The sequence below is a fragment of the Heptranchias perlo genome, chromosome 20 (genome assembly GCF_035084215.1).
Source record: "Heptranchias perlo isolate sHepPer1 chromosome 20, sHepPer1.hap1, whole genome shotgun sequence".
NCBI classification, from domain to species: Eukaryota; Metazoa; Chordata; class Chondrichthyes; order Hexanchiformes; family Hexanchidae; genus Heptranchias; species Heptranchias perlo.
The window spans coordinates 15,518,061-15,636,300 of NC_090344.1; the positions used below are offsets into that span (position 1 = coordinate 15,518,061).

At 44.2% G+C, this 118,240-nt stretch overlaps 1 protein-coding gene and 29 non-coding genes across 30 annotated transcripts; 18 read left to right on the forward strand and 12 right to left on the reverse strand.

The window, feature by feature from the left end:
- The first annotated feature begins 2,429 nt into the window (after positions 1-2,429).
- On the forward strand, positions 2,430-2,501 carry trnac-gca (transfer RNA cysteine (anticodon GCA)). Its single transcript has one exon. It is a non-coding gene; the product is annotated as a tRNA-Cys (tRNA).
- Positions 2,502-4,784: 2,283 nt separating this feature from the next.
- Positions 4,785-4,856, forward strand: trnac-gca (transfer RNA cysteine (anticodon GCA)). Its single transcript has one exon. It is a non-coding gene; the product is annotated as a tRNA-Cys (tRNA).
- Positions 4,857-8,711: 3,855 nt separating this feature from the next.
- trnac-gca (transfer RNA cysteine (anticodon GCA)) lies at positions 8,712-8,783 on the forward strand. The gene has a single exon. It is a non-coding gene; the product is annotated as a tRNA-Cys (tRNA).
- Positions 8,784-11,066: 2,283 nt separating this feature from the next.
- Positions 11,067-11,138, forward strand: trnac-gca (transfer RNA cysteine (anticodon GCA)). The gene has a single exon. It is a non-coding gene; the product is annotated as a tRNA-Cys (tRNA).
- A 2,278-nt stretch (positions 11,139-13,416) lies between these two features.
- trnac-gca (transfer RNA cysteine (anticodon GCA)) lies at positions 13,417-13,488 on the forward strand. Its single transcript has one exon. It is a non-coding gene; the product is annotated as a tRNA-Cys (tRNA).
- A 2,276-nt stretch (positions 13,489-15,764) lies between these two features.
- Positions 15,765-15,836, forward strand: trnac-gca (transfer RNA cysteine (anticodon GCA)). Its single transcript has one exon. It is a non-coding gene; the product is annotated as a tRNA-Cys (tRNA).
- A 3,845-nt stretch (positions 15,837-19,681) lies between these two features.
- On the forward strand, positions 19,682-19,753 carry trnac-gca (transfer RNA cysteine (anticodon GCA)). The gene has a single exon. It is a non-coding gene; the product is annotated as a tRNA-Cys (tRNA).
- A 2,282-nt stretch (positions 19,754-22,035) lies between these two features.
- Positions 22,036-22,107, forward strand: trnac-gca (transfer RNA cysteine (anticodon GCA)). Its single transcript has one exon. It is a non-coding gene; the product is annotated as a tRNA-Cys (tRNA).
- A 6,689-nt stretch (positions 22,108-28,796) lies between these two features.
- On the forward strand, positions 28,797-28,885 carry trnap-agg (transfer RNA proline (anticodon AGG)). Its single transcript is given in 2 exon segments — positions 28,797-28,832; positions 28,850-28,885. It is a non-coding gene; the product is annotated as a tRNA-Pro (tRNA).
- A 5,748-nt stretch (positions 28,886-34,633) lies between these two features.
- On the reverse strand, positions 34,634-34,706 carry trnak-cuu (transfer RNA lysine (anticodon CUU)). Its single transcript has one exon. It is a non-coding gene; the product is annotated as a tRNA-Lys (tRNA).
- A 756-nt stretch (positions 34,707-35,462) lies between these two features.
- trnam-cau (transfer RNA methionine (anticodon CAU)) lies at positions 35,463-35,536 on the reverse strand. Its single transcript has one exon. It is a non-coding gene; the product is annotated as a tRNA-Met (tRNA).
- Positions 35,537-38,044: 2,508 nt separating this feature from the next.
- trnai-aau (transfer RNA isoleucine (anticodon AAU)) lies at positions 38,045-38,118 on the reverse strand. Its single transcript has one exon. It is a non-coding gene; the product is annotated as a tRNA-Ile (tRNA).
- Positions 38,119-40,624: 2,506 nt separating this feature from the next.
- On the reverse strand, positions 40,625-40,698 carry trnai-aau (transfer RNA isoleucine (anticodon AAU)). The gene has a single exon. It is a non-coding gene; the product is annotated as a tRNA-Ile (tRNA).
- A 933-nt stretch (positions 40,699-41,631) lies between these two features.
- trnai-aau (transfer RNA isoleucine (anticodon AAU)) lies at positions 41,632-41,705 on the forward strand. Its single transcript has one exon. It is a non-coding gene; the product is annotated as a tRNA-Ile (tRNA).
- A 261-nt stretch (positions 41,706-41,966) lies between these two features.
- trnap-agg (transfer RNA proline (anticodon AGG)) lies at positions 41,967-42,056 on the reverse strand. Its single transcript is given in 2 exon segments — positions 41,967-42,002; positions 42,021-42,056. It is a non-coding gene; the product is annotated as a tRNA-Pro (tRNA).
- Positions 42,057-43,934: 1,878 nt separating this feature from the next.
- On the forward strand, positions 43,935-44,008 carry trnai-aau (transfer RNA isoleucine (anticodon AAU)). The gene has a single exon. It is a non-coding gene; the product is annotated as a tRNA-Ile (tRNA).
- A 527-nt stretch (positions 44,009-44,535) lies between these two features.
- Positions 44,536-44,625, reverse strand: trnap-agg (transfer RNA proline (anticodon AGG)). Its single transcript is given in 2 exon segments — positions 44,536-44,571; positions 44,590-44,625. It is a non-coding gene; the product is annotated as a tRNA-Pro (tRNA).
- A 1,878-nt stretch (positions 44,626-46,503) lies between these two features.
- Positions 46,504-46,577, forward strand: trnai-aau (transfer RNA isoleucine (anticodon AAU)). Its single transcript has one exon. It is a non-coding gene; the product is annotated as a tRNA-Ile (tRNA).
- Positions 46,578-47,104: 527 nt separating this feature from the next.
- trnap-agg (transfer RNA proline (anticodon AGG)) lies at positions 47,105-47,194 on the reverse strand. The gene is given in 2 exon segments: positions 47,105-47,140; positions 47,159-47,194. It is a non-coding gene; the product is annotated as a tRNA-Pro (tRNA).
- Positions 47,195-49,088: 1,894 nt separating this feature from the next.
- On the forward strand, positions 49,089-49,162 carry trnai-aau (transfer RNA isoleucine (anticodon AAU)). Its single transcript has one exon. It is a non-coding gene; the product is annotated as a tRNA-Ile (tRNA).
- Positions 49,163-50,508: 1,346 nt separating this feature from the next.
- On the forward strand, positions 50,509-50,582 carry trnan-guu (transfer RNA asparagine (anticodon GUU)). The gene has a single exon. It is a non-coding gene; the product is annotated as a tRNA-Asn (tRNA).
- A 2,114-nt stretch (positions 50,583-52,696) lies between these two features.
- Positions 52,697-52,769, forward strand: trnak-cuu (transfer RNA lysine (anticodon CUU)). The gene has a single exon. It is a non-coding gene; the product is annotated as a tRNA-Lys (tRNA).
- A 10,305-nt stretch (positions 52,770-63,074) lies between these two features.
- Positions 63,075-91,241, reverse strand: LOC137335939 (prolactin-releasing peptide receptor-like). The gene is made up of 5 exons (XM_068001450.1): positions 91,091-91,241; positions 71,049-71,128; positions 68,683-69,285; positions 65,357-65,426; positions 63,075-63,976 (listed from the first exon to the last, which is right to left on the reverse strand). Exons 1-5 carry the CDS (start codon positions 91,239-91,241, stop codon positions 63,075-63,077), a joined length of 1,806 nt encoding a protein of 601 aa, XP_067857551.1.
- trnag-gcc (transfer RNA glycine (anticodon GCC)) lies at positions 84,662-84,732 on the reverse strand. The gene has a single exon. It is a non-coding gene; the product is annotated as a tRNA-Gly (tRNA).
- Positions 87,679-87,749, reverse strand: trnag-gcc (transfer RNA glycine (anticodon GCC)). The gene has a single exon. It is a non-coding gene; the product is annotated as a tRNA-Gly (tRNA).
- A 4,320-nt stretch (positions 91,242-95,561) lies between the features above and the next one.
- trnas-gcu (transfer RNA serine (anticodon GCU)) lies at positions 95,562-95,643 on the forward strand. Its single transcript has one exon. It is a non-coding gene; the product is annotated as a tRNA-Ser (tRNA).
- Positions 95,644-100,035: 4,392 nt separating this feature from the next.
- Positions 100,036-100,124, reverse strand: trnap-agg (transfer RNA proline (anticodon AGG)). Its single transcript is given in 2 exon segments — positions 100,036-100,071; positions 100,089-100,124. It is a non-coding gene; the product is annotated as a tRNA-Pro (tRNA).
- Positions 100,125-104,325: 4,201 nt separating this feature from the next.
- On the forward strand, positions 104,326-104,399 carry trnat-agu (transfer RNA threonine (anticodon AGU)). Its single transcript has one exon. It is a non-coding gene; the product is annotated as a tRNA-Thr (tRNA).
- Positions 104,400-109,014: 4,615 nt separating this feature from the next.
- Positions 109,015-109,096, reverse strand: trnas-cga (transfer RNA serine (anticodon CGA)). Its single transcript has one exon. It is a non-coding gene; the product is annotated as a tRNA-Ser (tRNA).
- Positions 109,097-113,833: 4,737 nt separating this feature from the next.
- Positions 113,834-113,907, forward strand: trnai-aau (transfer RNA isoleucine (anticodon AAU)). Its single transcript has one exon. It is a non-coding gene; the product is annotated as a tRNA-Ile (tRNA).
- Positions 113,908-118,240: the final 4,333 nt, after the last annotated feature.

Genomic DNA, 118,240 nt, shown 5'->3' on the forward strand with positions numbered 1-118,240 from the left:
AGAGAGGAATCACTGCTGGATCTAGTAATGGGAAATGAAACGGAGGAGATAGGAGAAGTAAGTGTCGGCGAATATCGAGGCACAAGTGATAAGGTTTAAAATAATAATTGAGAAAGACGGCCACAAGCCTATTGCCAGCACTCTGCGAGCATCCGCGGGTCAAGTGGAGGCTTTCAGCATTTTCCACATTTATTTCCTGGCGACGTCACACTTTCGACACTCACAGCTTCTTATTTCATGGCCAGGATGCAATTTACACACTTTCTCTTTCGTTAAGTCCCACTTCTGTTCCGTAACCTGTAAATGAATCTATTGACTTAACAAATATTACAGTCACTTCACACACTATCTCCTCCTGTCCGCTCTTGCCAAATGCCTGCTGGATGTTTATTTATTACATTGATTCGATATTCTGTACACTTACATATATGGCACTGATAGCATGATCTTGTGAAACTGCACATTGAACCTGTTGTTTCTTGTGTTGACTGTAACGATCCACAGAACTAGGGGCAGAGCACAGTGAGAGAGCACTTGACAGCTGCTGGAGAAATATCTGGTTGAAATTCAGGTGTCGTTTGTCTGGTGCTTCCAGTTCCGCCTTCTGTGGTAAGGATGTGTTCACTGAAGTTCAGTGACAAGGCTTTCCATGTTGGGTTGTGCATCGCATCTGTGCACAATATTGTGACTCACTCCGATCAGGAATCATTTCTGATTGCTGGAATTATTTGTGTCCTATAATAACTGATGAAGCTTCTTTTCAGATTGGTTCTCACTTCAGTGATGGCTGCCAGGTACTGAACTCTGTTGCATTATTTCATCCGTGGACGATATCAGTGGGTGCATTGCTTAATTGCAGTGTTTCATTGTAAATCAAGCGATCGCTGGTTTAAATCCCGATACTCCCTCTTCTTTCTAAATAATTTTGTGATTCATACAGTAAGTCTGAATTCCCTGTAGCAGCAGGATTGTTGTTTACATTGAAGCTTCAGCAGAGAAACAGGTTTGCTATCTCGATTGGTCAATTCCGGTATTTATGCACCACATGAGTCACCTCCTGCCCGATTCCATCTCGTTCTATCAGCCACACATTCCTTTCTCTTTCATCTCTTTATCGAGCTTCCCCTTTAAAGCATCTATGCCATTTGCCTCAATTATTCCTTTTGGTGGCGAGTTCCACATTCTTACCGCCCTTTGGGTAAAGAAGATTCTCCTGAATTCCCTCACAAATGGAAACATTTTTTCTACGTCAACCCTATCGAACCCTTTCAAAATCTTAAAGACCTCTATCAGGTCACCCCTCAGTCTTCCCTTTTCTAGAGAAAAGAGCTTCAACCTGTTTAGTCCTCCTGAGAAGTATATGCTCCGAGTTCTATTGTCATCCTTGTGAATCTTTTTTTCAGCTTTGCCAATTCCTCTTTATTCTTCTTATAATCTGTCGACCAGAATTGTTCACGTTACTCCAAGTGTGGTTTCCTTTTTCACTTCACCTCTGAACTTTCCATTCTCAGCCTGGTTCTGACTTGTATTATCAACCTGACATCTGCCATACGGCCACTTCCTCTGCTTCATTTTATTCTCTATCTCCTTCGTCATCCAGAGAGCTCTGGCTTTAGTTGCCCGACCTTTTCCTCTTGTGAGAATGTACACAGACTGTACCCGAACAATCTCCTCTTCAAAAGCCGCTCTTTGCTCGATTACAGTTTTGATTCCATTTTACCAGGGCCGGATCAGTTCTCAATCCTCTGTAATTGACCCTCTTCCAATTAAGTATTTTTACTCCAGATTAATCCTTCTCCTTTTCCATTGTTATTCTAATCCTTGTGATACTCTGTTCGCTGTTCCCTGAATGCTCCCCCAAGGACACTTGCTCCACATTAACTATCTCAATCACTGGAACCAGGTCCAGCATTGCCTCCTAACTAACAGGTTACAGTTGCTTCACACACTAGCTCCTCCTGCCACACTTGTCAAATGCCTGCTGGATGCATCTTTATTATATTCTGTATACTTACATATATGACACTGATAGCATGAACTTGGAAAACCACGCATTGAACCTGGCACTGCATTTGTTGACTGCAAGTATCTAAAGAGCTGGGGGCAGAGCACATTGACAGAGGATTTAAAGCAGCTGAAGACCTCTGCTTGAAATTCTGATGTTGTTTGGCTGGTGCTTCGAGTTCCGCATTCTGTGGTGAGGATGAATTCAATGAAGCAGAGAGACAAGGCGTTCCAAGTTTGGTTGTGCATCGCATCTGTACACAATAGTGTGACTCACTCCGTTCATGATTCATTTCTGATTGGTGTATTTATTTGTCTCCCAGAATAACTGATGAAGCTTCTTTTCATGTTGGTCATATCAACATTGGTGACTGCCAGCTACTGAGCTCCATTACATTGTGCGTGCAAGAATGGTCAACAGATGTGGGGGTGTAGCTCAGTGGTAGAGCATTTGACTGCAGATCAAGAGGTCTCTGGTTCGAATCCAGGTGCCCCTTTGAACATTCTAAGTGCTTCTTTTGGGGACTCAGAAAATCAGTAATCTGTCGCTGTCGTTGTTCATATTGAGTTTGCCGCACAGATCCAGGCTTTTTGACCCAACGGGTCTGTACCAGCCTTTCTGCTTCACACAAGACACCTCCCTCACGACTTCATTTGCCCCCATCCGCACACTCTTCCATTCCTTTCGCCCCGTGTGTTTATCTAGTTTGCCATTTCATGTATCGATGTTATTTGCCTCAACGACTCCTTAAAGTAGCGAATTCCACATTCTTGCAACTCTTTGGGAAAGAAGTTTCCCATGAATTCTCTATTGGATTTATTAGTGACTATCTTATATTGATAACCGATAGTTTTAGAGTCCCCTACGAGTGGAAACATTTTCTCTCCGTCGACCCAATCAAACCCTTTCATTATCCAAAGACCTCCATCATGTCAGCCATCAGCCTGTAAAATCTATCCTGACAGGTATTATCTTTCAGTTCTGGCATCATCATTATTTTCAACTTCGCCAATTCCTCGATATCCTTTTGATAATAGGGAGACCAGAAGTGTTCACAGTGCTCCAAGTATGGTTTAACCAAGGATCTCGGACGACAGGTACACAAATCACTAAAAGTGGTGACGACATTAAAAAAACAAGCCAAGCACTGGGGTTCATTTCCAGGGAGATAGAATTGAAAAGCGGAGAAGTTATGTTAAGCATGTATAGTCTCCCTGATAAATACTGAGACAAAGTAACTATTCAATATTCCAGCCATTTCACTGTTATTACCTCTGAGCATATCTTGTGTATCCCTTGTTGGCCCTATCCCTATCCTGATGTTATTGACGTTTCAGTGGAATAATTGACTATTTCTTGATAATTTAATTTTGTGTTTCCTTTCTGCTTGCCTGATTGCTTATTGACATCCTTCCTAACGTCTTCATTTTCCCCTTCATCATCCTTTCCTTCATTGTCCATGTCGTTAGAATATGCATTTGTCAAATTTCAATTTTACCCTTATCTCTTTATTCATCCACAATGATTCATTATTGACAATTTGTTGTTTTTTTTAGAGGAATGTGTTTCTCTTGAACTCTATTGATCACCGTTTCAAATATTTCATAAAACCTGTTCTATATCTTTGTCAAGATTTTTTCCAAGTTCACCTTCCCAGGTTCCAATCTCACCCCCTCAAAAATAGTTTGTTTCCAATCTATTAAGTTGGTCTTTGTCATAACTGATGTCTCTCTCAATCTTTACGGTGGAGGGATTGAGGTAGGGAGTGATGTGTGAGTGAGTGAGGGAGGGAGTGAGGGAAGGAGGGAATGAGGGATGGATAGAGTGAGTGAATTGGCGTGTTCGTGAGTGTGCGTGTGACTGAATGAGTGAGAGCGAGAGGGAGGCAGGGAGAGCAGGCAGGAGCGATAAAATTACAAAAGAGAGACAGGCAGACAAGAGAGGAATCACTGCTGGATCTAGTAATGGGGAATGAAACGGAGGAGATAGGAGAAGTAAGTGTAGGCGAATATCGAGGCACTAGTGATAAGGTTTAAAATAATAATTGAGAAAGACGGCCACACGCCTATTGCCAGCACTCTCTGCGAGCATCCGCGGGTCAAATAGAGGCTTTCAGCATTTTCCACTTTTATTTCCTGGCGACGTCACAATTTCGACACTCACAGCTTCTTATTTCATGGCCAGGATGCAATTTACACACTTTCCCTTTCGTTAAGTCCCACTTCAGTTCCGTAACCTGTAAATGAATCTATTGACTTAACAAATATTACAGTCACTTCACACACTATCTCCTCCTGTCCGCTCTTGCCAAATGCCTGCTGGATGTTTATTTATTGCATTGATTCGATATTCTGTACACTTACATATAAGGTAGTGAGAGCATGATCTTGTGAAACTGCACATTGAACCTGTTGTTTCTTGTGTTGACTGTAACGATCTCCAGAATTGGCGCAGAGTGCAGTGAGAGAGCACTTGACAGCTGCTGGAGAAACATCTGGTTGAAATTTAGGTGTCGTTTGTCTGGTGCTTCCAGTTCCGCGTTCTGTGGGAAGGATGTGCTCACTGAAGTTTAGTGACAAGGCTTTCCATGTCGGGTTGTGCATCGCATCTGTACACAATAGTGTGACTCACTCCGTTCATGATTCATTTCTGATTGCTGTATTTATTTGTCTCCCAGAATAACTGATGAAGCTTCTTTTCATGTTGGTGATATCAACATTGGTGACTGCCAGCTACTGAGCTCCATTACATTGTGCGTGCATGAACGGTCAACAGATGTGGGGGTGTAGCTCAGTGGTAGAGCATTTGTCTGCAGATCAAGAGGTCTCTGGTTCGAATCCAGGCGCCCCCTTGCACATTCTCAGTGCTTCTTTTGGGGACTCAGAAAATCAGTAATCTGTCGCTGTCGTTGTTGATATTGAGTTTGCCGCACAGATCCAGGCCTTTTGACCCAACGGGTCTGTGCCAGACTTTATGCTTCACACAAGACACCTCCCTCCCTACTTCATTTGCCCCAATCCGCACACTCTTCCATTCCTTTCGCCCCGTGTGTTTATCTAGTTTGCCATTTCATGTATCGATGTTATTTGCCTCAACTACTCCTTAAGGTAGCGAATTCCACATTCTTGCAACTCTTTGGTAAAGAACTTTCCCATGAATTCTCCATTGGATTTATCAGTGATTATCTTATATTGATAACCGATAGTGTTAGAGTCCCCTACGAGTGGAAACATTTTCTCTACGTCGACCCAATCAAACCCTTTCATTATCCAAAGACCTCGATCATGTCAGCCATCAGCCTGTTAAATCTATCCTGACAGGTATTATCTTTCAGTTCTGGCATCATCATTATTTTCACCTTCGCCAAATCCTCGATATCCTTTTGATAATAGGGAGACCAGAAGTGTTCACAATGCTCCAAGTGTGGTTTAACCAAGGATCTCGGACTACAGGTACACAAATCACTTAAAGTGGTGACGACATTAAAAAAAACAAGTCAAGCACTGGGGTTCATTTGCAGGGGGATAGAATTGAAAAGCGGAGAAGTTATGTTAAGCATGTATAGTCTCCCTGATAAATACTGAGACAAAGTAACTATTCAATATTCCAGCCATTTCACTGTTATTACCTCTGAGTATATCTTGTGCATTCCTTGTTGGCCCTATCCCTATCCTGATGTTATTGACATTTCAGTGCAATAATTGACTATTTCTTGATAATTTAATTTTGTATTTCCTTTCAGCTTTCCTGATTGCTTGTTGACATCCTTCCGAACGTCTTCATTTTCCCCTTTATCATCCTTTCCTTTATTGTCCATGTAGTTAGAATATGCATTTCTTCAATTTCAATTTTACCCTTATCTCTTTATTCATCCACAATGTTTCATTATTGACTATTTGTTGTTTTTTTTTAGAGGAATGTATTTCTCTTGAACTCTCTTCATCACCGTTTCAAATATTTCCCAAAACCTGTTCTATATCTTTGTCAAGATTTTTTCCAAGTTCACCTTCCAAGGTTCCAATCTCACCCCCTCAAAAATAGTTTGTTTCCAATCTATTAATTTGGTCTTTGTCTTACTGATGTCTCTCTCAATCTTTTACGGTGGAGGGATTGAGGTTGGGAGTGATGTGTGAGTGAGTGAGGGAGGGAGTGAGGGAAGGAGGGAAGGAGGGATGAATAGAGTGAGAGAATTAGCGTGTTCGTGAGTGTGCGAGTGACTGAATGAGTGAGAGCGAGAGGGAGGTGTGGAGAGCAGGCAGGAGTGATAAAATTACAAATGAGAGACAGGCAGACAAGAGAGGAATCACTGCTGGATCTAGTAATGGGGAATGAAACGGAGGAGATAGGAGAAGTAAGTGTAGGCGAATATCGAGGCACTAGTGATAAGGTTTAAAATAATAATTGAGAAAGACGGCCACACGCCTATTGCCAGCACTCTCTGCGAGCATCCGCGGATCAAATAGAGGCTTTCAGCATTTTCCACATTTATTTCCTGGCGACGTCACACTTTCGACACTCACAGCTTCTTATTTCATGGCCAGGATGCAATTTACACACTTTCCCTTTCGTTGAGTCCCACTTCTGTTCTGTAACCTGTAAATGAATCTGTTGACTTAACAAATATTACAGTCACTTCACACACTATCTCCTGCTGTCCGCTCTTGCCAAATGCCTGCTGGATGTTTATTTATGACATTGATTCGATATTCTGTACACTTACATATATGGCACTGAGAGCATGATCTTGTGAATCTGCACATTGAACCTATTGTTTCTTGTGTTGACTGTAACGATCTGCAGAATTGGGGCAGAGCACAGTGAGAGAGCACTTGACAGCTGCTGGAGAAATATCTGGTTGAAATTCAGGTGTCGTTTGTCTGGTGCTTCCAGTTGCACGTTCTGTGGTTTGGATGTGTTCACTGAAGTTTAGTGACAAGGCTTTCCATGTTGGGTTGTGCATCGCATCTGTGTACAATAGTGTGACTCAATCCGTTCATGAATCATTTCTGATTGCTGTAATTATTTGTCTCCCAGAATAACTGATGAAACTTCTTTTCAGATTGGTTCTTTCAACAGTGATGACTGCCAGGTACTGAACTCTGTTGCATTCCCTTGTCTGTGGACGATGTCAGTGTGTGCATTGCTTAATTGCAGTGTTTAATTATAAATCAAGCGATCGCTGGTTTAAATCGCGATACTCCCTCTTCTTTCTAAATGATTTTGTGATTCATACAGTAAGTCTGAATTCCCTGTAGCAGCAGGATTGTTGTTTGCATTGAAGCTTCAGAAGAGAAACAGGTTTGCTATCTCGATTGGTCACTTCCGGTATTTATGCACCACATGAGTCTCCTCCTGCCATATTTCATCTCGTTCTATCAGCCATACATTCCTTTCTCTTTCATCTCTTCATCGAGCTTCCCCTTTAAAGCATCTATGCCATTTGCCTCAACGATTCCTTTTGGTGGCGAGTTCCACATTCTTACCGCCCTTTGGGTAAAGAAGATTCTCTTGAATTCCCTCACAAATGGAACCGTTTTTTTTCTTGGCCACCCAATCGAATCCTTTCAAAATCTTAAAGACCTCTATCAGGTCACCCCTCAGTCTTCCCTTTTCTAGAGAAAAGAGCTTCAACCTGTTTAGTCCTCCTGAGAAGTATATGCTCCGAGTTCTATAATTATCCTTGTGAATCTTTTTTTCAGCTTTGCCAATTCCTCTTTATTCTTCTTATAATGTGTCGACCAGAATTGTTCACGTTACTCCAAGTGTGGTTTCCTTTTTCACTTCACCTCTGAACTTTCCATTCTCAGCCTGGTTCTGACTTGTATTATCAACCTGACATCTGCCATACGTCCACTTCCTCTGCTTCATTTTATTCTCTATCTCCTACGTCATCCAGAGATCTCTGGCTTTCGTTGCTTCTTGTGGGAATGTACACAGACTGTACCCGAAAAACCTCCTCTTCAAAAGCCGCCCATTGCTCGATTACAGTTTTGATTCCATTTTACCAGGGCCGGATCAGTTCTCAACCCTCTGTAATTGACCCTCTTCCAATTAAGTGTTTTTTCTCCAGATTACTCCTTCTCCTTTTCCATTGCTATTCTAAACCTCATGATACTCTGTTCGCTATTCCCTAAATGCTCCCCCAGGGACACTTGCTCCACATTAACTATCTCATTCCCTAGAACCAGATCCATCATTGCCTCCTAACTACAGTTGCTTCACACACTAGCTCCTCCTGCCACACTTGCCAAATGCCTGCTGGATGCATCTTTATTATATTCTGTACACTTACATATATGACACTGATAGCATGAACTTGGAAAACCACGCATTGAACCTGGCACTGCATTTGTTGACTGCAAGTATCTAAAGAGCTGGGGGCAGAGCACAGTGACAGAGGATTTAAAGCAGCTGAAGACCTCTGCTTGAAATTCTGATGTTGTTTGGCTGGTGCTTCTATTTCCGCGTTCTGTGGTGAGGATGAATTCAATGAAGCCGAGAGACAAGGCGTTCCAATTTGGGTTGTGCATCGCATCTGTACACAATAGTGTGACTCACTCCGTTCATGATTCATTTCTGATTGCTGTATTTATTTGTCTCCCAGAATAACTGATGAAGCTTCTTTTCATGTTGGTAATATCAACATTGGTGACTGCCAGCTACTGAGCTCCATTACATTGTGCGTGCAAGAATGGTCAACAGATGTAGGGGTGTAGCTCAGTGGTAGAGCATTTGCCTGCAGATCAAGAGGTCTCTGGTTCGAAACCAGGCGCCCCCTTGCACATTCCCAGTGCTTCTTTTGGGGACTCAGAAAATCAGGAATCTGTCGCTGTCGTTGTTCACATTGAGTTTGCCGCACAGATCCAGGCCTTTTGACCCAACAGGTCTGTGCCAGCCTTTCTGCTTCACACAAGACACCTCCCTCCCGACTTCATTTGCCCCCATCCGCACACTCTTCCATTCCATTCGCCCCCGTGTGTTTATCTCGTTTGCGATTTCATGTATCGATGTTATTTGCCTCGACTACTCCTTACGGTAGCGAATTCCACATTCTTGCAACTCTTTGGTAAAGAAGTTTCCCATGAATTCTCTATTGGATTTATCAGTGACTATCTTATATTGATAACCGATAGTTTTAGAGTCCCCAACGAGTGGAAACATTTTCTCTACGTCGACCCAATCAAACCCTTTCATTATCCAAAGACCTCCATCATGTCAGCCATCAGCCTGTTAAATCTATCCTGACAGGTATTATCTTTCAGTTCTGGCATCATCATTATTTTCACCTTCGCCAATTCCTCGATATCCTTTTGATAATAGGGAGACCAGAAGTGTTCACAGTGCTCCAAGTGTGGTTTAACCAAGGATCTCGGACTACAGGTACACAAATCACTAAAAGTGGTGACGACATTAAAAAAAACAAGCCAAGCACTGGGGTTCATTTCCAGGGGGATAGAATTGAAAAGCGGAGAAGTTATGTTAAGCATGTATATTCTCCTGATAAATACTGAGACAAAGTAACTATTCAATATTCCAGCCATTTCACTGTTATTACCTCTGAGAGTATCTTGTGTATTCCTTGTTGGCCCTATCCCTATCCTGATGTTATTGACATTTCAGTGCAATAATTGACTATTTCTTGATAATTTAATTTTGTATTTCCTTTCTGCTTTTCTGATTGCTTGTAGACATCCTTCCTAACGTCTTCATTTTCCCCTTTATCATCATTTCATTTATTGTCCATTTAGTTAGAATATGCATTTGTTCAATTTCAATTTTACCCTTATCTCTTTATTCATCCACAATGATTCATTATTGACTATTTGTTGTTTTTTTTTAGAGGAATGTATTTCTCTTGAACTCTATTGATCACCGTTTCAAATATTTCACAAAACCTGTTCTATATCTTTGTCAAGATTTTTTCCAAGTTCACCTTCCCAGGTTCCAATCTCACCCCCTCAACAATAGTTTGTTTCCAATCTATTAATTTGGTCTTTGTCTTACTGATGTCTCTCTCAATCTTTACGGTGGAGGGATTGAGGTAGGGAGTGAAGTGTGAGTGAGTGAGGGAGGGAGTGAGGGAAGGAGGGAATGAGGGATGGATAGAGTGAGTGAATTAGCGTGTTCGTGAGTGTGCGAGTGACTGAATGAGTGAGAGCGAGAGGGAGGCAGGGAGAGCAGGCAGGAGTGATAAAATTACAAATGCGAGACAGGCAGACAAGAGAGGAATCACTGCGGGATCTAGTAATGGGGAATGAAACGGAGGAGATAGGAGAAGTGAGTGTAGGCGAATATCGAGGCACGAGTGATAAGGTTCAAAATAATAATTGAGAAAGACGGCCACACGCCTATTGCCAGCACTCTCTGCGAGCATCCGCGGGTCAAATAGAGGCTTTCAGCATTTTCCACTTTTATTTCCTGGCGACGTCACAATTTCGACACTCACAGCTTCTTATTTCATGGCGAGGATGCAATTTACACACTTTCCCTTTCGTTAAGTCCCACTTCTGTTCCGTAACATGTAAATGAATCTATTGACTTAACAAATATTACAGTCACTTCACACACTATCTCCTCCTGTCCACTCTTGCCAAATGCCTGCTGGATGTTTATTTATTACATTGATTCGATATTCTGTACACTTACATATATGGCACTGAGAGCATGATCTTGTGAAACTGCACATTGAACCTGTTGTTTCTTGTGTTGACTGTAACGATCTACAGAACTAGGGGCAGAGCACAGTGAGAGAGCACTTGACTGCTGCTGGAGAAACATCTGGTTGAAATTCAGGTGTCGTTTGTCTGGTGCTTCCAATTCCGCGTTCTGTGGTGAGGATGTGTTCACTGAAGTTTAGTGACAAGGCTTTCCATGTTGGGTTGTGCATCGCATCTGTACACAATAGTTGACTCACTCCGTTCATGATTCATTTCTGATTGCTGTATTCACCTGTCTCCCAGAATAACTGATGAAGCTTATTTTCATGTTGGTCAGATCAACATGGTGACTGCCAGCTACTGAGCTCCATTACATTGTGCGTGCAAGAATGGTCAACAGATATGGGGGTGTAGCTCAGTGGTAGAGAATTTGACTGCAGATCAAGCGGTCTCTGGTTCGAAACCAGGCGCCCCCTTGCACATTCCCAGTGCTTCTTTTGGGGAGTCAGAAAATCAGTAAGCTGTCGTTGTTAAAATTGAGTTTGCCGCACAGATCCAGGCCATTTGACCCAACGGGTCTGTGCCAGCCTTTCGGCTTCACACAAGACTCCTCCCTCACGACTTCACTTGCCCCCATCCGCACATTCTTCCATTCCTTTCGCCCCCGGGTGTTCATCTGGTTTGCCATTGCTTGCATCGATGTTATTTGCCTCAACTGCTCCAGAAGGGAGCGAATTCCACATTCTTGCAACTCTTTGGTAAAGAAGTTTCCCATGAATTCTCTATTGGATTTATTAGTGACTATCTTATATTGATAACCGATAGTTTTAGAGTCCCCTACGAGTGGAAACATTTTCTCTCCGTCGACCCAATCAAACCCTTTCATTATCGAAAGACCTCCATCATGTCAGCCATCAGCCTGTTAAATCTATCCTGACAGGTATTATCTTTCAGTTCTGGCATCATCATTATTTTCACCTTCGCCAATTCCTCGATATCCTTTTTATAATAGGGAGACCAGAAATGTTCACAGTGCTCCAAGTGTGGTTTAACCAACGATCTCGGACTACAGGGACACAAACCACAAAAAGTGGCGACGACATAAATAAAAACAAGCCAAGCACTGGGGTTCATTTCCAGGGGGATAGAATTGAAAAGCGGAGAAGTTATGTTAAGCATCTATAGTCTCCCTGATAAATACTGAGGCAAAGTAACGATTCAATATTCCAGCCATTTCACTGTCATTACCTGTGAGTATATCTTGTGTATCGCTTGTTGGCCCTTTCCCTATCCTGATGTTATTGACGTTTCAGTGGAATAATTGACTATTTCTAGATAATTTAATTTTGTATTTCCTTTCTGCTTTCCTGATTGCTTGTTGACATCCTTCCTAACGTCTTAATTTTCCCCTTGATCATCCTTTCCTTTATTGTCCATGTGGTTAGAATATGCATTTGTTCAATTTCTATTTTACCCTTATCTCTTTATTCATCCACAATGTTTCATTATTGAAGATTTGTTGTTTTCTTTAGAGGAATATAGGTCTCTTGAACTCTATTGATCAACGTTTCGAATATTTCCCAAAACCTGTTCTCCATCTTTGTCAAGATTTTTTCAAAGTTCACCTTCCCAGGTTCCAATCTCACCCCCTCAAAAATAGTTTGTTTCCAATCTATTAATTTGGTCTTTGTCTTACTGATGTCTCTCTCAATCTTTACGGTGGAGGGATTGAGGTAGGGAGTGATGTGTGAGTGAGTGAGGGAGGGAGTGAGGGAAGGAGGGAATGAGGGATGGATAGAGTGAGTGAATTAGCGTGTTCGTGAGTGTGCGAGTGACTGAATGAGTGAGAGCGAGAGGGAGGTATGGAGAGCAGGCAGGACCGATAAAATTACAAATGAGAGACAGGCAGACAAGAGAGGAATCACTGCTGGATCCAGTAATGGGGAATGAAACGGAGGAGATAGGAGAAGTAAGTGTAGGCGAATATCGAGGCACTAGTGATAAGGTTTAAAATAATAATTGAGAAAGACGGCCACACGCCTATTGCCAGCACTCTCTGCGAGCATCCGCGGGTCAAATAGAGGCTTTCAGCATTTTCCACTTTTATTTCCTGGCGACGTCACACTTTCGACACTCAAAGCTTCTTATTTCATGGCCAGGATGCAATTTACACACTTTCCCTTTCGCTAAGTCCCACTTCAGTTCCGTAACCTGTAAATGAATCTATTGACTTAACAAATATTACAGTCACTTCACACACTATCTCCTCCTGTCCGCTCTTGCCAAATGCCTGCTGGATTTTTATTTATTACATTGATTCGATATTCTGTACACTGACATATATGGCACTGAGAGCATGATCTTGTGAAACTGCACATTGAACCTGTTGTTTCTTGTGTTGACTGTAACGATCTACAGAATTGGGGCAGAGCACAGTTAGAGAGCACTTGACAGCTGCTGGAGAAACATCTGGTTGAAATTCAGGTGTCGTTTGTCTGGTGCTTCCAGTTCCGCGTTCTGTGGTAAGGATGTGCTCACTGAAGTTTAGTGACAAGGCTTTCCATGTCGGGTTGTGCATCGCATCTGTACACAATAGTGTGACACACTCCGTTCATGATTCATTTCTGATTGCTGTATTTATTTGTCTCCCAGAATAACTGATGAAGCTTCTTTTCATGTTGGGAATATCAACATTGGTGACTGCCAGCTACTGAGCTCCATTACATTGTGCGTGCAAGATTGGTCAACAGATGTGGGGGTGTAGCTCAGTGGTAGAGCATTTGCCTGCAGATCAAGAGGTCTCTGGTTCGAATCCAGGCGCCCCCTTGCACATTCTAAGTGCTTCTTTTGGGGACTCAGAAAATCAGTAATCTGTTTCTGTTGAGTTTGCCGCACAGATCCAGGCCTTTTGACCCAACGGGTCTGTGCCAGCCTTTATGCTTCACACAAGACTCCTCCCTCCCGACTTCATTTGCCCCCATCCGCACACTCTTCCATTCCTTTCGCCCCCGTGTGTTTATCTAGTTTGCCATTTCATGTTTCGATGTTATTTGCCTCAACTACTCCTTAAGGTAGCGAATTCCACATTCTTGCAACTCTTTGGTAAAGAAGCTTCCCATGAATTCTCTATTGGATTTATTAGTGACTATCTTATATTGATAACCGATAGTTTTAGAGTCCCCTACGAGTGGAAACATTTTCTCTACGTCAACCCAATCAAACCCTTTCATTATCCAAAGACCTCCATCATGTCAGCCATCCGCCTGTTAAATCTATCCTGACAGCTATTATCTTTCAGTTCTGGCATCATCATTATTTTCACCTTCGCCAATTCCTCGATATCCTTTTGATAATAGGGAGACCAGAAGTGTTCACAGTGCTCCAAGTGTGGTTCAACCAAGGATCTCGGACTACAGGTACACAAATCACTAAAAGTGGTGACGACATTAAAAAAAACAAGCCAAGCACTGGGGTTCATTTCCAGGGGGATAGAATTGAAAAGCGGAGAAGTTATGTTAAGCATGTATAGTCTCCTGATAAATACTGAGACAAAGTAACTATTCAATATTCCAGCCATTTCACTGTTATTACCTCTGAGTATATCTTGTGTATCCCTTGTTGGCCCTATCCCTATCCTGATGTTATTGACATTTCAGTGCAATAATTGACTATTTCTTGATAATTTAATTTTGTATTTCCTTTCTGCTTTCCTGATTGCTTGTTGACATCCTTCCTAACGTCTTCATTTTCCCCTTTATCATCCTTTCCTTTATTGTCCATGCAGTTAGAATATGCATTTGTTCAATTTCTATTTTACCTTATCTCTATCTCTTTATTCATCCACAATGTTTCATTATTGAATATTTGTTGTTTTTTTTAGAGGAATGTATTTCTCTTGAACTCTATTGATCACCGTTTCAAATATTTCCCAAAACCTGTTCTACATCTTTGTCAAGATTTTTTCCAAGTTCACCTTCCCAGGTTCCAATCTCACCCCCTCAAAAATAGTTTGATTCCAATCTATTAATTTGTTCTTTGTCTTACTGATGTCCCTCTCAATCTTTACGGTGGAGGGATTGAGTTAGGGAGTGATGTGTGAGTGACTGAGGGAGGGAGTGAGGGAAGGAGGGAATGAGGGATGGATAGAGTGAGTGAATTAGCGTGTTCGTGAGTGTGCGAGTGACTGAATGAGTGAGAGCGAGAGGGAGGCAGGGAGAGCAGGCAGTAGCGATAAAATTACAAAAGAGAGACAGGCAGACAAGAGAGGAATCACTGCTGGATCTAGTAATGGGGAATGAAACGGAGGAGATAAGAGAAGTAAGTGTAGGCGAATATCGAGGCACTAGTGATAAGGTTTAAAATAATAATTGAGAAAGACGGCCACACGCCTATTGCCAGCACTCTCTGCGAGCATCCGCGGGTCAAATAGAGGCTTTCAGCATTTTCCACTTTTATTTCCTGGCGACGTCACACTTTCGACACTCAAAGCTTCTTATTTCATGGCCAGGATGCAATTTACACACTTTCCCTTTCGCTAAGTCCCACTTCAGTTCCGTAACCTGTAAATGAATCTATTGACTTAACAAATATTACAGTCACTTCACACACTATCTCCTCCTGTCCGCTCTTGCCAAATGCCTGCTGGATTTTTATTTATTACATTGATTCGATATTCTGTACACTGACATATATGGCACTGAGAGCATGATCTTGTGAAACTGCACATTGAACCTGTTGTTTCTTGTGTTGACTGTAACGATCTACAGAATTGGGGCAGAGCACAGTTAGAGAGCACTTGACAGCTGCTGGAGAAACATCTGGTTGAAATTCAGGTGTCGTTTGTCTGGTGCTTCCAGTTCCGCGTTCTGTGGTAAGGATGTGCTCACTGAAGTTTAGTGACAAGGCTTTCCATGTCGGGTTGTGCATCGCATCTGTACACAATAGTGTGACACACTCCGTTCATGATTCATTTCTGATTGCTGTATTTATTTGTCTCCCAGAATAACTGATGAAGCTTCTTTTCATGTTGGGAATATCAACATTGGTGACTGCCAGCTACTGAGCTCCATTACATTGTGCGTGCAAGATTGGTCAACAGATGTGGGGGTGTAGCTCAGTGGTAGAGCATTTGCCTGCAGATCAAGAGGTCTCTGGTTCGAATCCAGGCGCCCCCTTGCACATTCTAAGTGCTTCTTTTGGGGACTCAGAAAATCAGTAATCTGTTTCTGTTGAGTTTGCCGCACAGATCCAGGCCTTTTGACCCAACGGGTCTGTGCCAGCCTTTATGCTTCACACAAGACTCCTCCCTCCCGACTTCATTTGCCCCCATCCGCACACTCTTCCATTCCTTTCGCCCCCGTGTGTTTATCTAGTTTGCCATTTCATGTTTCGATGTTATTTGCCTCAACTACTCCTTAAGGTAGCGAATTCCACATTCTTGCAACTCTTTGGTAAAGAAGCTTCCCATGAATTCTCTATTGGATTTATTAGTGACTATCTTATATTGATAACCGATAGTTTTAGAGTCCCCTACGAGTGGAAACATTTTCTCTACGTCAACCCAATCAAACCCTTTCATTATCCAAAGACCTCCATCATGTCAGCCATCCGCCTGTTAAATCTATCCTGACAGCTATTATCTTTCAGTTCTGGCATCATCATTATTTTCACCTTCGCCAATTCCTCGATATCCTTTTGATAATAGGGAGACCAGAAGTGTTCACAGTGCTCCAAGTGTGGTTCAACCAAGGATCTCGGACTACAGGTACACAAATCACTAAAAGTGGTGACGACATTAAAAAAAACAAGCCAAGCACTGGGGTTCATTTCCAGGGGGATAGAATTGAAAAGCGGAGAAGTTATGTTAAGCATGTATAGTCTCCTGATAAATACTGAGACAAAGTAACTATTCAATATTCCAGCCATTTCACTGTTATTACCTCTGAGTATATCTTGTGTATCCCTTGTTGGCCCTATCCCTATCCTGATGTTATTGACATTTCAGTGCAATAATTGACTATTTCTTGATAATTTAATTTTGTATTTCCTTTCTGCTTTCCTGATTGCTTGTTGACATCCTTCCTAACGTCTTCATTTTCCCCTTTATCATCCTTTCCTTTATTGTCCATGCAGTTAGAATATGCATTTGTTCAATTTCTATTTTACCTTATCTCTATCTCTTTATTCATCCACAATGTTTCATTATTGAATATTTGTTGTTTTTTTTAGAGGAATGTATTTCTCTTGAACTCTATTGATCACCGTTTCAAATATTTCCCAAAACCTGTTCTACATCTTTGTCAAGATTTTTTCCAAGTTCACCTTCCCAGGTTCCAATCTCACCCCCTCAAAAATAGTTTGATTCCAATCTATTAATTTGTTCTTTGTCTTACTGATGTCCCTCTCAATCTTTACGGTGGAGGGATTGAGTTAGGGAGTGATGTGTGAGTGACTGAGGGAGGGAGTGAGGGAAGGAGGGAATGAGGGATGGATAGAGTGAGTGAATTAGCGTGTTCGTGAGTGTGCGAGTGACTGAATGAGTGAGAGCGAGAGGGAGGCAGGGAGAGCAGGCAGTAGCGATAAAATTACAAAAGAGAGACAGGCAGACAAGAGAGGAATCACTGCTGGATCTAGTAATGGGGAATGAAACGGAGGAGATAAGAGAAGTAAGTGTAGGCGAATATCGAGGCACGAGTGATAAGGTTTAAAATAATAATTGAGAAAGACGGCCACACGCCTATTGCCAGCACTCTCTGCGAGCATCCGCGGGTCAAATAGAGGCTTTCAGCATTTTCCACTTTTATTTCCTGGCGACGTCACAATTTCGACACTCACAGCTTCTTATTTCATGGCCAGGATGCAATTTACACACTTTCCCTTTCGTTAAGTCCCACTTCACTTCCGTAACCTGTAAATGAATCTGTTGACTTAACAAATATTACAGTCACTTCACACACTATCTCCTGCTGTCCGCTCTTGCCAAATTCCTGCTGGATGTTTATTTATTACATTGATTCGATATTCTGTACACTTACATATATGGCACTGAGAGCATGATCTTGTGAATTTGCACATTGAACCTGTTGTTTCTTGTGTTGACTGTAACGATCTACAGAATTGGGGCAGAGTACAGAGAGAGAGCACTTGATCGCTGCTGGAGAAACATCTGGTTGAAATTCAGGTGTCGTTTGTCTGGTGCTTCCAGTTGCACGTTCTGTGGTTAGGATGTGTTCACTGAAGTTTAGTGACAAGGCTTTCCATGTTGGGTTGTGCATCGCATCTGTGTGCAATAGTGTGACTCAATCCGTTCATGAATCATTTCTGATTGCTGTAATTATTTGTCTCCCAGAATAACTGATGAAGCTTCTTTTCAGATTGGTTCTTTCAACAGTGATGACTGCCAGGTACTGAACTCTGTTGCATTCCCTTGTCTGTGGACGATGTCAGTGGGTGCATTGCTTAATTGCAGTGTTTAATTATAAATCAAGCGATCACTGGTTTAAATCCCGATACTCCCTCTTCTTTCTAAATGATTTTGTGATTCATACAGTAAGTCTGAATTCCCTGTAGCAGCAGGATTGTTGTTTACATTGAAGCTTCCGCAGAGAAACAGGTCAGCTATCTCGATTGGTCACTACCGGTATTTATGCACCACATGAGTCTCCTCCTGCCCTATTCCATCTCGTTCTATCAGCCATATATTCGTTTCTCTTTCATCTCTTCATCGAGCTTCCCGTTTAAAGCATCTATGCAATTTGCCTCAATTATTCCTTTTGGTGGCGAGTTCCACATTCTTACCGCCCTTTGGGTAAAGAAGATTCTCTTGAATTCCCTCACAAATGGAACCGTTTTTTTCTTGGCCACCCAATCGAATCCATTCAAAATCTTAAAGACCTCTATCAGGTCACCACTCAGTCTTCCCTTTTCTAGAGAAAAGAGCTGCAACCTGTTTAATCCTCCTGAGAAGTATATGCTCCGAGTTCTATTATCATCCTTGTGAATCTTTTTTTCAGCTTTGCCAATTCCTCTTTATTCTTCTGATAATCTGTCGACCAGAATTGTTCACGTTACTCCAAGTGTGGTTTCCTTTTTCACTTCACCTCTGAACTTTCCATTCTCAGCCTGGTTCTGACTTGTATTATCAACCTGACATCTGCCATACGTCCACTTCCTCTGCTTCATTTTATTCTCTATCTCCTACGTCATCCAGAGAGCTCTGGCTTTCGTTGCTTCTTGTGGGAATGTACACAGACTGTACCCGAAAAACCTCCTCTTCAAAAGCCGCCCATTGCTCGATTACAGTTTTGATTCCATTTTACCAAGGCCGGATCAGTTCTCAACCCTCTGTAATTGACCCTCTTCCAATTAAGTGTTTTTACTCCAGATTACTCCTTCTCCTTTTCCATTGCTATTCTAAACCTCATGATACTCTGTTCGCTATTCCCGAAATGCTCCCCCAAGGACACTTGCTCCACATTAACTATCTCATTCCCTAGAACGAGATCCATCATTGCCTCCTAACTACAGTTGCTTCACACACTAGCTCCTCCTGCCACACTTGCCACATGCCTGCTGGATGCATCTTTATTATATTCTGTGCACTTACATATATGGCACTGATAGCATGATCTTGGAAAACCACGCATTGAACCTGGCACTGTATTTGTTGGCTGCAAGTATCCAAAGCGATGGGGGCAGAGCACATTGACAGAGGATTTTAAGAAGCTGAAGACCTCTGCTTGAAATTCTGATGTTGTTTGGCTGGTGCTTCGAGTTCCGCGTTCTGTGGTGAGGATGTATTCACTGAAGCCGAGAGACAAGGCGTTCCAAGTTGGGTTGTGCATCGCATCTGTACACAAAAATGTGACTCACTCCATTCATGAAACATTTCTGATTGCCGTAATTATTTGTCTCCCAGAATAACTCATGAAGCTTCTTTTCATACTGGTAATATCAACATTGGTGACTGCCAGCTACTGAGCTCCATTACATTGTGCGTGCAAGAATGGTCAACGGATGTGGGGGTGTAGCTCAGTGGTAGAGCATTTGACTGCAGATCAAGAGGTCTCTGGTTCGAATCCAGGCGCCCCCTTGCACATTCTGAGTGCTTCTTTTGGGGACTCAGAAAATCAGCAATCTGTCGCTGTCGTTGTTTCCATTGAGTTTGCCGCACAGATCCAGGCCTTTTGACCCAACGGGTCTGTGCCAGCCTTCATGCTTCACACAAGACACCTCCCTCCCGACTTCATTTGCCCCCATCCGCACACTCTTCCATTCCTTTGGCCCCGTGTGTTGATCTCGTTTGCCATTTCATGTATCGATGTTATTTGCCTCAACTGCTCCTTAAGGTAGCGAATTCCACATTCTTGCAACTCTTTGGTAAAGAAGTTTCCCATGAATTCTCTATTGGATTTATTAGTGACTATCTTATAACCGATAGTTTTAGAGTCCCCGACGAGTGCAAACATTTTCTCTACGTCTACCCAATCAAACCCTTTCATTATCCAAAGACCTCCATCATGTCAGCCATCAGCCTGTTAAATCTATCCTGACAGGTATTATCTTTCAGTTCTGGCATCATCATTATTTTCACCTTCGCCAATTCCTCGATATCCTTTTGATAATAGGGAGACCAGAAGTGTTCACAGTGCTCCAAGTGTGGTTTAACCAAGGATCTCGGACTACAGGTACACAAATCACTAAAAGTGGCGACGACATAAATAAAAACAAGCCAAGCACTGGGGTTCATTTCCAGGGGGATAGAATTGAAAAGCGGAGAAGTTATGTTAAGCATGTATAGTCTCCTGATAAATACTGAGACAAAGTAACTGTTCAATATTCCAGCCATTTCACTGTTATTACCTCTGAGTATATCTTGTGCATCCCTTGTTGGCCCTATCCCTATCCTAATGTTATTGACGTTTCAGTGCAATAATTGACTATTTCTTGATAATTTAATTTTGTATTTCCTTTCTGCTTTCCTGATTGCTTGTTGACATCCTTCCTAACGTCTTCATTTTCCCCTTTATCATCCTTTCCTTTATTGTCCATGCAGTTAGAATATGCATTTGTTCAATTTCTATTTTACCTTATCTCTATCTCTTTATTCATCCACAATGTTTCATTATTGAATATTTGTTGCTTTTTTTTTTAGAGGAATGAATTTCTCTTGAAATCTATTGATCACCGTTTCAAATATTTCCCAAAACCTGTTCTATATCTTTGTCAAGATTTTTCCGAGTTCACCTTCCCAGGTTCCAATCTCACACCCTCAAAAATAGTTTTTTCCAATCTATTAATTTGGTCTTTGTCTTACTGATGTCTCTCTCAATCTTTACGGTGGAGGGATTGAGGTAGGGAGTGATGTGTGAGTGAGTGAGGGAGGGAGTGAGGGAAGGAGGGAATGAGGGATGGATAGAGTGAGTGAATTAGCGTGTTCGTGAGTGTGCGAGTGACTGAATGAGTGAGAGCGAGAGGGAGGCAGGGAGAGCAGTCATGAGCGATAAAATTACAAATGCGAGACAGGCAGACAAGAGAGGAATCACTGCTGGATCTAGTAATGGGGAATGAAACGGAGGAGATCGGAGAAGTAAGTGTAGGCGAATATCGAGGCACTAGTGATAAGGTTTAAAATAATAATTGAGAAAGACGGCCACACGCCTATTGCCAGCACTCTCTGCGAGCATCCGAGGGTCAAATAGAGGCTTTCAGCATTTTCCACTTTTATTTCCTGGCGACGTCACACTTTCGACACTCACAGCTTCTTATTTCATGGCCAGGATGCAATTTACACACTTTCCCTTTCGTTAAGTCCCACTTCTGTTCCGTAACCTGTAAATGAATCTGTTGACTTAACAAATATTACAGTCACTTCACACACTATCTCCTCCTGTCCACTCTTGCCAAATGCCTGCTGGATGTTTATTTATTACATTGATTCGATATTCTGTACACTTACATATATGGCACTGAGAGCATGATCTTGTGAAACTGCACATTGAACCTGTTGTTTCTTGTGTTGACTGTAACGATCTACAGAACTAGGGGCAGAGCACAGTTAGAGAGCACTTGACAGCTGCTGGAGAAACATCTGGTTGAAATTCAGGTGTCGTTTGTCTGGTGCTTCCAGTTCCGCGTTCTGTGGTGAGGATGTGTTCATTGAAGTTTAGTGACAAGGCTTTCCATGTCGGGTTGTGCATCGCATCTGTACACAATAGTGTGACTCACTCCGTTCATGATTCATTTCTGATTGCTGAATTTACCTGTCTTCCAGAATAACTGATGAAGCTTATTTTCATGTTGGTCATATCAACATGGTGACTGCCAGCTACTGAGCTCCATTACATTGTGCGTGCAAGAATGTTCAACAGATGTGGGGGTGTAGCTCAGTGGTAGAGCATTTGACTGCAGATCAAGAGGTCTCTGGTTCGAATCCAGGCGCCCCCTTGCACATTCCCAGTGCGTCTTTTGGGAGTCAGAAAATCAGTAATCTGTCGCTGTCGTTGTTGAAATTGAGTTTGCCGCACAGATCCAGGCCTTTTGACCCAACGGGTCTGTGCCAGCCTTTCGGCTTCACACAAGACTCCTCCCTTCCTCCTTCACTTGCCCACATCCGCACACTCTTCCATTCCTTTCGCCCCCGTGTGTTTGTCTCGTTTGCCATTTCATGTATCGATGTTATTTGCCTCAACGACTCCTTACGGTAGCGAATTCCACAATCTTGCAACTCTTTGGCAAAGAAGTTTCCCATGAATTCTCTATTGGATTTATTAGTGACTATCTTATATTGATAACCAATAGTTTTAGAGTCCCCTACGAGTGGAAACATTTTCTCTCCGTCGACTCAATCAAACCCTTTCATTATCCAAAGACCTCCATCATGTCAGCCATCAGCCTGTTAAATCTATCCTGAAAGGTATTATCTTTCAGTTCTGGCATCATCATTATTTTCACCTTCGCCAATTTCTCGATATCCTTTTTATAATAGGGAGACCAGAAATGTTCACAGTGCTCCAAGTGTGGTTTAACCAAGGATCTCGGACAACAGGTACACAAACCACTAAAAGTGGCGACGACATAAATAAAAACAAGCCAAGCACTGGGGTTCATTTCCAGGGGGATAGAATTGAAAAGCGGAGAAGTTATGTTAAGCATCTATAGTCTCCCTGATAAATACTGAGGCAAAGTAACTATTCAATATTCCAGCCATTTCACTTTAATTACCTGTTAGTATATCTTGTGTATCGCTTGTTGGCCCTTTCCCTATCCTGATGTTATTGACGTTTCAGTGGAATAATTGACTATTTCTTGATAATTTAATCTTGTATTTCCTTTCTGCTTTCCTGATTGCTTTTTGACATCCTTCCAAACATCTTCATTTCCCCTTTATCATCCTTTCCTTTATTGTCCATGTGATTCGAAGATGCCTTTGTTTAATTTCAATTTTACCCTTATCTCTTTATTCATCCACAATGTTTCATTATTGACTATTTGTTGTTTTCTTTAGATGAATATAGTTCTCTTGAACTCTATTGATCACCGTTTCGAATATTTCCCAAAACCTGTTCTCCATCTGTGTCAAGATTTTTTCCAAGTTCACCTTCCGAGGTTCCAATCTCACCCCATCAAAAATAATTTGTTTCCAATCTATTAATTTGGTCTTTGTCTTACTTATGTCTCTCTCAATCTTTTACGGTGGAGGGATTGAGGTAGGGAGTTAGTTTGTGAGTGAGTGAGGGAGGGATGGAGGGAGTGAGGGAAGGAGGGAATGAGGGATGAATAGAGTGAGTAAATTAGCGTGTTCGTGAGTGTGCGAGTGACTGAATGAGTGAGAGCGAGAGGGAGGTATGGAGAGCAGGCAGGAGTGATAACATTACAAAAGAGAGACAGGCAGACAAGAGAGGAATCACTGCTGGATCTAGTAATGGGGAATGAAACGGAGGAGATAGGAGAAGTAAGTGTAGGCGAATATCGAGGCACAAGTGATAAGGTTTAAAATAATAATTGAGAAAGACGGCCACAAGCCTCTTGACAGCACTCTGCGAGCATCCGCGGGCCAAATAGAAGCTTTCAGCATTTTCCACTTTTATTTCCTGGCGACGACACACTTTCGACACTCACAGCTTCTTATTTCATGGCCAGGATGCAATTTACACACTTTCCCTTTCGTTAAGTCCCACTTCTGTTCCGTAACCTGTAAATGAATCTGTTGACTTAACAAATATTACAGTCACTTCACACACTATCTCCTGCTGTCTGCTCGTGCCAAATGCCTGCTGGATGTTTATTTATTACATTGATTCGATATTCTGTAAACTTACATATATGGCACTGATAGCATGATCTTGTGAAACTGCACATTGAACCTGGTGTTTCTTGTGTTGACTGTAACGATGTAAAGAGCGGGGTCAGAGCAGAGTGAGAGAGCATTTGACTGCAGCTGGCGAAAAGTCTGGTTGAAATTCAGGTGTCGTTTGTCTGGAGCTTCATGTTCCGTGTTCTCTGGTAAGGATGTGTTCACTGAAGCTTAGTGACAATGCTTTCCATATTGGGTTGTGCATCGCATCTGTACACAATAGTGTCACTCACTCTATTCATGAAACATTACTGATTGCCCGAGTGATTTGTCTCCCTGAATAACTGATAAAGCTTCTTTTCATGTTGGTTTTTCAACATTGATCACTGCCAAGTACTGAGCTCCGTTACCTTGTGTGTGTAAGAAGCGGGGCTGGTTGTGGGGGTGTAGTTCAGTGGCAGACCATTTGACTTCAGATTATGAGGTATTTGGTTCAAATCGAGGTACCCCTTTGCATTGTAAATGCTTATCTTGGGATGCGTAGGGTAAGTGTACCCTCCCTGCAGAAGCAGGATTGTTGCTTATGTTCTGTTACGTTATGCCGACAGCAGTTGAGAAGTCCACTCATCTCGATTGTTCCATCCTGATGTTTCCGCTCCACATGAGCCTCCTCCCTCCCTACTTCATCTCACCCGATCACCCTGCCCTTTACTTCATCTGCTTATCTTGCTTCCCCTTTAAAGCATCTATGCCATTCGCCTGAACTATTCCTTTTGTTGGGCGTTTCACATTCTTACCAAACTTTCAGTAAAGATGTTTCTCTTCAATTCCGATTGGATTTATTCGTGACTAGCTCATATTTATGACCTCTCGTTTTGGTCTCCCTCACAAATGGAAACTTTCTGATGACGTCTACCCTACCAAACCCTTTAATTATACTAAAGATCTCTATCAGGTCATCCCCCAGTCTTCTCTTTTCGAGAGAAAAGAGCTCCAACCTGTTGAGCCTTTCCTGATAAGTGTTTCCTGATAAGTCCGAGTTCTATTATCATCCTTGTGAATCTTTTTTGCTGCTTTGCCAATTCCTCTCTAATATTCTTATAATCTGGAGACCAGAACTTTTCACATTACTTCAAGTGTGGTCCAACCACGGTTCTATTCCTGCTTATCATCTGGTTTTCAATTGTATCCCTTAGTGGTCTCAGCCCGGATCCCTGTGGAATACCACTTCTCATCTTTTGTCAGTCTGAGTAACTGCCCTTACCCTTACTCGCTGTTTTCTGTTTTGTAGCCAGCTTGCTATCCATTCTGATACTTGTCCACTGACTCCACATCCTCAGACCTTAGATATGAGTTGAAAATGCTGAACCTTATCGAAGGCTTTTTGAAAATCCAAATTTATTACGACTGCTACATCAGCCATATCTATTCTTTCTGTTACTTCTTCAAAGAATTCAATAAGATTGCTCAAGCATGACCTTCCTTTCTGAAATCCGTGCTGTCTATTATTTATTATAATTTAGTTTTCTAGATATTTTTTCTGTTGCATCATAGAATAATCATTCCATTATCTACACTAACACCGATTATAAACTCACTGTTTTGTTGCTCCCTGGGCTTGTTCTATCTCCCTTGTTTTATTTTAGGAATAGGATTGCTGTCCATCAGACCTCTAACAATATTCCCTTTTCTCATGAATGTTTACACATATGAAAGAATATCTCTGCTATCTCTTCCCTAATGGCTATTAACATGCGCGGCTGCAATCGATCCTGACTGGGGGTCCTTTCCTCTCTAAGTTTGATCAGTTTATCAATTATCTTTTATGTTTTGTAGTGAAATTGCAGTTGAGGAGGAGGAGTGTGAAACATTGGATGGAATAAACATGTTGAGAGAAGAAGTATTAAGGAGATTAGCATCTTTGAATGTAGATAAATCCCCAGGGCCGGATGAAATGTATCCCAGGCTGTTAAAAGAAGCAAGGGAGGAAATAACGGAGACTCTGAACATCATCTTCCAATCCTCCCTGGATAAGGCGTGGTGCTGGAGAATTGGAGGACTGCTCGTGTCTTACCGTTATTTAAAAAGGGAGATAAGGATAGACCGAGTTATTATCGGCCAATCAGTTTTACCTCGGTGGTGGGCAAATTTTTGGAATCAATTCTGAGTGACACGTTAATCCATCACGTAGAAAGGAACGGGTTAATGAAGGACAGTCAAGATGGATTTATAAGGGAAGGTCGTGACTGACTGACTTGATTGAATTTTTTGAGGAGGTAACAAGGATTGTCAATGACGGCAGTGCATTTGATGTCGTCCACAAGGATTCTAGCAATGGTCGACGGGAGTTTTTATGACTGGAAGGCTATTTCCAGTCAGGTTCCGCATGGCTCACTATTAGGTCCCTTGCTTTTCCTGGTATATATTAATGATTTTAACTTAAATGTACGGGCATGATAAAGAAGTTTGCTGAGGATACAAAAATTGACGGTCAACTTTTGTATTCTCTGCCAGCTTCTTTATCATGCCCCCTAAATTTAAGTTAAAATCATGAATATATAGTGAGGAGGAAACCTGTAGACTGCAGGAAGATATCAACGGACTGATCAGGTGGGCAGAAAATTGACAAATTGAATTCAATCCGGACAGGTGTGAGGTGATGCATTTGGGGAGGGCAAACAAGGCAATGGAATACAAAATAAATGGAATGATACTGAGAGGTAGAGGACGTGAGGGACCTTGGAGTGCATTTGCTTTCTTCGCCGAGGCATAGAATATAAGAGCAGGGACGTTATGCTCGAGCGGTATAAAACACTGGTTATATCACAGCTTAAGTACTGCATACAGTTCTGATCACCACATTACAGGAAACAATGTAATTGTACTGGAGAGGATACAAAGGAGAGTGGACGAATGAGTGAATGAGTGAGTGAATGAGTGAGTGAGTGATTGAGTGAGTGAGCGAATGGGTGCGTGAGTAAGTGAGTGAGTGAGTGAATGAGTGAGTGAGTGATTGAGTGAGTGAGCGAATGAGTGCGTGAGTAAGTGAGTGAGTGAGTGATTGAGTGAGTGAATGGGTGAGTGAGTGAGTGAATAAGTGAGTGAGTGGATGAATGAGTGATTGCGAGAGGGAAGCAGGGAGAGAAGACAGGAGCGATGAAATGACAAAAGGGAGACAGGCAGACAAGAGAGGAATTACTGCTGGATCTCGTAATGGGAAGTGAAATGGAACAGATAAGAGAAGTAAACGTTGGGGAACATCTCGGCACGAGCGATCACAACATAATAAGGTTTATAAATATCATTGCGAAAGACGGTCACAGTTCTGTCGCCTGCACTTTCTGACTGCATTTGACGGCCAAAAGTAGTTTATGGAGAATTTTCCACTTTTGTTTCCCGGAAATTACACACTTTGGGCACTCACAGCCTCTTATTTCATGGCCAGGATGTAAATTCTGTAATTTACAAAGTTTTCCATTCGTAAAGACCCATTTCTGTTCCGTAACCAGCAATTGGATGTATTGACTTAACATATAGAATCATAGAAAGGTTACAGCACAGAAGGAGACCATTCGGCCCATCGGGCGCGGGCCGGCTCCCTGCAAGTGCAACCCAGTGACACTCCCCCATCCTATCCCCGTAGCCCTGCAATTTTTTCCCTTTAAGTACTTATCCAGTTCCCTTTTGAAGACCATTATTGAATCTGCCTCCACGACCTTCTCGGGCAATGCATTCCAGATTCTAACAACTCAATGCGTAAAATAGTTTCTCTCTATCTACTCTGGCAAGAAACCTCATGGTTTTGAAGACCTCCATCAAATTTCGTCTCAACCTTCTCTGCTCTGAGGAGAACAACCTCAGCTTCTCCAGTCTATGCACGTAACTGAAGTCCCACATCCCTGAAATAATTCCAGTAAATATTTTCTGCACCCTCTCTAAGGCCTTCACATCCTTCCCAAAGCGTGGTGCCCAGAATTTGACACAATACTCCAGTTGAGGCCAAACCAGTGTTTTACAAAGGTGAAGCCCTCAGATGGGGTGCAGAAAAAAATTACTAGCATAATTCCAGGAATGAGGGACTTTAGTTACATGGATCGACTGGAGAATATGGGGTTGCTCTCCTTGGAACAGAGACGGTTTTGTCGAGTTTTGATAGAGGTATTCAAATCATGAAGGATCTCGACATGGAAGAAGGAGAGAAACTGTTCACATTGGCGGAAGGGTTAAGAACCAGAGGACATAGATTTAAGGTGATTGGCAAAATAACCAAAGGTGAGATGAGGAAAAACTTTTTCACGCAGTGAGAGGTTCGGATTTGGAATGCACTGCCCGAGGATGTGATGGAGGCAGATTCAATCATGGCCTTGAAAGGGGAGCTGGATAAGTACTTGAAAGGAAAAAAAATGCAGGGCTTCGGGGAAAGGCAAGGGAGTGTTTCTAGCTGGATCGCTCTTGCAGAGAGCCAGCACGGACTCGATGGGCCAAATGGCCTCTTTCCGTGCTGTAACCTTTCGATGATTCAACTTTATGTGTTGGAGGCGATTCAAAGGGAACAGAGCGTGCCGTAAATCGACACACCTCTCAGTATCCTCGCAAGCAATGTAGTTTAAGAGCAATTAATCCTGAAACGTCTTACTTCATAACTCAAGTCGTACACTCGAAACCAATTTGGTAAAGGAAGACTAATATTGGGGACTGGAAATAGTTAGTGTACAACTTGATATTGCTGTACACTGGAATAGAAAACGAGATTGGATGGACAGAAGTGGTCTGAAAGGATGGCCGATCGGCAGTGGGACGCCATGAACTGTTACACTGGCTGCACAATTGAGCGAACAGCGGCTCGTTGGTCTAGGGGTATGATTCTTGCTTAGGGCGTTTCATTGAATAATATGCAAGAGGTCCCGGGTTCAAATCCCGGATGAGCCCTCCTGTGTTGCTCCTTTTCGTGAAAAGTCACCAATTGGCTTCTGACATCTTTTCAGTGTTGCTGTTGGTGGAACTGAATTCTTTCCAGACCATGTTTGAGCTCCAGTGGACTGAATGCCGAAGATTCATCGGCGCAACACACAGGGTTGATAAGGGGCTTTGTTTTGGGTATTCGTAATTTTAAAATCCAAGCTTTACAATCAGATCCACAGACAAATTCACGGGACAATTTTATTGAATAACATCCATTGTAACTTTACCCCTGGGCCGGAGAAACAAGTCTTTCTTATTCTTTTTCTTTCTCCGGTTTGCAGAGAAACGTTTAACTCGCGGCCTGTTCCCATTAATGATCATCAGCAACAACAGAAAGACAGAGCGGGTCTGACCGCTCCGAGATGTGGAAAAAGGATCAGTTTAGAACAAATGCATCAAATCAAATGGTCACCCGGCACCGAGAGAGGAAAAACCAAGAGGAAAAGGCAGAAGGTAACAGAGAAATAAAAACCAAATGCTATAAATATTTCCCATCGTTGATGTCTCTCTGTTCCATCCCCAATCCTTCAGTGGCGGGGATAAAATTTCACTGCAAATAAATGCTAGAATCGACCCAAAGAAGAAGAAACTAAATAACCAAAAACAGCCAAACACTGGATTACACCAAAGACCTTTAAGTTTTCAGTCGAATGCAACCGCGACTGAGCTATTGGGACACCAAAGCAAATGCAACTTTTCGCCATTGTCTTGCAAGAAAATATCACCCCAGCGACGCCTTACTGTTCATTACTGCACTTCATATATAAACATCACACTTATATATACCCAACCACAGTCCATAGATAAACACAGCACTCATATATACACATCCACTGTTCAAGATATAAACACCGCACTCACATACACAACCACAGTTCATATATAAACATCACACTCATATATACCCAACCACAGTCCATAGATAAACACAGCACTCATATATACACATCCACTGTTCAAGATATAAACACCGCACTCACAGACACACAACAACATTTCATATATCAACATCGAACTTATATATACACACTCACAGTTCATATATAAACATCACACTCATAAAAACACACCCACATTTCATATATAAACATCGCACTCATATATACACATCCACAGTTCATATATAAACATCGCACTCATATATACATACCCACAGTTCATATATAAACATCACACTCATAAAAACACACCCACAGTTCATATACAAACATCGCACTCATAAAAACACACCCACAGTTCATATATAAACATCGCACTCATATAGACACACCCACAGTTCATATATAAACATCGCACTCATATATACACACCCACAATTCATATGTCAATACTGCACTCATATATACACATCCACTGTTCGTATATAAACATCTCACTCAAATACACTCACCCACAGTTCATATTTAAACATCGCACACCTATATATACAACGACAGTTCATATATAAACATCGCACCCACATATACAAATCCACAGTCCAGAAATCAACATCGCACTCATGTATACATACCCACATTTCATATATAAACATCGCACTCATATATACACACCCACTGTTCATATATAAACATTGCATTCATATACACTCACCCACAGCTCATATATAAATAGCGCATTCATTGATAGTCACCCACAGCTTATATATTAAAATCGCATTTTTTTTATTCGTGCATGCGATTTGGGCGTCGCTGGCGAGGCCAGCATTTATTGCCCATCCCGAATTGGCCTTCCAGAACTGCTGCAGTCCGTGCGGAGAAGCTTCTCCCACAGTGCTGTTAGGAAGGGAGTTCCAGGATTTTGAACCAGCGACGATGAAGGAACGGCCATATATTTCCAAGTCGGGATGGTGTGTGACTTGGCGGGGAACGTGCAGGTGGTCTTGTTCCCATGTGTCTGCTGCCCTTGTCCTTCTAGGTGGTAGAGGTCGCGGGTTTGGGAGGTGCTGTCGAAGAAGCCTTGGCGAGTTGCTGCACTGCATCCTGTGGATGGTAAACACTGCAACCACTGTGCGCCGGTGGTGAAGGGAGTGAATGTTTAGAGTGGTGGATGGGGTGCCAATCAAGCGGGCTGCTTTGTCCTGGATGGTGTCGAGCTTCTTATGTGTTGTTGAGCTGCACTCATCCAGGCGAGTGGAGAGTATTCCATCACACTCCTGACTTGTGACTTGCAGATGGTAGAAAGGCTTTGGGGGGTCAGGAGGTGAGTCACTCGCCGCAGAATATCTAGCCTCTGACCTGCTCTTGCAGCCACAGTGTTTATATGGCTGGTCCAGTTAAGTTTCTGGTCAATGGTGAGCCCCAGGATGTTGATGGTGGGGGATTCGGCGATGGTAATGCCGTTGAATGTCAAGGGCAGGTGGTTAGACTGTCGCTTGTAGGAGATGGTCATTGCCTGGCCCTTGTCTGGCGCCAATGTTACTTGCCACTGATGAGCCCAAGCCTGGATGTTGTCCAGGTCTTGCTGCATGCCGGCTCGGACTGCTTCGTTATTTGAGGGGTTACGAATGGAACTGAACACTTTACAATCATCAGCGAACATCCCCATTTCTGACCTTATGATGGAGGGGAGGTCATTGATGAAGCAGCTGAAGATGGTTGGGCCGAGGACACTGCCCTGAGGAACCCCTGCAGCAATGTCCTGGGGCTGAGATGTTTGGCCTCCAACAACCATCACAATCTTCCTTTTTGCTAAGTATGACACCAGCCACTGGAGAGTTTACCCCCTGATTCCCATTCACTTCAATTTTACTGGAGCCCCTTGGTGCCACACTCGGTCAAATGCTGCCTTGAAATGAAGGGCAGTCACTCTCACCTCACCTCTGGAATTCAGCTCTTTTGTCCATGTTTGGACCAAGGATGCAATGAGGTCTGCAGCCGAGTGGTGCTGGCGGAACCCAAACAGAGCATCGGTGAGCAGGTTATTGGTGAGTAAGTGCCGCTTGATAGCACTGTCGACGACACCTTCCATCACTTTGCTGATGATTGATAGTAGACTGATGGGGCGGTAATTGGCCGGATTCGATTTGTCCTGCTTTTTGTGGACAGCACATACCTGGGCAATTTTCCTCGTTGTCGGGTAGATGTCAGTGTTGTAGCTGTTCTGGAACAGTTTGGCTCGAGGCGCAGCTCGTTCTGGAGCAGAAGTCTTCAACACTGCAGCCGGGATGTTGTCGGGGACCATAGCCTTTGCTGCATCCAGTGCATTCAGCCGTTTCTTGCTATCACGTGGAATGATTCGAATTGGCTGAAGACTGGCTTCTGTGATGGTGGAGATATCGGGAGAAGGCTGAGATGGATCATCCACTCGGCAGTTCTTCCTGAAGATGGTTGCAAACGCTTCAGCCTTGTCTTTTGCACTTACGTGCTGGATTCTGCCATCATTGAGGATGGGGATGTTTACACAGCCTCCTCCTCCCGTTAGTTGTTTAATTGTCCACCACCATTCACGACTGGATGTGGCAGGACTGCAGAGCTTTAATGTGATCCGTTGGTTGTGGATTCGCTTAGCTCTGTCTATGGCATGTTGCTTCCGATGTTTAGCATGCATGTAGTCCTGAATTGTAGCTTCACTAGGTTGGAACCTAATTTTTAGGTACGCCTGGTGCTGTTCCTGGCATGCTCTTATGCACTCCACATTGAACCAGGGTTGTTTATTAATGGTAGAGTGAGGAATATGCCGGGCCAAGATATTACAGATTATGCTGGAATACGATTCTGCTACTGTTGATGGCCCGCAACACCTCATGGATGCCCAGTTTTGAGCTGCGAGACCTGTTCTGAATCTATCCTATTTAGCACGGTGGTAGTGCCACACAACACGGTGGATGGTGTCCTCAGTGCGAAGACGGGACTTCGTCTCCACGAGGACGGTGCGGTGGTCACTCCTACCAATACTGTCATGGACAGATGCATTTGCGACAGGTAGATTGGTGACGACGAGGTCAAGTAACTTTTTCCCTCGTGTTGGTTCTCTCACCATCTGCCGCAGTTCCAGTCTGGCAGCTATTTCCTTCGGGCCTCGGCCAGCTCAGTCAGCAGTGATACGACCGAGCCACTCTTGGTGATGGACATTGAAGTCCTCCATCTAGAGTACATCCTGTGCCCTTGCTACCCTCAGTGCTTCCCCCAAGTGGTGTTCAACATGGAGGAGGATTGATACATCAGCTGAGGGAGGGCGGTTGGTGGTAATCTGCAGGAGCTTTTCTTGCACTTGTTTGACCTGATGCCATGAGATTTCATGGGGTCCAGAGTCAATGTTGAGGACTCCCAGGGCCACTCCCTCCTGACTGTATATCACTGCACCGCCACCTCTGGTCGGTCTGTCCTGCCGGTGGGACAGGACATGCACAGGGATGGTGATGGAAGAATCTTGGACGTTGGCTGAAAGGTATGATTCTGTAAGTATCGCTATGTCAGGCTTTTGCTTGACTAGTCAGTGGGACAGCTCTCCCAATTTTGGCACAAGTCCCCAGATGTTAGTGAGGAGGACTTTGCAGGGTCGACTGGGCTTGGTTTGCCTTTGTCGTGTCCGGTGCCTCGTGGTCCGATGCCGGGTGGTCCGTCCGGTTTTATTCTTATTATGACTTTTATTAGCGAGATTTTACAACTGAGTGGCTTGCTAGGCCTTTTCAGAGGGCAATGAAGAATCAACCACATTGCTGTGGCTCATTTATACTCACTCACAGTTCACATATAAACATCGCATTCATATATACTCACCCACAGTTCATATATAAACATCGCACTCATATTTTCACACCCACAGTTCACATATAAACATCGCTCTCATATATAAACTCATTCGGTTTATAAAGCAACAGCGCGCTCATACACCCACACCCAGTTTATAGTAGCAGATCGGTACCGATCGCCGATAGAGCTCTCAGATTCCGAGAGTCCGAAGTAGCAGCGACCGAACAAATTCTGGATCTCATCCTGAACACAGACCGGTCGATCCACCTGTAAAATTACATCGCACTTGGATATCAGGGAGGGTAATGGTTTCTGAGAATGTATCAGGGAGCCTAATGGCTTCTTAGTGGCGATCCATCGGGGCAAGGGGATCTCAGAGAGGGGAAGGGACTGTCAGAGGGTATCAGAGAGTGCAAGGGGATCTCAGAGCGGGGAAGGGATAGTCAGATGTCATCAGAAAGTGTCAGGGGGCTCAGAGAAGGGAAGGGACTGTCAGAGGGCATCGGAGAGTACATTAAGAACTGGGAGAGGGGAAGGACTGCCGAGTCTGAGAGAGTGCAAGGGGGCTCAGGGCAGATCTGTGTCAGGGGCACTCAGTGGGTATGAGAGAAGGTAAAGAACGCTGACAAGGTTCAAAGATGATCATGGACTCTCTGAGCTCAGAGACAGAGTGTATCAGAGAAGTTAAGGATCTCAGCGAGAATCAAAGAGGGTAAGGGGGGCTCAGGATGTATCAGAGAGGCGAATGGATCCAGAGATGTCATCTTCCAAATATTACAATTTCGAACATTCAACATTTTTGATAACAGCAATAAATGAAGCCGATTGAACCGATAATCTGCCGTGTCCCATCTGGAGGGAATGAGAAGGTAGAATCTGGAGGGACTGGATATTTGGCAACGCTCAAGGTTTCATTTCACACAGCTCAGTGTTGTGTCTGTTTTTTAACTGGATTTCATGAACTCGAGAAAAGAGGTTGCAATTTGAAAATTTTATGACCCATTGTGAAAAATAGAACACAAATCGCCCAACGTGGGGCTCGAACCCACGACCCTGAGATTAAGAGTCTCATGCTCTACCGACTGAGCTAGCCGGGCTGGTTGCTAAAATTCTTCCCATTCTATTATTGTAGAGAGACAGCTGTTGGCTTTGCTGCAGGGGTTCAGTTCGTTCTGCAATCTCAGGGTTTCTCCTTCTGTGCACCTGATTTTCATTCTGGAGTCAGTCTGATGCCTTTTGCACGTCATTCAGCACCACGCTGAGCTGAAAAGGAACATCGGAACAGGAGAGGGCCATTCAGCCCCTCTTCCTGCTGTGCCATTCAATTCGATCATGACGTGATCTGCAACTCAACTCTCCTTCCCCGCCTTGAACACAAATCCCTTGGAACCCAAACCGAGAAATGATCTATCAATATCAGTCTTGAAAATTTGAATTGAGCCACAATCCACATCCTTTTGGCCGAGAGAGTTCCAGCTTTCGGCCATATTTTGTTTGCTAAAGTAATTCCTGATTTCTTGCCTGATTGGTCTGTCTCCAATTTCAAGATTAAAACCCCTCATTATGGATTCCGCCAACATAGAGAGAGATGACACAAAGATAGACAGAATTATAAGCAGTGCAGATGGAAGAATGAGATCACAGAGAGATATTACTAGATTAAGTGAATGGGCAAAACTGCGGCCAATGGATTTTAACGTAAGCAAGTGTGAGGCCGTCCACTTTGGACCTCAAAAAGATAGATAAGAAAACATATTAATGGATGTTACTCCAAAAAATTAACCTCATGACATTTTCTGCGAATTCGCTTGTTTCAAAAGTCTGCCAAACTTTTAAAAGTTACCAAAATCTCATGGCCCGTACGGGGATCGAACCCGCGACCATGTCGTTATGAGTACCATGCTCTAGCCAACTGAGCTAACCGGCCATGTATACAGCTTAGCTTTATGGGCTTACCCACGTGTTGGGTAGTTTGTGTTTATTTTTAAACCGGCTGACAGGGTTTTTGAACGAATGTTGAACAAACCACATCCCTTAAACATTGTTACTTGTTTCTGTATACATTGTCGAGGATGCAGATCGAAATTAACAAACAAAGAGCACTTTAATGTAACAAATTAAATTCCGATCAATATTATTTTACTAACAATGAACAGCCCATCCATAAAACACTGCCCCGCTATAAAACCTGTGGGCAGGACCCTGAGCTACTGTGAAAATGATATCACCGCAACGTGATTCGATCATGCTGCGTTTTGACGTTGAGTCAGATATCTGTCTGTCTATCTGTCTGTCTGTTTATCCGTCTGATTGGGTCTCTGCCTTATTCTCAGGCCAGGCTTTTTGTTTGCTGGCTGCAGGCCTCGCTCCCCGACTGACTGACTGTCAGAATCAATGACTGTGACTGACTGTCTGCCCATTTATGGCCACATTTCTGAGTTCCTGCCTTCGCTCTGTGTCGCAGGCCTGTCTCTGTCCCTTAGGATTACAAGACACCCACAAGCTTCACGACTGAACGCAGGTTTGGTCAGTCTGTCCTCGCAGGTCCTTCGGAAGCTAATGATTTTGAACTGAATTATTTTTCCTGAGTGCCTTGTGAAGTTTTGTTCAGTGATATGTTTGCGAAAGAGAACGGAGGAAACAGTTAGTGTGCAACTCGCCATTTCTCTACATCGGAATAGAAAATGTGATTGGATGGATAGAAGAGGTCTGAAAGGATGGCCGATCGGCTGTGGGTGGCACCGAATTCTGCAGTGGCTGCAGTGGTTCATTACCGGTAATGAAAATGAGGTAATATACTACCACAAGCTGCCGCTGAAAATCATTCAATTTCCCAAACTTGACCCACCGAATCAAATGAAACTCGTGGGAAAGCGATAAGACAACGCCGGTCTATCGGGCATCGTTTGAAGCAACTGGCAGTTTAAAGTGGCATCTACAGCCATGCAAGTACTGCCATGTGCCGCTGCGATCGCCGAGTGGTTGAAGCGTTACATTCAAGATCAAATTGAGTTTTCCTTCGCAGGTTTGATTTCGGCTCGCTGAATTATTGTTTAAAGATCCGTTCAATGCTCAAATGAATGAACTGGATCTAACTCACTTCATTTATCTCTCTCAGAGCATGAGAGATACTCGAACGTGGCCGGCGCTTTTAATTGGGTGCCCAATGTAATCTTGCAAAATTCAAATACACAAGAAAGAATCTTGCCCAATCTGCAACTAAAATTCTGCTACTTTGCAGAACCACCCATTTATACTCGACTTTATTTACATGAATCTCTCTGTCTCTCCTTGTCTCTATGTTGTCCCCTGATGGAATTCTCAGGCTTCCTGGAACGGTGAAGGCTGATCGAACCTGCAACACCAGCAGGGAAAGGGAAAAAAAATAAAGACTGAGACGGTCGGAAAAGGAAAGGTGCAACCCAGCTGATAAATTCGTAGCTAATGTCTCCACATTTTTGTCTCTTCGCCCTCACAGTGAAAGAAAACAGCAATGTGAGTAAAATATACTCAGGCAGCTTGTATCCTCTGACGATGCCGAGACAGATGCCAATGTAGCTTCAGATTAACTAATTCTGAAAAGTATTGTTTGAAAAAACAAGTCGTACATTGTAAACGAATTTAGTAAAGAGAGGCTAATATTGGTGAATGGAAATAGGAAGTGTACAACTTGATATTGCTGCATATAGGAATAGAAAACGAGATTGGGTGGACAGAAGCGGTTGAAAAGGATAGCCGATCGGCGGAAGACGATGTTGAAATTTTAGACCGGCTGCAGGCCTTTCGAGCAAGCGGCTCGTTGATCTTGGGGTATGATTCTCGCTTTGGGCGTCGGGGTATGATTTTCGCTTTCGGCGTTTTTCTAATGAAATATGCGAGAGGTCCTGGGTTCAAATCCCGGACGAGCCCTGTGAGCGCACTGCTTTTTCGTGAAAAGTCACCAATTGGATTCTGACATCTCTGCAGTTGTTCGAATTGAATTATATTTCAGCTCCAGAGGACAAAGTGCAGAAGTTTCCAAGGCCCAACACACATGGAGGAAATAAAATGTCTCAAGATGATGTGGAGATTGAAGCTGAATGTGAATTTACCCCAATTTAGGCGGTCTCATTGATATTAGATGACGGGATCGAGAACCACATATCCAAGTTTGCCGATGACACAAAGATAGACAGAATTATAAGCAGTGTGGATGGAAGAATGAGATTACAGAGAGATATTACTAGATTAAGTGAATGGGCAAAACTGCGGCAAATGGATTTCAACGTGAGCAAGTGTGAGGCCGTCCACTTTGGACCTCAATAAGATAGATCAGAAAATATATTAATGGATGTCACTCGACAAAATTAACCTTATGACATTTTGTGTCGATTCGCTTGTTTCGAAAGTCTGCCAAACTTTTAAAAGTTAACAAAATATTGCAATAGAAATCATATGGCCCGTACGGGGATCGAACCCGCGACCTTGGCGTTATTAGCACCACGCTATAACCAACTGAGCTAACCAGCCATGTGTACAGCTTAGCTTTATGGGCTTACCCGCGTGTTGGGTAGTTTGTGTTTATTTTTACACCAGCTGACAGGGTTTTACAACGAATATTGAATAAACCATATCACTTAAACATTGTTACTTGTTTCTGTATATACTGTCGAGGATGTAGATCAAAATTAACAAACAAAGAGCACTTTAATGTAACAAATTAAATTCCGATCAATATTATTTTACCAACAATGAACAGCCCATCCATAAAACACTGCCCCGCTCTGAAACCTGTGGGCAGGACCCTGAGAAGCTGTGAAAAATGATATCACCGCAACGTGATTCGATCACGCTGCGATTTGACGTTGAGTCAGATGTCTGTCTGTCTATCTGCCTGTCTGTTTATCCGTCTGATTGGGTCTCTGCCTTATTCTCAGGCCAGGCTTTTTGTTTGCTGGCTGCAGGCCTCGCTGCCCGACTGACTGAACAACTACCGGGCTGTGTGTCAGAATCAATGACTGTGACTGACTGTCTGCCCATTTATGGCCACATTTCTGAGTTCCTGCCTTCGCTCTGTGTCGCAAGCCTGTCTCTGTCCCTTAGGATCACAACACACCCACAAGCTTCACGACTGAACGCAGGTTTGGTCAGTCTGTCCTCGCAGGTCCTTCGGAAGCTAATGATTTTGAACTGAATTATTTTTCCTGAGTGACTTGTGAAGTTTTGTTCAGTGATATGTTTGCGAAAGAGAACGGAGGAAATAGTTAGTGTTCAATTCGACATTTCTCTACATCGGAATAGAAAACGTGATTGGATGGATAGAAGAGGTCTGAAAGGATGGCCGATCGGCTGTGGGTGGCACCGAATTCTGCAGTGGCTGCAGTGGTTCATTACCGGTAATGAAAATGAGGTAATATACTACCACAAGCGGCCGGTGAAAATCATTCAATTTCCCAAACTTGACCCACCGAATCAAATGAAGCTCGTGGGAAAGCTGCAAGACAACGCCGGTCTATCGGGCATCGTTTGAAGCAACTGGCAGTTTAAAGTGGCATCTGCAGCCATGCAAGTACTGCCATGTGCCGCTGCGATCGCCGAGTGGTTAAAGCGTTAAATTCAAGATGAAATGGAGTTTTCCTTCACAGGTTTGATTTCTGCTCGCTGAATTATTGTTTAAAGATCCGTTCAATGCTCAAATGAATGAACTGGATCTAATTCACTTCATTTATCTCTCTCAGTGCATGAGAGATACTCGAGCGTGGCCGGCGCTTTTAATTGGGTGCCCAATGTACTCTTGCAAAATTCAAATCCACAAGAAAGAATCTTGCCCAATCTGCAACTAAAATTCTGCTACTTTGCAGAACCACCCATTTAAAAGCGACTTTATTCACATGAATCTCTCTATCTCTCCTTGTCTCTTGTCTCTGTGTTGTCCCCTGATGGACTTCTCAGGCTTCCTGGAACGGTAAAGGCTGATCGAACCTGCAACACCAGCAGGGAAAGGTAAAGGAAAAAAAGATTGAGACGGTCGGAAAAGTAAAGGTGCAACCCAGCTGATAAAGTCGTAGCTAATGTCTCCACATTTTTGTCTCTTCGCCCTCACAGTGAAAGGAAACAGCAATGTGAGTAAAATATACTTATGGTAGCTTGTATACTCTGACGATGCCGAGACAGATGCCAATGTAGCTTCAGATTAACTAATTCTGAAAAGTATTATTTGAAGAAACAAGTCGTACATTGTAAACGAATTTAGTAAAGAGAGGCTAATATTGGTGACTGGAAATAGGTAGTGTACAACTTGATATTGCTGCAAATAGGAATAGAAAACGAGATTGGGTGGACAGAAGCGGTTGGAAAGGACAGCCGATCGGCTGAAGACTGTGGTGAAATTTTAGACCGGCTGCAGGGCTTTCTAGCAAGCGGCTCGTTGGTCGAGGGGTATGATTCTCGTTTTGGCGTTTTTCCAATGGAATATGCGAGAGGTCCCGGGTTCAAATCCCGGACGAGCCCTGTTATCTCACTGCTTTTTCGTGAAAAGTCACCAATTGGATTCTGACATCTTTGCAGTTGTTCGAATTGAATTATATTTGCGCTCCAGAGGACAAAGTGCAGAAGTTTCCAAGGCGCAACACATCAGGAGTAAATAAAATGTCTCAAGATGATGTGGAGATTGAAGCTGAATGTGAATTTACCCCAATTTAGGCGGTCTCATTGATATCAGATGACGGGATCGAGAACCACATATCCAAGTTTGCCGATGACAGAAAGATAGACAGAATTCATAGCAGTTTGGATGGAAGAATGAGATTACAGAGAGATATTACGAGATTAAGTGAATGGGCAAAACTGCGGCAAATGGATTTCAACGTAAGCAAGTTTGAGGCCGTCCACTTTGGACCTCAAAAAGATAGATCAGAAAACATATGAATGGATGTTGCTCCAAAAAATTGACCTCATGACATTTTGTGTGGATTCGCTTGTTTCTCAAGTCTGCCAAACATCCAAAAGTTCCCAAAATATTTCAATAGGAACCTCATGGCCCGTACGGGGATCGAACCCGCGACCTTGGCGTTATTAGCAGGAAGCTCTAACCATCTGAGCTAACCGGCCATGTATACGTCTTAGCCGCGTGTTGGGTAGTTTGTGTTTATTTTCACACAAGCTGACAGGGTTTTCCAACGAATATTGAATAAACCACATCCCTCAAACATTGTTACTGCAGAATTCGGTGCCACCCACAGCCGATCGGCCATCCTTTCAGACCTCTTCTATCCATCCAATCACGTTTTCTATTCCGATGTAGAGAAATGTCGAGTTGCACACTAACTATTTCCTCCGTTCTCTTTCGCAAACATATCACTGAACCAAACTTCACAAGTCACTCAGGAAAAATAATTCAGTTCAAAATCATTCGCTTCCGAAGGACCTGCGAGGACAGACTGACCAAACCTGCGTTCAGTCGTGAAGCTTGTGGGTGTGTTGTGATCCGAAGGGACAGAGACAGGCCTGCGACACGGAGCGAAGGCAGGAACTCAGAAATGTGGCCATAAATGGGCAGACAGTCAGTCACAGTCATTGATTCTGACACACGGCCCGGTAGTTGTTCAGTCAGTCGGGGAGCGAGGCCTGCAGCCAGCAAAGAAAAAGCCTGGCCTGAGAATAAGGCAGAGACCCAATCAGACGGATAGACAGACAGACATCTGACTCAACGTCGAAACGCAGCGTGATCGAATCACGTTGCGGTGATATCATTTTCACAGTAGCTCAGGGTCCTGCCCACAGGTTTTATAGCGGGGCAGTGTTTTATGGATGGTCTGTTCATTGTGAGTAAAATATTATTGATCGGAATTTAATTTGTTACATTAAAGTGCTCTTTGTTTGTTAATTTTGATCTACATCCTCGACAGTATATACAGAAACAAGTAACAATGTTTAAGGGATGTGGTTTATTCAATATTCGTTGCAAAACCCTGTCAGCTGGTGCAAAAATAAACTCAAACTACCCAACACGCGGGTAAGCCCATAAAGCTAAACTGCATACATGGCCGGTTAGCTCAGTTGGTTAGAGCGTGGTGCTAATAACGCCAAGGCCGCGGGTTCGATCCCCGTACGGGCCATAAGGTTCCTATTGCAATGCGTTGGGAACTTTTAAAAGTTTGGCAGACTTTGGAAACAAGCGAATCCACACAAAATGTCATGAGGTCAATTTTTTGGAGTAACATCCATTGATATGTTTTCTTTTTTTTTGCTCCGTGTGTGTTGCGCCTTGGAAACTTCTGCACTTTTTCCTCTGGAGCTCAAATATAATTCAATTCGAACAACTGCAAAGATGTCAGAATCCAATTGGTGACTTTTCACTAAAAAGCAGTGAGATAACAGGGCTCGTCCGGGATTTGAACCCGGGACCTCTCGCATATTCTATTAGAAAAACGCCCTAAGCGAGAATCATACCCCTAGACCAACGAGCCGCTTGCTAGAAAGTCCTGCAGCCGGTCTAAAATTTCACCATAGTCTTCAGCCGATCGGCTATCCTTTCCAACCGCTTCTGTCCACCCAATCTCGTTTTCTATTCCTATATACAGCAATATCAAGTTGTACACTACCTATTTCCAGTCACCAATATTAGCCTCTCTTTACTAAATTCGTTTACAATGTACGACTTGTTTTTTCAAATAATACTTTTCAGAATTAGTTAATCTGAAGCTACATTGGCATCTGTCTCGGCATCGTCAGAGTATACAAGCTACCATAAGTATATTTTACTCACATTGCTGTTTTCTTTCACTGTGAGGGCGAAGAGACAAAAATGTGGAGACATTAGCTACGAATTTATCAGCTGGGTTGCACCTTTACTTTTCCGACCGTCTCAGTCTTTTTTTCCTTTACCTTTCCCTGCTGGTGTTGCAGGTTAGATCAGCCTTTACCGTTCCAGGAAGCCTGAGAAGTCCATCAGGGGACAACATGGAGACAAGAGACAAGGAGAGATAGAGAGATTCGTGCAAATAAAGTCGCTTATAAATGGGTGGTTCTGCAAAGTAGCAGAATTGTAGTTGCAGATTGGGCAAGATTCTTTCTTGTGTATTTGAATTTTGCAAGAGTACATTGGGCACCCAATTAAAAGCGCCGGCCACGCTCGAGTATCTCTCATGCTCTGAGAGAGACAAATGAAGTGAGTTAGATCCAGTTCATTCATTTGAGCATTGAACGGATCTTTAAACAATAATTCAGCGAGCAGAAATCAAACCTGCGAAGGAAAACTCCATTTGATCTTGAATTTAACGCTTCAACCACTCGGCGATCGCAGCGGCACATGGCAGTACTTGCATGCATGGCTGTAGATGCTACTTTACACTGCCAGTTGCTTCAAACGATGCCCGATAGACCGGCGTTGTCTTGTAGCTTTCCCAGGAGCTTCATTTGATTCGGTGGGTCAAGTTTGGGAAATTGAACGATTTGCACCGGCAGCTTGTGGTAGCATATTACCTCATTTTCATTACCGGTAATGAACCACTGCAGCCACTGCAGAATTCGGTGCCACCCACAGCCGATCGGCCATCCTTTCAGACCTCTTCTATCCATCCAATCACGTTTTCTATTCCGATGTAGAGAAATGTCGAGTTGCACACTAACTATTTCCTCCGTTCTCTTTCGCAAACATATCACTGAACCAAACTTCACAAGTCACTCAGGAAAAATAATTCAGTTCAAAATCATTCGCTTCCGAAGGACCTGCGAGGACAGACTGACCAAACCTGCGTTCAGTCGTGAAGCTTGTGGGTGTGTTGTGATCCGAAGGGACAGAGACAGGCCTGCGACACGGAGCGAAGGCAGGAACTCAGAAATGTGGCCATAAATGGGCAGACAGTCAGTCACAGTCATTGATTCTGACACACGGCCCGGTAGTTGTTCAGTCAGTCGGGGAGCGAGGCCTGCAGCCAGCAAAGAAAAAGCCTGGCCTGAGAATAAGGCAGAGACCCAATCAGACGGATAGACAGACAGACATCTGACTCAACGTCGAAACGCAGCGTGATCGAATCACGTTGCGGTGATATCATTTTCACAGTAGCTCAGGGTCCTGCCCACAGGTTTTATAGCGGGGCAGTGTTTTATGGATGGTCTGTTCATTGTGAGTAAAATATTATTGATCGGAATTTAATTTGTTACATTAAAGTGCTCTTTGTTTGTTAATTTTGATCTACATCCTCGACAGTATATACAGAAACAAGTAACAATGTTTAAGGGATGTGGTTTATTCAATATTCGTTGCAAAACCCTGTCAGCTGGTGTAAAAATAAACTCAAACTACCCAACACGCGGGTAAGCCCATAAAGCTAAACTACATACATGGCCGGTTAGCTCAGTTGGTTAGAGCGTGGTGCTAATAACGCCAAGGCCGCGGGTTCGATCCCCGTACGGGCCATAAGGTTCCTATTGCAATGCGTTGGTAACTTTTAAAAGTTTGGCAGACTTTGGAAACAAGCGAATCCACACAAAATGTCATGAGGTCAATTTTTTGGAGTAACATCCATTGATATGTTTTCTGATCTATCTTTTTGAGGTCCAAAGTGGACGGCCTCAAACTTGCTTACGTTGAAATCCATTTGCCGCAGTTTTGCCCATTCACTTAATCGAGTAATATCTCTCTGTAATCTCATTCTTCCATCCACACTGCTCATAATTCTGTCTATCTTTGTGTCATCGGCAAACTTGGATATGTGTTTCTCGATCCCGTCATCTAATATCAATGAGACCGCCTAAATTGGGGTAAATTCACATTCAGCTTCAATCTCCACATCATCTTGAGACATTTTTTTTTGCTCCGTGTGTGTTGCGCCTTGGAAACTTCTGCACTTTTTCCTCTGGAGCTCAAATATAATTCAATTCGAACAACTGCAAAGATGTCAGAATCCAATTGGTGACTTTTCACTAAAAAGCAGTGAGATAACAGGGCTCGTCCGGGATTTGAACCCGGGACCTCTCGCATATTCTATTAGAAAAACGCCCTAAGCGAGAATCATACCCCTAGACCAACGAGCCGCTTGCTAGAAAGTCCTGCAGCCGGTCTAAAATTTCACCATAGTCTTCAGCCGATCGGCTATCCTTTGCAACCGCTTCTGTCCACCCAATCTCGTTTTCTATTCCTATATACAGCAATATCAAGTTGTACACTACCTATTTCCAGTCACCAATATTAGCCTCTCTTTACTAAATTCGTTTACAATGTACGACTTGTTTTTTCAAATAATACTTTTCAGAATTAGTTAATCTGAAGCTACATTGGCATCTGTCTCGGCATCGTCAGAGTATACAAGCTACCATAAGTATATTTTACTCACATTGCTGTTTTCTTTCACTGTGAGGGCGAAGAGACAAAAATGTGGAGACATTAGCTACGAATTTATCAGCTGGGTTGCACCTTTACTTTTCCGACCGTCTCAGTCTTTTTTTCCTTTACCTTTCCCTGCTGGTGTTGCAGGTTAGATCAGCCTTTACCGTTCCAGGAAGCCTGAGAAGTCCATCAGGGGACAACATGGAGACAAGAGACAAGGAGAGATAGAGAGATTCGTGCAAATAAAGTCGCTTATAAATGGGTGGTTCTGCAAAGTAGCAGAATTGTAGTTGCAGATTGGGCAAGATTCTTTCTTGTGTATTTGAATTTTGCAAGAGTACATTGGGCACCCAATTAAAAGCGCCGGCCACGCTCGAGTATCTCTCATGCTCTGAGAGAGACAAATGAAGTGAGTTAGATCCAGTTCATTCATTTGAGCATTGAACGGATCTTTAAACAATAATTCAGCGAGCAGAAATCAAACCTGCGAAGGAAAACTCCATTTGATCTTGAATTTAACGCTTCAACCACTCGGCGATCGCAGCGGCACATGGCAGTACTTGCATGCATGGCTGTAGATGCTACTTTACACTGCCAGTTGCTTCAAACGATGCCCGATAGACCGGCGTTGTCTTGTAGCTTTCCCAGGAGCTTCATTTGATTCGGTGGGTCAAGTTTGGGAAATTGAACGATTTGCACCGGCAGCTTGTGGTAGCATATTACCTCATTTTCATTACCGGTAATGAACCACTGCAGCCACTGCAGAATTCGGTGCCACCCACAGCCGATCGGCCATCCTTTCAGACCTCTTCTATCCATCCAATCACGTTTTCTATTCCGATGTAGAGAAATGTCGAGTTGCACACTAACTATTTCCTCCGTTCTCTTTCGCAAACATATCACTGAACCAAACTTCACAAGTCACTCAGGAAAAATAATTCAGTTCAAAATCATTCGCTTCCGAAGGACCTGCGAGGACAGACTGACCAAACCTGCGTTCAGTCGTGAAGCTTGTGGGTGTGTTGTGATCCGAAGGGACAGAGACAGGCCTGCGACACGGAGCGAAGGCAGGAACTCAGAAATGTGGCCATAAATGGGCAGACAGTCAGTCACAGTCATTGATTCTGACACACGGCCCGGTAGTTGTTCAGTCAGTCGGGGAGCGAGGCCTGCAGCCAGCAAAGAAAAAGCCTGGCCTGAGAATAAGGCAGAGACCCAATCAGACGGATAGACAGACAGACATCTGACTCAACGTCGAAACGCAGCGTGATCGAATCACGTTGCGGTGATATCATTTTCACAGTAGCTCAGGGTCCTGCCCACAGGTTTTATAGCGGGGCAGTGTTTTATGGATGGTCTGTTCATTGTGAGTAAAATATTATTGATCGGAATTTAATTTGTTACATTAAAGTGCTCTTTGTTTGTTAATTTTGATCTACATCCTCGACAGTATATACAGAAACAAGTAACAATGTTTAAGGGATGTGGTTTATTCAATATTCGTTGCAAAACCCTGTCAGCTGGTGTAAAAATAAACTCAAACTACCCAACACGCGGGTAAGCCCATAAAGCTAAACTACATACATGGCCGGTTAGCTCAGTTGGTTAGAGCGTGGTGCTAATAACGCCAAGGCCGCGGGTTCGATCCCCGTACGGGCCATAAGGTTCCTATTGCAATGCGTTGGTAACTTTTAAAAGTTTGGCAGACTTTGGAAACAAGCGAATCCACACAAAATGTCATGAGGTCAATTTTTTGGAGTAACATCCATTGATATGTTTTCTGATCTATCTTTTTGAGGTCCAAAGTGGACGGCCTCAAACTTGCTTACGTTGAAATCCATTTGCCGCAGTTTTGCCCATTCACTTAATCGAGTAATATCTCTCTGTAATCTCATTCTTCCATCCACACTGCTCATAATTCTGTCTATCTTTGTGTCATCGGCAAACTTGGATATGTGTTTCTCGATCCCGTCATCTAATATCAATGAGACCGCCTAAATTGGGGTAAATTCACATTCAGCTTCAATCTCCACATCATCTTGAGACATTTTTTTTTGCTCCGTGTGTGTTGCGCCTTGGAAACTTCTGCACTTTTTCCTCTGGAGCTCAAATATAATTCAATTCGAACAACTGCAAAGATGTCAGAATCCAATTGGTGACTTTTCACTAAAAAGCAGTGAGATAACAGGGCTCGTCCGGGATTTGAACCCGGGACCTCTCGCATATTCTATTAGAAAAACGCCCTAAGCGAGAATCATACCCCTAGACCAACGAGCCGCTTGCTAGAAAGTCCTGCAGCCGGTCTAAAATTTCACCATAGTCTTCAGCCGATCGGCTATCCTTTCCAGCCGCTTCCGTCCACCCAATCTCGTTTTCTATTCCAAAATACAGCAATATCAAGTTGTACACTACCTATTTCAAGTCACCAATATTAGCCTCTCTTTACTAAATTCGTTTACAATGTACGACTTGTTTCTTCAAATAATACTTTTCAGAATTAGTTAATCTGAAGCTACATTGGCATCTGTCTCGGCATCGTCAGAGTATACAAGCTACCATAAGTATATTTTACTCACATTGCTGTTTTCTTTCACTGTGAGGGCGAAGAGACAAAAATGTGGAGACATTAGCTACGAATTTATCAGCTGGGTTGCACCTTTACTTTTCCGACCGTCTCAGTCTTTTTTTCCTTTACCTTTCCCTGCTGGTGTTGCAGGTTAGATCAGCCTTTACCGTTCCAGGAAGCCTGAGAAGTCCATCAGGGGACAACATGGAGACAAGAGACAAGGAGAGATAGAGAGATTCGTGCAAATAAAGTCGCTTATAAATGGGTGGTTCTGCAAAGTAGCAGAATTTTAGTTGCAGATTGGGCAAGATTCTTTCTTGTGTATTTGAATTTTGCAAGAGTACATTGGGCACCCAATTAAAAGCGCCGGCCACGCTCGAGTATCTCTCATGCTCTGAGAGAGACAAATGAAGTGAGTTAGATCCAGTTCATTCATTTGAGCATTGAACGGATCTTTAAACAATAATTCAGCGAGCAGAAATCAAACCTGCGAAGGAAAACTCCATTTGATCTTGAATTTAACGCTTCAACCACTCGGCGATCGCAGCGGCACATGGCAGTACTTGCATGCATGGCTGTAGATGCTACTTTACACTGCCAGTTGCTTCAAACGATGCCCGATAGACCGGCGTTGTCTTGTAGCTTTCCCAGGAGCTTCATTTGATTCGGTGGGTCAAGTTTGGGAAATTGAACGATTTGCACCGGCAGCTTGTGGTAGCATATTACCTCATTTTCATTACCGGTAATGAACCACTGCAGCCACTGCAGAATTCGGTGCCACCCACAGCCGATCGGCCATCCTTTCAGACCTCTTCTATCCATCCAATCACGTTTTCTATTCCGATGTAGAGAAATGTCGAGTTGCACACTAACTATTTCCTCCGTTCTCTTTCGCAAACATATCACTGAACCAAACTTCACAAGTCACTCAGGAAAAATAATTCAGTTCAAAATCATTCGCTTCCGAAGGACCTGCGAGGACAGACTGACCAAACCTGCGTTCAGTCGTGAAGCTTGTGGGTGTGTTGTGATCCGAAGGGACAGAGACAGGCCTGCGACACGGAGCGAAGGCAGGAACTCAGAAATGTGGCCATAAATGGGCAGACAGTCAGTCACAGTCATTGATTCTGACACACGGCCCGGTAGTTGTTCAGTCAGTCGGGGAGCGAGGCCTTCAGCCAGCAAACAAAAAGCCTGGCCTTAGAATAAGGCCGAGACCCAATCAGACGGATAAACAGACAGACAGATAGACAGACAGACATCTGTCTCAACGTCAAAACGCAGCGTGATCGAATCACGTTGCGGTGATATCATTTTCACAGCAGGTCAGGGTCCTGCCCACAGGTTTTATCGCAGGGCAGTGTTTTATGGATGGGCTGTTCATTGTTCGTGAAATAATATTGATCGGAATTTAATTTGTTACATTAAAGTGCTCTTTGTTTGTTAATTTTGATCGACATCCTCGACAATGTATACAGAAACAAGTAACAATGTTTCAGGGATGTGGTTTATTCAACATTCGTTCAAAGACCCTGTCAGCCGGTGTAAAAATAAACACAAACTACCCAACACGTGTGTCAGCCCATAAAGCTAAGATGTCTGCATGGCCGGTTAGTTCAGTTGGTTAAAACGTGGTGCTAATAACGCCAAGGTCGCGGGTTCGATCCCCGTACGGGTCATAAGATTCCTATTGTAATATTTTGTTAACTTTGAAAAGTTTGGCAGACTTTTGAAACTAGCGAATCTACACAAAATGTCATGAGGTCAATTTTTTGGAGTAACATCCATTAATATGTTTTCTGATCTATCTTATTGAGGTCCAAAGTGGACGGCCTCACACTTGCTTACGTTGAAATCCATTTGCCGCAGTTTTGCCCATTCACTTAATCTAGTGATATCTCTCTGTAATCTCATTCTTCCATCCACACTGCTTATAATTCTGTCTATCTTTGTGTCATCGGCAAACTTCGATATGTGGTTCTCGATCCCGTCATCTAATATCAATGAGACCGCGTAAATTGGGGTAAATTCACATTCAGCTTCAATCTCCACATCATCTTGAGACATTTTATTTCCTCCGTGTGTGTTGCGCCTTGGAAACTTCTGCACTTTGTCCTCTGGAGCTCAAATATAATTCAATTCGAACAACTGCAAAGATGTCAGAATCCAATTGGAGACTTTTCACTAAAAAGCAGTCCGATAACAGGGCTCGTCCGCGATCTCTCGCACATTCCATTGGAAAAACGCCCAAAGCGAGAATCATACCCCCGAGACCAACGAGCCGCTTGCTAGAAAGCCCTGCAGACAGTCTAAAATTTCACCATTGTCTTCAGCCGATCGGCTATCCTTTCCAACCGCTTCTGTCCACCCAATCTCGTTTCATATTCCTGCAGACAGCAATATCAAGTTGTACACTAACTATTTCCAATCACTAATATTAGCCTCTCTTTCCTAAATTCGTTTCCAATGTACGACTTGTTTTTTCAAATGTTACTTTTCAGATTTAATTAATTTGAAGCTACGTTGGCATCTGTCTCGGCATCGTCAGAGTATACAAGCTGCCACAAGTATACTTTACTTCCATTGCTGTGAGGACGAAGAGATATAAATGTGTAGACATTAGCTACGAATTTATCAGCTGGGTTGCACCTTTACTTTTCCTAACGTTTCTGTCTTTTTTTTCATTTCCTTTCGCTGCTGGTGTTGCAGGTTAGATCAGCCTTTACCGTTCCAGGAAGCCTGAGAAGTCCATCAGGGGACAAATTGGAGACAAGAGACAGGGAGAGATGGAGAGATACGTGTAAATAAAGTCGAGTATAAATGGGTGGTTCTGCAATGTAGCAGAATTTTAGTTGCAGATTGGGAGAGATTCTTTCTTGTGTATTTGAATTTTGCAAGAGTACATTGGGCACCCAATTAAAATTATTTGCGAAAATCGAATTGATGTCGAGACAGCTGTTCCATTGATCGCTGCAATCTGAAACGTTCGCTCGGTGAATTAGTTGTTCAACCAATCAACCGTCGTGTCTCTGTGGCGCAATTGTTTAGCGCGTTCGGCTGTTAACTGAAAGGTTGGTGGTTCGAGCCCACCCGGGGACGATGAGGAGCTTTTACCTTAACATTCGTTGTTTCGCGTTTCGGATATGTGTTCTGTTAGCATGAAAATATACCGTAAACGTTGCCGGCTGATCTTCCGCCATTTCATCTGCGGTCGGATGACATGTGTCTGAAGAATGTCCAAAAAACCGAGAATGGCTTGAAGGAAATCGGAATACTTCTTGACAGACAAGGTTGAAAAAGGAGGGCTCACGATTGAAGTGAAATGTTATTCACCTTCCGACAGGTTTCAGTTTATTTCTGAGAATTCGTTAAAGGATCCTGAAGCGCTCCCTCAGTTCACAAAAGTAGCTCTTCGCCGCATTTTTGCCGCAGCAACAAATCCATCAGTTTTTCGCTGTTCCCCAGCTCCCCGAGTGAGTGAGGCCGTGACAGCAGCAACATTGTCCGGCTCCGCTCTCTCCAATCACCCGCTGCCGGCGGAAAGCAGCGAATGCAGTCTCAGACAGCGCATTACTGTCCAACCCTGGGAAACAATTTCCCACTGAAACAGATTGGAGTTGTGCTGAGCTTTGAGTCTGTCGCGTGTCCGTGACGAGGTTCAGGTTGATATCATCGATTCGTTTTCTTTTATCTCAGAAGCGCACCAGGAGAAAACCGGAACTGAGAATCAAATTGTCCCTGTCGGTGATGAATTCAAGAGAATATCGCTCCAAGCAGATCTGTGAAAGTCGCAGAGCAACCGCACAGAAGTTCCAAATATTCTGGCCTGGTGTCACCTCGCTCAAACCTTCTCTTTCGCGTTTGATATTTCACGAGTACAAAGCGTCCCCCGCTTCACTGAAGCTGCAATCGACATTTTCTTCTCGATGCCATGTCATGGGCCAAATAAAGGATGTGCACAGTTGCTGCTGAGAAAAAACTTGCACCATTGAAAGTCCTGGGTGGAGGTTTAGAGGATGCGATTGTGGGAAGAGTTTTATTGCAAATTTAACAAACCCTCACGTGAATTGCCGGTTTGTCCAGAGCACCGAAAAAGCTCAGTCAGACTGAAGATCTAAAGGGTTCAATCCCGGGTTTCAGGACCCTTTTCTCTCCCTCTCTGTTATCTTGATACCTCCTCCGTGCCCTTTACATTCCCTGATACGCTCGGAATGCCCCTTACCCACTGATACGCCCTGACTCTCCCAGATAACACCTGGCAGTCCCTTGCCCTCTCTGATAACTTCTGAGAGTGCCGTAAACTCTTTGATACCTCGGAGCCTCATACCCATTTATAACCCCTGAGAAGCCCTTTGATTCCCTTACAGCCTCTGGAATCGCGTTGCTCCACCGGATCGACACTAAGAAACACTTCGACTCCCCGATTCATTCTCAGGAGCCATTAACCTCTCTGCTACCCAAGTGCGATTTAATTCCACATGTGGATCTACCAATCTTTGTTAAGGAGAGATCCACGGTTTGTTTGCTCCCATTCCTCCGAAGTGCTCTGTTAACGGAGAGGGAAATCGCATCGACGTTTATGTGATTTTCATAGAAAAATAAAACATTGCATGTGCAGAAAACAGAAATAGTTCAGATGGGGTAGCATTGGAATTAAAATCCAAAGATCCTTAGTTCAATCTCCGCGTAAAGCGGCCTTTTTGCCTTTTTTTCCTCTCTCTCTGTTGGCGGAATCCAGAATGACGGAGCTTCATCTTGAAATTGGAGCAAGATTAATGAGCCATGAAATCAGGAATCACCTTAGCAAAAAAAATACGGCCGAAATCTGGAAATCTCTCGGCCAAAAGGATGTGGATCCTGTCTCAATTCAAATTTTCATTCCTGATATTGATAGATCTTTTTTCGGTTCGGGTCCCAAGGGATATGTGTCCAAGGCGGGGAAATCGAGTTGAGTGACAGACCACCTCATGATCCAATTGAATGGGACAGCACGTTCGAGGGGCTAATTGGTCTTCTCTTGTCCCGCTATTCCTATCCTGCTCGGCGCGGATCAGCATGACAGGTAAAAGGCATGAGACTGATTCCAGAATGAAAAGCGAGTGTTCTGAAGGACGTTCCCTGGGATTGTCGGATTGTCGGACAAACTGAACCCCTGCAGCAAAGCTCACAGCTGCCTCTATGCAATATTATGATGGGGCGCAACATTCAACCCGGCCCGGCTAGCTCAGTCGGTCGAGCATGAGACTCTTAATCTCAGGGTCGTGGGTTCGAGCCCCACGTTGGGCGTTTTGTGTTTTTTTTCTCAAACTTGGTGGTAAAAGGTTCAAAGTGCAACCTCTTATCTCTGGTTCAGTGAGATAAACACACAAATATTATCAAACTCAGTTATCTCCAGTTATATAAATACACAACACTGAGCTGTGTGAAACGAAACCGTGAGCCTTGCCAAATATCCACTCCCTCCCGATTCTACCTTCTCATTCCCTTCGCATGGCACACGGCAGATCATCGGTTCAATCGGCTTCATTTTTTGCTGTTATTAAATGTGTTGATGGTTGGAAAATGTAATATTTAGAAGATGACAATTCTGGATCAATTCGCCTCTCTGATACCTCCTGAGCAACGCCCACCCCCTTGCCCTCTTCGATTCTCCCTGAGCTCCTTATCTTCTCCGATATCCTCAGAGAATCCATTATCCTCTTTGAACCTTTTCAGCACCCTTTATGTTCTCATACGCCCTGAGCCTTCTGACACTCTATGATACCCTCTGACACTCCCTTGCCCTCTCTGTGACCCACTTACACTCTCTGATACCCTCTGACACTCCCTTGCCCCCTCTGAGATCCCCTTACACTCTCTGATACCCTATGACACTCCCTTCCCGTCTCTGAGATCCTCTTACACTCTCTGATACTCTCTGACAGTCCCTTCCCCTCTCTGAGATCCCGTTACACTCTCTGACACCCTCTGATAGCCCCTTCCCCTCTCTGGGTTCCTCTTGCCCCACCGGAACGCCACTAGGAAGCCATTAGACTCCCTGCTGCCTTCTCAGAAACGATTACCCTTCCTCATACCCAAGTGCGATGCAATTTCACAGGTCGATCTACCTGCCTGTGTTAACGATGAGATCCAGAGGTGGTTCGGCTCCCGCTGCTTGCGCCTCTGCCACTCCGAGAGCTCTCGCGGCGGTGGGAACCGATCTCCCTCCTATAAACTCAGTGTCTAAGTTTTAGTGCGCTGGTGTTTCATAAACTGTGGGAGTGTATATATGGGTGTGATGTTTATATATGAACTGTGGGTATGTATATATGAGTGCGATGTCTATATATGGATAGTGGGGAGATATATATGAGTGCGATGTTTATTTATGAACTGTGGGTGTGTATATATGAGTGCGATATTTATATATGAACTGTGGGTGTGTATATAAGTGTGCTGCGTATATATGAACTGTGGGTGTGTAAATTTGAGTGCGATGTTTTATATGAACTGTGGGTGTGTATATAAGAGTGCGATGTTTATATATTAAGTGCGGTAATGAACAGGAGGGTGAAGGCATCCCGGGTGTTGTATTTTCTTGCAAGGCAATGGCGAAAAGTTGCATTTGCTTTGGTGTCCAAATAGCTCAGTCGCGGTTGCATTAAACTGAAAATTTAAAGGTCTTTGTTCCAATCCAGTGTTTGGCAGTTTTTGATCATTTAGTTTCTTCTTCTTTGGGTCGATTCTCACATTTATTGACAGTGAAATATTATTCCCGCCACTGAAGGATTGGAGATGGAACAGAGAGACATCAAGGATGGGAAATATTTATGTCCTCTGTATTTGGTTTTTATTTCTCTGTTACCTTTTGACTTTTCCTCTTGTTTTTTTCTCTCTCGGTGCCGGGTGACTATTTGATTTGATGCATTTGTCCTAAACTGATCCCTTTTCCACATTTCGGGACAGTCAGACCCTCTCTGTCTGTCTGTTGCTGCTGATGATCATTAATGGGAACAGGCCGCGAGTTAAATGTTTATCTGCAAACCGGAGAAAGACAAATAAAAAGAAAGACGTGTTTCTCCGGCCCATGGGCAAAGTTACAATGGATGTTATTCAATAAAACTGCCCCCGTGAATTTGTCGTTGGACCTGTTTGTGAAGCTTGAATTTTAAAAGTTACGAAACCCAAAACATAGCCATGCAGGGAGGAAACCCACGATCACGACATTATAAGAACATAAGAACATAAGAAATAGGAGCAGGAGTAGGCCAATCGGCCCCTCGAGCCTGCTCCGCCATTCAATAAGATCATGGCTGATCTGATCCCAACCACAAATCTAAGGAACACAAGAAGTAGGAGCAGGTCCCGGCCACTCAGCCCCTGGGCCCTCTCCGCCACCCACAGGGGATTGACCGATCCGAACTCAGCTTCAGGTCCAATTTTCTTCCCGCTCCCCATAACCCCTAATTCCCTTTACTTCTAGAAAACTGTCTATTTCTGTTTTAAATTTATCTAATGATGTAGCTTCCACAGCTTCCTGGGGCAGCAAATTCCACAGACCTACCACTCTCTGAGTGAAGAAGTTTCTCCTCATCTCAGTTTTGAAAGAGCAGCCCCTTATTCTAAGATTATGCCCCCTAGTTCTAGTTTCACGCATCTTTGGGAACATCCTTACTACATCCACCCGATCAAGCCCCTTCACAATCTTATATGTTTCAATAAGATCGCCTCTCATTCTTCTGAACTCCAATGAGTAGAGTCCCAATCTACTCAACCTCTCCTCATATGTCCACCCCCTCATCCCCGGGATTAACCGAGTTAACCTTCTTTGTACTGCCTCGAGAGCAAGTATGTCTTTTCTTAAGTGTGGACACCAAAACTGTATGCAGTATTCCAGGTGCAGTCTCACCAATACCTTATATAACTGCAGCAATACCTCCCTGTTTTTATATTCTATCCCCCTAGCAATAAAAGCCAACATTCCGTTGGCTTTCTTGATCACCTGCTGCACCTGCATACCAACTTTTTGATTTTCTTGCACGAGGACCCCCAGATCCCTTTGTACTGCAGTACTTTCCAGTCTCTCGCCATTAAGAAAATAACTTGCTCTCTGATTTTTCCTGCCAAAGTGCATAACCTCACATTTTCCAATATTATATTGCATCTGCCAAATCTCCGCCCACTCACCCAGCCTGTCTATATCCCCTTGCAGGTTTTTTATGTCCTCCTCACTCTCTACTTTCCCTCCCATGGCATGTATTAATTAAGCAAGCTGACCAGCCATTACGAACATCCCATGCATCATTTTAAATCTTTTTTTTACATGTACGCTCGTTTGAAGTGATTTCTGTACATGGGCCCCGAAATCTCTCTGCTCCTCCACAGTTCCTAGTTTCTCACCATTTAGAAAATACTCTGATTTACCTTTCTCAGATTTAAAGTGGATGACCTCGCTCTCCCCACATTGAACTCTATTTGCCGCAGTTTTTCCCACTAACTGAATCTGTCAATTCACACTTTTCAACTTCCTGCTTCTATCTACATTACTCACTGCTCCACCAGAAGGCTGCGTGTTCAAATCACGCCGTGGTAAGAGTTGCTTTTCGAGTTGATTTGATTCTAGATCGTTCCGGAATGAATGTTTTATCTGCTTTTTCACAATAAACAGAACCTTGCTCTAAAGTCTGCTTCCCTAGTTCCCAAATTTCAGGGAGGCTTCTCAATCTGCCCTCGATTTTTGACCTTGAACTGCGGATGGAACTTTTGCAAAGAGGGTAAAGAAGTCCCCTTATCGCTCCCAGTGAATCTCAAACGCTTTGGGAAGAAGTTCAGTGCAAATAATCTGAACTTTAAAGCCACCTCAATGACCTGCGCTTTCCTTGAATGAGTTTTGTTCGCCTTTGCATTCGACCGTGAAATCGTTCTCGGTTTTCATCTCAATGAACCAGAGTGTGACCGCCTTGTATCCGTCAGCGTGCAAGTGGCGCATTTGGGGTAAGCACGGGTCGTTTTCAACTTTTGAAATCTCACTAAGCACCAGAGAAAAGAAACGTGAAATCAAACTTTCCCTGTAAATTACGAATTGAAGGGACTATCGCTCCAAGCGGATCTGGACAACTCGCAGTGCAGCCGCACAGGAGTTCCAAATCCACCCTCTCGCCACTCGGCAATCGCATTAACTGAAGTTTACTCTGACCTAGTGTCATCGCGCTGAAATCGAGTATTTCTCAGCCTCTTTTTTTTTTCTTAACATCATAGTTACTGGTTTAAGAGTGAAAACTGCCGCCCGCCTGAATGTTAGTGCAAGAGACAACTTTGTAGAGACAGTGTCGTGTCAGAGCTCGTTGGACCTGCTCATGTCAACTCATCACATTTTCAGCAAAGCCGAATATGACTGGGAGAGAATGAAGAATGGCGAATCACAGCTCGATAAATCAATCCTCTCGACCACGAGGGGACCGAGTCTTCCAACATACAGGTGTTTAATGGCAAGGTGAGTTTAATGTTGAGAAATAATACAGCACAGATTTTCACTCGTGCAAACTTCACACACTTTATTTTGGAAAATTAAACTGATAGTACAGAGATGTTATATTGATCGCCGCAACGTGAATTTTTAGCTCTTTGAGTTAGTGGTTCAAAAGTAAACGTAATGCTTTTCTGTAGCGCAATCGGTTCGCGCGTTCGGCTATTCGCAGAAAAAATATTAGTTCGACTCCGCCCAAAGGCGCGAGGGCAACTTCTACCTTAAGATTCATGGTCTCGCATTTCCTGGTTTCCATTGTGTGCTTTGGCTGCAAAAGAAATGCCCGGTTTCGATCGCCAGCTGAGATCGGCTGATCTTCCACCATTTAACCTCTGATTGGCTTCAAGGAAATCAGAATTCTTCTTGACAGACAAGATCCGAAGGTTGCAGGAGAGCCGCTTCACTCTGAAACCAGACTGTTTCCACAATGAATGTCACTCCCTTTATTTTGGAAACGCAAAATTGTATTCACATTCCAAAGGTTTTCAGTTGATTTATGAGAGATCATTAAAGGATCCTGCAGCGCTGCCTTGGATAATAACAACAGTTCTAAGCCGCATTTCAGTCGAGGCAGCAAATCCTCACATCCGAGTATCTGCACCCTTAAATCCGAGTATCTGCACCCATACACCGGAGTATCACACCCTTACACCCATTAACTCATTAACCGTCCCCAGTCACCAAAAACAGCTAAACAAATCCCAACACATATACGGACACATTTTTATTTCCTGTACTTCAAAGGAGATTTGGGGAAAGTGGGCGCTGATACTTAGAAACTCTCCCTCACGTATCGCTACTTGGTGCTATTTTTTTCAGAAGGCTCGTTGGTCTCGGGGTCTTATTCTCGATTCGGGTTTGCTGATTGAAATATGCGAGAGATCCCGGACCAGCCCTCATTTTCCCCAAGGCTTACGATGTTGACCTGCTGTTAAAACTAGCGATTTCGATGCTGGAAAGTAAAACTTTGCAGCAAAATCGCAACAGCATCATTAATGTTCGTCAAGGAAGGGAAATGACACCCTCCACTTCCTCTTACACAAGTGACTCCAGTCCCACCGGAATTTATAATGCTTAATCCACTCTGAGCTGGATTGGCGAAACACTCTCAAGAAGGAGGCTCATCATCTGTTCACTGCAAAAGTCAATCTGCTGAACTTCCGGCTCTGTCAGACTGAATGTTCCTTCAGACAGGTTTCTAACTGGTCACATGCATCCTGCTGCCGTGCGAGCATTGGTGCTTGAGGGGTAGAATTCTTGTTTGCAGTAATTCTATTCCTGTAAAAATAGCTCCTGAAGATCGCAAGATGGAAAGTATCGCGGCAGTGGTCTAACGCGCTGGTTTAAAGCTCAAGCTAAATTCCATAATTTGTAGTTGGATCAAAATCATAGTTTGTGGCTCCAATCCCGCAGCCTCCCTCCTGTAAACGAATAACACTAAACATCTCATCTGCTATTGCAACAGGGTAGCCCGGAGGAACCACATGGCAACACAAATAAGTAGATGAATTTTGGAACACAGCAATTGTACCTTCAACTTTGGTGGAAAATTTCACAAGGAAAAGGATTGGTTGATCCAGGTGAGACTCGAATAACAACCTCGCCATTTCCCGACGCTGTGTGTCATATAAGGACCGCGCACTGACTGCGCCGCGAGAGCCCGGTCACTCTGATCACCTGTCCCACTCTGCTGGAAAGAATATTAAGGTGAGAGGCCCTTACCTGTGGAAACGTGTCCTGTCCCCGTGATGAAAATAATATCTGCACTTTCACTTTCAGCTTCTTTCACATCCTCTGCTCCATCACACTACAACCGGGTTTTCTGTGAACAGGTCAAAATAAACATTGGCAGAATTTCTAATAGCAGTGGGATTCAAATCCACTCCTCCATAGAAATTTGATGGATCACATAAGACCGCGAGGCCGCGCTACCATAATGTCACAGTAACATTTAAAGAGCTGTTTAATGCTCAAATAAATGAATTGAAGCTGATTGACCGCATTTACCCCGTGCTGGGGTTGTTCACCTTAGAGCAGAGAATGTTAAGAGCAGATTTGATATAAGTGTTCAAAATCATGAAGGGTTTAGATAAAGTAAATAAATTAAATTAAAGAGAAACTGTTCTTATTGGTGGAATGGTCGAGAACCAGAGGACACAGATTTGCGGTGATTGGCAAAAGAACCAACGGCGACATGAGGAAACACTTTTTTACCCGGCAAGTAGTTATAATCTGGAATGCGCTGCCTGAAAGGATAGTGGAAGCAGATTCAATCGTGGCTTTCAAAAAGGAATTTGATAAATAGTTGAAGGGAAAAATATGCAGGGCTACCAGGAAGGAGCGGGAGAATGGGACTAACTTGATTGCTCTTACCATGAGCTGGCATGGGCTCGATGGGCCGAATAGCTTCCTTCAGTGCTGTAATCATTTTATGATGGTATGATTCTATTTATACTCTTTATTTTCTTGACATGCATTTCTCTATCTCTCCCTGTCTCTGTCTCTTCTTTTGTCCCCTGATGGACTTCTCAGGCTTCCTTGAACGGCGACTGCTGATCGAACCTGTAAAACGAGCAGAGAAGGTTAAAGAAAGATTGAGACGGTAGGAAAAGTAAAGGTGCAACCCAGCTGCTGCAGCTATTGTCGACACACTTATGTCTCTTCGCTCTCACAGTGAAAGAAAGCACCAATTTGATTAAAGTATACTTATGGTAGATTGTATATTATCACGATGCCGAGACAGACGGCAATCATATCATTGAATCATACAATCATGGAAATTAATGCCACCGAAGGAGGCCCTTCGGCCCATCATTTCTGTGCCGGCCGAAAAAGAACAGGTATCTAGCCTCATCCCACATTCCAGCGTTTGGTCCGTAGTCTTGTAGGTTACGGATCTTCAAGTTTTTTTTTCAAAACGATGAGGGTTTCTGCCTCTACCACCCATTCAGACAGTGAGTTACAGAACCCCACTATCTTCTGGGTTGAAAAATTTCTCCTGCGCTATCCTCTACTCCTTCTACCAATTAAATTAAATCTATGCCCCCTGATTATTGACCTCTCTGCTAAAGGAAATACGAGCTTCCGATCCACTCTATCTAGGCCCGTCATAATTATATACACCTCAATTAAATCTCCCCTCATCGTCCTCGGTTACAAAGAAAACGACCCCACCCTATCCATACAATCCTCATAGCTATAAATCTCCAGCCCTGGCAACATCGTCGTAAATCTCCTCTTTACCCTCTCTAGTGCAATCACATCTTTCCTATAATGTGGTGATCAGAACTGTACGCAGTACTCTAACTGTGGCCTAACTAGTGTTTCATACAGTTCCATCATACCTCCTTGTTCTTATATTCTATGCCTCGGCTAATAAAGGAGAGTGTCCTGTATGCCTTCTTAATCACCTTATTTACCTGTCCTGCTACCTTCAGGGATCAGTGGACATGCACTCCAAGTTCCCGCTGTTGATCTACACCTCTCAGTCTCCTCCCAAGCAATGTGGTTTCAGAGCAACTAATTCTGAAACGTCTTACTTCATAATTCAAGTCGTACAGTCGAAACCAATTTGTTAAAGTGGGACTTATATTCGTGACTGGAAATAGTTAATGTACAACTTGATATTGCTCTACACCGGAATAGAAAACGAGATTGGATGGACAGAAGAGGACTGAAAGAATGGCCGAGCGGCTGTGGGAGGCACCGAACCTTTACACTGGCTGCACAACTTAAGTTTCAGCGGCCCGTTCGTCTAGGGGTTTGATTCTCGTTTAGGGGGTAATATTAATTAATATGCTAGAGGTCGCAGGTCCAATCCCGAACGAGCCCTGGAGTTTCACGGCTTTTAGTGGAAAGTCACCAATTGGCTTCTGACATCTTTTCGGTGTTGCTGTTGGTAGAATTGAATTATATCCAGAGCATGTTTGAGCTCCAGAGGACAGACTGCAGAAGTTTCCAATGCACAACACAGGTGAAGTCAATAAAATGTCTCAAGATGACGAGGAGGTTGAAGCCGAATGTGAATTTACTCCAATTTAGTCCATCTCGTTGATATTGGATAACGAGATAGAAAGCCACGTATCGAAGTTTGCCGATGACAACAAGATTGACAGCATTGCTGGCAGTGTAGATGGAAGCATAACATTACAGAGAGACAGTAATATAATTAATGAATGGGTTAAACAGTGGCAAATGGATTTCAATTTAGGCAAGAGTGAGGTCATCCACTTTGGACCTAAAAAAGTTGGAACAGAATACTTTCGAAATGGTGAAAAGCTCAAAACTGTGGAGTTCCAAAGGTAGTTAGAGGCCATGTACATAGATAATTAAAACGTCATGGTCAGGTACAGAAAATAATCAAAGAGGCTAATGCAATGCTGGCCTTCATATCTACAGGACTAGAATACAAGGGGATAGACATTATGCTACAGCTACACAAAGCTCTGGTTAGACCACACCTGGAGTACTGTGTTCAGTTCTGGGCACCGCACCTTAGGAAAGATATATTGGCCATGAAGAGATTGCACTGTAGATTAACTAGAATGATACCTGGACTCCAAGGGTTAAATTACGAGGAGAGATTACACAAACTAGGGTTGTATTCCCGGGAATTTAGTAGATCATGTGCTGATTTGATCGAAGCTTTCAAGATATTAAGAGGAACTGATGGGATAGATAGAGAGAAAATATTTCCGCTCGGTGGGGTTTTTAGGACTCGGCGAACATCGCCTAAACACGAGTCAGGACTTTCAGGAGTGAAGTTAGGAAACCCTTTCTCACCGGCACCTGCAGTCCCAGGATCTCCTCAAACACCAGCCCCATTAACACTCTTGGTCACCGGATATTACATTCCCATGACGTCCTCTATCTCCCGTCCCATTAACGCATTGATCAGCGGCACCGACAGTTCCGGGTTCTCCTCTACCTCCAGCAACATTAACACATTGATCACCGGCACCTAAATTCCTGGGATCTCCTCTACCCCCCACCACCCTATTAACACACTGATCAGCGGCACCTACAGTCCCGGGATCTCCTCTAACCTCACCCCCCCCGCCAACCCCATTAACTCACTGATCAGCGGCACCTACAGTCCCGGGATCTCCTCTACCTCCGCCCTCCCCCCCCACCCCCAACTAACACACTGGTCACCGGCACCTACACTCCCGGGATCTCCTCTACCTCCCCCCTCACCACCCCATTAACACACTGGTCACCGGCACCTACACTCCCGGGATCTGCTCTATCTCCCGCCCCATTATAAACCTGTTTACCGGTACCTACTATCCCGGGATCTCCTTTACCTCCCGCACCATTTACACACTGGTCACCGGCACCCACATTCCCAGCATCTCCTCTACATCCCGCCTCATTAACAACCTTGTATGCTTGTTTATTTTATGACCTTAAATTTCTCTAATATAGTAACTCATTTGGTGCATTTAGTTGCCACTTGATATTTTACAACTTGTACTTGCTTGATACCCGGACTTCAATGGTTAAGTTACGAGGAGAGATTACACAAATTCGGGTTGTATTCTCTAGAGTTTAGAAGGTTAAGGAGTGATCTGATCGAAGTTTATAAGATATTAAGGGGAACAGAGAGGGTGGATAGAGAGAAACTATTTCCGCTGGTTGGGGATTCCAGGAGTAGGGGGCACAGTCCAAAAATTAGAGCCAGACCTTTCAGGAGCGAGATTAGAAAAAGAAGTTTGGAACTCTCTTCCGCAAACGGCAATTGATACTAGCTCAATTACCAAATTTAAATCTGTGATAGATAACTTTTTGCAACCAAAAGTATTAAAGGATATGGGCCAAAGGCGGGTATATGGAGTTAGGTCACAGATCAGCCATGATCTTATCAAATGGCGGAGCAGGCACGAGGGGCTGAATGGCCTACTCCTGTTCCTATGTTCCTGTGTTCCCAGATGTTAACTGAGAAACGCTGTAAAATGCTGTACAAATAGCCTCAGTTGATAAACGATTCTCTGATTGCAGAATATACAGTGTTTGCAGTGCCGTAGCCTGGTAGAGAGATTCAGACACCGTATGGCAAAGCACTGACTCTGCTTCACATCTTCCAATTATTTAATGAAATTAACAATCACAGTAAAGGGATATTTCACCACATTCTTCAACTGCTCTCTGAATTTAGTCTGTGTCACGGCATAAATACAAGTGTTCGTGCAGCAACTCAGAAGCTGAAGCATGAGTCCTATTTCTTGTACAAAGGAATGTAGATATACAGAAGAATACCCTAAATAATATATCCGGTTGCATATAGAAAACACCATATACAGCGCCCAAAACAGTATAAAGTTTCCTGAGATAACAAACAGTAAAATGATGGACTTCCTTCTGTTCTCCATCTCTGGGTCTCTGGGATTCTCCCCACTGCTGTTGCCTCTGAGTCTCGTGCGGGCTCTGCTGGCCACTAAGATGTGCCTGACGGTTAAGGCATTGAGCAGTAGAATCAGAACAAATGGGACCCCCGGAGTGAGGATATAATAAAGGAGTTCGATTGCTGCCCACGCACGTGAATACAGAAAATTGAGTGTTACATCACAAAACCAGGGTTCATTGACAAGCATATACCGACCCGTGAACATAAAGTACCAGAAAATATTCTTCAAACAGCTCAGTACAGTCACGGTTCCGAGAACCACAGCCGCCGTTCTTTCCGTGCAATATTTAGTTTTCAGCTTTTGGCAACAAATGGCCACAAATCGATCAAAGGTGAAAGTGACGGTGAACCAGACAGAACAGTCTGTGGCTGCGAAAAGCAGGACGGCGTGGATGTTACACACGGGAATGGACCGTTTCACGAACTGAAAGTGAAACATATAAGCAATCGGAATCTGCCTGAGTATCAGATCGGTGATAACGACCAGTAGATCCGCCTCTGCCATCGCCACCAGGTAGCGAGTGACACATTTCGAGAGACCGCACTTTCCCCGAGACATGATCAGAATCGTCAATAAGTTAACTGTAAGGAAGATAAATAAACAAGGAAATTATTCATGAGGCTCGGACCCCCTGTAAATATTAGTGCCTTCTCTTGACCCCCTGTAGATATAAGTGCCGTCTCTGGATTCCTGTAAATATTAGTGCCGTCTCTGGATTCCTGTAAATATTAGTGCCTTCTCTTGACCCCCTGTAGATATAAGTGCCGTCTCTGGATTCCTGTAAATATTAGTGCCGTCTCTGGATTCCTGTAAATATTAGTACCGTCTCTGGATTCCTGTAAACATTAGCACCATTTCTAGATCCTCTCGAAATATTAGTAGTGTCTCTGGATCTCCTGTTAAAATTAGCACCATCTCTGGATCCCCTGTAAATAACAGTACTGTCTCTTGATCCCCTTTAAATATTAGTACCATCTCTGGATCCCCTGTAAATAACAGTACTTTCTCTTGATCCCCTTTAAATATTAGTACCATCTCTGGATCCCCTGTAAATATTAGTACTATATCTTGATCCCACTGCAATTATTATTACTGCCTCTGGATCAACTGTAAATATTAGTTCTGACTCTGCATCGCCAGTAAATATTAATACATTCTCTATATCTTTCTGTAAATATTAGTATCATCTTTGGACCCAATGTAAATATTAGTACCGTCTCTGGACCCAATGTAAATATGAGTAACACCTCTGGATTCTCTGTCAATTGTAGTGCTGTCTCTTGATCCCCTGTAAATATTCGTGTCGTCTGTGGATCCCGTGTAGATAATAGTACCGTCGCTGGATCCCTTGTAAATATTAGTAACGTCACTGGATCCCCTGTAAATATTACTACCATCTCTGGATCCCCTGTAAATATTAGTACCATCTATGGATTCCCTGTAGATATTAGTACCATCTATGGATTCCCTGTAGATATTAGCGCCGCCTCTGGATCCCCTGTAAATATAATCACCATCTCGGGATCCCCTGTAAATATTTATGCTATCTCTGTATCTCCTGTAATATTCGTGCCGCCTCTGGACCCTCTGTAAATATTAGTACCGCCTCTGGATCACCTGTAAATATTTGTACTATCTATGAATTTCCTGTAAACATTCGTGCCGTCTCTGGAACCCCTGTAAATATTAGCACCATCTCTGGATCCCCTGTAAATACTTACACACCCCAAGGACACATTGTAACTTAAATCTCACATTCAGAAAACCTGCGTTTATATATTTCCCACTCCTGTTCCCCGTATCAATATATCTCCCATCGCGGGTACCGCCTCTAAATATTAAGCTCAATATGGATACTTACCAGGCGCACCAACAGCAGCGAGTGTTGGACAGGGAATGACAAGAACAGTAATAAAGAGAAAAATGTTTCATAGAATTAATAACTGGATACAGAGACTTACCAGGAACACCAACAGCAACGAGGAGAGGATAATAAATTACTTTTATCCCCATAAGCGCATAAAATATCCACTACTCTATTGATATTGAATCATAATCGTCATGCAGATATTGAAAAACCCAGAATGGACTAGACCAATCTATTGTTCTCAGATTCCGACCCATTGTTGTAATATTCCAATCTATTATTCTCAGATTCCGACCCATTGTTGTAACATTCCAATCTATTGCTCTTCGATTCCGATCTATGCTTTCCCTTTCTGTAGAGCCGCTGATCTCTGTTAGTGCCGGAGGTTATGCTCCAACTGACACTATGGGAGAACATGTTGAAAGAAGTCGATTATTTATAGCAGAGAGAAACACTTCAATGACACAATTAGGGCCCATGGAGACTGATATTAATTACACTCGCTGAACAAACAGATTCAGTTAATAACTTTAAATCCAACAATTTTTATATCACAACATATATTTAACCAAATATTACACAGATAGAATGCCCAAAGCCCAGTATATTATTTTAATAAATGTTTGAAAGAACCGAAACTATGAGACCCGCAGTCTGACAGCACGGATGTGAAGCCAGAGCAGCTTCATTTACAAATTGCAGATTATTTCCGAGTGAAATCGTTTAGTTTCAGAGAGTTTCTAACCAATTCTCAAGGGTTGAGCTTACACTGAGATGGAAACTGAACTATTCTACCATTCAGTTTGGAGATCATCCCGTGAATATTTTTACAATCTCTCGATACCCTGTCAATATCGGCAAGCCTATGGACCCTCTTGTAAACATTGGGACAGTCTCTGGATCTACCTGCAAAAAATGGCACTGTCTTTGGATTCTACTGTAAATATTCGCATAGTCTATGGATTTCCCTGCGAATATTCCTACAGACAATGATAAAGGCTCTGGATATTTCTAAAAATATTGTTCGGCTACTGCGATTCCTGACGCAATCTGTGGACTGTATAAATATGTTTGCTGTCTAGTATGCCTGTAAATATTGAATCACTCCCACAGACCCCGATAAATGCTGACATAATCTGGGTACATCTTGAATGTCTATAGTCCCTGGTACCGCTGCAAATATCGACTCACTCTCACAGACCCCTGAACATACTGACACAATCTGGGGATTCCCTGAATGTCGACAGTCCTTGATACCCCTTTATATATTAACCCGCTCTCACAGATCCGCGTACATACCGACACAATACAGAGGCTCTCAGAATACCTACAGCCCTTAGTACCCCTTTATATATTAACACACTCTCACAGACCCCTGTAAATGATGACACATTCTGGTGATTCCATGAATGTCTATAGCCCATTGTACCCCTTTATATAATAACCCACTCTCACAGACCCCGGTAACATTCTGGCGACTTCCTGAATGTCTATAGCCCATTGTACCCCTTTATATATTGATTCACTCTCACAGAACCCGATATATTCTGACGCAACAACAAAAAAACAACTTGCATTTATATAGCTCCTTTAAGGTAGTAAAACGTCTCTAGGCGCTTTGCAGGAGCGATTAACAAACATAATTTGACACCGAGCCACATAAGGAGATATTAGAACAGGTGACCAAAAGCTTGATCAAAGAGGGAGGTTGTAAGGAGCGTCTCCAAAGAGGAGAAAGAGGAAAAGAGGCAGAGAGGTTTAGGGAGGGAATTCCAGAGATCAGGGCTGAGATAGTTGAAGGCACAGGCACCAATGGTGGGGCGATTAAAATCAGGGATATGGAAGAGGCAAGAATTAGAGGAACACAGTGATCTCTGAGGGTTGTTGGGCTGCAGGAAGTTAAAGAGATAAGGGCGAGGCCATGGAGGGATTTCAACACAAGGATGAGAATTTTAAAATCGAGGCGTTCCCGGAACTGGAGCCAATGTAAGTTAGCGAGCACAGGAGTGATGGTAGAACGGGACATGGTCCGAGTTAACATGCAGGCAGCAGAGTTTTGGATGAATTCAAGTATATGAAGGGTGGAAGATGGGTAGCCCGACAGCAGACCATTGGAATTATCAACTCTGGAGGTAACATAAGAACATAAGAAATAGGAGCAGGAGTCGGCCAATCGGCCCCTCGAGCCTGCTCCGCCATTCAATAAGATCATGGCTGATCTGATCCTAACCTAAAATCTAAATTCATGTCCAATTGCCTGCCCGCTCCCCGTAACCCCTAATTCCCTTTACTTCTAGGAAACTGTCTATTTCTGTTTTAAATTTATTTAATGATGTAGCTTCCACAGCTTCCTGGAGCAGCAAATTCCACAGAACTACCACCCGCTGAGTGAAGAAGTTTCTCCTCATCTCAGTTTTGAAAGATCAGCCCCTTATTCTAAGATTATGCCCCCTAGTTCTAGTTTCACCCATCCTTGGCAACATCCTTACCGCATCCACCCGATCAAGCCCCTTCACAATCTTATATGTTTCAATAAGATCGCCTCTCATTCTTCTGAACTCCAATGAGTAGAGTCCCAATCTACTCAACCTCTCCTCATATGTCCACCCCCTCATCCCCGGGATTAACCGAGTGAACCATCTTTGTACTGCCTCGAGAGCAAGTATGTCTTTTCTTAAGTATGGAGACCAAAACTGTATGCAGTATTCCAGGTGCGGTCTCACCAATATCTTATATAACTGCAGCAATACCTCCCTGTTTTTATATTCTATCCCCCTAGCAATAAAAGCCAACATTCCGTTTGCCTTCTTGATCACCTGCTGCACCTGCAAACTAAATTTTTGATTTTCTTGCACTGGGACCCCCAGATCCCTTTGTACTGCAGTACTTTCCAGTTGCTCAACATTAAGATAATAACTCGCTCTCCGATTTCTCCTGCCAAAGTGCATAACCTCACATTTTCCAATATTGTATTGCATCTGCCAAATCTCCGCCCACTCACCCAGCCTGTCTATATCACCTTGTAGGTTTTTTATGTCCTCCTCACTCTCTATTTTCCCTCCCATCTTTGTATCATCTGCAAACTTTGATATGTTACACTCGTTCCCCTCCTCCAAATCGTTAATATAGATTATAAAGAGTTGAGGACCCAGCACCGACCACTGCGGAACACCACTGGCTACCGGTTGCCAGTCCGAGAATGTACCATTTATCCCAACTCTCTGCTTCCTGTTAGATAACCAATCCTCCACCCATGCCAGAATATTACCCCCAATCGAATGATTCTTTATCTTGAGCAATAATCTTTTATGTGGCACCTTGTCGAATGCCTTCTGGATGTCCAAATACACTACGTCCACTGGTTCCCCTTTATCCACCCTGTAAAGGCATGGATGAGGTTTCAGCAGCAGATTAACTGACGCAGTGGTGGAAACGGACGATGTTACTGAGGTGGAAGTTGGTGGCCTTGGTGCTGGAGTGAATATGTGGTCGGAAGCTCATTTCAGCGTCAAATCGGACGCCAAGGTTGCGAACAGTCTGGCTCAGCCTCAGAGAGTGGACAAGGAGAAGGATAGTGCCGGTTTCCAGGGAACGGAGTTTGTGGCAGGGACCAAAGCCAATGGCTTCAGTATTACCAATATTGAGTTGGAGGAAATTTTTGCTCATCCAGTACTGGAGGTCGGACAAGCATTGTGACAAATCAAAGACAGTGAAGGGGTCGAGAGAGGTGGTGGTGAAGTCGAGCTGGGTTTCATCAGCGTACATGTGGAATCTGATGTGTTTACGGATGATGTCGCTGAGGGGCAGCATGTGAGGGAGAAATAGACGGGGGCCAAGGATAGATCCTGGTGGGACTCCAGAAGTAATGGTGCCGGAGCTGGAAGAGAAATCATTGCTGGTGATTCTATGGCTACGACTGAATAGATAAGAATGCAACCAGGCGAGCGCAGTCCCACCCAGCTGGACGATGGAGGAGAGGCGTTGGAGGAAGATGGTGTGGTTCGCCGTGTCATAGGCTGCAGACTGGTCGAGGCAGACACATTTAGCTCATAAACAGACACGAGCACTCCTACACAGACGATGCGAGATCCTACACAGATCCAAACTGCTCCTAAGCTTACCCAGATGACTCCTACACAGTCCCACCCAGCTGGACGACATAGGAGAGACGTTGGAGGAGGATGGTGTGGTCAACCGTATCAAAGGCTGCAGACTGGTCGAGACAGACCCATTCAGTTCCTACACAGATCCAGACTGGTCCTACACAGAATTATGGAGATCTTACAATGACCTATGGAGATCCTACACAGAGCCAGACAGCTCTGGCCCAAGCCCAGGCAACTGTCACCTAGACCTAGACAACTGTGACACAGACCCAGACAACTGCCACCCAGACCCCACAGCTCATTTAAAGACATATGGAGATCCGACACAGATGTATGGAGATCTTACACAGAACCAGATACCTCCTAAGGATACCCAGACATCTCCACCACAAACACTGATATGTCCTACCGAGAGGCAGTCACATCCTACTGAGATGTAGACATCTCCTATCAAGACGCAGACACCTCCTACTCAGACACAGTCTGTTCGAACCAAACGCAGACGTCTCCTACCGAGACATCTCCTACCAAAACGCAGACAACTCCTCCACAGACGCCGGTATCTCCTACCCAGGCGCAGACAGGTCTCATCCAGACCCAGACAGCTATTATGAAGACCTAGATAGCACCTAACGCAGACATCTCCTACCGAGACATCTCCTACCAAAACACAGACAACTCCTCCACAGACGCAGGTATCTCCTACCCAGGCGCAGACAGGTCTCATCCAGACCCAGACAGCTATTATGAAGACCTAGATAGCACCTAACGCAGACATCTCCTACCGAGACATCTCCTACCAAAACACAGACAACTCCTCCACAGACGCAGGTATCTCCTACCCAGGAGCAGACAGGTCTCATCCAGACCCAGACAGCTCTTATGAAGACCTAGATAGCACCTACCTAGACACAAACAACTCCCAAGCAGACGCAGATAGCTCCTACCCAGGCCCAGACAAATCCTAGCCAGTCTCTGAAAGCTCCTAGCCGGTCGCAGACAGTTCTGACCAGAACCTGACACCTCCTGCACAAACCCATTCAGTTCCTTTAAAGGGCCCATTCAGCTCGTTTGACAGATACAGGCACTAGTACACAGACGCACCGAGCTCCTACGCAGATCCCGACTGCTCCGAAACATACCCACATGGCTCCTACACAGACCCAGACAGATCTGGCATGGACTTGTTGGGCCAAATGGCCGGAGTCTGTGCTGTGCTGTACATTCTATGTAATCCTACTCATTCCCTGGCACTCCAACACAGACCCAGAGAAACACGACACAGACCCAGTGAGCTCCTACACAGTCGGAAACAGCACCTACCCAGCCCCAAACAATTCATACCCAATCGCAGAGAGCTCCTACACAAACCTATCCAACAGGCACTCAGGCACAGACAGCTGACACCCAGACCCAGACAACACTTACGCAGACCCAGACAGCTCCTACTCAGGCCTATGGAGCTCCCAAGCAGACCGATGAAACTCCTAGACATGCCCTCATACCTCCTACACAGACCCAGACAAACGACACACAGCCCCAGGCAACTCCCCCACACACCCAGGCAGCAGACATGTAGAATTATACAGCTTCAACACAGAACTATGAAGATTCTGCACAGACACAGGCGTCTCTCACTCAGGCACAGTCGGCTCCTACACGGACCCGGATAGCTCTTACACAGACACAGACGGCTCCAACACAGCCCCAGACAGCTCTTACACAGACACAGAGAGCTCCCACAAAGACCCAGACGGCTCCTACAGAGACCAAGAGAGCACATATACTGACATAGACATTTCCAACACAGACCTTTAGAGATCCGACACAGACCCAGACAGGTCCTAAACAGACCAGACTGTTCCTACACAGACACAAACGGCTCCTACACAGGTCCAGGCGTCTCCTATCCAGAGGTAAAACAGGGAACTATGGGCCAGTTACCCTGACATCAGTAGCAGAGAAAATGCTGGAATCTATTTCTAAAGGTGCAGCAACAGGGCAGATAGGAAATCACAATATGATTCGGCAGAATTAGCACGGCTTTATCCGGGTGAAATAGTGTATGCTATCCATTAGAGTTTATTGAGGGTGCAACTTGCAGGGTTGATCAGTGGGAACGAGTGAATGTAGTATATTTGTATTTTCAAAAGGCATTCGATAAGGTGCCATGTAAGAGGTTGTTGCTCAAGATTAGGGCTCATAGGATTGAGGGTAATACATTAGCATGGATAGAGGATTGATTAACGGACAGAAAACAAAGAGTAGAAACGGAATCATCGAAAATTTAAGGCACAGAAGGAGGCTGGCAGTAAATGAGTCACTCAGACTAAAAGCACATGGAATCATAGAAATATAGAACAGTTACAGCATGGAAGGAGGCCATTCGGCCCATCAAGTCCGCACCTGCTCTACGCAAGAGCAATCCAGCTAGTCCTTTTCCCCCGCCAATAAATTACTGAAAGCCGATAAATCACCAGGGCCCGATGATCTGCATCCCAGAGCAGTAAATCAGGTAGCCATGGAAACAGTGGATGCATTAGTTGTTGTCTTCCAAAATTCTATAGATTATGGAATAGTTCCTGCAGATCGGAGGGTGGCAAATGTAATCCCACTATTTAAAAAAGGAGGGAGAGAGAAAACGGGGAACTACAGACAGGCTGGCCAAACATCAGCAGTAGGGAAAATGTTCGAGTCTACTATACCATAAACATTTCCAGCTGTGTGCGTCTGATTTTCCACCATTTAATCTGCGGTCAGATAACAGGCATCTGAAAAATATCTAAAACAACCGAGATTGGCTTGAAGGAAATCGGAATACTTCTTGACAGACAAGTTCCGAAGGTTGCAGGCGAGCTTGTTTATCCTGACTTGGATATTTCTGCAGTGAGCCACACCAGAACGTTTCCACAATGACATTCCCTTTATTTTGGAAATATAAAAAGTTATTCACATTCCGACAGGTTTCAGTTGATTTGTGAGAGATCGTTAAAGGATCAATCTCCGGTTAAGGCGGCCTTTTTCTCTCTCTCTCTGTTGGCCGAATCCAAAATGAAATTGGAGCTGGACTAATCAGGCAAGAAATCAGGAATCATTTTAGGAAACAAAATACGGCCGAAAGCTGGAACTCTCTCATCCCAAAGGATGTGGATTGTGGCTCAATTCAAATTTTCAAGTCTGATATTGATCGATCTTTTTTCGGTTCGGTTACCAAGGGGTATGAGTCGAAGGCGGGGAAACAGAGTTGAGTTGCAGATCATCCCATGATCTAATTGAATGGGGCAGCAGGTTCGAGGGGCTGAATGGTCTTCTCTTGTCCCGATGTTCCTATACTGCTCAGCGCGGGGCTGAATGACTGTTAAATGACATCAGACAGACTCCAGAATGAAAAGCGGGTGTTCAGAGGCAGCCACCCTGAGATTGTCGGACAAACTGAACCCCTGCAGCAACGTCACCACCAGCCTCTCTGCAATAATAGGTTGGGAAAAAACACTGTTACTGGTATGGCTCGCTCAGTCGGTAAAGCACGATAACTCGTTCAGCTCAGTGGTCGTGAGTTCAAGCCACGCATTGGATGTTTTGTGTTCTATTGTTCACAGTGGGTGATGAAAGATTCTGATCTCCAGTTGATGAAATCCAATTAAAAAACAGACGCAACACTGAGCTGTGTGAAAGGAAACCGTGAGCGTTGCCAAATATCCAGTCCCTCCCGATTCGACCTTCTCATTCCCTCCACATGGGACCCGGCAGATACCGTTTAAATAGGCTTCATTTTTGCTGTTATTAAAAATGTTGATAGTTTGAAAGTGTAATATTTAGAAGATGCGAACTCTGGATCCATTCGCCTCTCTGATACATCCAGAGCCCACCTTACCCTCTTTGATTCTCCCTGATCTCCTTATCTTCTCTGATACCCTCAGAGAGTCCATTATCCTCTTTGAACCTTGTCAGCGCCATTTACACTCTCTGATACCCGCTGAGTGCCCCTCACCCACTGATACGCCCTGAGCGTCCTGACACTCTCTGATACCCTCTGGCAGTCCTTCCCCTCTATGAGATCTCAACATACTCTCTGATAACCTCTGACTACCCCTTTCCCACTCTGAGCCCCGTTACGCTCTCTGATGCCCTCTGACTGTCCCTTGCCCCAATGGACCGCCACGAAGAAGCCATTAGACGCCCTGATGCCTTCTCAGAACCAATTACCGTCCCTGCTATCAAAATGCGGTGCATCTTCACAGGTGGATCTGCCGGCCTGACTTAAGATTCAGATCCAGAATTTGTTCGGTCGCTGTTGCTTCCGTCTCTCCCACTCCGAGAGCTCTATTGGCAGTCGGTACCGATCTCCCTCCTATAAACTGGGTGTGGATGTATGAGTGCGTTGTTGTTTTATAAACTGTGTGAGTGTATATATGAGTGTGATATTTATATATGAACTGTGGGTGTGTATATGTGAGTGAGATGTTGTATATGAACTGTGGGTGTGTATATATTAATGCAAGGTTTATATATGAACTGTGGGTATGTATATATGAGTGCGGTGTTTCTATATGAACTGTGGGTGAGTATATATGAGTGCGATGTTTATATATGAACAGTGGGTGTGTATATATGAGTGCGATGTTTATATATGAACTGTGGGTATGTATATATGAGTGCGATGTTTATATATGAACTGTGGGTGTGTATATATGAGTGCGGTGTTTTTTTATGAATTGCTGAATGAACAGGAAAGGCAATTCCTCCTGGGGTTATATCTTATTTCAAGACAATGTCATAAAGTAAAGTGTAGCTGTGGAGCCGAAATAGCCCAGTTGGGAGAGCGTTAAGGTTCTTGGTTAAATCCCGAGTTTCGGCAATTTTTGGTTGTTTAGTTTCTTCTTCCTTGCTTCGATTCTCGCATTTATTTGCAGTGAAATTTCATACCGGCCAATGAAGGATTAGGGATGGAATAGAGAGACATCAAGGATGGGAAATATTTATATCGTCTGTATTTGGCTTTTATTTCTCGAATATCTTCTGCCTTTTTCTCTTGGTTTTGTCTCTCTCGGTGCCGGGGGACTATTTGATTTGTTTCATTTGTTCGAAATTGATGCCTAGACCCGCTCTGTCTGTCTGTTGCTGCTGATGATCATTAATGGGAACAGATCGCGAATTAAACGTTTATCTGCAAATCGGAGAAAGACAAATAAAAAGAAAGACGTGTTTATCCTGCCCAGGGGCAAAGTTACAATGGATGTTATTCAAAAAACTGTCCCCGCGAATCTGTCTGTGGTTTTTTTTGTAAAGCTTCGATTTTAAAAGTTACAACAACCCGAAATAATTAAAGTAAATTACAAGAATCAAATCCGTGATCATGACATTACGTTATACTCAATGCAAGTGAGCTAACCGGCCGTACTAACGGCACATTCGGCTGTTAATTAATTTTTGTACCTGTACGCTGGCTGGCAGCGGTTTCTATACACCGACCTCTAAATCTCTCTGTTCCTCCACAGTTCCCAGTTTTTCACCATTTAGAAAATACTCTGATTGATCTTTCTTAGATTTAAAGTGGATGACCTCGCTCTCCCACACATTGAACTCTATTTGCCGCAGTTTTGCCCACTCACTTAATCGATCAATTCCCACTTATCGACTTCCTGCTTCTATCTACATTACTTATTGCGTCACCAGAAGGCTGCGTGTTCAAATCACGGGTAACCGTTGCTTTTTCAGCTGTTAGGATTCTGGCTCGTTCCGGAATGAATGTTTGATTTGCTTTTTCACAATAAACAGAACCTTGCTGTAAAGTCTGCTTCCCGAGTTCTCAAATTTCAGGAAGGCGCCTCATTCTGCCCTTGACTTTTGATCTTGAACTGCGGATGAAACTTTTGGGCGTTTTGTGTTTTATTTCTCAAACTGGCTGATAAAAGGTTCAAAGTGCAACCTCTTATCTCTGGTTCAGTTATATAAACACACAATTATTATCACACTCAGTTATCTCCAGTTACATAACACACAACACTGAGCTGTGTGAAAAGAAACCGTGAGCGTTGCCAAATATCCACTCCCTCACGATTCTACCTTCTCAATCTCTCCACATGGGACACGGCAGATCATCGGTTCAATCGGCTTCATTTTTTGCTGTTATTAGATATGTTAATGTTTAGAAAATACAATATTTACAAGATGACAATTCTGGATCAATTCGCCTCTCTGATATCCCGCCCCCCGCCTTGCCCTCTTCGATTCTCCCTGAGCTCCTCATCTTCTCTGATATCCTCAGACAATCCATTATCATACGCCCTGAGCCATCTTACACTCTCTGGTACCCTCTGACACTCCCTTGCCCACTATGAGATCCCCTTACACTCTGATACTCTCTGACAATCCCTTCCCCGATCTGAGATCCCCTTACACTCTGATACTCTCTGACAATCCCTTCCCCGATCTGAGATCCCCTTACACTCTGATACTCTCTGACAATCCCTTCCCCTCTCTGAGATCCCCTTACACTCTGATACTCTCTGACAATCCCTTCCCCTCTCTGAGATCCCCTTGCCCCTTCGGATCGCCAGCTAAGAAGATATTAGACTCCCTGATTCCTTCTCAGAAACGATTACCCTTCCTCATACCCAAGTGCGATGCAATTTCACTGGTCGATCTACCTGCCTGTGTTAACGATGAGATCCAGAGGTTGTTCCGCTCCCGCTGCTTCCGCCTCTGCCACTCCGAGAGCTCGAGCGGCGGTGGGAACCGATCTCCCTCCCATAAACTCAGTGTCTAAGTTTTAGTGTGCTGCTGTTTCATAAACTGTGGGAGTGTATATGTGGGTGCGATGTTTATATATGAACTGTGGGTGCGTATATATGAGTGTGATGCTTATATAAAAAGAATAAAAAGAAAGACGTGTTTCTGCGGCCCAGGGTTAAAGTTACAATGGATGTTATACAAATAACTGGCCCCGTGAATTTGTCTGTTGGCCTGTTAGTGAAGCTTGGATTTTAAAAGTTACTAAAACCCAAAACAAAGCTCCTTATCAGCCCATACAGGAATCAAACCCGCGATCACGACATTATAGCATATTTGAAACAAGCAAGCTAACCAGCCGTTACTAGCATCCCTTTCAAAACGTATGGACAGGCCCTGCGAATACACAGGATCTGCTCAGACGAGGAGGAACGCGATGGACACCGACAGACGCTGAAAGACGCCCTAGTAAGAACGGGATATGACGCTCGACTCATCGATCGACAGTTCCGACGGGCCACAACGAAGAATGGCATAGACCTCCTCAGAAGACAAACACGGGACGCAACCAACAGAGTACCCTTCGTCGTCCAGTACTTCCCCGAACCGGAGAAACTACGCCATGTTCTCCTCAGCCTTCAACATGTCATCAATGATGACGAACACCTCGCTAAGGCCATCCCCACGCCTCCACTACTCGCCTTTAAACAGCCACCCAACCTCAAACAGACCATCGTTCGCAGCAAACTACCTAGCTTTCAGGAGAACAGCGTCCACGACGCCACACAACCCTGCCACGGCAACTTCTGCAAGACATGCCAGATCATCGACACAGATACCACCATCACACGAGAGGACACCACCCACCAGGTACATGGTTCATACTCCTGTGACTCGGCCAACGTTGTCTACCTCATACATTGCAGGAAAGGATGCCCCGGAGCATGGTACATTGGCGAGACCATGCAGACACTGCGACAATGGATGAACGGACACCGCGCAACAATCGCCAGACAGGAGGGTTCCCTCCCAGTCGGGGAACACTTTAGCAGTCAAGGACATTCAGCCACTGATCTTCGGGTTAGCGTTCTCCAAGGCGGCCTTCGAGACACACGACAACGCAAAATCGTCGAGCAGAAGTTGATAGCCAAGTTCCGCACCCATGAGGACGGCCTCAACCGGGATCTTGGGTTCATGTCACGCTACACGTAACCCCACCAGCAAAAAGGGGGAAAAAATTATGTTTTTAATATTTCCTCTCTCTCTCTCTCTGCCATTTGGGTTTCTTTTCGTCTGTCTGTGTAATTGACACAATGTATATCCAGTGTACTGGGACGTGCTGTTCTCCGTGACTGGCCTGTTTGAATAACAACGACACCTTTTGATTGGTGTGATGCTGTCCCAGCCTAGTATAAGATACGCGTTTTGAGAACCTTTTCACTCATTCACCTGACGAAGGGGATAATCTCCGAAAGCTTGTGATTTTAAAATAAATTTGTTGGACTATAACCTGGTGTTGTAATATTCCTTACATTTGTCCACCCCAGTCCATCACCGGCATCTGCACATCATCGGACAATAACAACAGTTCGAAGCCGCATTTCAGTCGCGGCAACAAATCCTTACATCCGAGTATCTGCACCCTTAAATCCGAGTATTTGCACCCATACACCGGAGTATCTGCACCTTTACACCGGAGTATCTGCACCCTAACACCTGTTAACTCATTAACCGTCCCCAATCACCTATAACAGCTTCGGAAACGCGAAACAAAACCCAACAAAGTAGAAATTAACTTCATAACTTTTCACTCATGTACGGACACATTTTTATTTCCTGTACTTTAAAGGAGATTTGGCGAAAGTGGGGGCTGATACTCAGAAACTCACCCTCACGTATCGCTACTTGGTGCTATTTTTTTCAGCAGGCTCGATGGTCTAGGGGTTTTATTCTCGATTCGGGTTTGTTGATTGAAATATGCGAGAGATCCCGGACGAGCCCTCATTTTCCCAAAGGCTTACGATGTTGACCTGCTGTTAAAACTAGCGATTTCGGTGCTGAAAAGTAAAACTTTGCAGCAAAACCGCAACATCACCATTAATGTTCGTCAAGGAAGGGAAATAACACCCTCCACTTCCTCTTACACAAGTGGCTCCAGTCCCACCGGAAGTATAATGCTTAATCCACTCTGAGCTGGATTGGCGAAACACTCTCAAGAAGGAGGCTCATCATCTGTTCACTGCAAAAGTCAATCTGCTGAACTTCGGTTCTGTCAGACTGCATGTTCCTTCAGACAGATTTCTAACTGGACACATGCATCCTGCTGCCGTGCGAGCATTGGTGCTTGAGGGGTAGAATTCTTGTTTGCATTAATTCTATTGCCGTAAAAGTAGCTCCTGAAGATCGCAAGATGGAAAGTATCGCGGCAGCGGTCAAACACGCTGGTTTAAAGCTCAAGCTAAATCCCATAATTTGTGAATGGACCGAAATCATAGTTTGTGGCTCCAATTCCGCAGTCTCCCTCCTGTAAACGAATAACACTAAACATCTCATCTGCTATTGCAACAGCGTAGGCCGGAGAAACCACATGGCAATACAAATAAGTCGATGCATTTTGGAACACACCAATTGGACGTTCAACTCAGGTCGAAATGTTCACAAGCAAAAGGATTGGTTGATCTAGGTGAGACTCGAATAACAACCTCGGCATTTCCCGATCCTGGACCGTCATATTAGGACCGCGCACTGACTGATTGCGCCGCGAGAGCCCGGCCACTCTGATCACCTGCCCCAAGCTGCTGGATAGAATATTAAGGTGAGATGTCCTTACCTGTGGAAACGTGTCTTGTCCCCGTGATGAAAATAATATCTGCACTTTCACTGTCAGCTTCTTTCACATCCTCCGCTCCATCGCACTACAATCGGGTTTTCTGTGAACAGGTCAAAATAAACATTGCCAGAAATTCTAACAGCAGTGGGATTCAAACCCACGCCTCCATAGAAAATTGATGGAACAAATTCGACCGCGAGGCCAAGCTACCATAATGTCACATAATGTTTGAAGAGCTGTTTAATGCTCAAATAAATGAATTGAAGCTAATTGACCGCATTTACCCCGTGCTAGGGTTGTTCACCTTCGAGCAGAGAACGTTAAGAGGAGATTTGATAGAAGTGTTCAAAATCATGAAGGGTTCAGATTAAGTTAATAAAGAGAAACTATTCCAATTGGCGGAAGGGTCGAGAACCAGAGGACACAGATTTAAGGTGATTGGCAAAAGAACCAAAGGCGACATGAGGAAACACTTCATTACCGAGCGAGTGGTTACAATCTGGAATGCGCTGCCTGAAAGGATGGTGGAAGCAGATTCAATCGTGGCTTTCAAAAAGGAAATGGATAAGTACTTGAAGGGATAAAAATGCAGGGCTATCGGGAAGGAGCGGGGGAATGTGACTAACTGGATTGCTCTTTCAATGAGCCGGCACGGGCTCGATGGACCGAATAGCCTCCTTCTGTGCTGCAACTATTTGACGATCGTATGATTCTATTTATAACCTTCAATTTCTTTGCATGCATTTCTCTATTTTTTCACTATCTCTGTCTCTTGTACTATCCCCTGATGGACTTCTCAGGCTTCCTGGAACGGCGATGGCTGATCGAACCTGCAACACCAGCAGAGAAGGTTAAAGAAAGACTGAGACGGTAGGAAAAGTAAAGGGGCAACCCAGCTGCTGCATCCAATGTCTAAACATTTATGTCTCGTCGCCCTCACAGTGAAACAAATCACCAATTTGATTAAAGTATTCTTATGGTAGAGCCTATGTTATCACCATGCCGAGACAGACGGCAATCATATCAGAGAATCAGACAATCTTAAAAATTTACGCCAGCGGAGGCCATTGCGCCCATCGTGTTTGTACCGGCCGGAAAAGAGGTATCCAGTATCACCCGACTTACCAGCGTTTGGTCCGTAGTCTTGTCGGTTATGGCTCTTCAAGTGCATATTAAAGTGCTTTTTAAATCCGATGAGGATTTCTGCTTCTCCCACCCTCTCAGGCAGTGAGTTCCAGACCCCCAACACGCGCTGGGTGGAAAAAATTCCCCTCTGCTCCAATCTAATCCTCTACCAATTACCTTAAATCTATGTCCCCTTTTTATTGACCTCCGTGCTATGTGAAACAGGTCCTTCCTTTCCACTCTATCGAGGCCTGTAATAATTTTGTACACCTCAAATAAATCTCCCCTCAGCCTCCTCGGTTCCAGAGAAAACACACTCAGCCTATCCAATCTATTCTCATAGCTAAAATTCTCCAGTCCTCTCAACATCGTCGTAAATCACATCTGTACCATTTCGAGTGCAGTCACATCTTTCCTGTAATGTGGTGACAACAACTGTACGCAAAACTCCAGCTGTGGCCAAACTAGTGTTATATTCATTTCTAGAATAACCTCCCTGCTCTTTCATTCTATGCCTCGGCAACACATGTAATTAAATAAAATGTCTCAAGATGATGAAGAGATTGATGCTGAATGTGAATTTCCCCCAGGTCAGGCGGTCTCATTGATATTGGATGACGGGATAGAGAACGAGATATCGAAGTTTGCCGATGCCTCCAAAATGGGCAGCGTTGTAAGCAGTGCAGATGAAAGCATAACATTCCATTGAGACATTAATATAATAAATGGATGGCCAAAACCGTGGCAAATGGATTTCAATTTTGGCAAGTGTGAGGTCATCCACTTTGGACCTCACAAAGATAGATCAGAATACTTTACAAAAGGTGAAAAATTCGAAACTGTGGAGTTCCAAAGGAACTTAGGTGTCCATGTACATAGATTAATAACATGTCATGGGCAGGTACAGGAAATAATCAAAAATGCTAATGGAATGGTGGCCTATATATTTAGAGGACGAGAATACAAGGGAATAGACATTATTCCAGAGCTACACAAAGCTCTGGTTGGACCACACCTGGAGTACTGTGTTCAGTTCTGGACACCGCACCTTAGGAAGGATATACTGTCCTTGGAGGGAGTGCAGTGTAGATTTACTGGAATGACACCTGGACTCCAAGCGTTAAATTACGAGGAGAGATTACACAAACTATGGTTGTATTCCCTGCAGTTTATTAGATTAAAGGCTGATGTGATCGAAATTATCAAGATATTAAGCGGAACTGATGAGGTAGTCACAAAGAAACTATTTCCGCTCGTTGGGGTGTCGAGGACTTGGGGGCAGAGCCGAAACATTCGAGTCAGGACTTTCAGGAGTGAAGTTAGGACACACTTCTACAAGCAAAGGGAGGTAGAAGTGTGGAAGTCTCTTTCACAAACGGCAGTTGATGCGAGCTCAATTGTTAATTTCAAACCCATGATTGAGAGATTTTTGTTAACCAAAGGTATTAAGAGATATGGGACTAAGGCGGGTACAGGGAGTTCGGTCACAACTCAGCCATGATCTCATTGAGTTGCGGAACAGGCTGGAAGGAACAAATACCACACTCCTGTTCTGAAGTTCCTCCTTGGTGCAGAATGCAAAAAGATCGTGCATTGGTCGGGAATCGAACCCGGGTCTCCCGCGTGGCAGGTGGGAATTCTCCCCCTGAACCACCAATTCTGGCTTGTACAGAATTTGCATGTTTCTAAATGGAATCCTGTTTGAACGAACATGCCGTTCACAGCTGCGATGGCCGAGTGGTTCAAGCTGTGGTCTCAAAACTCCAATGGGGTTTTCCTGCCTCGGTCTGAATTCGGCTCGCAGTGCTCCGGCTTTCAGATCTCTTCAATGCTCAAATGCATTAAATGGAATTAATTGAACGCATTTACCTCTCTCCCATCTTGAGAGATACTTCAAAGTGGCCGCTGCTTTTAATCGGGCGTCCAATCTTCTCTTCTAAGATTTCAAGACCCGAGAAGGAATCTTTACCAATCTGTAACTTAAATGCTGCTGGTTTGCAAAACCTGACATTTATACTCTTTATTTTCTTTGCATGCATGTCTCTATCTTTCCCTGTCTCTGTCTCTTGTCTCTCTGTGTGACCCCTGATGGACTTCTCAGACTTCCTTGAACGGCGAAGGCTGATCGAACCTGCAACACCAGCAGAGAAGGGTAAAAAAAGGCACTGAGACGGTTGGAAAAGTAAAGGTGCAACCCAGCTGCTGCAGCTAATGTCTGCACACTTCTGTCTCTTCGCTCTCACAGTGAAACAAAGCACCAATTTGATTAAAGTATACTTATGGTAGAGTGTATGTTATCACGATGCCGAGACAGACGGCAATCATATCATAGAATCCGAGAAAGTTAGGCCACAGAAGGAGGCCATGCTGTGCATCGTGCCAGTGCCGGCGAAACATCGGTACTGAGCCTCATCCCCCTTTCCAGCGTTTGGTCCCTAACCCGTAGGTTACAGATCTTAACGTGCATATTGACCTTTTTATTTTTCAATGCGATGAGCGTTTCTGCATCTACCAGAATTTCAGGCAGTGATTTCCCGACCACCACCGCCCACTGGATGGAAAAAATATCTTCCGTTCCCCGCTAATCCTTCTACCAATTATCCTAGATCCATATACCCTGATTATTGACCTCCCTGCTAAGGGAAATAGGTTCTTGCTATCCACTCTATCTTGGCCCGCCATAATTTATACACTTCAATTAAATCTCCCAACAGCCTCATCAGTACCAAAGCGAACAACCTGAGCCTATCCAATCTAATCTCATAGCTAACATTCTCATGTTCTGGCAACAGTGTCGTAAATCTCCTCTGTATCCTCTCTAGTGCAATCACGTCTTTCCTGTCATGTCGTGACCACAACTTTACGCAGTATACTTGCTGTGGCCTAACTATTGTTTTATAAATTTCTACCATAACCTCCCTGCTCTTACATTCTATGCCTCGGTTAATAAAGGAAAGTATCCTGTATGCATTTTTAACCACCTTAACTACTTGCCCACTTACCTTCAAGGTTCTGTGGACATGCACTCCAAGGACCCTCTTTTCATCAACACCTCTCAGTATCCTCCAAAGCAATGTAGTTTCAGAGCAACTAATTCTGAAACGTCTTGCTTGATAATAAAAGTCGTACAGACGAAACCAATTTAGTAAACGGAAACTAATATTGGCGACAGGAAATAGTTATTGTACAGCTTGATATTGGTGCACACCGGAATGGAAAACGAGATTGGATGGACAGAAGAGGTCTGAAAGGATGGCCGATCGACTTTGGAAGACAGCGAAACTTTACACTGGCTGCACGAAGCGAGGAACAGCGCCTGGTGGATCAGGATGTCTGATTCTCGCTGAGGGACGTTAGTTAATTAAAGTCCGAGAAGTTCCGCGTTCAAATACCGGATAAGCCTTGCTGTACCACTAATTTGAGTGAAAACACACCAACTGGCTTCTGACATCTTCTCAGAATTGCTGTTGGTAGGATTGAATTACATGCAGAGCATGTTTGAGCTTCAGGGGACAGAGTGCTGAAGTTCCCAAGGCGCAACACATGTGAAATAAACAAAATGTCTCAAGATGATGAAGAGATTGATGCTGAATGTGAATTCCCCCAGTTCAGGCGGTCTCATTGATATTAGATGACGGGTTAGAGAACGACATATCGAAGTTTGTGGATGGCCCCAAAATGGGCAGCGTTGTGAGCAGTGTGGATGAACGCATAACATTCCAGAGAGACATTAATATAAGAAATGAATGGCCAAAAACATGGCAAATGGATTGCAATTTTAGCAAGTGTGAGGTCATCCACTTTGGACTTCACAAAGACAGATCAGAATACTTTACAAAAGGTCAAAAATTCGAAACTGTGAAGTTCCAAAGGAACTTCGGTGTCCATGTACACAGATCAATAATGTGTCATGGACAGGTACAGGAAATAATCAAAAATTCTAATGGAATGTTGGCCGATATATTTAGAGGACGAGAATACAAGGGAATAGACATTATGCTACAGCTACACAAAGCTCTGGTTGGACCACATCTCGAGTACTGTGTTCAGTTCTGGACACCGCACCTTAGGAAGGATATACTGTCCTTGGAGGGAGAGCAGTGTCGATTTACTGGAATGATACCTGGACTGTAAGCGTTAAATTACGAGGAGAGATTACACAAACTATGGTTGTATTCCCTGCAATTTCGTAGATTAAAGGCTGATATGATCGAAATTGTCAAGATATTAAGAGGAACTGATGGGTTAGTTACATAGAAACTATTTCCGCTCGTTGGGATGTCTAGGACTTGGGGGCATAGCCTAAACATTAGAGTCAGGACTTTCAGGAGTGAAGTTAGGACACACTTCTACAAGCAAAGGGAGGTAGAAGTGTGGAAGTCTCTTCCACAAACAGCAGTTAATGCGAGCACAATTGTTAATTTCAAACCCGTGATTTATAGATTTTTGTTAACCAAAGGTATTTCGAGATATGGGACTAAGGCGGGGACAGGGAGTTCGGTCACAACTCAGCCATGATCTCATTGAGTTGCGGAACAGGCTGGAAGGATCAAACACCACACTCCTGTTCCGGAGTTCCTCCTTGGTGCAGAACGCAAAATGATCGTGCATTGGCCGGGAATCGAACCCGGGTCTCCCGCGTGGCAGGCGAGAATTCTACCCATGAACCACCAATGCTTGCTTTTGTAGCAGTTGCATATTTCTATATGGATTCCTGTCTGAACGAACATGCCGTTGACAGCTGCGATGGACGAGTGGTTGAAGCTGTGGTCTCAAAACTCCAATGTGGTTTTCCTGCCTCGGTTTGAATTCTGCTCGAAGCGCTCCTGTTCCAAGATCTCTTCAATGCTCAAATACATTAATTGGAATTAATTGACCGCATTCACCTCTCTCCTAGCATGAGAGATACTTCAACGTGGCCGGTGCTTTTAATTGGGCGTCCAATCTTCTCTTCCAAGATTTCAAGACGGAGGATCAATATCTCCCAATCTGGAACTTAAATTCTGCTAGATTGCAAAGCCTGATATTTATACTCTTTATTTTCCTTGCATGCATCTCTCTATCTTTCCCTGTCTCTGTCTCTTGTCTCTCTGTGTGTCCCCTGATGGACTTCCCAGGCTTCCTTGAACGGCGAAGGCTGATCTCACCTGCAACACCAGCAGAGGAGGGTAAAAAAAAGGACTGAGACGGTTGGAAAAGTAAAGGTGAAACACAGTTGCAGCAGCCAATGTCTACACACTTATGTCTCTTCGCTCTCACAGTGAAACAAAGCACCAATTTGATTAAATATACTTATGGTAGAGTTTATATTATCACGATGCCGAATCAGACGGCAATCATATCATAGAATCATAGAAAGTTCGGCCTCAGAAGGAAACCATTCTGCACATCGTGTCAGTGCAGGCCGAAAAATCGATACCGAGCCTCATCTCACTTTCCAGCGTTTGGTCCCTAATCTTGTTGATTACGGATCTTGACGTGCATATTGAAGTTTTTATTTTTCAATGCGATGAGGGTTTCCTCATCTCCCACCCTTTCAGCCAGTGATTTCCCGACCTCCACCGCCCACAGGATGGAAAAAATATCTTCCGCTCCCCGCTAATCCTTCTACCAATTATCCGAGATCCATGTACCCTGGTTATTGACCTCCCTGCTAAGGGAAATAGGTTCTTGCTATCCACTCTATCTCGGCCCGCCATAATTTATGCACTTCAATTAAATCTCCCAACAGCCTCCTCAGTACCAAAGCGAACAACCCCAGCTTATCCAATCTAATCTCATAGCTAACATTCTCATGTTCTGGCAACAGTGTCGTAAATCTCCTCTGTACCCTCTCTCGTGCAATCACATCTTTCCTGTCATGTTGTGACCACAACTTTACGCAGTATACTTGCTGTGGCCTAACTATTGTTTTATAAATTTCTACCATAACCTCCCTGCTCTTACATTCTATGCCTCGGTTAATAAAGGAAAGTATCCTGTATGCATTTTTAACCACCTTAACTACCTGCCCACTTACCTTCAGGGATCTGTGGACATGCACTCCAAGGTCCCTCTTTTCATCTACACCTCTCAGTATCCTCCAAAGCAATGTAGTTTCAGAGCAACTAATTCTGAAACGTCTTGCTTGATAATAAAAGTCGTACAGACGAAACCAATTTAGTAAACGGAAACTAATATTGGCGACAGGAAATAGTTATTGTACAGCTTGATATTGGTGCACACCGGAATGGAAAACGAGATTGGATGGACAGAAGAGGCCTGAAAGGATGGCCGATCGGCTTTGGAAGACAGCGAAACTTTACACTGGCTGCACGAAGCAAGTAACAGCGCCTGGTTGATCAGGATGTCTGATTCTCGCTTAGGGACGTTAGTTAATTAAAGTCCGAGAAGTTCCGCGTTCAAATACCGGATAAGCCTTGCTGTACCACTAATTTGAGTGAAAAAACACCAACTGGCTTCCGACATCTTCTCACAATTGCATTTGGTAGGATTGAATTACATGCAGATCATGTTTGCGCTTCAGAGGACAGAGTGCTGAAGTTCCCAAGGCGCAACACATGTAAAATAAACAAAATGTCTCAAGATGATGAAGAGATTGATGCTGAATGTGAATTCCCCCAGTTCAGGCGGTCTCATTGATATTAGATGACGGGTTAGAGAACGATATATCGAAGTTTGTGGATGGCCCCAAAATGGGCAGCGTTGTGAGCAGTGTGGATGAACGCATAACATTCCAGAGAGACATTCAGATAATAAATGAATGACCAAAAGCATGGCAAATGGATTGCAATTTTAGCAAGTGTGAGGTCATCCACTTTGGACTTCACAAAGATAGATCAGAATACTTTACAAAAGGTCAAAAATTCGAAACTGTGAAGTTCCAAAGGAACTTAGGTGTCCATGTACATAGATCAATAATGTGTCATGGACAGGTACAGGAAATAATCAAAAATTCTAATGGAATGTTGGCCGATATATTTAGAGGACGAGAAGACAAGGGAATAGACATTATGCGACAGCTACACAAAGCTCTGGTTGGACCACACCTGGAGTACTGTGTTCAGTTCTGGACACCGCACCTTAGGAAGGATATACTGTCCTTGGAGGGAGTGCAGTGTAGATTTACTGGAATGATACCTGGACTGTAAGCGTTAAATTACGAGGAGAGATTACACAAACTATGGTTGTATTCCCTGCAATTTCGTAGATTAAAGGCTGATGTGATCGAAATTGTCAAGATATTAAGAGTAACTGATGGGTTAGTTACATAGAAACTATTTCCGCTCGTTGGGATGTCTTGGACTTGGGGGCACAGCCTAAACATTAGAGTCAGGACTTTCGGGAGTGAAGTTAGGACACACTTCCACAAGCAAAGGGAGGTAGAAGTGTGAAAGTCTCTTCCACAAACGGCAGTTGATGCGAGCACAATTGTTAATTTCAAACCCGTGATTTATAGATTTTTGTTAACCAAAGGTATTTCGAGATATGGGACGAAGGCGGGTGCAGGGAGTTCGGTCACAACTCAGCCATGATCTCATTGAGTTGCGGAACAGGCTGGAAGGACCAAACACCAAACTCCTGTTCCGGAGTTCCTCCTTGGTGCCGAATGCAAAATGATCGTGCATTGGCCGGGAATCGAACCTGGATCTCCCGCGTGGCAGGCGAGAATTCTACCCCTGAACCACCAATGCTGGCTTTTGTAGCAGTTGCATGTTTCTATATGGAATTCTGTCTGAACGAAATGCCGTTGACAGCTGCGATGGACGAGTGGTTGAAGCTGTGGTCTCAAAACTCCAATGTGGTTTTTCTGCCTCGGTTTGAATTCTGCTCGAAGCGCTCCTGTTCCAAGATCTCTTCAATGCTCAAATACATTAATTGGAATTAATTGACCGCATTCACCTCTCTCCGAGCATAGAGATACTTCAACGTGGCCGGTGCTTTTAATTGGGCGTCCAATCTTCTCTTCCAAGATTTCAAGACGGAGGATCAATATCTCCCAATCTGGAACTTAAATTCTGCTAGATTGCAAAGCCTGACATTTATACTCTTTATTTTCTTTGCATGCATCTCTCTATCTTTCCCTGTCTATGTCTCTTGTCTCTCTGTGTGTCCCCTGATGGACTTCCCAGGCTTCCTTGAACGGCGAAGGCTGATCTCACCTGCAACACCAGCAGAGAAGGGTAAAAAAAAGGACTGAGACGGTTGGAAAAGTAAAGGTGAAACGCAGTTGCAGCAGCCAATGTCTACACACTTATGTCTCTTCGCTCTCACAGTGAAACAAAGCACCAATTTGATTAAATATACTTATGGTAGAGTGTATATTATCACGATGCCGAATCAGACGGCAATCATATCATAGAATCATAGAAAGTTCGGCCACGGAAGTAAACCATTCTGCACATCGTGCCAGTGCAGGCCGAAAAATCGATACCGAGCCTCATCTCACTTTCCAGCGTTTGGTCCCGAATCTTGTTGGTTACGGATCTTGACGTGCATATTGAAGTTTTTATTTTTCAATGCGATGAGGGTTTCCTCATCTCCCACCCTTTCAGCCAGTGATTTCCCGACCCCCACCGCCCACTGGGTGGGAAATAAGTCTTCCGCTCCCCTCGAATCCTTCCACCAATTAACTTAGATCTATGTATCCTGATTATTGACTTCCCTGCTCAGTGAAATAGGTCCTTGCTTTCCACTCTATCCAGGCCCGTCAAAGTTTTATACACCTCAATTAAATCTCCCAACAGCCTCCTCAGTTCCAAAGCAAATAACCCCAGTTTATCCAATCTATTCTCAGAGCTAAAATTCTCCAGTTCTGGCAACATTGTCGTAAATCTCCTCTGTACCATCTCTAGTGCAATCACACCTTTCCTGTAATGTGGTGACCACAACTGTACGCAGTATTCTTGCTGTGGCCTAACTCTTGTTTTATAAATTTCTACCATAACCCCCCTGCTCTTATATTCTATGCCTCGGCTAATAAAGGAGAGTATCCTTTATGCCATCTCAACCACCTGATCTACCTGTTCTGCTACCTTCTGGGACCTGTGGACATGCACTGCAAGGTTCCGCTGTTTGTCTACACCTCTCAGTCTCCTCCCAAGCAATGTAGTTTCAGAGCAACTAATTCTGAAACGGCATACTTCATAATTCAATTCGTACAGTAGAAACCAATTTGTTAAAGTGAGACCAATATTGGTCACTGGAAGTAGTTCATGTACAACTTGATATTGCTGTGCACCAGAATAGAAAACGAGATTGGATGGTGAGAAGAGGTCTGAAAGGATGGCCGATCGGCAGTGGGAGGCAGCGCACTTTTCAACTGGCTGCACAATTTCGCAATCAGCGGCTCGTGGGTCTGGGGTTATGATTCTCGCTTCGAGGTTTGCGTTAAATGATACATGCGAGATCTCAGCTTCAAATCCCGCACGACCCCTCCTGTCTCATTGCTTTACGTGAAAATTCAGCAATTAGCTTCCGACATCATTTCGGTGTTGCTGTTGGGAGAATTGATTTTTTTCCAGAGAATATTTGAGCTCCAGAGGACAGGGTGCGGAAGTTTCCAAGGCGCAACACACGTGAAGGAGCGGGTGAGTGGGACGAACTGGATCGCTCTTCCAATGAGCCGGCACGGGCTCGATGGACCGAATAGCCTCCTTCTGTGTTGTAACCATTTTATGATTGTATGATTCTACGTATTCTCTTTATTTTCTTTGCATGCATTTCTCTATCTCTCCCTGTCCCTGTCTCTCGTATTGTCCCCTGATGGACTTCTCAGGCTTCCTTAAACGGCGATGCCTGATCGAACCTGCAACACCAGCAGAGAAGGTTAATGGAAGATTGAGGCAGGAGGAAAAGTAAAGGTGCAACCCCGCTGCTGCAGCTAATGTCTTCACATTTATTGCCCATCCCTAATTGCCCTTGAGAAGGTGGTGGTGAGCCGCCTTCTTGAACCGCTGCAGTCCGTGTGGTGAAGGTTTTCCCACAGTGCTGTTAGGAAGGGAGTTCCAGGATTTTGACCCAGCGACGATGAAGGAACGGCGATATATTTCCAAGTCGAGATGGTGTGTGACTTGGAGGGGAACGTGCAGGTGGTGTTGTTCCCATGTGCCGACTGCTCTTGTCCTTCTAGGTGGTAGAGGGTGTGGGTTTTGGAGGTGCTGTCGAAGAAGCCTTGGCGAGTTGCTGCAGTGCATCCTGTGGATGGTACACACTGCAGCCACTGTGCGCAGGTGGTGAAGGGAGTGAATGTTTGGGGTGGTGGCTACGTTTCCAATCAAGCGGCCTGGTTTGTCCTGGATGGTGTCGAGGTTCTTGAGTGTTGTTGGAGCTGCACTCCTCCAGGCAAGGGAAGAGTATTCCATCAAACTCCTGACTTGAGCCATGTTGATGGCGGAAAGGCTTTGGGGAGTCAGGAGTTGAGTAACTCGCCGCAGAATACCCAGCAGCTGAACTGCCCTCGCAGCCACAGTATTTATATGGCTCGTCCAGTTAAGTTTCTGGTCAATGGTGACCCCCAGGATGTTGATGGTGGGGGATCCGGCGATGGTAATGCTGTTGAATGTCAAGGGGAGGTAATTAGACTCTCTCTTGTTGGAGATGGTCATTGCCTGGCACTTGTCTGGCGCGAAAGTTACTTGCCACTTATGAGCCCAAGCATGGATGTTGTCCAGGTCTTGCTGCATGCGGGCTCGGACTGCTTCATTATCTGAGGGGTCGTGAATGGAATTGAACACTGTGCAGTCATCAGCGAACATCCCCATTTCTGACCTTATGATGGAGGGAAGGTCATTGATGAAGCAGCTGAAGATTCTTGGGCCGAGGACACTGCCCTGAGGAACTCCTGCAGCAATGACCTGGGGCTGAGATGATTGGCCTCCAACAATCACTATCATCTTCCTTTGTGCTAGGTATGACTCCAGCCACTGGAGAGTTTCCCCCCTGATTCCCATTGACTTCAATTTTACGAGGGCTCCTTTGTGTCACACTCGGTCAAATGCTGTCTTGATGTGAAGGGCAGTCACTCTCACCTCACCTCTGGAATTCAGCTCTTTTATCCATGTTTGGACCCAGGCTGTAATGAGGTCTGGAGCCGCGAGGTCCTGACCGAACCCAAACTGAGCATCGTTGAACAGGTTATTGGTGAGTAAATTCCGCTTGATTGGACTGTCAACGACACCTTCCATCACTTTGCTGATGATTGAGAGGAGACTGGTGGGGCGGTAATTGGCCGGATTGTATTTGTCCTGCTGTTTTGGACAGGACATACCTGGGCAATTTTCCACATTGTCGGGTAGATGCCAGTATTGTAGCTGTACTGGAACAGCTTGGCGAGAGGCGCAGCTAGTTCTGGAGCACAAGTCTTCAGTACTACAGCCGGGATGTTGTCGGGGCCCACAGCCTTTGATGTATCCAGTGCACTTAGCCGTTTCTTGATATCACGTGGAGTGAATCGAATTGGCTGAAGACTGGCTGCTATGAATGCTATGGGGAGGAGGCCGTGATGGATTCATCCACTCGGCACTTCTGGCTGCAAACGCTTACAGCCTTGCCTTTTGCACTCACGTGCTGGACTCCTCCATCATTTAAGGATGGGGATGTTTACAGAGTTTACAGAGCCTCCTCCTCCCGTTAGTTGTTTAATTATCCACCACCATTCACAATTGGTTGTGGCAGGACTGCCGAGCTTTGATCTGATCCTTTGGTGGATTCGCTTAGCTCTAATCTATAGCATGTTGCTTCCGCTGTTCAGCATGCATTTAGTCCTGAGTTGTAGCTTCACGAGGTTGGCACCTCATTTTTAGGTATGCCTGGTGCTGCTTTTCGCATGCTCTTCTACACTCCTCATTGAACCAGGGTTGATACCCTGGCTTGTTGGTAGAGTGAGGAATATGCCGGGCCATGAATTTACAGATTGTGCTGGAGTACAATTGTGCTGCTGCAGGAAAGCCACACAGCACCTCATGGAATGCCCAGTTTTGCGCTGCTGGATCTGTTATGAATCTATCCCATTTAGCACGGTGGTAGTGCCACACAACACGTTGGATTGTATCCTCAGTGCGAAGACAGGACTTCGTCTCCACGAGGCCTATGCAGTGGTCACGCCTACCAATACAGTCATGGACAGATGCATCTGCGACAGGTAGATTGGTGAGGACGAGGTCAAGTTGGTTTTCCCCTAGTGTTGGTTCATTCACCATCTACCGTGGGCCCAATCTTGCAGCAATGCCCTTCAGGTTTCGGCGAGTAGTGCTGCTACCGAGCCACCTTTGGTGATGAACATTGAAGTCCCCCAGCTACCCTCAGTGCTTCTTCCAAGTGGTGTTCAACATGGAGGAGGACTGATATCAGCTGCTGAGGGCTGGTCAGTAGATGGTTTCACTTGCCCATGTTTGACCTGATGCCATGAGGTCCACAGTCAAGGTTGAACACTCCCATCCTGACTGTATATCACTGTACCGCCACCGTCTGGTCTGTCTGTCCTGCCGGTGGGACAGGACATACCCAGGGATGGTACATAAGAACATAAGAAATAGGAGCCGGAGTGGGCCAATCGGCCCCTCGAGCCTGCTCCGCCATTCAATAAGATCATGGCTGATCTGATCCGAAACTCAAATCTCAATTCATGTCCAATTTCCTGCCCGCTCCCCGTGACCCCTAATTCCCTTTACTTCTAGGAAACTGTCTATTTCTGTTTTAAATGTATTTAATGATGGTGATGGAAGAGTCTGCGGACTTTGGCTGAAAGGTATGAATCTGTGAGTGTGGCTATGTCAGGCAGTTGCTTGACAAGTCTGTGGGACAGCTCTCCCAATTTTGGCACAAGTCCCCAGATGTTCGTGAGGAGGACTTTGCAGGGTCGACTCGGCTTGCTTTGAGCCTTTGTCGTGTCTGGTGCCTAGTGGCCCGTCCGGTTTTATTATGACTTTTTTTTAATCGAGGTTTTACAACTGAGTGGCTTGCTAGGCCATTTTAGAGGGCAATTAGGAATCAACCACATTGGTCGCTGTGGGTCTGGAGTCACATAAAGGCCAGACTGGGTAAGGACGGCAGGTTTCCTTCCCTGAGGGGCTTGAGTAAACCAGATGGGTTTTTATAACAATCCGGTCGTTTAATGGCCTCCATTACTGACACCGGTATTTTAATTCCAGGTTTTATTTTTCATTAATTGAATTGAAATTCTCCAGCTGTCATGGCGGGATTATGAACTCGTGACCTCGGATAATGAGTCCAGGCCTCTGGTTTATTAGCCATTAGCATAACCACTCTGCTTCTGTATCTCTTCGCGCTCCACTAATTCACTCTCTTTTCATTCCTCTTATTTCGTGCTTTTTCTTTCTGCCTCCAGCACCTTTGTCTGTGTCCTGTTTTTGTTCTCTCACGTGTCTCTGCTGGATGATCCAAAATTCAGACCCGCCGCTTCTTCCAGCTTTTCCTTCCTTCCACAATCATGGTCCATTTCATTGAGATTTTACTTTTGCCTTGCCCACTCTAACATTCACTTTCACATTCTTACGCCTTTAAGTTTGCTCCACATCGACCGCTGTTTCTCGGGGGCACATGTTCCGTTCACACCAATGTTCATTTGTGCCTTGAAACCAATCGATACATTTCGATCTGCGTGACTGTTCCAGAGACAAGCACTGAGAAAGCAGGGCTGGCATTCGGAAGGACAGCGGCATACTTTTCCGTGAAATTTCCATGGGGTATCTTGTGACACGAGGGATGTTAACTGAAGAACTGGGTTTTGTTTTCATGGTCGTTGGCGCTTTTCACCGAGCAGTTGATGTGCGGGAGAGACGGGCGGCGCTGCACAGCTGCGAATGACGGCTGAAAGGTGCACTTTTGGCAATCTGAGCGGTGCAGTCAGGTCGGAAATGTTCCGCTTGATCTTAATAGGTCTGTGGAAATGTCCGATTGAAAAGGAATGAGGAGAAATGAGAAGAGCGGGAATGGTGAAAAAGTGTGGATGACAGGAGGTTGGCCGTGAGCGAAAGGTCCTTTGAATGTCCGGCGCGGAGGGGATTTTGTTCAGAAACGACAGACCTCAAAGCGCGTGGGGAAAGTGAAGTGTGAGCTTTGTCCTTGGGTCAAATTGGGTGTTTTCAGGAAAACATCCATTGTAAAATCACAAAAATGAAAACAGAAAATACTGGAAACACTCAGCAGGTCAGGCAGCGCCTGTGGAGAAAGAACCAGAGGTCAGGTTTCAGCCCTCTGAACTTTTTCATCAGAAATGGGCAGACTGGTATGCAGGAGAGTAGCTGAGCTGTCTGAGATGCTGGAGCCAATTTTTCGATTATGTTGGTTGGAATCTCACCTCGACCACAATCAGGAGAGCTGTTTATTTTGGCCGCCTCACCTAAAAATCTTCTTTCCAAAGAAGTGCGTTTCCGCATTGCTGGCTTGCATCTGTTTGCACAAATCAGCAAAGTCTGAATTGCCACCCAAAATGTTTCTTGCACGGAGGTGTTGGGAGTGTAAGGGGTGATCCAGGTGAAGTATCAATCAAAGTGCGCAATGGCCCCCTGGTAAACGAAGTACCTCTTATGGTGAGCATAAGATGAAAGATATGGACCATAATTATGTATTTCTTCTTTGCATCACACTAGGATTTATTATCAGGCAATGGACATGAGCAGGTCGATTTACGTCATGCTCCGGTCGCTTTGCATCGCCCCCTGCACATAGAATAGAATCATAGAAAGGTTACAGCATGGAAAGAGGCCATTCGGCACATCGAGTCCGTACCGGCTCTCTGCAAGAGCAATCCAGCTGGACCCCACCGCCCCACCGCGCCCTTTCCCTGTAGTCCTGTATTTTTTTCCTCGTTTCAAATACTTATCCAGTTCCCTGTTGAAGGCCATGATTGAATCTGCCTCCACCATACCCTCGGGCGGTGCATTCCAGATCCTAAACACTCGCCGTGTAGAAAAGTTTTTCCTTATGTCACCTTTGGCTCTTTTGCCAAACACCTTAAATCCTCTGGTCCTTGACCCTTCCGCCAATGGGAACAGTTTCTGTCTATCTACTCTGTCCAGATCCTTCATGATTTTGAATACCTCTATTAAATATCCTCGCAACCGTCTCTATTCCAAGGAGAATAACCCCAGCTTCTCCAGTCTATCCATGAAACTAAAGCCCCTCATTCCTGGAATCGTTCCAGGAATCCCACAGAATCAACATCCTGGTGGTCACCATGAACCAGAAAGTTAACTGGACCAGCCACCTAAATACTGTGGCGACAAGAGCAGGTCAGAGGCTGGATATTCTGCGCCGAGTGACTCACCTCCTGACTCCCCAAAGCCATCCCACAAGGCGCAAGTCAGGATTATAATAGCATACTCATGTGATGGTCACCGATATGAAATGTTATCTCTGTATCGATATCTAAAGATTCTGCCTGACCTGTTGAGGATATCCAGCATTTCCTTTTTTATTTCAGTTTGGCAACACAGCCAGTATTTTCATTTTGAATAAAGGAGCTTTCGCGAGTTTGCGCATGCGACGAGGTGGCCGAGTGGTTAAGGCGATGGACTGCTAATCCATTGTGCTCTGCACGCGTGGGTTCGAATCCCATCCTCGTCGGTGATGTATTTAATCTTGTTTATTTCATCCAGAAAGTCGGATCCCTTCTCGAAACTGCAGACGGAGGTTTTTGCATTGTTTGCTGAAATCAGCAACAGTTCCAACCACAGTTCCTGATCTTAACAAACCCTCTGTGTGAAAAAAAATCTTTTAGATTCCTCTCTAGTTATTTTGCCAAATATTTTAAATCTATGACCTTTGGTTAGCGACCCACTTGCCAGAGGAAACAGTTTCTCCCTACTTGCTCTTTCAAAACTCCTCATTATTTTGAATACCTCTATTAGTTCTCCCGTTAATCTTCTCTGCTGTAAGGAGAATAATCTCAGCTTCTCCAATCTCTCCAAATAACTAAAGTCCCTCATCCCTGGTATCATCCAGGCCAACCTGCTCTGAATCCTCTTCAATCCCTTTTCATCCTTCTTATAATATGTTGCCCAGAAGTGTAATATACATTCCAGCTGAGGCCTAACCAGTTGTTTGTAAAGGTTTAGTGTGACTTCCTTGTATTTAAATTCAATGCCCCCATTTACAAAGCCAAATATCCCATACGCTTGTTTAACTATCTTATCAACTTTCCCTGTTTTGTGAATATGCTCCCCCAGGTCCCTCTGCTCTTGGAACCCCCCATAAATTGTTCCATTTCGATTATACTGCCACTTCTTGTTCTTCTTCCAAAAGTGCATCACTTCACACTGATCGGCGTTAAATCTGTCACGTGACTGCCCATTTCACCAGTCTGCCTCTGTTCTCCTGAAGTCTGCTGCTATCTTCCTCACTATTTTCTACGTTGCCAAGTTTTGTATCATCCGCAAACTTCGAAACTGTACTCCCTATTCCTACCTCCAAGTCACGTATATATAACAAGAAAAGCAATAGTCCTAATACCGACCCCTGGGGGATCCCACTGCATATTTCTCTCCAGTCAGAAAAACATCCGTTCACCACTGCTCTCTGCCTCCTATCCTTTAGCTAATTACGTGCTCACGTTAACACCGGTCCTTTAATCCCACGTGCTTCTAGTTTTCGAATAAGTCTGTTATGTGTTAATTTCTAAAATGTGTCCTCAAAATAACTGTAACCCCGTAATTTTATTGTTAAGCAATGAGAATACAGATATTAAGACCGAGTGCGAGATCGGGTTCATTCCCATTACCAGAAGGTGACGGGACCCGAGGAGGTGAAAACCCATCTGGGTTTATATTTTCCATAAACGGAGACGAAAATCGCAAAGCTCATCCCGTCGAAATCCAACAAATGGACTGAAGATCTGACATTCTGGAAACCCGGGCGTTCCAGAAACCCTTCTGGAACGCCTGGGTTTCCAGACCTGGCTGTTCAAAGAAGCACGATAAGTCCATCAGGGGGAAACACAGAGAGAGAAGAAACGCAGACAGAGATAGAGAGATACATGCAAAGAAAAATAGTATAAATCTCCAAATTCTGTGATTGAACAGAATTTAAGGTGCAGCTTAAAGGCAATTCGTCGCATATCGTGAAATCTTGTAAGGAATCTTACAAGACCAGGTTATAGTCCAACAATTTTATTTTAAAATCACAAGCTTTCGGAGATTATCCCCTTCGTCAGGTGAGTGAGTGAATAAGAGGTTCTCAAATCATATATCTTATATTAAATCTTGGAGGTGGACATATGGCTGGATAATATTGTTATTTCTGGGAGAAACAAGCATTGCTTGGTAATTACAGCTCTTATTTATTTAACCATTGTTTACAGTAGCAGTATGAACTGGTTTTGAACCCCCCGTGAATTTCAAGTCCATGTTTGACCTACTTATTCAGTCACAGGAATTCTGCCAGACTGCATGTTCCAGACATGTATCCAACGTTACACGTGCAGTCTGCAGCCGTGTGTGCATTGGAGGTTCATTGTGGAACCCTTGCCTTCCGGCGGTAAACCATGAGTTTGTTTCCAGGACAATGCAGCATCCTTTACCTTTTGTATTCTGTGCCCTTGAGATCGCCTGAATTGGGATAAATTCATGTGCCGGCTTCAATCTGTACAACTTCTTGAAAGATTATCTTCATTTCGTCCACGTGTGTTGCGTGGACAAACCCTCTGCATTCTCTCCTCTGGTGCTCAAACATACTCTGCTGGAGATAAGTCAAACCTGCCTTCTGCACCGCTGAAAGGAAATGAGAAGCCAATTGGTGATCTTTGACTAAAAATGGGGACACAACGGGGCTCAACGGGATTTGAACCAGTGAAACGCCTTGAGCGAGAATCAGACCCAAAGACCAACTCGCAACAGAGCCGTGCAGTCACTGTAAAATTTCGCTGCGACGCAGCCGATCCGCCATCCTTTCAGAACACCATATCCATACAATCCCGCTTTCTTGTACGATATAGAACAATGTCAGGTTCTACACTAATTATATCATTTCAACAATATCAAATTTGTTTTGAATGTACGACTTGTATTATCAAGTAACACTTTACAGAATGAATTACTCTGAAACGACATTGTCGTCTGTCTCGGCATCGTCATAGTTTACACTCCACCATAAGTACACTTTACTCAAATTGCTGCTTTCATTCACTATGAGAGCGAAGATCCATGAATGTGGAAACATTAGCTACGAATTTATCAGCTGGGTTGCACCTTTACTTTTCCTACTGTCTCCGTCTTTTTTTTCTTTCACATTCTCTGATATTATTGCCGGTTAGATCAGCTCTCGCCGTTCAACGAAGCCTGAGAAGTCCATCGGGGACAACACAGAGAGACAAAAGACAGAGACAGGGCGAGATAGAGAGATGCAGGCAAAGAAAATAAAGAGTACAAATGTCAGGTTTTGCAAACTAGCAGAATTTAAGTTCCTGATTGGGAGAGATTCCTTCTCGGGTCTTGAAATCTTGCAAGAGAAGATCTGACACTAATTAAAAGCACCGGCCTCGCTGTCGAATCTCTCATTCTGGGAGAGAGATAAATGCGGTCAATGAACTCCAATTAATCTATTTCAGCACTGAAGTGATCTTTAAACAGTAGCTCTGCGAGCCGTATTCAAACCTGGGCAGGAAAACCACAATTGAATTTTGAGTCCAACGCTTTAAACACTCGGCCACCGCAGCTGTAAACGGCATGTTCGTTCAGATCGGATTCCAAATGGACACTTGCCGCTATTAAGAACGCGCGCATTGGTTGTGCAGGCGTCGAATTCTCACCTCTTATGCGGGAGACTTTGGTTCGATTTCCGGCCAATGCAGAATCATTCTCACCAATGAGCAGCTGAGGAATATAATTATGCCATATCTCCCCTCGAGCCTGTTCCGCAATTCAAACAGATCATGGCTGATATATGACCGAACTCCATATAATGGCTTTAGCCCCGTATCGCTTAATAACATCAGTTAACAAAAATCGATTAATCTCAGGTACAAAATTAACAATTCAGTTCGCATCAACTGCCGTTTGCGGAAGAGAGTTCCAAACTTCTCCCTCCCTTTGCTTGTAGAGGTGTTTCCCAACTTCACTCCTGAAAGTCCTGACCCTAATGTTTAGGCGATGTTCCCGAGTCCCAGACATCCCAACCGGCGGAAATAGATTTTCTCCATCGACTCCATCAGTTCCCCTTAATGTTTCGAAAAGTTCGATCAAATCAGCTCTTAATCTACTAAATTCGAGGTAAACCCGAGTTCATGTAATCTCTCCGCGTAATTAAACCCTTGGGGTTGAGGTAACATTCCAGTAAACCGAAGCTGCACTCGCTCCACAGCCGATATATCTTTCCTAAGGTGCGTTGCCCAGAACTGAATACAGTACTTCAGGTGTGGTCCAAGCAGGGCTTTGTATAGCTGTATCATAATGCCTATCCCCTTGTATTCTCGTCCTCTAGATATAAAGACCAACATTCCATTAACATTTTTGATTATTTTTTGTCCCTGTCCATGACATTTTAATGATGTATGTAGATGGACACATCAGTCTTTTTGGACCTCCACTGTTTCGAGCTTTTCACCATTTACAAAGTATTCTGATCTATCCGTTTTGGTCCAAAGTGGATGACCTCACACTTGACTAAATTGATATCGATTTGCCACAATTTTACCCATTCATTTATTATATTAATACCTCTCTGTAATTTTATGTTTCCATCTGCACTGCTGAAAATGCTGCCCATCTTGGTGTCATCGGCAAACTTGGATATGTGGCTTTCTATCCCGTCATCTAATATCCGCCTGAATTGGAAAAAAATCCAAATTTAGCTTCAAATTCCTCATCATCTTGAGACATTTTATTTCCTTCACGTGTGTTGCGCCGACGATACTCCGGCATTGAGTCCACTGCAGCTCAAACGTCCTCTGGATATAATTCAGTTCCACCAACAGCAACACTGAAAACATGTCAGAAGCCAATTGGTGACTTTTCACTAAAAGGAGGGCTCGTCCGGGATTTGAACCCGGGACCTCTCGCATATCACTCAATGAAACGCCCTAAGCGAGAATCATACCCCTAGACCAACGAGCCGCTGTTACTTCAGCTTTGCAGCCAGTGTAAAAGTTCGTTGCCTCCCACAGCCGATCGGCCATCATTTCAGACCAGGTCTGTGCATCCAATCTCGTTTTCTGCTCCGGTGTCCAGCAAAATCAAGTTGCACACCAAATGTTTCCAATCACCAATATTAGTCTCCCTTTACCAAATTGGTTTCGAGTGTACGACTTGAGTTGTCAAGTGAGACGTTTCAGAATTATTTGCTCTTAAACTACATTGCTTGGGAGGATACTGAGAGTTGTGTCGATTTGCGGCACGCTCTGTTCCCTTTGCATCGCCTCATGCACATTGAGTTGAATAATGGAAAGGTTGCAGCACGGAAAGATGCCATTCGGACCATCGAGTCCGTGCTAGCTCTCTGCAAGAGCAATCCAGCTAGAAACACTCCCCCGCCTTTCCCCGAAGCCCTGCATTTTTTTTCCTTTCAAGTACTTATCCAGTTCCCCTTTGATGGCCATGATTGAATCTGCCTCCATCACACCCTCGGGCAGTGCATTCCAGATCCGAGCCTCTTGCTGTGTGAAGAAGTTTTTCCTCATGTCACCTTTGGTTATTTTGCCAATCACCTGAAACCGATGTCCTCTGGTTCTTGACCCTTCCGCCAATGGGAACAGTTTCTCTCCATCTTCCATGCCCAGATCCTTCATGATTTTGAATACCTCTATCAAATCTCTACAAAACCGTTTCTGTTCCGAGGAGAACAACCTCAGATTCTCCAGTCTATCCACGTAACTAAAGTCCCTCATCCCTGAAATTATGCTGGTAATTTTTTTCTGCACCCCCTCCAAGGCCTTCACATCTTTCCTGAAGTGCGGTGTCCCGAACCGGACACAATACTTCAGTTGTGTTCGAACCAGTGTGTTATAATGTTTCATCCTGACTTCTATACTTTTGCACTCTATGCATCTATTTGTAAAGCCCAGGACCCCGACTGCTTTTTAACCGCTTTCTCAACCTGCCCTGCCACATTCAACTATTTGTACACATGAACCTCTCTTTGTTCCTGTACCGCTTTCACATTTGTGCCCTGGAGTTTATATTGCCTCTCCTCGTTCTTCCAAACGAAATGTATCTCTTCGCATTTTTCTGCGTTAAATTTCATCTGCCACGTCTCCGCCCATGCCACCAGCCTGTCTATGTCCTTTGAAGTCTATCACTGTCCTTAACACTGTTTACTACCCTTCCCGGGTTTGTTTCATCTGCACATTTTGAAATTGTGCTCTGTGCACTCTGGTCCAACTCATTAATATATATCAAGAAAAGCAGTGGTCCGAGCACTGATCCCTGGGGAACACCACTGTACAACTCTCCAGTTCGCAAAACAACCGTTCACCAGTAATCTCTGTATCGTGCTCTTAGTCAATTATGCATTCATGTTGTTACTGCCCCCTTTATTCCATGTGCCGCAATCTTGATGATAAGCCTACAATGCGGCACTTTATCAAACACCTTTTGAAAGTCCATATACACCACATCAACTGAATTGCCCTCATCCATCCGCTCTGTTACCTCATCAAAAAACTCTTTCAGGTTAGTGAACCACGATTTGCCTTGATCAAATCCGTGCTGGCTTTCCCTAATCAGTCCACCCTCGTCCAAGTGACTGTTAATTCTGTCCCGGATTATCGTTTCTAAAAGTTTCCCCACCACTGAGGTGAAACTGTCTGGCCTATAATTGCTGGGTTTATCCGTACAGTTTTTTGAACAAGGGTGTAACCTCTGCAATTCTCCAGTCCTCTGGCACCACCCACATATCTCAGTATGTTGGTAGATTATGGCCAGCACCTCCGCAATTTCCACCCTTACTTCCCTCAGCAAACCAGCATTCATCCCATCCGGATCTGGTGGTTTATCTACTTTAAGTCCAGCCAGCCGTTCAAGTGCCTCTTCTTTTTCAATTTTTAGACCATCCAGTATCTCAACTATAACTTCCTTTGCTGAGACTCTGGCAGCATCTTCTTCCTTGATAAAGATAGATGCAAAGTACTCATTTGGTACCGAGGCCATCCCCGCTGCCTCCATGAGTAGATCTCCTTAATCGGCCTCACCACTCCCCTTACTACCCGTTGACTGTTCACATGCCTGTCGAAGACATTTGGATTCACTTTTATGTTGGCCGTCAGTCTATAGTAATATTTCTCTTTGCCTCTCATTTCCTTTTTCACTTCCCCTCTGAACTCCCTAAATTCGCCCTGGTGAATGAGCGCATAAAAAAAGTTATCATTTCTTTCAGCCGGAAACAGAAAGTTACTGGTTGATCAATGGCGATTTAAACAAGTATTCCTCTTTTTTAGGGTTTAATGAGTTTTGCGAAATTAATACAGTGAACTAATACAGTAAAGTTGAATTCCTGATCGGGAACCGCCTCAGACAGCGCATTACTGCCCATCCCTGGGAAACAAGATACCACCGAAACTTTGACAACACATCGCAGGTCCCCCTGAAAAGACACAGCTTGCCAGCTGTTTCGAAATTTGGAGCCTGGACAGGGAGTTAAACGCTGGACCTTCAGCTCACTGCCCACTTTAAAAGTCTGATACTCTACCGACTGAGCTACCCAGGCTCGATACTACATAAGCTCCCATCGTATATATTCATGAGAGGTGTCTGAATTATCCCTGCAGCCGTCGAACAAGGGTGAGGTCTGTTTGTTAAAATTCTCAGGAACGTGTTGAGGAGAATCCTTGTTCCTGTTGAACATGATGTAAGAAACATGGACAGTGAACTCGTGAGTTTACAATTCTTCTTGTTTGTGTCAAATGTCTTGTCATTCGTTAGCAGCAATTAAAATCACACTTTACCCAGCGGCTCAAAAGCTGAACTTGTCCCACACGGGAGCTGGAAAAGGCCTCACGAACTTTCAGCGTATTAACATCTGTAAGCTGAATAATTTCTTCCGTTACAGAGTGATACCAGGCAGCATATTTCCCTTCCAAATTTTCCCCACAAGAAACTTCCAACCGATGAATATCGGCTTGAAGAAAATCAGAATTGTTTGTTTGGTTCTTGAGATTTAATGATCTCGTACCGGCCCCTTTGCCATATGAGCTGCCGCTAAAAGCCCCCTCTCCCCCGATGAACAAGTAAACTGGCACTTGCTATTGAAAGACGGTAGGCCAGAGGAACACAAGTGCCCACATGGGAACACTATGAAGTAGATGCATTATGGAACATACCAGTTGTGCTTTGAACTCCGGTCAAAATGTTCGGAGTAAAAGGATTGATTGTTTTAAAAGACGCTCGAACTCACAACCTGGTCATATCTGGAGCCCATACTGCTGTAAATAAGTAACGCATTCTTAACAATTGTGCAACACGAGAGCAGCGAACAACCGACACCACCAGCGCTCCTGTCAAACAGCTACATTTTCGGTCTCTCAATTATCACTTCGAGATCTTACTGAAACAGAAGCCTCCAATCAAGATGCGCTTCGTTAAATAAAAATTCCTAACTCAGGAAAGTTTTGATCGATCATGACTGAAGCATGTACAATTTCCTCACCTGTTCCTTTTAATCCCCTGGGGTGGTAACAATCAGGTCCTGGAGATTTGTCTATCTTTAGTCTAATTATTTTCTCCATTGCCATTATTTTACTTGTACGAAACCCCTTGATTTATTAACAGTTTTCCTCGTGTCTCTGGTATGTTAGCCTCATCATTTTCTGTGACGACCGATGCAAAGTAAAAATTTAGCAACTCTACCATTTCCTGATTTTCACTTACAATTTCACCTCCACCTGTCTTTAAGGGGCCCACACTACTCTAAGCCTCCCTTCTCTCTCTTAATATACTTGTAAAAACCTTGAGAGTTGTCCTCATTTTCCCTCACACGTTTTTCTCCTTTTCCCTTTTTGCTCCTCTTCCGATTTTTTAGTTTCAGCACCACAATAAACAACACTCCGCTGTAAAGTTCGGCTCAATCGTTCTCCAATGTCAGAGCGAGAATTGTCTGAAGCCCTAATTTATTTAATGTAACAAATACAATCACACATAATCATCCGTGTATCACCGCACTGATGGATACACAAAGATAAACAAAGCGAGAAATGCAGGCAACATCGAAATACACAGGTAAACGGACAAGCGAAACAGACAAAGAGAAAACGGCCTGAACCCCCAAACGTGAAGTGTCGCTAATAGATATTAATGAGGAGGTGGACCCGTAAGATCATCACTTGGCGCTGTGGCTTAGCTGGTTAAAGCATCTGTCTAGTAAACAGGCGATCCTGGGTTCAACTCCCAGCAGTGCCTTGTGTAGCTTGTTATTTTACCTAATTTGTGCAATTAAGCGACAAAATAACACTGTGGTCTTGGTGTTTGTTCAGGAGGAAACAGATCCCAGAAAGACTGTTCAAAATCATTCTTTCATTGTCCAGACAGACCTCTCATGGAATGTGTTTGAAACACGTTAACTTGAAGACACGTTCTTGTTTCTGGGCTCGTTGGGGTCGTGGTGTAATTCACGATTTGAGGTTCAAACCCGGAAGTAGTCCTAATTTGGACCTGGACTTGTGATCTTGACCTGCGTTGGAAACTTTTGCAAAGAGGGAAAGGAAGTCCCCAAATCACTCCACCTGAATCGCCAGGCCCGGATGAAATATATCACAGGCTGTTAACAGAAGCAAGGAAGGAAATAGCGGAGGCTCTGACCATCATTTTCCAATCCTCCCTGGTTACAGGTGCGATGTCGGAGGATTGGAGGACTGCTGAAGTTGTACCGTTGTTTAAAAAGGGAGAAAGGGACAGATCGAATTATTGCAGGCCAGTCAGCCTCACCTCGGTATTGAGCATAATTCTTGGGGAAAGTATTAATCTTCATTTAGAAAGGCACGGATTAATGAAGGGCAGTCAGCATGGATTTGTTCAGGGAAGGTCGTTAGAATTGAATTTTTTGAGGAGGTATCAAGGAAGGTGGATAAGGGTCGTGCGTTTCTTGTCGACACAGATTTTCGCGAGGCTTTTGACAAATTCCTACATGGCAGATTGGTCAAAAATGTAAAAGCCCATTGGATCCAAGGGAAATTGACAAGTTGATCCAAAATTGACCGAGTGGCAGGAAGCAAAGGGTAATGGTCGACGGGTGTTTTTGTGACTGCAAGGCTGTCTCGAGTGGGGTTCCACAGGGCTCCGTACTAGGTCGCTGCTTTTCGTAGTACAGATCATTGATTTGGATTTAAATGTACGGGGTATTATTAACAAGTTTGCAGAAGATACAAAAATTGGTCGTGTGGTTGATGGTGAGGAGGGAAGCTGTGGACTGCAGCAAGATACCAGTGGACTGGACAGGTGGATAGAATAGTGGCAAATGCAATTCAATCTGGGGAATGAGGTAATGTATTTAGGGAGGGCAAACAAGGCAAGGGAATACAAAATAAATATTGAAACTAATTTGCCATTTACAAGCCAATTTTGCAAGTTTACTGATGTCTTCCTGTATTTTTCGCATTTTTCCTTTGTATTAACTACAGCTCCCAATTATGTGCTGTCTGTCAATTTCGAATTTGTATTTCCGATTCCTGTGACCAAATCATTAATGTAAATTGTCAACAACAGGGGTCCCATCACCGATAAATTGTGAACAACAGTGGTCCCAGCACCGATAAATTGAGAACAACAATGATCCCAGCATCTTTCAATTGTGAACAACAATGGTCCCAGCACCGATAAATTGTGAACAACAGTGATCCCATCACCGATAAATTGTGAACAACAGTGGTCCCAGCACCGATAAATTGTGAACAACAGTGGTCCCAGCACCGATAAATTGTTAACAACAGTGATCCCATCACCGATAAATGGTGAACAACAGTGGCCCCAGCACCGATAAATTGTGAACAACAGTGGTCCCGGCACCGATAAATTGTGAACAACAGTGATCCAATCACCGATAAATTGTGAACAACAGTCGCCCCAGCACCGATAAATTGTGAACAACAGTGGCCCCAGCACCGATAATTTGTGAACAACAGTTCCTCCAGCACCGATAAAATGTGAACAACAGTGGTCCCAGCACCGATAAATTTTGAACAACAGTGGTCCCAGCACCGATAAATTGTGAACAACAGTGGTCCCAGGACCGATAAATTGTGAACAACAGTGGTCCCAGCACCGATAAATTGTGAACAACAGTGGTCCCAGCACCGATAAATTGTGAACAACAGTGGTCCCAGCACCGATAAATTGTGAACAACAGTGGTCCCAGTACCGATAAATTGTGAACAACAGTGGTCCCAGTACCGATAAATTGTGAACAACAGTGGTCCCAGTACCGATAAATTGTGAACAACAGTGGTCCCAGTACCGATAAATTGTGAACAACAGTGGTCCCAGGACTTTTGACTTGAACTGCATTTGAAACTTTTGCATAAAAGGAAATTAAGTCCTCGAATCGCCCCACGTGGCTCTCAAACGCATTGGGAAGAAGTTCAATGCAAACAATCAGGACTTTAAAGGCAACTCAACGACCTGCACTTTCTTTGAATAAGTTTTGTTCGCCATTATATTTGAAGGTGAAATCGCTCTCGGCTTTCATCTAGCTGAAGCAGAGTGTGGCCGCTTTATATCTGCCAGCATGTCGGTGACGTGGTTAGCTTTGACACTGATCGCTTCCAATTTGTAAAATTTCACCAAGCGTCAGCCAAAAGAAACCGAGAATCGAATTGTCCGTGTAAGTGATGAATTGAAGGGATTGGTGCTCCAAACAGATCTGGAAAATGCACAGTGCGGTCGATCAGGAGTTCCAAATCCACCCTCCAGCCACTCGCCAATCACATTAACTGAGTTTTACTCTGGTCCGTTGTCACCGCGCTGAAATCGAGTATTTCTCCGGCATGTTTTTCTTCACAGTTGCTGCTTTAAGAGTGAAGACCGGCTGTTTGGATTTTCACTCCTACAAGCTTCAACCATTCATTTTGGACTGACTGCAGACAGTTGTTAAATTGGTCGCTGCAAACTCAAAGTTTAGCCCAATTAATTATTGGTTTAGCAGGTGACCTCTTCGCCTGTCTAGTTGGTGCTGTCGGTTTGCACGGAAGTTTGATGGTTCGAGCTCTTGTTTGATTTTTCCTCAGGATTCATCGCATCAAAGTTCCAGGGTTTCAATGTATGTTTTGGAAGCAAGAATTTCACAATTCTCCTTGGCAGACAAGCCCCCGAAAGGCCAGAAGGGAGGCCGCACTCGCTGCAGGAGAGCTGGTTCGCTGTGACATGGAGATTTCTGTAGTGAGCGAGACCAGACTGTTCCTATGTTCAGAGAATAAATGGCGCACCCTTTATGTTGGAAAAGCAAAACGGTGGGGATTTTTGTATCAGATGTTGCTCGTTGCGTTACTTTCATCTTGATCGTAGAACCGGTTTGGGCGTTCCTGTGATAAACGGCGACAATTGCCTATTCATTTTAAATTTAACAACAGCTGCACTGAGCTTTTAATCATACCCTTAAGATACAGTCTGTAAAATGATGACATTTGATCATCTGCAAAGCATAAAAATCTTATTAAAGTTTTGACTATCTCTCGGTAACCACGTCAACATCTCCTTCAGTATGAAATAGAAAGTTATCGTTTGATTAATGGTGAATAAAACAGTCATTCATCTGCCAATAGGGTTTAATTAGTTTCATGTAATTAATTTAATAATTTCATAACTCTTGCTAAAGTTAATTCCTTGACTTGGAATCGAACTCATGAGGTGGTTGGGAGCACTGAATTCGAACCATCAGTCCATCGGGAAGCTCGCAAGGGCGCGCACCCCCCGTGATTCATTCAACTGTGTGTTTATTCTCAGGCCTCTTATCTCTCCCTTCTTTTCAGCTTCTGAATGTGGATATTCTTGTGGTTAATTATGAATAATATAGAATATCTCACAGCCCCAGTATATGTGCTCCTTCTCTGTACAGTTCTGTACAAAATCAAACTGTACGTATATAACGACGGTGTCTCTCCTTCACCCCCGACAGAAGCAGCAGAAGATGCCACTTTAAAATGGCAGTTGCTTCAAATGATTCATGATGGACCTGCGTGGCCTTGCAGTTTTCCCAGGAGCTGCATTCGGTGCGTGAATTTTGGAAATGGAAACATGTCCATCAGCAGCTTGTGGGAGTATTTTACCTCACTTTCCATTTCATGCACATGCCGACTTGCAATTGGTGCTGTCATTGCCTGAACATCACCTTTTGTCGCGATTGTGGTTTGAACAGAAAATGCCATTTTGTGCGAGCAGCTTGTCTGGCAGGAAAATTACCTGAATTACGAAGGGGCAAGGAGGAAAGGCCGCGTTGGTCTGCCTGTTCGCAGCAAAGAATTTTCAGCGTTTCCTTGTGGTCCAGTGTTTAGATTCGGCCATCACCATGGCAACGGATCGATTGGTGTCTGTCTCGACATCCGCATTTGAACACTCTACTATACACTGTACTCAAATTGCTGATGTTTTCACTGTAAGGGCGAAGAGACATAAATGTGTGTATATTAGCTAAAAATTCATCAGCTGGGTTGCACCTTTGCTTCTCCCCCCGTCTCAGTCTTTCCATCTTTACCCTTCTCTGCTGGTGTTGCAGGTTCGATCATCCTTGGCCGTTCAAGAAAGCCTGAGAAGTCCATCAGGGGAAAACTCAGAGAGTCAAGAGACAGAGACAGGGAGAGATTAAAGTGTAGAAACAAATAGTATAAATATCAAGCTCTGCGAACGAGCAGAATTTAAGATGGAGCTTGGGAGAGATTCTTTCACGTGCCGTGCAACTTTGCAAGTGACCATTGGGCTCCGAATGAGAAGCGTTTGCCGCGCTGGAGCATCTCTCTGAGGGAGGGAACACGGTCCGTTCACTCCAGTTCATATTTATTTGAGCATTGAACAAATCTTTAAGAAATAGCGCTACGAGCAGGATTCGAAACTGCGTAGGAAAACCCCATTGGATCTCGAGTCCAACGCCTTAACCACTCGGCCATCGCAGCTATGAAATGATCTGATAGCTACTGCTACCAAAAGGGTGCAACCAGTGCAGAATTCGGTGCCACCCACAGCCGATCGGCCATCTGACAATCCATCCGATCACTTTTTCTCTTCTGATGTGCAGCAATGTGAAGTTGTACACTAACTATTTCATATCAACAATATTAGGCTCTCCTTTCCACATTCGTTTTCAATGTGCGACTTGTAATGCCAAGTGAGACTTTGCAGAATTAATTGCTCTAAAGTTACATTGTTGTCTCCCTCGGCATCCGCAGATTATCCACTCTCCCACAAGTCTAACAGTGACTACACTTCAAAAATACTTCATTGGTTGTAAAGCACTTTGGGACGTCTTGAGGTCGTGAAAAGCGCTTTATAAATACAAGACTTTCTTTCTTTTTATAGTGGAATAAAATTACTGATGTTTACACTGTGAGGACGAAGAGACATTAATGTGTAGACATTCGCTGCGAATTCATCATCTGGGTTAGATTTTTACTTTTCCTACCGTCTCAGTCATTCTATCTTGACCCTTCTCTGCTGGTGTCGCAGGTTCGATCAGCTATGGCCGTTCAAGGCTGCCTGAGAAGGCCATCAGGGGGAAAGACAGAGAGAGATAGAGAGATAAAAGTATAGAAAAAAAACCTAACATCAAGTTAGCAGAATTTAAGATGGAGATTGGGAATCATAGAAGCGTCACTGCACAGATGGAGGCCATTCGGACCATCGAGCCTTTGCCGGCTCTCTTTCAGTGCAATCCAGATCGTCCCATTCCCCCGTTCTTTCCACGTATACTTGCAAATATTTTCCCTTCAAATACTTATCCAATTCCTTTTAGAAACCACGATTAATTCTGCTTCCACCACCCTTTCAGCCGATGCATTCCAGATTATATCTACTCGCTAGTTTAAAAAGTTTTTCCTCATATCGCCTTTGGTTCTTTTGTCAACCACCGTAAATCTGCGTCCTCTGGTTCTCGACCCTTCCGCCAACGGGAGCAGTTTCTCGTTATTTACTTTATCTAAACCCGTCATGATTTTGAACACTTCTATCAAATCTCCACTCAACCTTCTCTGCTCGAAGGGAACAACTTCAGCTTCTCCAGTCCACCCGCGTAACTGAAGACCTCATCCCTGGAACCATTCCAGTTAATGTTTCTGCACCCTGTCTGAGGCCTTCACATCCTTTATAAAGTGCGGTGCCCAGTTTTGGACAGTTGTGGAATATTGTGAAGTTCCCTTCACATATCTTGATATTTGGCAAGAGACCACTGGGCTCCCAGTTAAAATGATCTGCCGCGGTGGAGTATCTCTCTGAGGGAAGGAATTGCAGCCCGTTATCTCCAGATCGTATTTATTTGAGCATTGAACAAAACTTTACACAATAGCGCCGATAGCACGATTCCAACTTCTGCCGGAATACCCCATTGGGTTTCAGATCGAACATCTTAACCACTCGACTACCGCAGCTGCGAACGCCTTTGATGCACGGCTGTAAATCAGAATGCACAGGGTAGTCACAGGAGATTTGTGAGACTATATGTTCTTTCAGACAGGTTTCCAACTGGACACATGCAGCCGCTACCGTCCGGACGTTGCTGTTTCACTGGTAAAATTCTCACCTGCCACCCGAGGAGACGGGGATTGATTCCCGGCCGATTCAAGAGCATTTTCATTCTGTACCGATGAGATCGCCTGAAAAAGGATACATTCACATTCAGCTTCAATCTGCACACGACGTTGAGACATTTTCCTTTCCCTGTGTGGTGTTGCGTCCACAAACCCTCTGCGTTCTGGCCTCTGAACGTCAAACATGCTCTAGAATTAAGTCAATCCTATATTCTGCAACGCTGGAAAGATGTGGGAAACAAATGAATGAATTTCCACTGAAAATAGTGACACAGGAGGGCTCGTCCAGGAATTTGAACCCCGGACCTCTCACATATCAATTAGTGAAACGCCCAAAGTGAAAACCATAATCCGAGACCAACGAGCCGTCAGTAACACAGCCGTGCAACCAGTCGAAAGTTTCCCTGCTACCCACAACCGATCGCCTATCCTTTTAGACCGCTCTGTCCATCCAATCATCGAATCATAGAATGGTTAAAGCACAGAAGGAAGTCAATTCGGCCTATCCAGACCGTGCCATCTCTTTGTAAGAGCAATCCAGTTAGTCTCATTCCCCCGCTGTTGCCCCGTGGCCCTGCAATTTTTCCCTTCAAATATTTATCCAATTCCTTTTTGAAAGCCACGATTGAATCTGCTTCCACCGTTTGAGACAGCACATCTGGATCATAACAACTCTCTGCGTAAAAAAAGTTTTACTCATTTCGCGTTTGGTTTCTTTGCCAATCACCTTCAATCTATGTCGTCTGGTTCCCGACCTTTCTGCCAATGGGAACAGCTTCTCTTTATTTACTTTTTCTAAACCCTTCATGATTTTGAACACTTCAATCAAATCTCCTTTCAACCGACTCTGCTATAAGAACAATCCCAACTTCTCCAGTCTGTCCACATAACTGAAGTCCCTCATCTCTGGAGCCATTCTAGTAAATCTTTTCTGCACCCTCTCTAAGGCCTTCACATCCTTCCTAAAATGCGGTGCCCATAATTGGACACAATGCTCTGGTTGTGGCCGAACCAGTGTTTATAAAGATTCAACATAACTTTCTTGAGTTTGTATTCTATGCCTCTATTTATAAAGCCCATGACCACGTTCTCAGCCTGTCCTGCCACCTTCAAAGATGTGTGCACATATGCCCCCAGGACTCTCTATTCCAGCACCTCATTTGTATCATTTAGTTTATATTGCCTCTCCTCATTCTTCCTGCCAAAATATATCAGTTCGCACTTCTCTGCATTAAATTTTATCTGCCATGTGTCCGCCCATTCCACCAGCCCGTCTGTGTACTCTTGAAGACTATTATTATCCTCTTCACTGTTCACTACAATTCCTAGTTTTGTGTTATCTGTGAATTTTGAAATTGTTCCTGTACGGACAAGTCCAAATCATTAATATATATCAAAAAGCAGTGGTCCTCGTCCAGACCCATGGAAAACAACACTGTCTACCTTCCTCCAGTCCGAAAAAAATCCGTTCACCACGACTGTCTGTTTCCTGTCATTTATCCAATTTAGTATCCATGCTTTTATTCCATGGGCTTCAATTTTGCTGACAAGCCTATTATGTGGCACTTTACTTCATCGAAAAACTCAAATCGAGTTAGTTAAACAAGATTTGCCTTTAACAAATTCGTGTTGGCTTTCCTTTATTAATCTACACTTGTCGAACTGGCTGTTATTTTTATCCCGTATTTATCGTTTCCTAAAGCTTCTCTACCACCGAGGTTTAACTGACTGGCCTGTCGTTGCTGGGTTTATCCTTGCACATGTTTTTAAAAAGGGAGTAACATTTGAGGTTTTCCAGTCGTCTGGCACCACCCCCATATCTACAGACGATTGGAGATTATGGCCAGCAACTCTGAAATTTTCACCCTTACTTCCCTCAGAAACCAAGGATGCATCCGATCCGGACCGTGTGACTTACCCACTTTAAGTACAGCCAGCCTTTCTAGTACCTTTTCTTTATCAATTTCTATCCCATCCAGTATCTCCACGACCTCCTCTTTTACTGACTCTGGCAGCTTCTTCTTCCTTGGTGAAGACAGATGCAAAGTACTCATTTAATACTTCAGCCTTGCCCTCTGCCTCCGTGCATGCATCTGCTTTTCTGGCCCCGAATCTTAATTTGGATTCCGATGTGGTGCAATGTCAAGTTGCACACTAACTATTTCAAGTCAACAATATTGGTCACGTTTCATCAAATTCATTTATGGTGCATTTTCTTACAATGAAAACACGCATTGAAATCGGGGATATTGTATCGTCCCTTGGGGGTCATCGGACCACCAAATTTTGGGTTAAGAGCTGAACGCGCTAAATGATTGTACCAGAGAAAAACATCACATCCCATGATTAACAACATTAATATTTCACCGAGCTCAAGCTTATGGTTGCAGTAACCAATGAACGTTGTTAAATTAATTCATGAAACTAATGAAATTCTGTGAAAGATGAATAATTGTTGTAACCGATAACTTTATGCTGCAGAATCACGGAAATACTAACATGGATAATGAAACTTTAAATAAGTTTTTGTGCTTTGTATGTGATGCACTTTCACCGTTTTCCACTTTCCAGACTGCATTTTAAGGGTCTGGTTTCAAATGTTGATAGTTTACGACACCTAGAATTTGGTACAGCCGTTGTTAAAGTTAACAGGAAGGAACAAGAATTGTCCCTTCTCCAAGCACAAGTTGACGCTTGGGGGTTTATCCGAAGCAAGTTCCTCAATGCTATGTTTTTATGCGGGAACTGAAATCGAGCTTTTTCACGTAAAAGGCGAACATGATAAGCACTACACCACGGAAAGCTCAGCACACGATTTTGGCAGGACCTCAGGGTCCTGCCCACTGGTTTAACAGCGGGGCAGTGTTTCAGGGGTGGGCTTTTCACTGTTCAGAACATAATTTTTACCAGAATTCAATTTGTCGCATTAAAGTGCTCCTTATCTGTTAATTTCGATTTATACCCTTGCCAGTTTTATGCAGAAACAAGTAACAATGTTTAAGGGATGTGGTGTGTTCAATGTTCCTGCAATAACCGGATAACGCAGTGTGAGAAGTGAAACACAGACCACCCAATACGTGCCCCAAACCGATTGGCGTAAAAAATAAAAATGGCCTGTTAGCTCAGTTGGTTGGAGCGTGGTGTTAATAACGCCAAGGTCGCGGGTTCGATCCCCGTATGGGCCATTAGTAATTAATGATATTACTTTAGTGACTTTGAAAATCCGGACTTGAGTAACACGGAAATTCACGCAAAAAGTCAGAGGAAATAGCATTCATTGCAATGTTTGATATATCTTTGCCCCTGGGACGGAGAAAAAAAATCTTTCTGTTCATTCTTCATTTATCCTTCTTTTCTCACTCACCTTTCCGTGTCTCCATCTCTTTCCGTCTGTCTCTTTTCCCATCTCTCCATTTCTTTCCATTTCCGGAACCATTTTTCCAGGTATGCTTTCTGACAAACATTACAACCTGTGTCACTCAGTGTCCGGGTATGTTCACTGACACACATTACAATCCGTGTCACTCAGTATCCGGGTATGTTTACTGACACACATTACAATCCGTGTCACGCAGTATCCGGGTATGTTGACTGAAAAACATTACAATCTGTGTCACTCAGTATCAGGGTGTGTTTACTGACACACATTACAAACTGTGTCACTCAGTATCCGGGTATGTTTACTGACACACATTACAATCTGAGTCACTGAGTATCTAACAATATGAAGCAACGAGTTTTATTCCCGCTGTGATATCTCTCTGTCGGTTTGCTGATAAACGTTTAACTCGGGGCTTGTTCCCTTTGATGATCACAAGCAGTTAGAAACAGACAGAGCGGAGATGAGGAAAAGGCATCAGTTTAGGAATCAAATGCTTCAAATCACATGTTCGCCGGCGCTGAGAGAGGCAAAAAACAGAGAAAAATGCAGAAAGAAATAAAGCTAAATAAAGATGCTATCAATATTTCTCATCCTTGATGCTTCTCTACTCCTTCCCCAAGCCTCCAGCGCCGGTTCAAATTTCTGTGTAAATTAATGCGAGATTCGACCCAAAGAACGAGATCCAAACAACCAAATGTTGCTGAAATTCGGGATTCAACCAGGGACTTTCAAATTTTTGGATTCTCAACTAAGCTATATCGACTCCATCCCAAGTTAGAGTGTATGGCGTTGCTTTGGAAAAAACAAACATAAACCGGGTGGAATTGCCTCTCCCGCTCATTCCTTACCTCGGGGGAATGGGACCCGACCAGATCTCGGAACTCAGGTTATGTTAATGTTCTGCTGATGATATCTTAATATTATCTTGTGTTTGGGCCACTTTTAACCAGGTTCGTGGACACATTCTTCTATCATCCCGTCTCCCACATCGCGCCTCTCTCTCATTCATTCTTTCATCCATTGAATCCATCAGGTAGCGGGAATCAGAGCTCACCCTCAAACCCCCAACACACAAACCCCCAGTCAATAATTTACACTCTTTATAAACACAAAATGGTAATACACCAGGGGAGACTTCACAGTTATGGACACGGAACGAAATACACCAAAGTGTTTATAAACAGAGAAAGTGGACACACTAGGGGAGACCACACAGTTTTGGACACGGAGTGAAAAACACTTTAGTTTTCATGAGAAGTTACAGAACACGTAATGTCTGTAAAATTTCCATTCTTTTCCCGGCACTGATGGGCTCTGAAGGGAGAGATGGGCCCGCAGACACTCTGATCCGCACTGATCCCGAGCTGCAGGTGAATTGAAATAAAGTTCAATCAGCAGCAGCGAGCGGTTGGAGGGAGATCAAGGTCCAGAATCAAGGAGGACATTTCTGATACTGCCCTTGAATCTAATTTATATCAAATACTCCTTGAACTCTCTGCCGGGGGAATTTGGAACTGAGGATCGCTTGTGAAATCAGCCTAAAGATAAAAACACAAACCACCCGAAGTGGGGCTCGAAACCACGAGCCTGACAATAGAAAACTCAGCACAGGCCTGGGATATTCCTGCTCTGTGGGGCTCAGGACCACTCCGGTGAGATCAGGAAACGCACCCCAGAACGGAAACTGTGCTTTTCCTGTTTTGTGTGGAGCAGGTGAACGGCCTCTGCCCAGTGTGACTGCGTCGATGAGTTTCCAGCTCTGACGGGTAATTGAATTCCTTCCCACAGTCCCCACATTTCCACGGTTTCTCCGTGGTGCGGGTGTCCTTGTGTCTCTCCAGGTTGGACGATCAGTTGAAGCCTCGTCCACACGCAGGACACCTGTACGGTTTCTCCCCGCTGTGAATGGTGCGGTGTTTTTTCAGTCTGTGTAACTGGTGAAAGCTCTTTGCACAGTCAGTGCATTGGAACGCTTTCACTCGGGTGTGTGTCTCGGTGCTTTTCCAGTCACACTGATGTTTGAAATCTTGTCCCACAGACAGAAAAGACAAACATTTCTCCTTCCACATTCAAAGGTCGATGATATTCAGGTCCTGGTGAATCGAGTGACTCTGTCAGATCTTGATGTGATATTTGGTTTGAATTTCCCGTCTGCAAATCCTCCCCTTCGAATACCCTGTAAAAGTTCACAAAAGTCATCACTCTAAATAAAGGATCGAAATTTGGAACAGACAATTCTAGTTTCTATGGAACTTTCCATCCTCTCTTTTCCGCCAAAGCCGTCAATCCCCGTCCCACACACTCTCCCTCCTCCCTGTGCTGAAATACAAACCCATCCCACCATCTCCAATATTTCTTCCCTCCACTCCCAGTTTTCTCCCTCCCTCTCCTCTGATTGGGTTCAGTTCTACACCCGCTGTGGGCAGAGTGAGAATAAAGCAAATGAGGCAATGATTTTCTTTCCTGGTCACTGGGACCGTGAAGCCCCGCCCACTCTTTGTTCCCGGTCACTGGGACCCTGAAGCCCCGCCCACTCTTTGTTCCCGGTCACTGGGACCCTGAAGCCCCGCCCACTCTTTGTTCCCAGTCACTGGGACCCTGAAGCCCAGCCCACTCTTTGTTCCCGGTCACTGGGACCCTGAAGCCCCGCCCACTCTTTGTTCCCGGTCACTGGGACCCTGAAGCCCCGCCCACTCTTTGTTCCCGGTCACTGGGACCCTGAAGCCCCGCCCACTCTTTGTTCCCTCTCACTGGGACCCTGAAACTCCGCCCACTCATTGTTCCTGTGCCAAGATGGCCGCGCATGCGCCAAGATTCTACCATGACTTCCGCTCGCAAGATGGCGGCCAGTCACACTGCTTTTCGGACGGCTGCTGGTCGGGCCTGTCACCGAGGTGCAAACACTGGGCCTGTGAACTCGTATTTGTGGCCTCAAGATGCGATCAGGTGCTTGTGAAGCTTCTCCGCCTACCCACAGGTCCCATTCCTCCCCCGTCTTCTCCCGGCCTCCGACTCGCCTCTTCCTCCTCAGTCCTTCACCACCGCTCGCACTGCGCATGCTCAGAGCACAGCCCGGTCCTGCCACTGCGCACGGTTCTCCTGTAGTCATTGATAGGACACATTCTGAGGCGCGGGGGATTGTGGGGAAATGCCCCGCCATTGAATGCCGGAATTTCCGAACAGAAGATTAATCATTGTCATCCCATCGAGGTTGGTGCCAGGGAGGCAACAAACATAATAAATAAATTATACAGAAACCTGAGTGCTCAGCCCTTCCCCATGGTGCGAGGTAAACTGGCCGCTACTTTTCCGTTCGTAAGTCGCAACTCAGGCCCGACCCGCCCAGTCTGGTTTAATTGCTAAATGTTCTCTAACTCGAATTCAGACCTGTCATTCTCAGGGAAACTGACGAGGTCTCATTTTTTCTGTGCCCTACCCGAGAGCCAGTTAATGGCTTTAATAAGCTGGCAACAATTTTTGCAAAAGTGAAAAGAGGAGAAAAATTCCACGAGCGATGCCTCAACACACAAGGGATCGCGAACACTGTGACACCAAATCGAGGGCAACTTACACGGGACATCAAATCCGGGAACAACTTACACTGAGACACCAAATCCAGGACCACTTACACTTGGACACCAAATCCAGGGACCACTTACACTTGGACACCAAATCCAGGGACCACTTACACTGGGACACCAAATCCACGAAACACTTACACTGAGACACCAAATCCAAGGACACGTGGACAGGGATACCAAATATAGGGACCACTTGCACAGAGACACCAAATCCAGGGACCACTTACATTGGGACACCAAATACAGGGATCAGTTGCACAGAGACACCAAATCCAGCGACCACTTATATGGTGACATCCTTTTTGCACCTTCTCCAGTATCTCTATATCCTTCATATAATATGGAGACCAGAACTGTTCACAGTACTCCAAGTGTAGTCTAATCAAGGTTTTATACAAGTTTAACATAACTTTCCAATTCTATCCCTCTAGAAATGAACCCTAGTGCTTGGTTTGCTTTTTTATGGCCTTTTTAACCTGCATCACTAATTTTAGTGATTTGTGTATCTTTGTCCCCAGATCCCATTGCATTTCTACCCCATATAGACTCTTATTG

What these genes read in the sequence shown, in the direction of transcription:
- LOC137335939 (XM_068001450.1), bottom strand. Translation starts at nt 91,241, where the DNA reads ATGGAAGGTGTCGTTGACAGTCCAATCAAGCGGAATTTACTCACCAAT. An exon ending in TTGGAGCCGTCTGTGTCTGT is followed by an intron (nt 69,286 to 71,048) that starts GTAAGAGCTATC and finishes TGCCTCGACCAG; the next exon opens with TCTGCAGCCTATGACACGGC. An exon ending in TCGTCCGTTTCCACCACTGC is followed by an intron (nt 65,427 to 68,682) that starts GTCAGTTAATCT and finishes TCAATAGAGTAG; the next exon opens with TGGATATTTTATGCGCTTAT.